Here is a 132,750-nt window from a genome sequence, read left to right as displayed (position 1 = left end):
CTATAAGGTAGTGACCACAACAACAACTACGCCTTCATCCCAAAACAATTGGGGTCGGCGATATGAACCAACAAAGAAAATCATTATGGGTCTTCCACATGAATCCTTCTCCTTCATTCATTTCTATCCAATGCCATGTCCTCGGTGAGATTCAAAGCATTCATATCCTTTCTTATCACCTCCATCCATGTCTTCCTAGGCCTACCCCGACCTCTTTTAACTAATATATTTTCCCATTTCTCCATCCTTCTAACTGGAGCATCATTAGGCCTTCGTCAAATATGTTCAAATCACAAGGTAGTGACCAATTTGCAAAAAAAAAACCCACACTTTTTGTATTAAGTTGAAGTTGAAAGTGAAAGTTCTTAAAAGATTGTTTAGCAAACAGGAGGATGGATTCCAGCCTCTTCTTGGAAGCTTTGGAGAGAGAGAGAGAGAGAGAGAGAGAGAGAGAGAGAGAGAGAGAGAGAATGGACCTTGATAAGAGAGAGAGGAAGAGGAAGATGGGTAAGGTCGATCAAATCCCTCTTTCATAATTTTTTTTTAATAAATCTTGTTTAAGCTCAGCTCGCTCGGCTCGAGCCCAGAACAGAGCCAAGTTCAGACAATGCCTTACAAGCTCGAGCCGAGCTTGAACAAAGTGATTTCGAATCGAGCCGAGTTCGAACAGCCCAAGCTCGACTCGAACTCAGCTCGTGTGCATCCCTACGTATAGCGGTATCATTGGGTCAAGTTTGACTAGCACTCAACCTGTACCAAACTCTATAGCGTCAGGATTTGGTATTAAATAAGAAGGTTCGACCAATGTGGGTTGGACCTTAAGGGTCCTTTAGGTCTGATTAATATATGGAGCCAAATGTGGTTTGTGAAATTTCATACCAAACCTCAGCCTGACCTGAGTTCCAACTAAGATCTCACAAATTTTCAAGGTAAAAAAGATTAAAAAGTATTATTTTAACTAGTATGGTCTGGGTTCATGTAATCCTTATAAGATCCGGGTATGGTTTCTCTTATGGTGGGTCCGATTAGACCCAAGTCCGGACTCTCAAACTAGGTTTGGGTCTGATTCCACTTGAGTCGAACCAAACCCTACACCTTGACACCCTTAGATACGTGTAGAGAGGGGGGGTGACTTGAACTGTGGTGCTTGATTCTCTATCAGTACCGCATCACAGACTGACGGTAATTTTAACAAGAAATTTTGATGCTTAGATTACTTTATAAAAATGGGGTTCTTGATCATTGATAATAAATGATAAATTTTAGCGGTCTATCTTTTCAAATACTTAAGATAAATGCCACATTTTTTTTAAGAAATTGCTCAATTTACAACTTTTACCATCTAAAAAATTTATTTTCCCATAACTGTAGCTACAAAAAGTCACGTTCAATATACATTTTTCACGATTTTTTTTTATGAGGACATTCAATAATTTAAATAAATGAAAAGGTTAAATATTCCATTTTAAAGAGTTAAGTGGAGTTGGGTGATACAAAAAGTAACTAAAACGGTCATTTGAGAAATTTCTTGAAATATCTTAAAAAACTTGAAAACTGAGGTGGTTAAATGTAAATTTGGCATACATTAGGTTCCTATATGTAAATTAACCAACTTTCAATAAAGTGACGAAACTTTGGTGCCTTCCAAGTATTTTCTTTTAAGAGCTGAACAAGCCTTAGACATTTTGCTTGGTGCCCTAAGCTAATGTTTGGTCATTAGATGTGGTTTGACATAGTTCATAAACTCCATGGTTTTGAGGTGTAGAAAGCACTATCGTTCATGAACCTGGTCAAACTTAATTTGCATTTGACACTCATGCATCATAATTTCTTATTTATGAGTTTCATTCATAATAAGTTTGGTCCTTAAGGTGCCTTATAATATAAAATCTCAAAAAACCTTTGAAGAGGGTAACCTGCATATAGTGCCTAATGTATGGCCATTTTACATTTAGCCACCTCAGATCTCAGAAATTTGAGATACATGCCTAACTTTTAAAAAAAACTGCTCAAATGACCCCCGAGTTGCCTTTTCATTCACTCAATTATAGCTATCATTTGAAATTGACATTTTTAACCTCTTCTTTAAATTAATGAATGTCACTTTTTTAGCTAGGGATGGCTGTGTGTGTAGGGGGGGGGGGGGGGGGAAGGGCTCAAACCTGCCTCTCCCCATTTGGACTGGGGGTGGAGGACACGAAATGGGGATGGAGGTTAAAATCAAAACCTGTGTAGGGATGGAGGCAAGGATGGTCTTATGCTTTCCCCCGCCCCGCCTCATTCCATCTTGCCCTGCCTTGTCCCTGATCCTTCTTTAGAGATGATAATGGACCGAGGAGAAATGGGGCCCCGCCTTGCCCCGTTCGGATCGGGGATGGAGGACATGCAATGGGAATGGAATTTAAAATTAAAACCCGTGTGGGGATGGAGGACATGCAATGGGGATGGAAGCAAGGATGAAATTTAAAATTAAAACCCGTGTGGGGATGGAGGTAGGGAAGGAGGATAGGATTTTGAGATGGGGGCAGGGGTGGAACCTTGTCCCCTGCCTCCGCCCTGGTCCACTGCCATCCCTAATTTTATCACTCTACTTTTGTAGCGTACTTAGGGATAAATAAGTAATTTAGAATTCCAATAGTGTAATATCACGTATTTTAGTACTTAATCATTTTAGAATTTTGACTAAAATTTGGTTAAGTTTGGAAGAAAAATCATTTGAGGCTCGATTTTTAGACTGGTGTTTTTGAGTTCGGGCTTGGCCCAGGTCCCATCGACAAGGTCGTGACAAGCCAATTGAAACACGATAAAGAGTTTTATTTTTTACTTTTAAATTCAAGCAAAATTTGGATTATTTTTGGGCAAAATTTAGAATTTGGTATTTGTGTAATATATCGTTGGATGCGTCTCGAAATTCTGAGCGCAATGATATTTTGTTTTCTTGATTTTGAGTTTTGGTTTGCCTGAAAATCATATTTTTCTGAAAATTGAGCAGTTTGTCGATATGGATCCGGAGTTGGATCGAATTGGATCCAAGGCCTATGATCCAAACTAATATGGATTTGAGTCTTACTTAAATCTGGATTTGATCCAGGTCTTACTTCAATTTTTTATTTTGGGTATGGGTTTGGATCTTGGATTCTGATCCAAATCCAAGCCCCATATTTTCAACTTTAAATTGAATATAAAGTTTGTTTTGAGTTTAAATATGGTTAGGGAGCCTTCCAGGTCAATTTGGTTATTTTTGGGTACCTTTAGATAATTTTTAATTAATAATTAATTAATTAATATTAATTCTGAATTGTGAGACTCCTTAAAAGAGCCTTTATATTTACTTAAAGAGAGTTTTAAAAGTTTTTTAAAGTCAGAAAAACTACCAAATGTGACAAAATCAACATTTGGTAGAGTTTAAAAAAAATATAAAACAAAAGAGGGAGAGAGTTCCACTTTTGGGGAACTCGTAGAGAGAGAGAGATGGAGAAAAAGGGGGAGGGGGCGTCACGCTCTCTTCCACCCATTACTTAAAGAGAGAGAGAGAGAGAGAGAGAGAGAGAGAGAGAGAGAGGGAAAAGAGGAGAGAGAGAGAAAGGAAAGAGAAGAAGAAGAAGAAGAGGAAGAGGGTTCCTCTTCTCCAACAACCTTTGTTTCACAATCATTTTTTTTTTTTTTCAATTTTTATTAAAGGTACGGATCTTTTCTTTTGATTTCAAGTGAGAAATTGAGTGTCGGTTCGATTATGTGCGATATCTTGGATGAAATCTAAGGAAAAAATGCTTATATGGCTGATTTCTGGTTGTTCTTCCACCTTTTTCATGAAAAAAACTCTGTGTATGCTATAACAGAAATTTTTATTGAGGTGGAAGTGTTTCTTTTAGAACCCTAGTTGATGAATATCAATTTCTACGGTTGGATCGTAACATAGACTAAGTTGTGAGTGAAAATATATGTTGAAATCGCATAGTATGCATGTATTTTTGGCACAAACATATGTGCAATGGGGTGCCTATTGAATCCATTGGTTATCTATATGCGTCATTTAATAAGTTTTTGAAATAAAGTCTATTGTCAGTGTGATATTTTCTGAATAGGTATAAGCTTTAATTCGATCTACAAACATGTGGCAATGTGGTTATGTATATGGTATATCTTTTTTTCCTTACTGTATATATTCAAGTGACTATGCATAGTTTACGCATAGCTTAAAGAAAAAAAAAAGAGATAAGTTGGGAATCTGTTTTTGTTAGCAGGGTTCCATTAATTGGTCTGGTCGGCAAACCGATCGAACTCTACTCGACCGAACTACTGACGAGGACAATCTCATGCTGACTGGCTTGGCTTGCCAGGCCGGTCAGTGTTGCCGAACCCAGCCGAGCCTGCTCGGTTGGGCAAGTTCATTTAAAAAAAATATAATACATCATATTTTCCATTGGGCTGACTGCACAGGCCCGGCTGGGCTTGTGGGGCGGGCTATCAGGCCTAGCCGACCGAGCTCGACTGAGCTGAAGTCGAGCCCCAGCCGACCAAGTCGGCTGGTACCTTTCAAAAAAAAAAAGAGAATTTTTTTGTCTGGCCACATGTGGCCAGACCTGGATAGTGTCTAAGTTAAGTCAACTGGTTCGATTGCCAGACCTGTTCATGCTATATGAGCCCAACCGAGTTGACTCGGCCCAGTGTGTGTTTACAAAAACAAAAACACAGAATTTAGTACATGCATGTTAAACATCTGGAATGTGTATGAATGAATCTGAATTCATGTTAAAGTCAAAAATTTTCATGTGCTTTGACTGATTATGACCATGCTTCCGTAAAGTGTTACTTCAAGCTTGGTTTTGACATACTTGTATACATGAAACTTATGTGTGTGTGTGTGTGGGCAAGAATGCATTGACATGGGCATAAGCATTAAGTGGATGTGTGCACTTGTCATAAATATATGAATGGCAAACATATGAATTGCATAAAAGCAACCACACTGATGTTATTGCATATGTACTTGAATAATGAACGCATTCATTTGAGCGTTATATTTCATGCACATTGAATTGATATATGTGAACGTGCACTGAGAATGCATGTGACTTAGTGCATGTATGACACATTGTTATGGTTTTTGCCTATGGTGCATCAATGATCCAAGTGAGTCATCGTAGGCTTGGAAAGCCTCGAGCACCAGGTGCTCCTTGTTTATTTACTTTCAAATGCATGACAAAAATCATATTTATTTGGATTGCCTTGTATTGCATTGTTCGATGTGTTTCCACGGACGGGAGTCCCGTGATGACTCTCATAGGGGTAGATGCGAGTTTTGCTTTTGCTTTTGCTTTTGCATGTTGAATTGCAAAAGTTAATAAATGACCTTTAAATAAAAAGATAATAAAATAAGAGCAGTGTAGTGTATAATTTGAGATTTCTCATAAAAAAAATAGGCATATTAGAGATTCGATTTTAGAGGACCACGAGGATACAAAAACTTTGTGTGCTTTACTGATTACTCTTGAACCCAATATTGAGGTTCTTTCTCCTGGCTACGGTTTTAGAGAGAGACTGTCACTTTACTTTGGGGTGGTGTCTTCGACACAACTGTTGTTTTGATATATCAAGAAAGTGAAACTATTGGATGTGAAGGTCCTTAGTGTTCTGACGTTAGATATAGAGGTATAATGTTCTGAAGGTGATTTGGTCGATGGTTAAGTTTGGAACCCAATAATAAAATATAACTTGTGTGTTAAGTTATCCTGAAAACCCTACTTAACCTCGAGAAATCTTACCTGTTTGATGTATCCACGTGCAACAATAATTAAAAAGAAGAACTTAAATTGTGTGCATTTAATAGGAACATGCATATGAAAGGAAACTATAATGAAAGATAATAATTTACTCATGCATTGCATTGAAGTCATGCATAATCCTGTTATGTACTAGAACATGCATGATTATTTGTTCTCTTAATTGTTACATGTTGGTGGATGCATATTGTTTGATTCTTAATGCATGTTAAATGTTTTGGTTATTTAAATTATGATCTCTGTTATGGATTAATGTTCCTTCATGCTTAATAGATGCTTCATGTTGCATGAATGCTTAACTCAATTATGTAATTATCATAATTGCATTCCTCTAAATTATTACATGAAATCTTATCTGTAATCTTTATGCTCAATTATTTCATTAGAGAGAATCGTACACAGAATTCTTCGAATGTCTGACACCCTTTTTTTGTGATTTTTCGCAGTCGCAGAAGATCAGTAAAGCGACTAGCTTCTAGAAGAGCTATGGGTGCCACACATTTGCTAGACAATTTACAGATGGACAGTGTGGCTCAGTTTTTCTTTATTTTTTCTTTTATATTTAATTGTCTGTGCACTCTGAATTTTATTTATGCAATTGTCTTGAGACTTATCACTTATTATTCAATAAAAGTTTGGTTTGGTATAGATGATAAATGTAAGAGCTTTTGTGGTGTGTTTGGTTATCAAATTGGGAGTGAAACTGTAAAGACCCTGGGTATTTGGGATGATTTCTGCAACAATTAAAAAAAAAGAAATTCTGCATTTTCAAAAGGTATGAGTTGGGGTCGTTATAAATAGTCATATGAGAAATTTCTTGAAAAGTTAGGCATCCATCATAAAATTTTAAAATCTAAGGTCGCCAAAGGTAAATTTGCCTTTCACCTATATGTAAATTAACCCATAATAAAAAAATTATCAAACTACCAACTAGGGATGGAGCTGCAAAAATTGGTTTGGATCTTGAATGGAATCAAGAGTAAAACTCGTGCCACTGCATTATGGATCTCAGCGAGATGATCTGATCCAGAACCTGATTCAGCCATTATCCAAATAATGTCCGGATTCGATAGAAACCAATAGGCCAGGTCCAACAAGAGTATGAGCTTTGCTTTTGGGTCCACATCTAAAACCAGGTTCAGCTGGCTCGGATATTTACCTGGATCCAAGCCATTTTCATCTCCAATGCCAACTTGCTAAACTCCATAAATGATTTCGATCACCATCCATGAGGAATGCACAATCAAATTGCCAAAAGAAAACAAAAGGATACGATATGGGACCCAATGACCCGGTTACATCCAATGGACAATTTGGACCATTTCCTGCCTTTTCTTGATGACACTTACCTCTTGCTGGATCCAGCATGATGTCCTAGTTGCCGTACCCAATAGGTCCTATTCTCCTGCAACCTTATGTCATTAGGGCCCCTTTTGAGATTCATTTGGTATTGGTACATGTCCAAGTTCATGATCTCCAACCTCTCATGTCATTTGGAGCGCTGCCAAGTTCATGAAAAATGTTGGGAATTCGTGAACTCTATCATGTTTCGTGTGGCACAATGTTGTCAATATCGTATCAAGCCTTGAATCATTTTGAAAACAATTCAGGTTAACTGGCAGACCTGGATTCACAGATGAATGGAACCAAATCAGCCAACTTTCAACCAGAAAAAGACACACGTTACAAAAATATTAAAATAACATTTTAAAATATTTTTTTATTATGTTTTGAAATTTTTAGAAAATAAGTCGAATCGCCCTTGTACTGTATTGATTTCTGGCCAGGCACGATACGAATCGGCCTGAGCGGATTCGCGCACAACATTGGTGTGACATCCAAAAATCCTTATGGACAATGTATGATACCTTGTCCCAGAGTGGGCTCGATCCATTTTAAGATGGTTGTACCATATCAATGCCCATGTTGAGTAAGGTCATACTAAAGATGGATGGTGTAGGTGATATTATGAAATTATTGTGATTTTATTGTTGCATTTCAAAAGCCAATAAAATACGGGTAAAATTTCTGATATATTTAGAGTACCATGATTTTATCACAATATTAACTTTTGAAAATTTTAACATTTACATTTTAAAATATATATATATATATATGCCCATATTTTTCTTGATATTTCTCTCAAAAACAAATTTCTAATAAACCTCACTGAGAAAATATCAATAAAGAGATTAGTCAGCCTGGAACAAAGATCACCCGAGGCATAAATCTTGGCAATATCTAGAAGGACGTTCTGTGGCCTTCCATCTTAAAAGATGGACGGCACACAAGATGAGTAGCTGTAAACACTCAAAGCTACTTATGGTCTTGTGGTTGAACCGTTGACCGTAGGGGCAGCACAACAATACTATACAGGATCCACTATAGTTGTTTAATCTGCGCCCCCATCTCTATCAAACAACTTGTGGTGATATCCAAGCATTGCTGCAAATGGATTCCCACAATAAACCAGAGCAGTCATCATTCTTGGTTGATTAAAGAAGGTGACATGACAAATCTATTGGCTTGCAGGTAGGGCTGGTAAACAAGCCAAACTAGCCGAGCTTGGGTTGTTTGGGCTTAGCTTGCTAAGGGTATACCTCTGCTCGGGCTAGGCTCGTTACTAGCTCAGCTGGAGCTCATTACCGATCACAAGCTGGCTCATTTTTTTAAGTGTTTTTTTAAGCATGATAATATATATATGAGAACTGAAAATATTAGGCCATCTTTTCTCGTTTTGTTTTGTTAGGCCCCATGTTTTGAAGTGTTTTATGATAGATCTGAACCGTTTGATGTGTTTAGCATGCTTGATTTAGTGAGAATCGACTCGGATAATGTTTTTTCGATGAAAAATATATTTTTATGAGCCTACAAAAATTGATGCCTTCATAGCCATTGATTTTGGATCACAGAGAAAACTTGTATACAGGTCAGATTCCGGTGATCCAAAAGCCAGTTTCCACTAAACAAAACATATAGATCACATCTATGGTGTTAGATGTGAGAAAAAAAGATAAAAACCTATGATTTTTGAAGGGGCCTAAGGGAGCAGAACCAGTGCATTACTTTATATATATATATATATATATATATATATATATATATATATATATATATATATATAAAATATGTAAAATACATATACAAAACATATATAATATGCATATTATGTATATAATATATAATATATGTATAAATTATATAATATATACATAAATAATATGTAAAATGAGCCTACACGAGCTGAGCTGAGCTTGACACATTCTTGCTCGGCTTGCAAAGCTCAATTTTTGAGCTGAGCCAAGCTTCTCACAAGCCGAGCCGAGCCAAATGACGAGCTGCTCGTCTCATTTTCCAGCCCTACTTGCAGCATGTCCAATGAAGACAGTCATACCACAAAAGTTGACATTCCAAAAGTTTGTGAATTCTTTATAACCCTGTCGAAATATGATGGATCCAACACTAGATCTAATAATTTCAATGAGTTGGATCAAGTAGGGCCGCTAGTTCATCCTAAAATATCCTAGTAAGAACCACATAATGCCAGGAACAAGTCAAGATGGGTTTTACTTCTTGCCGGGTCCAGATCTACTACATTGGATTCAGAAGGGTCACTGATGGCTGGACCCGTATATTGGCTTACCCAGATCGGATCACGGAACCCAATAGTATGCCCTAATTGACAAGGCCAAAATGGTTTATATATAATGTATAGTAATTCACAAGTAGAGGAATTTTAGAAAGTTGATGTATTCTCAACTTGTGTATATGGAAAAGCAGTTGGGTATTAACATCCTTTGGATTCCATGCAACAAAAGAACATGCCAGTTTTTTTACCCTTTTTCTCTACATTATAGAAGACATTGAATATGACTGGATTCACAGTGAGAGAGAGAGAGAGAGAGAGAGAGAGAGAGAGAGAGAGAGAGAGAGAGATTGGTGATAACTAAGCCTACTATCTTGGTAAACAAACTAGCCTAAGGAATTCATAAGGCATCTACTGTTTGGAGGGTGTAGTAGTATAGACAAAAGTATGTATGGCCATATGATATTGTGGTTTAGATGGGGGCACATTTGCTTCCACCCCTGCGAAAATCTCTCAAGCTTTTGAAATGATTCTCAGAAGGGTGCATTTTTCCGCAGCATTATGCCTTGAGAAGGTTCTGTCATTTGAGAAAGCAGTCTCATATCCCTGAGTAAGGCCGCCACAAGTTTGAACTTGGGCCTCACTTTCTCAGGGAGAATGATTCTCTCAGCTTGAAGGTGCTTGCAAACGTGCATGTTTGGTAACATCTCATGAGATTCAGTCTCTCATGCAAATGACAAAATTACGTTGGCATTGGCTAACCAAACATCAGAAAATGAGTGGTGGGAAAACAATTCTAGTTTTCTAATTTATGTGAGTATCACATGGCGACTTGTGATTCTGATTCATAAGACTCCAAATCAAATTCACATGTGACCCAGCAAACCAAACTTACCCCAAGATTTAATTTTCAATATAGTTTATCTAACATTAAAATAATTATATTTAACATTAGCTGCCTTTAATTGATTGCAATGATTAAAACACCCTTGAAAGCAATGATTATTTTGAAATGCATAGTTATCTTTAGGGCAATTTGAGGTGTATTTTACAAATTTGAGTATAAAAAATAAAGGTTATTTTTTTATATACATATTTACATTTTTGTTTATATTTCAAAAAAATTACTCACTTTGACTCGAGAAACAACAATGTATTTTAAAAAAATATCATTACTTTTAAAAGTGTTTTGGTCATTTCAACCAGATGAATGCAGCTAGTATAACCCATTTGTTTTCTCTTTACAATTCTTTTTTTCCTTTTTTGCCTTTGTTTTCCCTAGTTTAATTGCATAGAGGATGCTGCTGCAACATTCTTCAGACCCATTTTTGTAATTACCATCTTTCCAACATTTTCTTCTACACAAGTTTTCCAAGCAAACATGTTTTTTGACCTACTTACACTTCTGCAAACAAATATTGGCCCTACAAGAATCATTGTTGCTTAGAATTCTCACCTAGGGTATCCAAATGCAACTGAAATGTAAAATTATATTAACTCTATGAACAAAGCAAAATAAATTAAATGGGCTTGAATATTAACCTGCTAGCTTCCAATTCCATTTAATCCAACATGTAAAATTTCAATATTAACTCTATGAACAAAAACTAAAATAAACTAAATGGCTGAATATCAAGTTGCTGAATTCCAACTTCCATTTATCCAACTTTGCACATAAATGAAGTAATCTAATGTCTATATCTTGCATTAAAATTTACATACACTAAGATTAATTCACCAAATTGAAGATTGTATAAAAATGATAAATCATTGCAAGTTATAATATATAAAGGAAACATGAGGGAAGCGAAGGAGAGAGGGAAAAAAACACCACCACCACCACCAAGTGGAAAATGTGGAAAACATGATCTCCATTTATTACAGGTACAGGCCTCGTGTATGGTTAAAAGGATGCCAAGGAACCATGTTTTGCAAGTCTTTTAACACAGAACTGACAAAATAAATGCAGTATTGATACCCACAACTTTTAGGCTCAGAAGCTGTTTCTGTAACAAACATAATGGCCAATATGCAGGTCCAACCCTAAATTCCAAGATCAAAACTTGGACACTCACTCACATAAGTGTTCTCAGGAAAGCTTTTACATTCCTCGCAGCTCTCTGTTTTAGCCGAGAGAATTGTGAAACCAGCCAAATCATACGCACTGACTGAACTGGCAACACCTTCTTTGCCATGTTGAATATCTGTATTTGTGTTGTTAAGCTGCAAGAAGACTTTGCATCATACTCTCACTGAAGAAACCACGAAATGCAGGTAACTCAAGTCATGTTCTTTGCTCAGTCAAGAAAAGCAAAGATCTGGCGTACTAAAGAAGAACAATGATTTTTGTGAAGCAGTGGTTTAATACAACCAGGGAAGAAGAGTAATGTCAGACTAACCTCAGGAAGAATAATGCCAAACATTAAAGGAAAATATTTGACAACGATTTTTACATATTTTACCTGGTTAGAGTTGACTTCTGTTTCAGTGGTAACAAAGTGCACACAATCAGAAGACCCTATATAAAATAATTTATGTGAATAACTAAAAGCATGATGACAGTGAAGAAACTTTAGAAACAAAAAACTGATAGCATGTCTTGCTTGGACAAGAAAAAGAACAGATGCACATAATTTGAAATTTCACTTATGCATTCAAGTGTACATTGCCTGATTCAGAACCACATAAGTATGCATAATTAATGCAACACTTGCCTTCCAGATCTATGCTCCCAGCATTTGCCTCAAATCTCACCATACTGTTGTCACTATTATGTTGTTTCCTATATTCATTGCCAAATTTTGTAACATCATTAGAGAACAAGCATGAAGAATTTACTTGATAAAAAACTGCAAAACATATGAAATGTGGGAAGCTAACAGTCAAAACACTCGTCACAATTTCATAAATGCTTAATAATTAAAGCAGGTGAACCTGACCCAGATCCACAAAAGTCCAACAAAATAACAACCCAAACCACACACTGTCACAAGCTTTTGAGAAGCTGTATCACACATCATGTAAGGCCGGGTGATTAAGAGATTCCAATTCTAACAGATGAAAAGAGTTGCCTAGGCTGTTCAAACTGCTTATCTATTTATCTATCTATACTACTTATAAAGGAGAAATGAGGGGCATTAAGGAGCTAAAAGTTAGTTGTATTGCAACACTTAAAAAATGACAAAGGAGAGTGGTTTTGGGTTGAATGTAAGTTACTAATTTGTTTTTTTATAGGAGTACCTACATCATGCAACATTATATTAAATGACATCGTGAGTGTTGTGATTTTTTATTATCATTTACTAAATTGATTGTGGTATAAATGTATTCCAATAGATAGAGAAATTAGGAAAGCTACTTACATGGGATTCTATGGGAACAATAAAGAGAGAGAGAGAGAGATGTTAAATTGTACATGTATATATATATATATATATATATATATAAAATTTCGGATCATATTGTACACACACATATATATATATATATTATTTATAATGATGTAATAAGCAAATACCCATTAGGGACTTCAAGATTTGAAATGTCAGACTTAGGATTTTTGACATATTTTTCGGGAATTGAGGTTGCCGATTCTCACAGAGGCTATTTTTTGTCTCAAACTAAACTTGCTTTTGAGATTCTTGACAGATCAGGAATCACAGATGACAAGGTCTGCGAAACTCCTGAAATAGTAGGTTCAAAGATGAAGATTGATGATGGGATTTTCCTAAAATATCCCACACCTTACCGGGGACTGGTTGGGATCCCTAACGTATCTCAGCATTACCAGGCCTGATATTTTTCATGTAGTACATGTTGCTAGTCAATTTCAACATACACCTACTACAGTCCATATGAGTGTCATCCTTCGCATCATCAAATACATAAAGGGTACAAAAAACAAGAGAGTATTTCTATCTTCTACGTCTGAATTAAGTTTAACTGCTTATACTGACTCTGATTGGGGAGGTGACCCAAATAACTGTCACTTCACCACTGGTTTATGTATTTTTTTAGGTGAAATCATTAATCTCTTGGAGATGCAAGAAGCAGCAAAAAGTATCGCTTTCATCCACCGAAGCTTAGTATAGAGCCATGCCATCTACTACCATGGAGATTGTTTGGATTCGCAGCTTGTTGGAAGATATGAATATTCAAGTTCAAGGGCCCACAAAATTATGTTGTGATAATAAAAGTACAATCTACATTGCCAAAAATCACATTTCATGAGCGCACGAAGCATATCGAGTTGGACTGCCACTATGTTCGTGAAGAATATTTAAGAAGAACCATTGACCTTCCTTATGTTACATCAGAATATCAACTGACAGACTTCTTCACCAAGGCACTGTGTTCTCCAAGATTTAGCTTCCTTCTTGGCAAACTTTCGGTTGTGTTACCCTAAGTTTGAGGGAGGGGGGGTGTTAAAATATTATGTCTCTTTTATATATAATGAGATGTCACATGGGGTATTTCTCATGTGCATATACTCCACTGTAAACTGAAATACCCGTCAGGGGTATTTCAGTCCTTTTACTCAATAGGCGTCAACCACCCTAATGGGCTAACATTTTTACTTTTTCTTTTTTATTTACTTTTGCCTTTTACACCTTTTTCCTTTTTACTGTTGTGAAAAGGACAACTCCATATAGCTACCGTTGGGGCAACTCCAACAGTCATATAGAGTTGCACCCTATGGCTTCTCTTTGTATTATAAATAGGCCTTAGTGGCCCTTGTAAACATAATACTTTTTTGTGAGTGTATATGCAATAACAATTCTTTTTGTAAAGCCCCTTTTGGGACTCAAGTTATTAAAGTTGATATTTTTTATGCCCTTGTGCATGTGTATCCGTGCCTTTGTGCACTTGTGAGAGTTCTCCTTTGTGCCTTGGTGCACACTTCGTGGTTCCGGCATTGTGTTTATACATAAAATCTCTTTTTATAGAGATTTTCACAATGTAACCACTATCTCATGCTTCAATTGATCATTTATGCATTCTAAGAACAAGAATTATGTAACCGGGAATATCACATTTCAGAAAGCAATAAAGTTGCATGATCTAATGCAAAACAGTAAAAATGCATGGATTCAATGCACATGCATGAATAACTTATTAAGTTATTATCAAAGTTTTCTTTGTTAAGATTAGTCGACCATTTGTTATTTCAAGTCTTCTATTCTTAAAGTTTATTTATTTATTCTTAAAAGATGGTTCTTTAGCATTTTACAAATAATGAGGGACCTGTTTGTAATTTTTCTCTCAGGCTAACCTCTATTTAAACTAGAGGTGATTAGCCCTAAATGATGATTACGATTTCTCCCTCTCAGCTGCTCTCTCTCTCTCTCTCTCTCTCTCTCTCTCTCTTAGTTCCAAGGTGCAGTATTGGATCTGTCCACATGGTATCAGAGCAGTAGGTCTTGGGAACGTGAGCTCGAGTTCGATCTGCGCCAAAGCTGGAAAAAAAAAAGAAGGAAAAAGGTGTGTGCACTCTTTTATTTTGGGTTGCATAGATATGATAACAGATCTGATGTCTGGCAACCGTCATGACACAAATCTGTAATCAGATCCATGGTAAGTTTTTTTTGTCAATTGGATCGTGTATAGTCAACTGTGGGCTATGTCACATGGGTGCGGGTGCGGCGCAATTTTAAAAATTTTGGACACGGGAACTCGGCCATATATATATATATTTAAAAAAAAAATTATATATATATATATATATATATCCAGTGTGTGCATATGTCTATATAAATTTTGGACTCGGCTCGTGACTCTTCCAAGTTGTCTAAGATCCTGAACTAACTGAGTTAAAACTTAAAATAGTAGTATAACTGGGTTAGAACCAAACTAGGCTGAGTTTATCATTGACTCAGCCGAGTCTTAGCTACCATGGGAATAAAACATCATCAAGGTATTAATTAAAAGCATTAACTAAGAGCATGTTCTGGTAAATCATTAAATATCTTTTGCTAAAATTCATAACATTAATTAAAAGCATTAAAAGCTTTTAATTTTTCAAAGCTAGATTTGAAAAAGAGAGAGAGAGATCTCGGTGGATGAGAAAGTGTTGCTACTCGTGGATGAGAATTTATTAGCTTTTATAAGAGAGAGAACTTGGTGGATGAAAAGTGTTGGTACTCGTGGATGAGAATTTATTAGCTTTTAAGATTGAGAGAGAGAATTAAATGATAATATTTAAGAATATTTTTTTTTTCTGGGCCTAATGTTTAAGACTCATGCTATATATATATTTTTAAAAAATATATAAAAAGTTCTTTTTTTTTTGTTTTTTGTACTAAAAATGGACATTTTTGGACTCGGTCAACGTTGACCGAGTCCAAAATTAAGACGGACTCGGCCTGGACTCGTTGACCGAGTCCGACTCGGCGTTGACCGAGTCCAGGCCGTGTCCGAGGCCGCACCCGTGTCCGCACCCGTGTCGGGGCGTGTCGACTCGGGTGCGGCACCTCCCTAGCCGAGTCCGTGTGACATAGACTGTGGGTGATGTGCAAAAAAAAAAAAAAACCGAGAAAAGGTGATGTGCAAAAAAAAAAAAAAAAACCGAGAAAAGGTGATGTGCAAAAAAAAAAAAACGAGAAAAGATTTTTTTATCTGGGAAGCAAGGTTTACCAACTGATCCTGTTTTCGGTCGTGAATCTGAAGAAAACCTATGCTATTCAATCGTGGATCTGGATATTCATGGATATGGATGCTAGAAAATTATTTTCATTGGCTCTTTTCGATTGATCTGGGATTGCCGTGAATGTTGTATTGCATTTTTTTAATTTTTTTTGTCGTGAATCCTGTACCGTGAGGAGTGTTTCATCAGAGTTGTGCTTATAACAGAGCATTGTCTAAATGCACATGTTTTTGGTCGTGATCAAAAATGGCGTGGAGGTTTTTTTTGAGTTGTTTGGGCTGGTTCAGATCTGATCTCAGATCTGATGTCGTGACTCTTCAACATATCTTGTGGTGTCGTGGCTTATACAGTGTGTCGAACTGACTGTGTGGTCGTGAAATATTCATATTCAATCTGATCGATATTTTTTTTTTAAGATAATTTTTGGTCGTATATTGCAGCAATGTTATCAGATATATCTAGCATTCTTCATTATGGCTGAAGCTCAGAAATTTGATTCCAAGAATGAAACTAGTGGGGAATATAAGGCATTTGCAAATCCCTTCTCTTACGGGTCTTCGGTGAAATTAAATGAAACCAACTATGCCAGGTGGACTAGAACTTTTATGATGTCGGTATCTGGACATCGTAGAAAACATATTTTGTTGGAAACTGAACCGACTGATAAAGTGGGAAAATATGTTACTTGGGATGAAGATAATGACATTGTTATGTCATGGATCATGAATAGTGTTGAACCTCATATTGCAGATAGTCTAATTTATTATAATACGGCTAAACAGATGTGGGATAATCTTCGAGATACTTACTCTCAGGAAACAAATGTGAGTTGTATTCTGCTAGTCGAACAAGAGATATATAATTTGCACTAGGGAGATCAGACCTTGGCCCAGTACTATGCATCTGTTAAAGCTGCCTTTGAAAGGCTTAATGCTCACAGGCCTATGTGTTGTTCAAAGCAAAAGGATCATCAAGAACAGACTATGGTTGCTCGGTTCCTCATAGGGTTATCTTCAGAATTCTTTGTTGCTAAAGTCCAAATGTTGACTGGATCTGATGTACCTACTCTAGCTGATGCATACAATCGCTTGAGAAGACTTGTGATTTCTCTCCCACAATCTCATCCTATATCCCAGACATCTGCCTTAGTTGTTCCTTCTGGTTATGGACGTGGAAATACTCTTAATCTTAGAGGACGAGGTCGTGGAAGAGGTGTGGGAGGTAGAGTTAAACTTCAATGCACCTTTTGCGAAAAATCAAGACACTTGAAAGATCGTTGCTGGGATAAACATGGACGACCTGCCTTTCCTCCATCGAGGCCTAATGTTCCAAAAGCTAATGTTACAAAACTAGAGGTAGCTAATGCAAATGAAACCTCTTCTCCTAGTGACTTCATCACCCTTAGTCGTGCAGAATATGATGAACTGGTAGCTCATCGTCCTTCAAGCTCCTATTCTCCTGTAGCTGGTGTGGCCTACGCAACAGGGGACCATCTTCATCTCAATGATAGTAAGTGGATTATTGACTCAGGTGCATCCAAACATCTGTGTGGAAATTCTTATTATTTTTCACATCTAAAGGATATTACTGCTCATCGGGGAGTCTCATTAGCAGATGGGAGCTCCTCTCCGGTTGTTGGTCAGGGAAATGTTTCTATATCTTCTTCCTTGCAGTTGAAAAATGTCCTTCATGCTCCTTCATTTCCTCAAAATTTACTTTCAGTGAGTTGCCTTACAAAAGAGCTAAACTGTAGAGTGATATTTGATCCTGTGGGTTGTCATTTTCAGGATTTGCTGACGGGGAAGAAGATTGGTGGAAGCTATGAAGAAAATGGAGTTTACTACCTACATCATCCAGTGGGAAACATTTTTGCTGCAGTCGACTATTCCTCGAGTCCTGTTCAGTGGCATCGTCATCTTGGTCATCCTTCATTGTCAAAGCTTCGTCATGTCATTCCTTAAATTCCGTCTACTACGTTATTTCAGTGTGAAGCATGTCAGTTGGGCAAGCATCATTGGAGTTCGTTTCCTTCTAGTCAGAGTCAGTCCAGTCATAAGGTCTTTGAACTTCTTCATGCAGATGTATGGGGTCCTAGTAAGATTCCTATCAGGACTCAGTGCCGATATTATCTTGTTATTGTTGATGATTTTTCTAAGTTGGCTTGGGTGTTCCTAATAAAAGAAAGATCTGAAGTTTCTAGTATTATTAAATCATTGATTCTTGAAATAAAAATTCAGTTTGAATCTGTTGTCAAGATTATCCGCACTGATAATGCGCTTGAGTTCAAAACCAAAGCCTTGTTGCAATTTTATCAAGACCATGGCATTCAACCTCAAACCTCTTGTGCCTATACTTCCCAACAAAATGGGGTAGCTGAGCGAAAACACAGGCACCTTCTTAATGTAGCACGTACCCTTATGATTCAATCCAATGTTCCTGCTTCCTATTAGGGTGATGTTGTTATCACAACCTGTTATTTGATCAACTGCATGCCTTCATCATCCGTGGAAAATAAAATTCCTTTGCACATCCTGAATCCCAATGCTCCACTTTTTTCTCTCTCGCCCAAAGTATTTGGGTGTGTTTGCTTTGTGCACAGACTTGTAACTGACCGTGATAAATTAGCTACTCAAGCAACTAAGTGTATTTTTATAGGTTATCCAAAAAATCAAAAGGAGTACCGATGTTATGATCCGATTTCTCGTCGAGAGTATATCAGTGCAGATATATCTTTCCTGGAGTCCATTCCATATTATTCTCATAGTGAATCTCCGATGCAAGTTGCTCTAAATGACTCATTTCCCCTTACTGTCCCTCCTTTTCCTTTGGAATCTGTACCTCAATTACCGGGTCCAACCCTACCTTCCTCACGGTTTCATAATCCTCCATTGGTATATGTGCGTAGAGCTCCACCTCCTCCTGAGCCTTCTCCTTCTTCTTCTCCTGAGGTAAGTGTTCATAATCACAGTGATCTTCATGTTGATGATAACAGGCCAATAGCTCTACGTAAGGGGACGCGACAATGTACCTTATATCCTATATCTCAGTTTGTGTCCGATGTCAGAATTGGGAGTCAGATGAAAGCCTTTATTTTCACCTTATCTGCTGAAACTATTCCTCTGAGCTATCAACAGGCAGAGCTTGATAGTAGATGGAAGCAGGCTATGCAATATGAAATGGATGCCTTATTGTCTCAACAAACGTGGGACCTGGTTAATCCCTCATTGGATGAGAGACATTGTTGGATGTAAATGGATATATACCATTAAGTACAACTCAGATGGTTCTATTGAAAGATACAAGGCCAGATTTGTAGCAAAAGGTTATACTCAGACATATGGTGTTGATTTCTTTGAAACTTTCTCTCCCGTCGCACGGATGGGTACCATTCGTCTTGTTCTCTCTGTAGTTGTTCACCATGGATGGCGTTTGTGTAAACTAGATGTGAAAAATGCATTTCTATATAGGGATTTGTCAGAAATAGTATACATGAAGCAACCTCCTGGGTTCGAGGTTGAGGGGGAGTGTCAGAAGGTGTGCAGGTTAAGAAAGGCGATATATGGTCTTAAACAAAGTCCTCGTGTATGATTTCAAAAGTTGTTTGAAGTGATGTCAAAGTTTGGCTTTAAGCGGTCAACGTCAGACCACACATTTTTTATTAAGAAAACTAACTCAGGTCTAGTTGTTATGGTGGTATATGTGGATGACATCATTCTTACAGGAGATGATATGAAAGATATTGCAGCTACAAAGGCTCATCTTCAAAAACACTTTGTTACAAAAGACCTTGGTCCTCTTAGATATTTTCTGGGTATAGAAGTTGTCAGAAGCAGTGAAGGCTTGGTTCTGTCTCAACGTAAGTATGTTCTTGATTTATTAAAAGAGACAGGAATGTTGGGAGCCAAACCAGCAAATATTCCCATGGATCACAAAGTTCAATTGTTGGAAGAAGGGTCAAAACCTGTGGATAGCAAAAGTTATCGCTCTCTAGTAGGGAAGCTACTATATGTGACAGTGACTAGACCTGATATTGCTTTAGCAGTAAGCAAGGTTAGCCAATTCATGGACAAACCGAATGAAGTTCACTGGAATGCTGCAATGATGATACTCAGGTACTTAAAATCTTCCCCTGGAAAAGGGTTATTATTCAAGAAAGGGGGAACCCTGAAGATAGTTGCTTACTCTGATGTTGATTATGCTGGATCTGTTGAGGATAGGAAATCTACTACAGGATTTTGTGTGTTTGTGGGAGGTAACTTAATTTCATGGAAAAGTAAGAAGCAAACCGTGGTTGCTAGGTCGAGTGTCGAATCAGAATATAGGGCTATGGCCCAAACAACAGCTGAATTGATGTGGGTTCGAAATGTATTAAATGATCTTCAAGTGAAGGTTTCATCTCCTATGGTGATGATGTGTGATAACAAGGCAGCTACGTATATAGCAAATAATCCTGTGTTTCATGAGAGGACAAAACATATTGAAGTTGACTGCCACTATGTAAGAGATACGGTTCAAGCTGGCCATATCTCTACCAAGCATCTAAACTCGGAGGATCAAGTTGCAAATATGTTTACAAAGTTTCTTGCTAGGCCCAGTTTCTCAAAATATTGCGGCAAGCTGAGCATGATTGATATCTATGCTCCAACTTGAGGGGGAGTGTTAAGATTAGTCGACCATTTGTTATTTCAAGTCTTCTATTCTTAAAGTTTATTTATTTATTCTTAAAAGATGGTTCTTTAGCATTTTACACATAATGAGGGACCTGTTTGTAATTTTTCTCTCAGGCTAACCTCTATTTAAACTAGAGGTGATTAGCCCTAAATGAAGATTATGATTTCTCCCTCTCAGCTGTTGCTGCTCTCTCTCTCTCTCTCTTCTCTCTCTCTCTCTACCTCGGTTCCAAGGTGCAGTATTGGATCTGTCCACACTTTATATATGCATGTCCCTATTTAATGCACACATTTTTGTTCCTCTTTTTATTACCATAACCCGCGGATACTCAAAACGGGTAAACAATTCCCGAGTTAAAGTTGGATCCCCAGTTATAGCTTAACACACAAATTGGTATTTTAATGTTGGATTTCCTACTTGTCCCTCGACCGACTTCAAGAACACTATTCATCGAAACATTATAATTCAGCATCTAATGTCGGGACATTAGAAAAATCAGCATCTACTAATGCTACTTTCTTAGTATACCAATAACAACAGCTATGTCTACACGCCACCCCCAGGCAAAGTGACGGAATCTCCCTAAAACTGTGGTCGAAAGGTGAAACACCTAGTTGGGTTCAGGGGCACAATCGCATACGGAGGTTTAGTATCCTCACGGTTCCCCAAAACCGTAGTTCATAATTCCCACACTAAAGAAGGGATATCCAGGAAAACATTAATTACATTGTTTTCTCGTTTATCCTTTCATTTAAAATAATGCTTTATTTCAATTCTTTGTTTTGCAATTCAGCATGCAAAAGTCAAGCCTTCGTCTTGCAATTCAACATGCAAAACTCATCACGGGACCACAGCCTGTTGTCATATGAAACAGTGCAATTTGTTTAAAAACACTAATGTTGATTTTTGCGATGCATAAACTAAACATGGAGCAACACCTGCTCAAGGCCCACACGGCCTACAATGATCCATCATTTGACCATCAGTGCATCTAACGCAAAAACCATCATGAGCATGCTATTTATGCATTCATTCTGCATGCTTTCAAATGTGCATTCACATATGATTAACTAGGATGTGTATGAGTAACAACTTTCATATGAATGTGTTCACATGATCATACAATATACAAATTTCTTTTCGTGAATCATCTCATACTTAACATACGAACACTCATGCCAATATATACATATGCGAAGCAACATCAATTTCATAATTTGCACATGCCCACCAGATGCATATGTAAGAACATAGCATTAAGATATCATGACATGTCTCAACAATAATTCTTCTCACCATTTCAGCGAGCTCGGGGTACCACGCCCGTACCCACCGTGTCCAACCTATGTTGCCCGTACGCGAGACAACATTGTTAGGCATTGGGACATATTTAAATAATCCCTCAAAAACATATAAAATAGTTTGGAAATGATCATGCAAAAATTTGCATAAGTGCATTCACAAAACTCTACGTCAAAAGCATCTATAAAGTCATATTTCTACGTGCAAGGAACCCAAACTTTTTAACATGTATAAATCTGGCATTAACACGTATGTTTGGCATGCTAAGTCCTTACCTACCATGAGCATTCAGCATATAGAAATTTAAACCAACCCATGAGCAAGAATAAACCTGAATGTGTCCTTGCATAGAAATTTGGATATACATAGCATTCTCTTTGTATCTCACCACTTACCATTTCTTTTTCAGAATTATCTATATACATATAGAATGTATATCTATATATAACATGTTCAAGCATACCCAGCCGAACAGAGTTTAGCTGGGACTCATAGGCTGCACGTGTAGGCCCCGCCGAACTCAGTCGGCTAGCTTGGCCTGGCAGGCCCTGTTCAGCCCAGCCGAACCCAGGTTGGCAGGGCCTAGCAAGCCTATGCACCTGCCCAGCCAAACCCAGTTTGGTTGGGTCTGACAGGGCAACTATTTGCCCAAGTATAACACTATATATATATATTTATTTATTTATTTTATTTTATTGAAAATGGCTCGGCCCAGCCTACTCAGGTCGGCTGGCCTGGCCTGGCAGGCCCTGTTCAGCCCACCTGCCAGCCAAATCCAGTTTGGCTGGGCTTGATAAGCTGCCAAACAGCTCCCAGCCGACATTGGTTCGGCTGGGACTAACCATCACTGTAATATAGCGTATTTTGGTACTGAATCATTTTGAGATTTTTCGAAAATTTGGCTAAGTATAGAAGAAAAATCGGTAGAATCTCGATTTTAGGCCGATGCTTCTGAGTCTGGGCTTGGCCCAGGTCTCATTGTCAAGGCCTAAACGAGCCACTTAAAACGTGAGAAAAAGTTTTATTTTTTACCTTTAAATTCAAGCGAAATTCGGGTTATTTTAGGACGAATTCCATAAGCGAAATTTGAGTTATATATCGTTGGATGCATCTCAAAATTCTGAGTGTAACAATGTTTTATTTTCCTTGATTCGGGTTACGGTTGGCCCGAAAATTGTGTTTTAAAAAAAAAACAATGTATCGAGTCGGATCCAAATTAATATGAATCTGGACTCTATCCAAGACCCATATTAATCTGGTATTGATCCAGCTCGTGACCTATTTGGATTTTTGGAGATGGATTTGGATCTGAATCCAAATCCATGACCAAGAATTTTCCAACTTTAAATTCATTAAATAGCTTTAAATTCAAGTTAATTAATGTTAAAAAGTCTCCCAAGTTAATTTGGCAATTTTTGGAAGCTTCTGGATAATTATTAATTATTTAATACTTAAATAATTAATTAATTTTAATTAATTTTAATTAATTCCAAATTTTATTTTGATATTTGTTTAGGACTCTTAGTAGAACCCTTAAACACACCTAGAAGCATCTAAGAAGGTTTCTGAGACTTAGAGTCCAAATGAATTAAAATTTTGAAAAGTCAACTTAAGAGTCCAAAATTTTCGGAAAAACCCAAGAGAGAAAAGAGTCTTAATTTGAAGAGAGTTCCTCTCTCCAGCCCATTTAGAAGGGGCTGGAGAAGGGGGGGCGTCCCCCCCTAGAGCTCTATAAATAGATTAAAACAAAAAGAAAGAGAAGGAAAAAGAGAGAAAGAGAAGAAAAGGAAGAAGAATGAAGCTTCTTCTCCAATCATCCATCGTTTCCACCATTACTTTCTTATTCTTTTTTTATCTACGATCAAAGTACGGGTCTTTCTCTTGTTTCGAATGAGAAAAAGGGCATGGATATGATTTCCATGCAAGATTTTAGTAAAAATCTATGGAAAAAAGTAAATCTGAATATTTACTCTAATAGGGGTTTTATATTTCTCTTTTGTGGGGTTTATTTTGTGGAAAAGATACATGTGTTGATGTTTGTATCTGTAGATCCCTAAATCAGGACAGATTTTTCACCTTTATAACATGTACAAATCTGGTCCAGGTTTAGTGTATATATAATTTTTTGTAACGGGGTGCAATAATAAGTAGTTAGATGTATTCTTGTGATCTATGTCACATGGGTGCGGGTGCAGGTGCGACACGGGTGCGGCACAATTTCAAAAATTTTGGACACGGGGACTCGGCTATATATATATATTAAAATATATATATATATATATATATATATATATATATATATATATATATATATATATAAGACTCGGTCAAAGTTGTGCTCATTAGGGGACAAGTGATAAGTTGTGAAGGCATTCTGTACACTTTCTTCATACAGGAATAATTCACTTTTGGGCACTTTCTTCATACACTGTAATAATTCACTTTCTTCATACAGGAAAAAACCACAAAAACTTGAGTTGTGCCCATTCTGTACTTAAAACTTGAAAGTGTACAGGTTTTTTAGTTGTGATGGGTTTTTTTCCTTACAGCTGTAGCCCAGAAAATTTTAAAAAAAAAATTCAAAAAAAAAAATTCCAAAAAATGGACCAAAATGACCCTGGGTGCGTTGACCACACCCAGGGTCAGGTTGACCGAGTCCGAGCCGCACCCGTGTCGGTGCGTGTCGACGCGGGTGCGGCGACCTTGGAGCCGAGTCCGTGTGACATAGCTTGTGATTTGTTGATAGATGCATGCCTAATCTGAAAATCTGTAAAATCGTGTTTGCTTGTGAATCATGCATAACTGAATAGATATGTGCATACTTGATATATGAATCTGTACAAGCATGCAAAACCGAGTGGAATCATGTATTCATATGCATACTTGAGCGATGAAATTCCATATAAATGCAGCCTAAGTTTGAACATGCATATGCATGCATCATTGAATCTAAATATGTGTGTTTTTGCATGTTATATATATATATATAGTTTATTTTCCGTTTCAAAAAAATAAATAAATAAAGAATAGAGGTGTGTGTGTGGTCTGGTCGGCAGACCAGCTGAGCCAGACCGGCTGGTCAGGCCTGGCCAGACTTGGCACTGTTCAGCTAGGCCTAGATAGGCCTGACCGGCCTGCTGTAGCCAGCCGAGTGGGCTCGGCTGGGCAAGCCCAAAACAGTTTTTTTTTAAATAAGAAAAAGAAAAGTGTTAGGCTGACTGGCAGCCCAGCCGAACCTAGGTGGCTGGTACACAGGCCCGGACTGGGCTTGTGTAGGGGGCTCCAGACCAGCCGGCTGAGTTCAGCCGGGCTAGAGCCAAGCCTTCGGCTGGGAGCAGTTGTTTACTTTCAAAAATATATATATATATATTTCTTATACAAGTTTTTACCTATTAAAATGTCTAGATTTTTTGTATGATATTCACACCTTGAATGTTATTATATGTCCAAATTTTTGTTTGAGAAATATTCAGATTTATACTTGATCAACATTATGGTTTGATATGCAAATCCCAGATCCCTGATGCCTAATGTATTAGTTTGGCTTCATGCTTGCACAAGAATGAAATGTTGCACATGCCTACACGTGAGAGACTAAGCTTAATCAAAGTATGATCGTAAAGAGCTTCATGTACATGTGCATACTTGAATTGATATGCGTTTGCATGTAATAATTGCATGAGTATTCACTTGTTTGAATAAAATGGAAGCATGCATTTGACATGAATACGAGAACTGAATAAAAGTGTACACTTGGCATAGTCGTGTGAACTCATGCGCATGAGTGTGAATATTATTGTTTCATGCACATATCTAAATTGGCATGTATTGATTATGCATTGAAAGACGTGTGAAATGAATGCATAATGGCAAGTAATTCATGATTTTTGCATATGAATGCATCGATAATAAAAAAGGATCATCATGGGTTGTGTGAGCCTTGAGCATGTGTTGCTCTTTATTTGAGATATTGCTATGCATTGCAAAAATCAAATGGGATATTATGCTTGATTTGCGAGCTTGTGTTATTAATTCTACATGTCGAATTGCAAATTAAAAGAGATAAATTAATAACAAGATAAAAAATTAAAGAACAGTATAATCTACGTTTTCTTGATGTCCTTTATATAATATGAGAAAGAATCTTGGACATTGCGGTTTTGGGAAACCGTGAGGATACTAAAACTCTGTGTGAGTTGTTGTTGCCCCTGAACCCGATATTGAGGTTTTTCTCCTAACCACGGTTTTAGGGAGAGTCTCTCACTTTGTCTGGGGGTGGTGTGTAGACACAACTGTTGTTTTGGTATACCAAGAAAGTGACATTATGGTTGTTGATGTTCATAGTGTCCCGACATTGGTTGATAATTTTCAATATTCTAATTAATGGTATTGATTTCTGATGTCAATCGAGTGTTAAGTTTGGAACCCAATAATAAAATACAACTTGTGTGCTAAGTTACCTTGAGAGCATAACATGACCTCGAAAACTTTTACTCGTTTGGAGTATCTGCAAACAACGACAATTAAAAAGAGAAACTTAAATTATGTATATTTAATAGAGACATGCATATGAAAAGAAAACTCTGATAAAAGATAATAATTTATTCATGCATATGCATTTAATAGAGACATGTTCAAATAAAAGGAGCCTCATGAATGTGTCGTGACAACAAAAGCTCCTCCTCCTCCTCCTCTTCTTCTTCTTCTTCTTCTTCACGCGCCTTTTGTGCCTCAAGGCACGCTTTTAACAACATTGGGAGATAGTATTGTTAAAATACATGTAATTCATATATATATATATATATATGTAATACCCGATAGGGGTATTTTAGTCATTTCACAAGTACCCGATAGGGGTACTTGTTTTTCTTCTTTTATTTTCCTATTTATTTTTTGTAAATTATATTTTTATTTTAATGTTTTTTGCTCACACAAAAGGGGCCCCACCATGTAGTCGATGGGGCCCCCAACGGTCACATTTGTGACCGTTGGGGGCTCCCAACGACTACATGGGGAGCCCCTAGGTGGCTCTCCTTTTAAGGCCTCTTGGCCATACCCCCTCTCCTCCTCTTGTGTATAAATAGGGGTGAACCCCTCTTGTATTTTTCACTTAAGAGAGCTCTCTCTCTTTTCAATAAGAGACTTTTATATTTTTATGTTGTGTTGTCTCTTGTGGGTTTTGGTGTTAGCCCTTTTTGTTTGTTCCTTAGTGGATGTTGTAAGTGCTTAATGCACTCTTTGCTTTTCCGCATATTTCATTACATGGTATCAGAGCCTTGTTTATGCTCTTCTTCTTAATATAGCTAGTCATATAGCTATATTTTTTCGTGTTGTTTCTCTCTCCATTTGCCCTCTTGTGAGTGTTTGAAATGGAAGGAGAACAAAAGATTGATCTCTCCTTCAAGCTCAATGTCTCCAACTACATGATGTGGGCCGCCGCTATGGAGAACAACCTCAAAGGTAAGAAACTTTGGGGATACGTTATGGGCACCATTCCGGAACCACAACTCCAACTAACTAAGATGGATGGTGATCAAGAAAAAGCTCTTGAAGGCATTGCCTGCATGAAGGCCATTGAAGATCACCAATCTAAAGTGGAAGATTGGGAAAGCAAGCATGCCAAGATTCTTGCTTGGTTCATGAACAATGTGGAGCTCAAAATTTGCGCCAACATTGTCAAGTTTCGGATGGCGAATGAAGCATGGTTCTTTATGAAATGTATGTTTACTCAAAAAGACCTTGCTCGTCAATTCTTTCTTCAAGAAAAAATCCGAACTATCAAGCAAGGAGAAATGAGTGTAAGGGATTACTTTAGCACTCTTGGTCCCCTATGGGATGAACTATCTTTACTAGAACCAAAATGGGTTTCTAGTGTGGATGTGGAATTAAGGAGAGAACAAATGGAAAAAGAGCACTTTTCCAATTTTTACATGGGCTTAGGCCCGAATATGAACAAGTTAGATCTTCCCTCCTAGATAGATCTAAGCCTCTTCCCTTGGAAGATGCCATTGCCGAAATATGACAAGAAGAAACTCGTCTTAGCATGATTAAAGAAGGAGATGATGTCTTGGCCGTATCAAAACCCGGCAACCATATGAAAGCTTACAAACCTCCACATTTTGGGAAGCACAATAGTTATAATGGCAACTATAGAAAAGCGATTTGCCATAATTGTCAAGAGCCGGGTCATATAAGACCTAATTGCCCTAAGTTGAATGAAGGGCCTAAAAATAAGGTTGCTTCCGTTGAAGAAGCTACTCAAAAGAAAGAGGAAGCCATCAAAGGAAATGAATCTTTTTCTCTTGCTCAACTATTGGAAGCACTACAAACTCTACTCAAGATACCATCAACCTCGGGTGTCGCCATAGCTTCTTCCTCTCCTCCAGGTATGTCATCTTGGATCCTTGACTTTGGAGCTTCCTTTCATATGACCCCACTTGAAAATGAGCTTTCCGATTTATGTAATAATTATAAAAACTCTTATGTTTCAAATGCCGATGGTACATCCTTACAAGTAAAAAGTTTTGGAACTTTAAACTTTTCAAAAGATATCTTTGTGGCAAACGTGAGAGTTGTACCTCAACTTAATTTAAATCTCCTCTCTGTTGCTCAAATATGTGATCATGGATGTGAAATTTCCTTCTCAACTAAGGATTGCTCTATACAGGATCTCCGGTCCGGGAAGCAGATTGGGCAAGGCCATAGGAGGGGAGATCTCTATTACATGAGCAACTTGAAACTCCCCACTAACTCTTTTTGTAACAATGTCCAAGATAAAAATATTGATATTTGGCATCAAAGACTTGGACATCCAAGTTTCTCAAAAATGTACTCCTTTCCATTTGGAAAGAAATTTTGTAATGAGAAACATTTTGTTTGCAAGAATTGTATTTTTGGCAAAATGAAATCTACTCTTTTTCCAAACCGAACTTTTGTGTCCAAAAGACCTTTTGAGTTAGTCCATTCGGATGTTTGGGGTCCTTCCCCCGTCATGTCTAAAGGAGGGTACTCCTATTACGTCACTTTTATCGATGACTACACTAGGTATGTATGGATCTACTTTCTCAATTTAAAATCCGAAGTCTTTGACTTCTTCAAAAAGTTTCATATGATAGTTAAAAATCAATTTTCAAGTAATATCTCTACTCTTAGATCCGATTCGGGTGGAGAATATTTATCAAATGAATTTCAAAACTATTTAGAAGTATATGGAATTTCTCATCAAAGATCGTGTCCTATGACTACCCAACAAAACGGCTTGGCCGAAAGAAAGCATAGACACATCATGGAAACAACTAGGACACTCCTTATTTCCAAAGAAATTCCAAAGAGTTTTTGGGCCGAAGCGGCCTTAACCTCAACTTACTTAATAAATAGAATGATATCTTCATCCTTACAAAATACATCTCCATATGAAAAACTATTTGAAAGAACACCCGATTTCAATAGATTAAGAATTTTTGGATGTAAATGTTTTGTCCTTACTCATAAACAAGACAAATTATCTCCTAAAGCTATTGAATTGTTTTCTTGGGATATAGAGAAAATCAAAAGGGTTTTAGATGTTTTGACTTGAAAAATAACAAACTCTATGTATCCAAAGATGTAACATTTTTGGAAAATGAAAATGATTTTGTGAAAACTAAAGATATTGACGAAAGTGAATATGCTTTTTTATTTGATCTTCTATCTCAAGAAGATGAGACTCCTCAAGAAGAGGAAATCTCTAATGAGTCTTTGAATGACCTAGAGGAAATTCCTCTTGATAATGTTATAGATAGACCAATCCAAACCTATGTTAGGCGTGGTCAACAAACTCAGATGAGCGCCTTGGAAAAATACTCTCAAGGATCCAACCTAGAAGAAACCTCTTTAAGGAGATCCGGTCGGATCTCCAATCCTCCTAATAGGTTTGTTTCCTATGAGTCCCTAACTCTAAGATATAGAGCGTGTCTAATTGCGTTGCATTCATTTCATGAACCCTCATACTATAATGAGGCCAAAGATATTCCCCAATGGGTTGAAGCCATGAACTTAGAACTTAGTGCCCTTGAAAAGGCAAAAACTTGGGAAATAACTTCGTTACCCTCTGGAAAGAAATCAATTGGATATAGATGGATCTTCAAAATTAAAACTAAGAGTGATGGTTCATTAGAACGTTATAAAGCTTAAAGGATATGCTCAGGAATATGGTATAGATTATGAAGAAACCTTCGCACCTGTTGCTAGAATGACTAGTGTTAGGACTCTTATTGCTATTGCGTCAGTGAAAAAATGGCCTATCTATCAACTCGATGTTAAGAATGCATTTCTAAATGGTGAATTAAATGAAGAAGTTTACATGGATCCCCCACCAGGAGTATGTATTGGTAAAAATAAAATTCTCAAACTTAAAAAGGCATTATATGGTTTAAAACAAGCCCCAAAGGCTAGGCATGACAGATTTAGTAATGTAATGACAAGTTTGAATTTTCGTTCATGTTATACTGACACTGCGTTGTTTGTGAAAAGTGCAGGGTCTTCAGTAGTTATTTTACTACTTTATGTTGATGATATGATCATCATAGGAAGTGATGAGCAAAGCATTAATGATATTAAGAAGGTTTTGAAAGATAATTTTGATATGTCTGACCTTGGTTTCTTAAGATATTTTTAGGAATTGAAGTGGCGTACTCTCCTCGAGGGTACATTCTCTCTCAGATGAAACTTGCTGCTGACATCTGTTCCAAATCTGGTATCTCCGATGATAAGAAGACAGAAACCCCAGAAGTCATCAATGCAAAATTAAGGTTGGAAGATGGAACACCTCTCGAGGATCCTACTCCCTACCGGCAACTTGTTGGGTCTCTAACCTACTTATCCATCACTCGGTCAGACATTGCTCATGTCGTCCACTCTGTCAGTCAGTTTCAACATGCACCTACAACCGTGCACATGAGTGCAGTCTTAAGAATCGTCAGATATATCAAAAATATCATAACTAAGGGAGTTTTTCTTTCCTCTGCCTCGTCACTTGATTTAATTGCTTATACTGATGCAGATTGGGGAGGAAATCCTAATAACCGAGTCTCAACTACCGAATTTTGTGTTTTCTTAGGTGACTATGATTTCTTGGAGATGCAAGAAGCAACACAAAGTTTCCTTGTCCTCGACGGAAGCGGAATATCGTGCTATGGCCACTACAACCATGGAACTTGTGTGGCTAAGAAGCCTCCTCAGTGATATGGGCATTGTCATCTCTATTCCTTCGAAGATGTGTTGCGACAACAAAAGCGCAATCTATATTGCAAGCAATCACACCTTCCATGAGCGCACTAAGCATATTGAGATGGACTGCCATTACGTACGTGATGAATACCTAAGAGGAACCATAGCACTACCTTACGTCACATTTCTTCACTAAGGCTCTTGCTGCTCCTCGCTTTTTGTTTCTCCTTAACAAGCTTTCGGTTATATCCCCGTAAAGCTTGAGGGAGGGTGTTAAAATACATGTAATTCATATATATATATATATATATATATATATATTTATATATATATATATGTGTGTAATACCCGATAGGGGTATTTTAGTCATTTCACAAGAACCCGATAGGGGTACTTGTTTTTCTTCTTTTATTTTCCTATTTATTTTTTGTAAATTATATTTTTATTTTTATGTTTTTTGCTCACACAAAAGGGGCTCCACCATGTAGTCGATGGGGCCCCCAACGATCACATTTGTGACCGTTGGGGGCTCCCAACGACTACATGGGGAGCCCCTAGGTGGCTCTCCTTTTAAGGCCTCTTGGTCATACCCCCTCTCCTCCTCTTGTGTATAAATAGGGGTGAACCCCTCTTGTATTTTTCACTTAAGAGAGCTCTCTCTCTTTTCAATAAGAGACTTTTATATTTTTATGTTGTGTTGTCTCTTGTGGGTTTTGGTGTTAGCCCTTTTTGTTTGTTCCTTAGTGGATGTTGTAAGTGCTTAATGCACTCTTTGCTTTTCCGCATATTTCATTACAAGTATGTTATTGTTTACCTTTCTGGTAATTCCTAATTATTTTGTGAGACAGATTTCATACTGAATATTTTTCTCTATGCAGATTCATTTTAACCTTGCTAGATAAGCAAGTAATAAATGTATTATGTCATATTCATTTGTCTACCAAATGGGATGCAATTTTTCTAATGAAAACTTAATGCATGATAGTTCATATAATTTCTAGCATAATATTTTTGAAGAAATTGGCAAACATACAGAATTAGTTCAGCAGACTTCTTGAATCTTTAAGCATTTCAAAAGTATAAATGCTATAAAAAGACTTAACTAAGATATGTGCATACCTTGACAAGACACTGGATGTAGCATTTGAATTATCTGACAACAATCTCTCTCTGATTCTCAGGTCGCGCTCAACTAAATCAGAGAAACCAATCACTGTGCTATATTGAGCATCTTGGGTCAATGATGGCTGATCGCTTGATGTAGCAGCCTCAATAGCACTTCCACATTTATAATCTTGATTTGCAGTTTCACCCAAGTTCACCTTACTTTGCACTCTTCCAACTTTTGCTTGTATGGAAGTATCAGATTGAACCAACTTTGGTGTTTCTGATTGCAGGGTTTGCTCCACGGGTGGGCCATTGTCAACAAGAATTTTTGCAGCAGTTGGCTTTTTAAGATCAAATAAGATCTGGCATGCTATAAATGCTATAAATCTTAGAAAAGAAATAATATAATAACAAAACCAGAAAGAGCTTTTCTATCTGTAAATAGATACAATATCAAATTCCAATTATGTATTTTCATATATATATATATATATATATATATATATATATATATATATATATATATCAGTCACCTATATCATTCAAGGTAATTTTTTGGCAAGGGTTTTTCAAAATGTGATTTTTCTCAGGAAAATCTCGGAAGCTTTAAAAACTGAAAAAACATATATAGGTAATAAGAAAGATAAGAAAATAATAGGTTTTCTATTATTTTTCTTGCAAAAAATATAAACAATTAGAAAAGTTTTTAAAATATAAAAGAAACAAGAAAAGATACTTAAAATATGTAAAAAATATATGTTTTTTGAAATTCTTGGGAAAATATCAACTGACCTTGAAATATTGATAATATCACGATATTTTCAAAATATCGGTGATATCGGTGACTATGATATATATATATATATATATATATATATATATATATATATCCAGAATCTTAGTGTTGAGTATAAATTCCAAAGCTTGTTCTTTAGGTGTATTGTAAAAAGAATAGCTGAGTAATGTATCATCATGGTCGTATCAAATGAGATGCAACTTTTCATTTCCAATGAATATCTCCACTTGGAAAATTTCTGATATAGATGGTGCTAAAATATTATGTCTCTTTTAACTGTAAACTGAAATACCCATCAGGGGTATTTCAGTCCTTTTACTCAATAGGTGTCAGCCACCCTAATGGGCTAACATTTTTACTTTTTCTTTTTTTATTTACTTTTGCCTTTTACACCTTTTTCTTTTTACACTTTTTTTCTTTTTGACTGTTGTGAAAGGGACAGCTCCATATAGCTGTTGGAGCTGCCCCCAACAATTACAAATGTGACCGTTGGGTGCAGCTCCAACAGTCATATTGAGCTGCACCCTGTGGCTTCTTTTTTGCATTATAAATAGGCCTTAGTGGCCCTTGTAAACACATCCTTTTTTGTGAGTGCATATGCAATAACAATGCTTTTGTAAAACCCCTCTTGGGAACTTATGAATTGAAGTTCATTTTGTTTCATGCTTTTGTGCATGTGTATCCGTGCCTTCGTGCACTTGTGAGTGTTCTCCTTTGTGCCTTTGTGCACTCTTTGTATTTCTTGTATTGTGGTGTTACACACAATCTCTTTTTATAGAGATTTTCACATGGTATCAGAGCAAGGTTGTTTGGAGAAAGAAATTTGTGTGATTCTTCTCAATATCAAGTGCCTCAGAAAACGTGCCTTCAACTTTTTGGTGATTGGAGTGAAGACTCTTCTTCATTCAATATTTTAGAAGATTACTACAACAAGAAAAATTTAAAATCTTATTGTGGTACGTATTCTTTTCTTTCTTCTTTCCTCTCTAATGGGTGAGAAAAACTCCAATTTTTCTCTTGGTTTCAAGCTAAATAGCTCAAATTATCACGTGTGGGCCAGAAATATGGAAGCTCACATCAAAGGGAAAGGGCTTTGGGGTTACATTCAAGGCTCGATTCCGGAACCAGAGCTTAAAATTACTTTGGTTAAAGAAGGGAAAATCAAAATCCTTGAGGGAGATGAAAGAACTAATGCTCTTGAGGAATATAGTAGGAAACATGAGGAATGAAAAATGAAGAATTTCAAGATCTTGTCTTGGATTTTCTCTTCCGTTGAGACAAGGATTAATGCCAACATTATAAAGTTTAAAAAGGTTTTTCAAGCGTGGGAGTATCTTGAGAAGATGTATACTTCTAGGGACCTGTCCTATAAGTATTATCTTCAAAAGAGAGCATTAACACTTGTTCAAGGTGATATGTCTATAAGAGAGTATTTTGCGGAACTCTCTTCCATTTGGGATGAGCTTGCCATGCTTGAACCCAAGTGGAGTGGAGAAGCCATAGAGCTTCGTCATAAGCAATTAGAAGAAGACCGATTCTTCAATTTTTTGAATGGGCTAAGGCCCGAGTTTGAGCAAATAAGATCTTCTCTCCTATCCTCTTTTACCTCTCCCTCTCTTGAAGATGTCTTAACTAAATTAAGTGGAGAGAAAACTCGTATGGGCATTAGCAAGCAAAATCCTAGTGTGCTTGCAATGTCCACAAATCAAGAAGAATGTGATGGTGTTAATGCCGTTTCTAGACCCGGTAACAATTTAAGAACATATAGACCTCCTCATTTTAAGAATCAAAATCAAGGTAATCAAGGAGGAAGAAGAGATTATAGCAAAATCTCGTGTCACTTTTGCAAAGAACCGGGTCATATCAAACCGGTTTGCCCAAAATGGAAGAAACTTCTAGCAATGGCAACTACATCTCAACCATCCAAAGAGGAATCTTCAAAAGAAACTCTATCTCTCAATCAAATTGTGGAGGCTCTTCAACCTCTTCTAAAGGGAGCTATTTCCGGTGCCGCCGTATCCACCTCTTCTCCTCCAGGTAAAACTTCTTGGCTCTTAGATTCGGGTGCATCCTTTCATATGACCCCAAACATTTCATCTCTTTCCGAGTATTCTAAAAATGTGTCACCTTCTTTTGTTTCGACCTCGGATGGTACTTCTCTCGAAATTAAGAGAATTGGAAATTTTAAAACCCAAAACTTCTTTATTCAAAAAATTAGACTTATACCAAAATTAAATTTAAACTTGCTTTCCGTTTCTCAACTCACGGACCTTGGGTGTAAGATTCAATTCTCATCTAATAAATGTTTAATACAGGATCACCGGTCCAGGAGATTGATTGGGGAAGGCTCTAGGAAAGGAGACTTGTACTATGTGGACTTTCTTCAAATTCCTAAAAACACCTTTTGTAATGTGGCCCAACATAAAGACATAAATGTTTGGCACAAGAGACTTGGTCATCCCAACATTACCAAGTTATCCTATCTACATTTTGTTAAAGATCTTTGTAAAAATATTTTCTCTTGTAATGATTGTATTCTTGGAAAAATGAGAAGTATACTTTTTGAATCAAGAACTATGTTTAGTACTAAACCTTTTGAAATTATTCACTCGGATGTTTGGTGACCAGCACCTGTCATATCCAAAGGTGGTTTTGCTTACTATGTGATTTTTGTGGATGATTTCTCACGATATTGTTGGATATATTTTCTCAAACATAAGCATGAAGTTTTTTCATGTTTTAAAACATATCATATGATGATCAAAAATCAATTTAATAGTAATTTAAAGATATTTAAGACCGATTCCGGAGGTGAATATCACTCTAATGAGTTTAAGAAATATCTTGAGGATTGTGGCATTGTCCATCAAAGATCGTGTCCTAAGACCCCACAACAAAATGGTTTGGCCGAATGAAAGCATAGGCATATCATTGAAACCACTAGAACCCTTCTTATTTCCCAAAATATTCCTAAAAATTTTTGGGCCGAAGCGGCTCTTGCTTCCGTCTATCTTATCAACCGACTTCCATCAAAAAATTTAGATAAAATTTCTCCCTTTGAGATTCTATATGAAAAAGAGCCTGATTATAATAGGTTAAGAGTTTTTGGTTGTAAGTGCTTTGTTCTTACCGATAGAAATGATAAACTCTCACCAACCATTCCTTGTGCTTTCCTAGGCTATTCGGAAACTCAAAAAGGATTTCGATGTTATGACTCTAAGAATGATAAATTATATGTTTCAAGGAATGTAACTTTTTTGGAAAATGATAGTGGTTTTGAAAAAAATGAATCTCATTTAGAAAATGCTGATTACTCCTTTCTTTTTGACCTTTTATCTAAGGATGATGATATCTCTAGTGATGATGAATCAACATATAATCGTGAAAATGAAATGGTTGTGATCAACAATAACTCTAACCCTTCTACCCCTCAAGAAGAAAATGTATCTAGAGAACCCATCACTTATTCTCATAGAGATAGAAGCACCTTTAGGAGTGCTATTGAACTATATAATGAACCTAGTGAGACTATTTCCATTCATGATTCTCATCCTAGGAGAACTGAAAGAACTAGAAGGACTCCCTCTAGATTCGTATCTTTTGATTCTTTCTCTCCTAAACATCGAGCTTGTTTGAGTGCCATTCACTCTTATTTTGAACCAAAAAATTTTGGAGAAGCCAAACAATGTACTGAATGGAGAGAAGCCATGGAGAGTGAACTCAAAGCTCTTAAGAAAGCTAACACTTGGGAATTTCAATCTCTTCCGAATGGCAAGAAAATTATAGGATGTCGATGGGTGTTCAAGGTCAAGACTAAGAGTGATGGTTCTCTTGAAAGGTATAAGGCTCGTCTTGTAGCTAAAGGGTATAGTCAAGAATATGGGATTGACTATGAAGAGACATTTGCTCCAGTAGCTCGTATGGTTATTGTCAGATGTCTTATCACCATTGCTTCAATTCGAAAATGGAATATTTACCAAATGGTTGTCAAAAATGCATTTTTAAATGAAGATCTTAATGAAGAAGTTTACATGGATGCTCCACCTGGTATGGAAATCCCTAAAAATAAAGTTCTTCGTCTTTGTAAAGCTCTTTATGGACTGAAACAAGCACCCAAGGCTTGGCACGATAGGTTTAACAATGTAATGACTGAAAATGGTTTCACTTCATGCTATACTGACACTGCATTGTTTGTTAAGAAATCTGATGCAGGGATTGTTATATTATTGTTATATGTTGATGATATGTTAATAACAGGTGATGATATCAAAGGAATCAAGAGCATTAAATCTATTTTGACTTCAAGATTTGAAATGTCAGACTTAGGATTTCTGACATATTTTTTGGGAATTGAGGTTGCCTATTCTCAGAGAAGCTATTTTCTGTCTCAAACTAAACTTGCTTGTGAGATTCTTGATAGATCAGGAATCACAGATGACAAGGTCTGCGAAACTCCTGAAATAGTAGGTTCAAAGATGAAGATTGATGATGGGATTCTTCTAAAATATCCCACACCTTACCGGGGACTGGTTGGGATCCCTAACGTATCTCAGCATTACCAGGCCTGATATTTTTCATGTAGTACATGTTGCTAGTCAATTTCAACATACACCTACTACAGTCCATATGAGCGTCATCCTTCGCATCATCAAATACATAAAGGGTACAAAAAACAAGAGAGTATTTCTATCTTCTACGTCTGAATTAAGTTTAACTGCTTATACTGACTCTGATTGGGGAGGTGACCCAAATAACTGTCACTTCACCACTGGTTTATGTATTTTTTTAGGTGAATCATTAATCTCTTGGAGATGCAAGAAGCAGCAAAAAGTATCGCTTTCATCCACCGAAGCTGAGTATAGAGCCATGGCATCTACTACCATGGAGATTGTTTGGATTCGCAACTTGTTGGAAGATATGAATATTCAAGTTGAAGGGCCCACAAAATTATGTTGTGATAATAAAAGTGCAATCTACATTGCCAAAAATCACACATTTCATGAGCGCACGAAGCATATCAAGATAGACTGCCACTATGTTCGTGAAGAATATTTAAGAAAAACCATTGACCTTCCTTATGTTACATCAGAATATCAACAGACAGACTTCTTCACCAAGGCGTTGTGTTCTCCAAGATTTAACTTCCTTCTTGGCAAACTTTCGGTCGTGACACCCTAAGTTTGACGGGGAGTGTTAAAATATTATGTCTCTTTTACTGTAAACTGAAATACCCATTAGGGGTATTTCAATCCTTTTACTCAATAGGTGTCAGCCACCCTAATGGGCTAACATTTTTACTTTTACTTTTTTTATTTACTTTTGCCTTTTACACCTTTTTCTTTTTTACACTTTTTTTCTTTTTGACTGTTGTGAAAGGGACAGCTCCATATAGCTGTTGGAGCTGCCCCCAACAGTCACAAATGTGACCGTTGGGTGCAGCTCCAACAGTCATATTGAGCTGCACCCTGTGGCTTCTTTTTTGCATTATAAATAGGCCTTAGTGGCCCTTGTAAACACATCCTTTTTTGTGAGTGCATATGCAATAACAATGCTTTTGTAAAACCCCTCTTGGGAACTTATGAATTGAAGTTCATTTTGTTTCATGCTTTTGTGCATGTGTATCCGTGCCTTCGTGCACTTGTGAGTGTTCTCCTTTGTGCACTCTTTGTATTTCTTGTATTGTGGCGTTACACACAATCTCTTTTTATAGAGATTTTCACAGATGGATCATAGAACATGCCTAATCATGATGATGATGTTCATGTACCACTTAGGGCTGCAGAATAAGCCGAGCTAGCTCGAGCTCAGCTCAGGCTCGACTCATTTAAACTCGGTTTGAACTCTCTCGTCTGAGTAAGTAAACGAGCCGAGCTTGATCAGGCATTCAAGTTCGATTAAGTTCGATTAAGCTCAATTAAGCTCGGCTAATAGAGTCATATAGTGGCCAGTTCTAGGATATGTAGAGATTTTGTCCAATAATAAGCACAAAAAGACGTTTCACTCAAGTGGGTAGGGTTTTGGGCATTTGAGTGTAAGGTCTGAAGTTCAAATCCAGCAGGATCTGCATGCTGTGCACTCATTCCTGTTATTTTTTTTTAAATAAATCAATTCAGCTAGAGCCAAGCCAGGCTCGAATGAGCCAAGCCTTTTGAGATGAAGCTCAGCTCGAACCCGGCTCATGTGCACCCCTAGTACCACTTACTAGGTTCTGATGTTAAACCAAGGTTGCCAGACTAGGAAGCGGAAGCGGGAAACGATACGGGAAGCGAGAAGCGATGCATTTTAAAATATATAGGAAGCGGGAAGCGAGAAAATATATATATATATATATATATATATAAATGAGAATCAAAATAAAAGTGACTAATGTTAAATTTCATGTTTTTTAGTGTAAAAATTAAATTTTTAACAAAATCTAAAAATGATGACTACCAAGTGCCAATTTAGCGAAAGCACATGAAAGTGAGTAAGAAGAGTCAGAGAAAACACATAAAAAGCATGAAAAGTTGAGTAACAGAACGTATAATAAGAATAAATGAAGCGTGTGGAAAGCATAGGAGAAGCGTGGGGGAATCGAGGTTCTCATTAAGTTTCGGAAGCGAGGAGTATCGCGCTTCCGAAGCGAGTTTCCGAGAAGCGAGCTTCCCACCTATCTAAGAAGCTTCCGGTAACTCTGTGTTAAACCAAGCAAGTTGAGGGCACACAGCATGCAGGATATACTGTAGCATGAGCATGTAGATCTAAGGTGTATGAAAAACTAAATCCACATTTTATTTTATCAATTTCGGCATCTATTAGCATAATAATAGCTACATCAAACCCATCAATACTTGAAGATTATGACATTATAATTTTCATAAAACCTATTGCATGCAATATGTTTACTGAAATGACCTTGGCCATAGAAAATATTTCTGCATAGTTCCAGTAGGTGCTGCTACATCTAAACAACCCTTTTCTTGATAGCATGAAGCAAGCTGCTAAAATGGTCCTAAAGCTAATCATGACAGGATCCATCATGTCAACTTGAAAAATTATGAACAAATTCATTACAAGTCACCACATATTAGAAAACTTTACCAAGAAAGAGAAACTATGGCAGCGGCAAGTTCCATGTACGAACCATTACGCAATGTTTTGGTGGTTATGGCAGCATTGCTGTTAATGGGAACCTTTTCTCTAGTCATGCTACTAAAAGAATGAAATGGAGTTTTCTTTGAAGAAACATCAATTTCCTGCTCTGCACATTCCAACAATAATTTGTAGTGAGTTAATAGAACAGTATCTTTTTTTTATGAGAGTATGTTTGTGTGTGTGTGTGTTGTTCTTGATCACTGTGATCATATACAAAGAGTCATGTATAAAACTTCTTAATTTTGATGGAAAGAAGAAGCATTGGAACATAAACATTAATTCAGAATTCAGATGCATTTATCAGTGTCTAGAGAAAGACACTATAGCCAGAGAATTATCTTTTAGAAAGCTGAGAAGATAACAAGAACCTGAAACTTTAGAGACATCGCTCAGTAAAGCAGTATGTCCATCAGAATTTCGCAACTTCCCAATCTCAACCAGATAATTTGCCAATTCATAAGTACTCCCTGTGCTCAAGTCATCAGAAAATTTGAGATACATACTGTCCAGGATCATCCCATCTTCATTTAACAGAACAACCTGAGAACCTCATAGCAATCAAGAACTAGTTTTAATTCCATAGGTCAATATAATTTCAAAAAAATTAAAACATTATAATAAAGGATAACATTCAGACTTGTATGAGAAAAGGAATAACAAACAATCTTATTAAGATAACAAAGTATGTTCTAGTGAGGAACTAGCCTTCCACTTTGTTGGTCATGGCAAGACATTTATTCAGAATCTACAGATTGTGTAAGAGAAAACAAAGTGTGACTTGTTTGTGTATTATATTTGATACTTTTGGGTGCTCGCCATTTCAGCCAAAGTAGAATTAGAGCCACTCCTTGTTCTACTTTTATTCAATCACCAACCTTTTCAACTCTTATTTATTCAAGTAGACTTCCATGTAGCAGAAGGAATGAGAACCTATCATCAATCATGACATTGTCAATGAGAATTCACAGTAGAGACTTGATAATTACGTTCTCACTTCAACCTCCTTTTTCCCTGATAGGAGATGAGGTTTAAGGACATCTAGAATATTCACAAAATGCAAGTTTTCAAGAATATTACTGTACATGCCGATGGTTAAACTTTATACATTTCCCCATCACCCTTGGGAAGGTGCACTGCCACTCTCCCAGCCCCTTGTTTTCACACAGTAGGTATGGTGGTTGGTAGATCAATCAACCATGAGAATGTGAATTCCTCCCTACTCCCTAGTATTAGGTGCGAGAACAAGAGTAGTGTGTGGAAAGTGCAGGAAATATCTTCAAAAGTTCTCATCCTTTAATACAGATGCCCCCAGCTATCTCCCATCTCTCTAGATTTTTCTTACCAGATCAGGTCTTGGATCCAATAGGGCAACAATCTTAAATCAAGTGACCCCTTACCTTAATGGCATTCACTTTTTCAATTACCTGTTCTCCAATAGTGTAGAAAAAGAGAGGACAAATAGAACATGAGGCAAAATGAGTATGCTGCAACTGAGCAATTTGAAGACATCTCATAATTGCAAAGCAAACACAATGAACTGCTAATTTCACTATTTTATGGATCAGGGCAGACTCTTGAAAGATCTCTGGCCTGAATTTGTAGTTAGCAAAATTCTTCAAGGGTGCATGCTGAATAAGAAGACAAAGCAATAGTACTGGGTCTATCCATTAACTTTCTGCACCCAACAAGCCTTAGATGAGAAGAAGACCTTACACCCATTATCAGAAATTTGACAAACTGAAAAAAGGCTTAAATCTAACTTTGGAATAACCCTTACGTTTGTAACAAAAAAGTTTTTTGAAGTGTCTTTAAAAATTCTTATACTTTTAACTTTTAAAGAAGTGCCATCGGCGGTTGATACACATGAAAAATATAAATTGGTGCAATCGGATAGTAGGGATTCATTATATGTCATGTGAAAAGATGCTCCCGAATCGAAAATCCAAGTGGACTTACCTAGAGAAGAAGAGGAAGAGATGGTGGCACCGGATGTAGAAGGAGTCGCTTTAAGGATGTGTGAAATGCCCTCCGCTATTTGAGCAATTGTCAAATCATTGAAGTTGCCTTCTTTCTTGATATCTTGAGTTTCTTCACTTAAAGCGGCTACCTTCTTACATTTGGGACAATTCGGTCTTATGTGTCCCGGTTCCTTACAACGATGGCAAATGACTTTGCCCTTGTATCCACCCTTGTGTCCTCCATGTCCTTCTCCATTGTTTTTTTTTCTCAAAATGAGGGGGTTTATATGTTTTTACAAAGTTTCCAGGTCTTGCCATGGCAAGAACCTCATCATTTGTCTTATACATGCCAAGTCTTGTTTCTTCTTGACAAATTTGCGCAAAAGCATCACTTATAAAAGGAATTGAGGTCTTATGAAGTAAAGAGGACTTAACTTGTTCAAATTTTGGCCGGAGGCCATACAAGAAAGAGAATAGGTTTTCTCTTTCTATTTGAGTTTTTCTTATTTTAATAGCCGAACCTTCCCATTTAGGTTCTAACATGGCTAATTCATCCCAAATAAGGGATAAACCCCCATAAAAATCTCTCACACTTTTGTCTCCTTGTTTTGCATTACGTACCTTGTCTTGGAGGTAATATAGTCTAGCCATATCCTTTTGAATAAAAGAATTCTTTAAGAAGACCTATGCATCACATGCCTTCTTGAATTTGATGATGTTGGTGGCAATCTTAAATTCCATGGTATTCATAAACCATGAGAGAATTTGAGCGTTGCTTGCTTTCCAATCCTCCAACTTGTCTTGGTATTCTTGTAAAACCTTCTCATTTTCTTCTTCGAACAATACTTTGACTTGATCTCCTTCTCTTCTAGTCAATTTGAGTTGGGGTTCGTTAGTAGAGCCACTAACAAATCCTCATAGCATTTTGCCTTTGATGTGATTCTCCAATGCCGTCGCCCACATCAAATAGTTGTTCTCATTTAGCTTGTATGTGATGACGGAGGCGGAATCTCTTTCTCCAATAGTGAATTGGGAAGATTTGAATAGAGGGATGACTAACACGAGCTTGAAGGGCACTACCACAAGAGGATCACTAAGGAAGCCTTTTCAAAAAGACCTTAGCTCTGATACCATGAAATGAATCAAGGATGCACAAATAGAAAGTCAAACAAACTTATACCAACACACGAATCATGGTCTCTAATGGACCGATTACAATCTCATAAGAGATGAAACACAAAACAGCAACAAGGCATAAAAGCCTATTGAAAAATAAAGAGGGCTTTATAATATCACTGAAAAATGCTATACAAAAGCATGCTTACAAGGGAGAGGTGAGGTGCTATTTATAGAGCCTCACCTAATGAATGGGAGGCAGTCCAACGTCTAGTTGGACTATCTCCCAACAGTAAAAAAGTATGACAGTATTACAGAAAAAAACAGAAAATAAGAAATTAAAAAGAAATATAAAAGTTACATTTCAGTCCCTAGTGGACTGTCCTAAATATAAAAAGACAGAAATACCATTGTCGGGTATTTGTATATATTTGATTTTAACATATTTTTTGTCCCAAACTAAGCTTGCTTGTGAGGTCATTAACAGGTCAGGTATTTCAAATGACAAAACTTGTGAACTCCTGAAGTAGTAGGGACAAAGATGAAGATTGATGATGGGATTCCTATAGAAAATCCTACTCCTTACAGCCAACTCGTTGATACATTGATGTATCTTAGCATCACCATACTAGATATCTCTCATACATTGCATGTTGCAGGCCAATTTCAACATGCCCCTACATCAGTTCATATGAGTAATGTTCTTTGGATTATCAGATATGTGAAAGGGCCCATAAATAAGGGAGTATTTCTATATTCGTCTTCAGAGCTAAATTTGATTGCTTATACTGACTCTAATCAAATAACCTAAAGCACTATCACTATCCACCATCCACTATCCACTCTAATCAAATAACCTAAACTTTATTCAGTTAGCCTAATCTCGGCAAAGAAAAAAAAACAGCAACTAACTAATGCTAAAAATAATTTATGTATTGACTAATTATCTAAAGCACACTGCTGCTCATAAAACAATAAAACAAATTAACTAATTCAGTGCCAAGCACACTGGCTGCGTGTTTGTCTCTGAATACCTGGGTGTAAATCCTATAAAACAAAACAAGACTAAACAGATGCAAAATAAAGAAAAAGAACCACAAAAAAAATTTAATGAAACCGTGACTAAAGTACCTTGCTGGTTAATAAAAAAAGCTATGCACTTAAAACAAGACTCATAGTTACTTAATTAGTCACTCCTTGCTGCCATAAAAAAATTTGTGAAGATGATAACGTTACTCACGCTGGGCGTGATTAGCGTTATCATGTGTGCATCAATCACGTATATGCATGATCACGGGTTGTTGCTGACTCGGCGAATCTCCAGCAATCAAAGATATATTCTGAAATACAGCATGAGTGCTGGTCTTCGAAAGTCACAAAAACTGCAGCCTGTCCGTGGTCACTTGGGCTTGCAGATCGGTAGAACGCTCAACCTGCGTATAGTGGAATCGGCACTGATTTGCGTGATTTCACTGTTGCGCAAAGTGGATCGATTTAGATGACCTGTTGCATTTAATGTTTGTTTTAGAGAGAGGGAGAGACCAACCCCTTTTATAATGTTTGTTTTCATTTTTTTATTTTTTTTATTTTCTAATTTAATTTTATCTAGAAGGGGATGACGTCCCCTCTAGATGACTTAAGTTAAGTAGAGTTCTACTTCATGTAAAATTTTATAGTATCTTCTAGACTATCCTTTTAATTTATTTATTTTATTAATTATTTTATTTAGTAATTTATAGAATATTTCGGAGGGTGTCGCCCCTCTCTAGAAGACCTTAATGGGGGTAGAGTCCTACCCTCATCCTGTTTTAATTAAAGATGATTTTAAAGTTTTAAATTGGCCATGCATGGATTTTGAATCCAGAATTGAATCCAAGATCCAAATCCAAATCCAAATCTATATGGATCCTACCTGGACCAAATCCTAGTTAATATGGATCCTGGACTGGGTCCAGGTCCATATTAACTTTGATCAAATAGAGCGGATCCAGTCCGATCCAATCCAGAAAAAGTCAAAAATAGAGGCGGGTCATTTTTAAAAATGTGATTTTCGGGCCGACCGTAATCCGATTTTAGAAAAACAGGCCGCCAACGCAGTCAATATTCTGAGGTGCATCTAACGGTGTATATATCTGATTTTTGCCTCCGAATTTCGCCTGAATGTAACCTGAATTCCGCTCGATTTTCGTTCGAATTTAAAAATTAAGAACAAAAATTTTCTCAAATTATAATTGGCTCAATTAAGTCTTGTCAGCGGACACTGGGCCACGCCCAACCCCAACTGACGTCACCTATAAAATGCTATATTTTTCTACGATTTTATCACTTTAATTAAATATAAAAAGATTTATTTTTATCAATTTTAAAAATCAAGAAAAAATACACGATATTACACCAGGTCCCTGAGATATCTTTTCGCAATGTTTTAAAAATCATTTATTCATTTAAAAAAAATACCGCAAAATTTTCAAGGGTCAGTTTGGGGTCGTTACACCTCCAACCACGATATGTCTCAATTATGCAGACAATAATCAACAACATTCAATAACATAAAGGAGTTGTAAGCATTATTATACAATGCTTAATTACAAAAATGCATAGCATTACTTGAAAAAGGCATGCAAGAGAATTGAATAAATAAGGCATTACATATTTCTATGAAGTGATCTTCCCCTTGGAAGACTTACACTTATAGACCATAATCATTTCTGATTTGGTGAAAGAAAAATTTACACACATATGTAACAAAAAAAAAACAACCTGTCTCCCCTGACGACCACAAGCTATAAGCCGTAGGAAGCCATCATGAAACTTTTTGACCTTTTGAAATTGCTGTTTGGTGTATAAGGCATGCCATTCTGTAAAATGGAATAATTAACCACAAGCTATAAGATGGAGGAATCCATCATGACCTTTTGAAATTTCTATTTGGTGTACACTTACTGCAAAATAGAATAACCATAAGCGGATAAGATGATAAATCAAAATCACATATAGGATTCTAGTAAAATCCCACATCTAATGCATATTTCTAGAAAAGCCTTCTACATAATTAGCTCTCTGGAATAGCCTGTCATCAACTGAATGAAGAAAATAATTAAATAATCTGGCATAAAATAATGTAACTATATTAACGAAGAACAAAAAAAAATCACTTAAAATCTTTTTAAGACTAACCAGGAATGTGCTTGATGATGATGATAATGATGGAACAACTCAAATGAGGAAGTTTCCAGGAACATGTTAATCTGACCATTCTCCACAAGAAAGAACAAAAAAATTAAGGCAGTAAAGCCTTTAAAGCATGAAGCAAAACAACAACTTTACGGAATTAGATGCACATTACAACACATCATGAATGCATTAGAAAAGTGACTCCATAATGTCTCAGCATTTTCCAATTTAATGTTTGCACCTTTGGTATATGTAAATCCAGCAATATCTGGGCTGTAATATTCAGATCCTCTCAGCCGTGACCCCTAAAATTCTTTTGAGTTTCAGTGGAGAGGGGCAGATGCACTTTTATGAAAATTAACCCTAAAAGAATTTCTTACATATGGTTACATATGTTTAAAATACTTGCATGCCATACAAGGAATAATGATGAAATAACCACATAGACAACAGTATGCTGCCCTCAACTTGAGGCTCGTACGTAAAATGAAAATATTACCTCTAGATCCTTAATGTGGCTTCTCTTTTTAACATGCCCCTCAAGTTGAACACCAGTTTTTAAGGTGTACAGCTTGCCTTTTAGGGACCAATGCCTTCCTTTTGATAAACCCTTTGTGAAAATATCAGCAATCTAATATTTGAAACTAACAAAGTATGATTTAATTTCTTGCGACTCCATTCTTTCCCTCACAAAATTGTAATCCATATAAAAAGAAATGCTTAGACTTATCATAAAAAAATGGATTCTTCACCAATGCCAATGTGCTTCTGTTGCCATAATATGTGACAGGTCTGCTACATTTATGAGACTATGTATGCATATTAGTTCTGAAATAACCGGTGGCAAGGACCTATGTTCAACACTTCAACTTCTGTACTTGACCATACAACACCCTTTTGTTTTCTGCTTTCCTAAAAAGTCAATTTCTGCCCAAGTATATACAATATCTAGAACCTTAGTTGCCAAAAGCGCTAGTGGGAGCCTAGGCAAAAGACCCCTAAAAAGACTAATTGGAGACTAGGCGAGACTAGTCGGCCTAGGTGGGACCAAAAACATAAAATATCAAGAAAAGCAAAAATAGTTAAATTTAGTAACAAACATATGATTATACTATGAATGAAGTGTGTAATTCAATATAACATGTCACAAAATTCATGAAATTGCATAATATTCAACATACACCAAAACTTGGGCCATACCATCCAATTACTATACATATATATATAGAGAGAGAATGAGGATTATCCTGATCCTGTTTCGCTAGGTCACTATTAGGGCCCTCCAAAAATCATAGTTTTTAGATGTTTTATGCCTGATCTGAACCGTTAGATGGGTTTATGATTGTTGCCGAACAAAGAAAATGTAATTGATTAAGCATCATTATGCTCAAATGTGTAAAAATATCATTGGTTTATATTGTACTAAAATTTCATAATAAAATGTTCACATTTTTACATCAAATCAATTTGAAACAAAGCTTGTTTCTCAATAAATAAGTATTGATAAACATATCTAATGGTCCAAATTGAGCATAAAACGCCTAAAACTTTGATATTTAGAGGGTCTTAACAGTGACATAAAGAAAAATGAGGCAGGATAAACCTCTCTCTCTCTCTCTCTCTCTCTCTCTCACACACACACACACACACACACATATATATATATAGAGAGAGAGATAATAGAAAAAACAGAATTTATATGTGTGTGTCGAAAACACATGCATACATGTAAACAACAAAAAAAGAAGGAAAAAAGAAAAAAGGGAAAAAAAGGAGGGAGAAAAAGAAGAGAGTGGAGGTGTAACGCCCCGAGATTTTCAACCCTTGAAAAAATACATGAAAATTAAAAACTTTCTTTCTTTATTAAAATCGTCAGCGAAAACATTTTCAAACAGGGTTTGAAACCTCAGGCGGGTTACGTTACACTAAAAAACGATTACATTAAATTCAAAAGGGGATAACATGACACAAATAAAATACTTTAATTCAAAAGAATGGTGTATCATTTAAAATATTACAAAACCAATACAATATCATGTGTTTGAATTCAGTACCCGAGAAAAAAAATGAATGGCTCATCGACAGTGCCGCAGCATCCCGCATCCGCTCTGCAGCTATATCGTATTTCTTCACCTGCAATCATCTGCCGATAAAAAGGGTCAGACTTGTAACAGTCTAATAGGTATATACCAATTCCAAGTAACTCAGGATATTAAAAACATATTCAAGTGTCATAATTCATATCTATATGTGTAACTCACATGTCACAATACCTTAACAGTTTCGCATAGATTTATTCCACAAGTACATGTTTTACAATAATCACGTCTAATAAGTCCATATATTCGTTTGTAGGCGTGAAGTGTCATTTACCTAATCAACAACAACAACAACTACGCCTTTATCCCAAAACAATTGGGGTCAACGATATGAACCAAAAAAAGAAATTCATTTTGGGTCTTCCACAAGAATCCTTTTCCTCCAATCATTTCTATCCAATGCCATGTCCTCGGTGAGGTTCAAAGCATTCATATCCTTTCCTATCATCTCCATCCAAGTCTTCCTAGGCCTACCCCGACCTCTTTTAACTAATATATTTTCCCATTTCTCCAACCTTCTAAATGGAGCATCATTAGGCCTTCGCCGAATATGTCCAAACCACCGTAAACGATTCTCTCACATCTTATTTTCAATGGGTGCAACACCTACCTTCTTACGTATCTCCTCGTTCTGAATCTTATCTTTTATTGTATTTCCACACATCCATCTAAGCATCCGCATCTCAGCTACACTCATTTTTTGAATATGATGTCTCTTGGCAGCCCAACATTCCGTACCATATAGTAAAGTGGGTCTAATAGTCATCCTATAAAACTTTCCCTTCAACCGCAATGGCATTCTACGATCGCACAACACTCCAGTTGCACTTTTCCATTTCATTCACCCAACCTTTATCCTATGATTTACATCTCCATCAATTTCTCCATACTTTTGAACGATGGATCCCAAATATTTGAAATAATCATTCACCGGTATTTCTTGCTCACCAAGCTTCACTACACTCCCATCACTACTTCGTTGCTTACTAAACCGACATTCCATATATTCAGTCTTACTCTTACTCAACTTAAAACCTCTAGCTTCCAATGTCTGTCTCCATAATTCTAACTTAGCATTAACCCCAGCTCTAGACTCATCAATCAAAACAATATCATCAGCAAACAACATACACCACGGTACATTTTCTTGAATTGATCTCGTAAGCTCATCCATCACTATCACAAATAGGAAAGGGCTTAAAGCAGATCCTTGATGTAACCCAACCGTTATCGGAAAATTGGTTGTCACCCCTCCACAAGTGCGGACATTGGTTACTACTCCTTCATACATATCTTTAATTATACTAATGTACTTTAGGGAAACACCTTTTTTCATCATTGTCCACCAGAGAACGTCCCTAGGTACTCTATCGTATGCCTTCTCTAAATCAATAAAAACCATATGCAAATCTTTGTTCATCTCTCTATATCTTTCAATAAGTTGTCTAAGAAGATGTATAGCTTCCATAGTTGATCTTCCAGGCATAAAACCAAATTGATTCTCCGATATCATGACAACCTTCATCAACCTAGACTCAATCACCCTCTCCCAAAGTTTCATAGTATGACTCATGAGTTTTATACCACGATAGTTTGTGCAATCTTGTATATCACCCTTATTCTTATATAAAGGCACCAAAGTACTCTTCCTCCACTCATTAGGCATCTTATTTGTTCGCCAAATCAAGTTAAAAAGATTTGTCAACCATTCTAAACCTTTCTCTCCCAAGCATTTCCAAGCCTAGGTATACCATCTGGGCCAACTGCCCTTCTTGATTTCATTTTCTTCAAAGCCTCTGCAATTTCTTTCTTTTGAATCTTGCGCATGAAGTCACGGTTTATCTCATGAAAAGGAATGGAGAAGTCTCCAAGATCTTGAGCATGACTATCATTAAATAGCTTATCAAAATAATCTTTCCATCTCTCCTTAATCTCCTCATCTTTGACTAAAACCCTTTGTGTTTCATCTTTGATACATCTAACCATTCTCAAATCCCTCGATTTCCTATCTCTCATCTTTGCAAGCCTATAAATATCCTTCTCGCCTTCTTTGGTATCCAACTTGTCATAAACCTCCTTATATACCTTAGCTCTCGCGTTTCGAACTACTTTTTAGCTTCCTTCTTTGCTATCATATACTTCTCGAAATTCTCATTATCACGACTCTTACTTAGATTTCTATAACACTCTCTTTTAACCTTAATAGCTAATTTGACATCCTCGTTCCACCATGATGTATCCTTACCTAGTGGTGCACCGCCTTTAGACTCACCCAATACCTCCTTAGCGACTTTTCTCATGCCACCCGCTATCTTATTCCACATTGATTCTGAATCCTCCTCGAGACACCAATCAACTTCCTTAACTACCTGCTCTACAAACATTCCTTGTTTAGCTCCTTTCAGTGCCCACCACTTAATTCTAGGATCTATCCTATGTCTATCCCTTTTGCAACATTGTCTAATTCTAAGATCTAAAATTAAGACTCTATGTTGTGTAGCTACACTTTCTCCCGGTATAACGTTACAATCGATGCAACAACCCCTATCTCTCTTTCTAAGTAGGAAAAAATCTATCTGACTCGTATTAACCCCACTTTTAAATGTTACTAGGTGAGACTCCCTCTTCCTAAACCAAGTGTTTGCTAAGATCATATCATAGGACAAACAAAAATCTAAAATCCTTTCTCCACTTTCATTTCTTTCTCCTATACCATAGCCTCCATGGATACTCTCAAATCCATCTCTACTAATGCCTACATGTCCATTAAGGTCACCGCCGATGAAAAACTTTTCTCCATAAGATATCCCTTGTACTACTCCATCTAAATCTTCCCAAAATTGATGCTTAATGGAATCATCTAAACCTACTTGAGGTGCATAAACACTAATAATATTAATAATATCCGTACCTAATACTAATTTAATAAGTAAAATTCTATCACCCTTCCTACGGACCTCAACTACATGATCTATAAACTGACGACTCATAACAATCCCTACTTCATTCCTATTCCTATTTATTCCTGGATACCAAATCTTATATCCCCAAGGTTCTATCACTTTTGCTTTCTCACCTACCCATTTGGTCTCTTGTAGACATAAAACACCAATCTTTCTCCTACACATAACATCTACTAACTCTACCAACTTACCAGTTAAAGACCCTATGTTCCAAGTGGCTAACCTAATTTTATGGTCTTGGACTAACTTCTTTACCCCCACCCATCCAACAAAGTGAGGGAACCCTTGCCTATTTGACACCACACCCGGGCGCCGGTGTGACGCGTCGCTTCTGGGCGACGACCTAGCAACCCTTGCCCATTTATCACTGCCTCCGGGCCTAGAGAGTACAACGCGTCGCTGAGTAGGGAACGCCCCAACGAAATTCTCATATTGGTTCATTTTCATAGGGTATGACTAAGTTTTTATGTTGGCTGTCACAGGCCCACCGCAACCCTCCTCCTTTATCCGGGCTTGGGACCGGCAGTGTCATTTACCTAATGCATTAGCATATTTATTCCAATCATACTGTGATCTATATTTGATCTAAATTCATCATATAGTCATGCTACCACAATAAAAGGAAAGCCAAATCCATAGTTTCGCCAAATGAGTTATCACAACAAGCTCATGTAATTCACACAATCCATAAGAACCATTTTATTGAACTTGTTCATCCTTTTAGGGTTTTACCGCATCTCGAAACAACTCCCCCGTCGGATTACCTGGTTTTAAATATGTACACCCTCACAGAGGTCGGACTGGCTGCATCCCCTGGTCTTGGACGTGTACATCTTCACAGAAATCGAATTGACTGCATCACCTGGTCTTGAACTTATCCTCACATAGATCATCCTCTAGGGAACTGTTCCTCGATGGGTTACCTGATCTTGAAAAATTCATCGAGTGAATTCTGGTGTCGTACATGCATAAACACAGTGGACTGCTCACAGGGTCAAAGGCCACTATTCGGGCACAAGCATGTACAAATTCAATTAACACGAAATGATCGGCCACCTCTTTGGGCACTAACACATATCAATTCAGACGACCAATCACAAGGTCATAAGTTACCTATCTGGGCTCGAATATTCAATGGATCGCATTCAAAATAATTGTTGCATATTTCATTTCTATCATGGTGTAATTTAATCATTTCATGTATGCACCAATCCACATACATCACATTAGTTATCATCGCATTTCACATGTTTGAAAATTGAACCTCGAAACATGTATATATAAAATCAGTAATTCCATGTACAATACATCAATTATATCACATAATTCAAAACATAAGTATTCCATAATACGAATCATCTAAACCTCAAGCATACATAATTCCTATGCATTTTAAGTTATACATACGTAATTTATACATGTGTTATCTAAAGGCTCGTAAACATGCGTAAAAGCTCGTACACAGGTAAAAGCTTGTAGTACATGTCAAAAGCTCGTAATATATGTTGAAAGCTTGTAATATCGGTTGAAAGCTCATAGTACAGGTTGAAATCTCATAGTACAGGTTAAAAGCTCATAATACTGATTGAATGCTCATAATACAGGTTGAAAGCTCATAATACAGGTTAAAAGCTCATAATATAGGTTGAAAGCTCACAATACAGGTTGAAAGCCTATAATACAGATTTAAAACTCATAATACAAGTTGAAAGCCCATAATACAGGTTGAAAGCCCATAATACAAGTTGAAAACTCATAATACAAGTTAAAAACCCATAATACAGGTTAAAAGCTCATAATACAGATTGAATGCTCGTAATACAGATTAAATGCTCATAATATAGGTTGAAAGCTCGTAATATAGATTAAAAGACTGTAATATAGGTTGGAAACTTGTAATACATGCTGAAAGCTCGTAATACAAGTTGAAAGCTTATAATATAGATTAAAAGCTCATAATACAGGTCAGAAATTTATAATATGGGTTGAAAGCTCATAATACAAGTTGAAAGTCTATAATACATGTTGAAAGCCCGTAATACAAGTTTAAAAGCTCGTAATATAAGTTGAAAACCCATAATACAGGTTGAAAACGGCTAATATGGGTTTAAAAACTCATAATATATGTTAAAAGTCCATAATACAATTTGAAAGCTCGTAATACTATCATTTTATGCATTGCGAAGTACATGCGATAATACACATAAACCAAGGTATGCAAATAACTTATTTATTTTATGCATAGTGAAAGAACACAAGCACACGCCCAATATATTTATCCAGAAACAAATGATAGCATATTTTCTTGGGAAATACGAACATACGAGTTATTTTTTAATGAAATCCATATATATATTCTCATAAATATCTATTTTTTTATTTTTCATGTATTTTACATACGAAAATATATATTGTTTTATATTGCATATCGAACACGTGAGGTTATCAAAACATAAACAAATCATACGCGAGTACAAGTGCAACAAGAATATGAATTTATGTCGAACTACGAGCATTTAGTATAAGAACCTACCTTGTAGAGCATATCGACAATAGACGAAAAATTCCCAAAATATCCTAAGAGAATTTTCCTCCAAATGCGAATTTTTTGGTGATCCTTACGTATGTGTTACGTCGATGGAGGTGGAGTCGATTTACGTGAACCGAGGTGAAGCCAAACGGGTCAACTAGGGCCTGAACCGGGCTAAGGTAGAGGGGACCAAACCGGATTAGGCTAGAGGGGACCAAACCGGATTAGGCTAGAGGGGGTGGCAACCACCAAAATGGTGGTGCAACTAGGAGAGAGAGAGAAGAAGGCTGGAATGAGGCTAAGGGAGGTGAAGACCCTTTATTTATAGGGAGGAGAGGAGCTTTGGTGTTCCCAAGTGGCAACACTAAGCCAAACAAGTGTTAAATTGTTTAACACTTGTTAATTCTTTGCAAAACTATGGGTAGAAATCATGGGCCGCAAGGGGAGGAGATTTGGGCCCTGGGTTTAGGTTGAGAGTCGAGACCCAGGTTTGATCCAATATAAGGATCCAACCATACCTAGTTTTGGATTGGTTGGATTCCAACTCCTAGTTGGGAACTTAAGATCTAGTTTTTATAAACTAGGTCCCTATATTTTAGTTAATTTCTAATTAAATTTAAAACAATAATTTTATTTATAAAAACGATATTTTGTACAAGTCATAAATGTTTATATGTATTTAATTGGGCTTGGTCAACCAGGGTATGAACGACCATGACCCTCAGGTCACTGCGAACCCTGAAAACTACTAAAATTACCAATATACCCTTGAACTTGTCGAGCATGTTTTGAGCTCGTACAAACTCCAATTTCGATGAAATCACTTCCGTTTTCTTTGAAATTTTGATGTGAACGCAACCGTGCATTCAAAAAATCATAAAATAAGTCATCAAAAATGTCCAAAACATAGATATTATAATTGATCAAAAATACTGAAAATTTGTCGGTTATCACAGAAGGGGTGAGAAAGAAGAATAAGAAAAAAGAAAAAAAAATAAGAAGAAAAAAAACGAAAAGGAAAAAGAAGAAGAAGAGCAAGAGGAAGAAAAAGAGAAGGCAGGGGGTGGAAGGAGGAAGGAGGAAGAAGAAAAAAGATAAAAAAGAAAAGCAAAAGAAGAAGAAAATGAGAGAACAAAAAAGAAAGCTTCCGGTGCGGGAGGAAAGAGAAAAAAAAAGGAAGGAGACAAAAAAATGGCAACCATGTCCTTCTAGCCTAGGAGTGGACAGCCTAGGTGCCACCTAGGAAGTATAGACAGAAAAACACGGCCCTACCACCCAGGCTCATAAGCCTAGGCGGTGGCCTTGCGCCTAGGCGCAGCTTTTGACAACTAAGTTTAGAACTACTCAAAGTAGTTGTAACGACCCCAACTCATACCTTTGAAAAATGCGGAAAATTTTTTTTTTTCTAAGAGTTGCGGAAAACTTCCCAGAAGACCTGGAGTCCCTACAGTTCCAATTTCAGTTGGATAACCACACACCACAAACCAACTTACATTTATCATTCATAACCAACCAACTGAACTCTTTTATTAATGAATCAATAAAAGTCATATGTTCAATGTCAACAGTGAAATAACAACTTGCAGTAATTAAGAAGACTAAAAGTAAATAACAGTAGAGCCACTATGTCTGCAAGTGAAGCCGTCTGAAATAAATGTAACCCTCGTATCCCCTCAGAAGCGAGTCGACTTCACTGATCACCTGTGTATGGGAAAAACCAATAAAATGAGAGAGTCAGAAATTCGAGGAATTCTGCGTACAGGTTTTTCTAATAAATCAAATAAGAAAAAGAGCATAAATAAGATCCATGTAATATTTTAGGAGGATACAATTATAACCAAATTATAAGGCACTCAACCAGTTATGCAACAATAAAATAAACATTAAGCATGAGGGAACACTAAGTGAGTAACAGTGATTATAATTTAATCAATAAAGGCATTTGAATGCAAGGGAGATCAACATCATGCAATGATCAATGTATAACAACCAAGTGAACAGGTAAACATGCATGAACTAATGCAGAGCAAGAATATGCATGATTTATGTATAATGCATGAACCCATATTATCTTTCATTTAAGCTCCCCTCTTTCCATATGCATGTCCTATTAAATGCACACAATCTTTAAGTTCCTCTTTTTAATTTATCATTGTCCGCGGATACACCAAACGGGTACAATCCCGGAGGTCAAGTAGGGTTCCCGGGATAACTTCACACACAATTTGTATTTTATTACTGGGTTCCAAACTTAACCCTCGACCGATATCAGGAAACAGCACCATCCATCGGAACCTTGGAAAACAGCATCCAAAGTCGGAGACACCAGGGAAAACAGCATCCACTGGCGCCACTTTCTTGGTATACCAAAACAAACTCACAGTTGTGACTAACACGACACTCCCGGGTAAAGTGGCGGATTCTCCCTAAAACCATGGCCAGGAGAAGAACCTCAATATCGGGTTCAGAGGCAACAAAACGCACACGGAGTTTTGTATCCTCACAGTTTCCCCTAAACCGCAATATCCAAGATTCCCACGCTAAAGCAGGGACATCAAGGAGAAAGTGAATTACATTGTTCTTTATTTTCATTTATCTGGTTATTAATTCATTTCTTTTACATTTGCAAATTTACATGCAGAATTAATAACATAAGCTTGCACATCAGCATGCTAAGCTTTTCACGGGATCACCGATCGTGACAACATAGAACAGTGCGGTAAAACAATAATATTACATTTGATTTGTTGCAATGCATCAAAATAACTAAAACAGAGAACAACTGGTTCTCGAGGCTCACCCAGCCCCTAATGATCCAATTTGATCATTACTACCTTCATGAGCAAAAATCATAAAGAGTATGTCACTTATGCATTCTTTTCACACACTTTAAAATGCGCATTCATCTGCGACCAAAATCAATAATATTTTAATACATGAGCACGAGTTTCCACACCAACAATGCAATGCATACTTTCATTCATTGCACAATTCCTACCAAATGCATGATTTCATTAATGAATTATTCCAGTTAAAACGTACGAACACTCATGCCATTTTGATCTTGCAAAAGCACCTAAATTTCGTATATGTACATGCACAAGTAAGCCTGCTTGCAACAACAATTTTGAATAAGTATCACACAACAAGTTCAATCACATAAGGAACAGCACCCCTTTTGTATGCATATGATTAAGCCCAATACACTTAGCATAATTTGAAATATTTGCATGCATAGCCTAACCAATTTATTTTTCATAAACAGAAAATTTGGGCCTGTCCAATACCAAACTGCATATATATTTTATATATATATATATATATATATATATATATATATATATATGTTTTAAAAGGGAGACTGCTCCAGCACCCAGCTGACTCAGTCGGCTGAGCTTGGCAGTCACAATACACGCCCAGCTGGGCCAGTGAGCACCCTGCTAAGGCCTGGCAGGATGCCGCCCAGCTTGCACCAGTCCAACCAGGCTGGACTAGGCCTGGCAGGGCCTGGCATGCCCCAACCGACCACTCGGCTGGGCTGCCAGGTGTCCAGCTGGTACGGAGATGGGTCTGGTTCAGCCTGACCAGACCCCAACTGAGCCATGTACACCTCATAGCCCCACAGGCTTGCACAAGCCTTTGCATTCAGACTTTTTCTACAAGTACTCCAAAGGGGATAAACATACCACTTAACACAAATGTTCTCAACTAAACCAACTGCCCAGTGCATGCACATTTAGATATCCCAGCAAAAGTAAGTTAAGACCAAAAACAGAAAGCACATAAACATCCTGTATTTCAAATCCTAAAAAAGAAATATTGCCCATATGTCAAGATAGAAAATTCTCATGCAGTTAAATTTTTACACTAAAACTTGGTACTTGAGTTCTAGCTTGTTTCTGTCCCATCCAAATACCTTCCAAGACCTCTTCTTTCAATAATGATCTTTATAAACATGGCCTAAAAAGCATAATTGGTCCCATCTAATTTCACTGGGATCGGTTGGAATGAATCACCTTTGTTCATAATGCACTCCTATGCTATCGACTTGACTACTACAGTTGACCTACAGGCTGCTACTAGAAAATAGTTGCCACTCCGTAAAATAATAACTTTCAAAGCATGCACAAAATAGTAAGGAGACATCCTTCTGCATTCCTCTACAAAAATAAACATTAAAATAACCAATCTCAAGCAATAATAAGCCCAAATCTGTTCAGGAATAACTAAGTTCCAAATCATTTGAAAAGTTCCCTTGTAAAACAGAAAATCTTAGAAAATTTTGTATGATTCCAAATCATGTGAGAGTTGCTTCTGAAATCCTCTTTGTGAGTGCCTTTGTGAATGAAAAACAATCCAATTTGATATCTCGGAGTATTCTTCCAGGCATCCTAAATGAGAAAGAATCCAACTTGATATCTCTACGTATTCTTCCAGGCATCCTAAAAGCTGCTAATGAAACTCTATTACAAATATAAACAGCAGACTTGACGACCACGAATAAAAGGATAAAGAAAACCCCCAAATCTGCCTTTCTCTAATGACTTCCCAAAAAGATTACATGGAATCCAAATTTGCACCCTCTTTCCCACTCGAAATCAAGAGGAAAACCCGTACCTCTTGAAGAAATTTTCCGGCGAACTCTCCGGCGATCGAAAGCTGCAGTCGCGTCCCTTGCGGCTGCTGTGACAGGGGTACCCACCGTGGCTGCCGTGGCTGCGGTGGCTGTTGGTAGCTGCTGTTTTCCGGCGACCTCCACCTCCCCAAAGCACGCCCACACGAGAGAGAGAGGGAGAGACGAGGGGAGAGAGAAACGAGGGAGACGAGGGAAGAGACCCCCCTCTCCACTCCCTTTTATCGGCTGATCCCCCCCCCTTCCACGCCGAGATGGGTGGGGATCGGTTACGCCAGCCGACCCCCCCCCCCTCTTCCTTCCTTTCTGGTAGCAGCAGGAATCGTGCCCTAGGCACGATTCTTGCTGTTCCCCTTTTTTTTAAAACCCTGCAGCCCGATATAGGGTTTTAAAAACCCTATCGGGTTATGGATCCGGGTCGGGTCCGACCCGGGTCCAAAAGCTTTCCTTACTTTTAAATTAACTTTTATTATTTTATTTTATTTTTTTTCGTTACCTACCTGCCACAGGGGACATGACTCGGGTCCGAACCCAGGACCCGGTGCATGTTCACCTGATTAATAGGGTCCACAAGTTTGGACCCGCAACCCATTGCGAAGTTGATCCATAGGCTGGGTCCAAATGGATCCAACTATGGATCCCTTGCATATTCTTATAAATCTTTTTTATTAATTTAAATAAATTACATATATATATATATCAAATATGATATACTTTACATATGGATCCTGGATCCGAAAGGTGGATCCCAGGCCCATAACACAAAAGTTTTTTTTTTTTAAATCGTGGTTATTACAGTAGTTGCCTTGGGTACCAGTCAGATATGCATTTGAAGAATAGCTTACTTTCACTGGCAACACCTTCATCCCCCATGGGACCCTCGTCTTCTGCAACAGGATCTATTCCAGACAACATCCTGGAAAGCCTTTCTAATAGCAGAGTAACCCTCTTCCGCAGGCAGATAGGTAAGAGGAAACCCTAGAATAACAAATTTCCTAGTATCAGGATCACCGGCCCAATATGCTAATTGAATTGTATGTCATTGGACTCTTTTTAAAATAAAATAAACCTACCAAGGTTCACTTTCACTTGCCCTTGTTCATTTCAATGTCTATATATCTACTGCTGTCAGAGCATGCCAAATACTTGGTTCCCTTGTGATAACAAAAAGATACAATTCAATGTGCCAAGGGTATTTGGGTTATTCTGAGATTTTCAAAATGCATGTGTTGATGTCACACACACTCACATCATGGTGGGTTATTTGTCATCAGAAAAGGACCCATTTCCCATTATTTTCATAATGGATTAACTCTGAAAAAAATCATACTATTGAAAAATGTTTACAGCAATAAATTGTTGTATACAGAGCACAATGGTCTTGAAAACACTTGTTAGCAAATGCTCCCAGAAGAACTATGTAAAATTTCTCCAAGATGCAAAATAAACATGCATGGATAGTGAGTGTAACGACCCCAATCCATACCCTTTGAAAATGCGGAATATTATATATATATATATATATTTTTTTTTTTTTCAATGCGGAAGCCTTCCCAGAGATCCGGGGTCCTCACAGTTCCAATTTCTATTGGATAGCTCAACCACCACAAACGAACTTGCAACCATCATCCATAAGAACCAACTAAAACTCTTTTATTAATGAACCAATAAGAGTTTCATACACAACTCAAAAGTGAAGTAACAACTGCAGAAATTAAAAGAACTAAAAGAAGCAAAAATAAAGCCACTATGTCCCATGTTGAAGCTGACAAGCTCAAGTATGACTCTCATCCATTTCCAGTAGTCAGTCCAGCCTCACTGTTCACCATGTCCTGTGAAAAACCAACAAAGTAGGGTATCAGAACCGAAATTCTAAGCACAGCTACTTCTAAAGAAACCAGGTGAGACAAAGAACATGGATAAGATTTCATGCAATGATTTTAGTGAGTGCAGATATAAAACTTGCAGCATTCAAATATCAATACCTACCAACAATTACATATACTCACCAGTCAAGAACAGTAAAGTAGTACCATATATCAAGAACTAAATAACCAAACCTTGCAACATGATTTCAAGAAGTAAATCATATGTTACTACCAAATCATGTCATGATATGGAGAATGATTCAAACATGCATGATCTAATGCATAACAGGAAAATGCATGATTATGTGTAATGCATGATTTCTTTTTGTTATCTTTCATTTAAGTTTCATCTTTCCATATGCATGCCCTATTAAATGCACACAACCTTAAGTTCCTCTTTTTAATTACCGTTACCCGCGGATACACCAAACGGGTACAATCCCCGAGGTCAAGTAGGTTCCTAGGGTAACTTAACACAATTTGTATTTTATTACTGGGTTCCAACTTAGCCTTCGACCGAATCACCTTCGGAACATTAGACCTCCACATCTAATGTCGGGGACACCCCACGCCCACAAGTGCCACTTCCTTGGTACCATAACAACAGTTGTGTCAAACACACCACTCCCAGGTAAAGTGGCGGACTCTCCCTAAAACCATGGCCAGGAGAAAGAACCTCAATATCGGGTTCAGGGGACCAAATTACAGCACACAGAGTTTTTGTATCCACACAGTCTCCCCAAGACCGAATATCTAAGATTCTCATACTCCAGATGAGATATCCCAGAATGTGTATTACACTGTTTTTATTATATTTTTATTAAAGTTAATTCTTTAAGTTTGCAACACCATATGCAAAAGTAAAGTGAAAACCCGCATCCTCCCTTGCGGGGACCCTTTCGAGACTCCAGCCCGTATAAACCACTAGAACATTGTAGTAATTTGTCAAACCATCTTATGTGGTTCAAGTGATGCAGTTAAAAACATATGTGAAAGCAAACCAAACCCACGGCTCTCCAGGCCGATGATGGTCCATTTAGGCCATCTATGCATCACACAATAAAACCCAAGTAGTATTTATTCATACACTAAGCCAAAATGCCCAAAAGCATGTGCACTCATGCAATCATACACCCAAACATATGCATGTCATAACTCATTCATATGCATTTTCACTATGTGTGTGTTACCTGCATCACATACGGGTATTAACCAATCCATAGTTTCTTTAAGTGTGTGAGTGTACATGTACCATTTCACATATTAATCAAGCGTACATGTTCAAGAAGAATTACTAATAACTGAATCGTGCTCACGCTCATGAGTACCATAATCATAACAATAACAGTTATATAACCTTCTTGGAAATAACATTTCAACCTGTTCTTGACACCTATATATAGGTGTGTATATGTTCCAAGATTTCCCTTTATTCATATCAAAACTTACACAGTATTTATTAAGGTCTAGAACATATTTTCATTAAACCTAATTCATAACAGTCAAGTGAAAGCATAAACCTCCATGGCAAGTGTTTCCACACAATCCAATACGCAAGCTTTTAAATAACACATGAACTCTAGACAAAAGTATAATGATCAGCTAGAGACGACAAGGCAAGATACATTACATACAAAATTTCAGTTTTATGTGACCATCCTCCCTAAACAGTATAAAATGAACACTATTATATACAGCTGAAAATCTCAGGTTTCAATGATCTCATGCTGCATCTTACAAATATGTGTTTAAGCCACACTCAAGAACCAGCTTGAGATACTTTAAAGCTAATTCATGATTCAAATAATAATTTGTTTAACCAAACCAGCTATATTCATGTGCTGCAAGAACAGAACAAAAAGGAAATCTCCAGCATAAGCAATAATTCCAGCTATTACCCATGAATGGATTTAGTGTTATGGATAACACTAACCATGACCACCATATTTAGCTTAATGCGCAGCACGCATTCAAGTTGTTTACCTTCACAAATTCCACGTCAAAATAGCCCACATACACAGGAGTTTTATTTTCTGGTTAGCACTGGAATAGCCCACAGAAGGTGGGTACCTAACAAGTATTTGTTTTCTTTCAGTCAGCAATTAGATTAACCACTATAGAGATTCCTCCAAACCAAACTATTCAGGAAATACCCAAATCAAGAGTCTACTAAACACCCTAAAGCTTCAATTTACCACAACATGTAGATTTTAAACTATATGTCTTCAATCTTTATATAAAAATGAAAGTGAACATTTCTACTGAGCTTCAGCAGCATCACATAAGTAAGAAAATAAACCTTTCCATAAGGGAAACAGCCTAACGTATCAATGTACTGGGCTAGTACAAATATTTCCAGAAACCTGTAAATTCATCTATTATTCATCTCACAGAAAATAGATTACAAAAGTTATATTTCACAGAACAAGACTTTAACTTAAATACACCGATCTCACTAATATCATGCATAAAATGACAGGAATCAACAATGCAGATCGATTATCATAAGGACTGTCAAACAAAACAAAAAAGAGAAACCTTCATTCCCAATCCAATCGCTTAGGGGTGACCAAAACAGGGAAAACCCCTGTTTCACGATTTCAGGGTATTTGTCCCCATAAGAAATCCGTAAGCCCTCTTAGTAAAAATCCAAAAACAAATACATTAACCGAGGTCTTAAGCCCTTTAACATACATCAAACCCCCCCTTCTATCAGAAAAACTGAAAATCCCCAAATCGAAAACCCTTAACCGAAAAAAAAATTAAACCCCCAACAAATCAACTAGGGTTCTGAAATCCCCAAACTCTAAGGGTTAGGGATTTCCGACAGCATGAACCCCTCCTCTCAAATCACTACCCGAAATCGAACTCAGATTCGATCCCTCACCCAAAATCCAAGAAGCACCGTACCTTTTTTAAGAATTTTCCGGCGATCGGAGGCTGCCGTGGCGGAAGTATCGAGCTGGCTGGAGTCGCCCTTCCCTGCTGTCGTGACAGGGAGTGTGGCTGTTGTTTGCCGCGGCCTTCGGTGGTTGCTGGTGGCCAAAGCTCGCTGACGACAAGACCCTCCTTCCGGCGTGCGTACACTGACAGAGAGAGAGAGACGGGGGAAGAGGGAGAGATCAAGAGAAGAGGGCAAAACCCTCCCTCCACTCCTCCTTTTATCGGCCCCAAACCCCCTCCTCTACCGAGAGGTGCGGGGTCGGTTACGCCCTGCGTAACCCCCCTCTTGCCCCCCTTTCTTGTTCTGTTACGACTTTATCGGGCAACCCTTATCGGGTTGCCCTTTTTCTCTTTAAAAGGCCGTTACATAGGGTGGGGCTCGGGTCCGGACCCAAGACCCGTAACCCGACTCCAAACCATATGGATCCAACTGTGGATCCTCGGATTAACTTTTTTTTAAAAATTAAAATTTTATTTATTTATGATTATACATATATATATAGATATATTAAAATATATATATGTATATGGATCCGGTATGTGGATCCCATACCCATCTACGCACCCCTATTAAATAATTATTCTCCGAATTATTTAATTAATTAAAAATTATTGTACTTATACATACATATCAAATTTGCGAGGTAAATTTATTTGCAAAAATCTCTTTATGGGTCCTGGATCTGAAATTTGGATCCCAAGCCCAAATTTAGAAAAATACCCGTTATTTTCCAATAAACTTAAAAAATTTGTTGTCAAAAATTGAGGTTATTACAGTGATGGAACTCAATCTGCATATTCATCATAATGAATCATATGTTAGAAAATCTGTGTATTTCCTCAAAATAGTGATCTTTAGCACATGCATGAATAGTCAATACTTTCCACCAGCATATCTAAGACAGAAATTCTAGAAACTTCACATACCAAGAAGTCAAAGCACAACAGTTTATAGAATGGGAAACAAATAGTGTTGCCCACCATGCTGCAGTGAATATTACTTTCAAGTATACTTCAAAGTTTCATGTAGGCTCTACCACACGACAAGAATGGCCTCCAAAACAGAATTTCACATAATATGACCAAGCATTAGTAACAGACCTGTTACAATATTCTGAGTCCCTACTGGAATGCTTTTCAGATCAACAAATTTGTGCAGTTCCATGCTTTTGCTACCTGATAAGAGATCAAGATAATGTAAACATATCGTAGACAATATAATAATATAGTAAGGTTCAAGCATATACCATGATTACTAGCTATAAGTCTTATAGCAATTCAAGCAAACAATTGCAAAATAGGCTCATAAAGACAAAACTTCATCTCATTAATACATCATGAAATAAAAACAACAATTTTTTACCAAGATTACTGGCATTTTGCCCTTTTCTTGCAATTCGAGTAAATTTTTCTTCTCCTCTTTGACCATCTAGATTTACACTTATACAACTACTCTCAGGATCACCAACATCAACAAGATGTGTTTCAAACTCCAATGTGCCTCCAGATTGGACTGCCTCATCTTTCTTCATAAACCTGCTATCCAGGAGTTTTCCACAATCATCATAGAGCAGAATCTGAATATAAAGAACATTATTAGAAAAATGGCACCACACAGTATGTGAAAATTTAGAAAAACAAAAAGCAAATTAAGCATGGTGTGTCTCTGATAGTTTATTTCTTGTACCATGAGTGTGTTCTTTATCCAGTTTGTGCTCCTCCCTGTTGGATCTAAATTTTCTTTAACTCTTTGTTATCCTCCATATATAATATGTTTAAGTGTCCCATCTCTAAATTACTTAATTTGAGCAAGCACAAGAAAATCCTAACAGGTACTTAAACGTAAGCATGAATCGATAAAGTAGTTATAGATGTGCTTGTGCATGTGACATCCACCTAGGGGTGTAACTGGGTCAGGTATACCCGACCCCAACTGACATCCTGAACCAATTAGACCTGACCCGACGTCCTGAATCGATTAGACACAATGTGACCTGATTTTAGTAGACCCATGTAGGGCTGTAAACAGGTCAGGTATCTGACTGCCCAAATAACAATTGTCAAATTCGGGTTGGGGTTTTGTCGGGTCACGAAAGTAAAATCCTGAACTCGGATCCATATAGTTTCAAAAGTTTATTTTTACTAAAAATACATATAAAAAACTCAGGTCAGGTTGAATATCCAGCAAAAAAGCCAGGTGGGTTCAGATATCTGACAAAAATCATAACTCAAACTCGGCCTGCACATTACTCAGGTCAGGTTCAGGTTGGTACGTTTTATGCCCATACCCGGAAATTTGGGTTTCGGGTTGGATCGGGTACTCAATACAAACCCAACCCATTGACAGAAACAGAATGGGTTCGAGTTAGGTCCATAATATAGACCCGTTAAAAAAATGGGTTGGTTCTTAGATATGGTGAATATGGACCCAAACCCGTTTGGACCTGACCTGTTTTTATACCCGTCCCAAATGGTTCAGGTAATCTACACCTAAATGCTACTAAAACCCGAATCCAGTATGCACCCAAACTTGATAGCCAGTCCAGGTGCAGGGCAAGATCTAACTGTAGCAGTCTAAGGCCAAGATGAATCCATTGAAGAAGGTACCTAAAATTACCAAAACCCGTTATGTAACCGAATCGACCCAAACCCATTGAGACCCGACCCACAATTAGAACTGGTTCAAAGCCAGAACCTATTTCACACTCATTTCAATGGGTTTCGTATTTTCAATGAGAACTTTCTTACCTATTAACAAACAAACAAAAAAGAAAGAGAAAAACAAGAAGTTTCCTTCTATAATGTTTCTTTTCTATTTTCTTAAAGTTTATAGTCGTATGGGTGCAATAGCAAACCATGAATGATGTACTCGAGAGAAAATTTAAGAGGCTGAATAGTGAAGGGAAACATCTTGGGTCTACCCAGACCTGTTAATACACTAACCGATCATACCCAAACCCGTTAACCTATATGGGTCTACATTTTTCAAAAAATACCCAGACCTAAATAAAAATGAGTTGGATTTGGGCCTAATTCTTAGACCTGATTGAAAAATGGGTCTATTCCAAACTGGTTCAATTAGACCCGACCTGCTACATACCCAAACCCATTAACTCATACTGGTCCATAATTTCCAGCCGTACCCAGACCCAAACCTGGACCCTAACCAGGTTGGGTCGGGATTGGTCCAACTTTTAGACCTAATTTGGAATCGGGTCTAACAAGACCCAACCCTGACCTAGCCCAGTTACACCCCTACATCCACCTAATCTTCGTAAATACATGTGAAGGCATTGACCAAGTTACCTTTTGATTTGAGTTGGAAAGCTCCAAAACTCCATCCTGGTAGACTTTTCTTTTCTGCCTTAGATGCTTTGTGTATGTCACAGTCCATCTTTTGACACCTTCCATTGCCTCCAAGCTTATATGCACTTTATAACATCTAAATTTCAGAAGGTATACAAATTATTTTTCCTTGAAAGGCTATTTAACTATTTGCTATGGAAGAAAAATAAAGGACCTGCATGACACAATTATATACTGATGCCACACGAGGAAAAGCACTTGATCTGCCACAAATCCCTGTTGCCAAGAAATGGACACCAACATGCACATGCAGCTACTAAGATACAAATTATTAGACAAGAATATCAGAAAGGAAAGGAAATTGTAATCACAAATATGTTATATGTATGATGCTAATATTTTCCTTCAAAGAAAAATTATTCTAATACAATTAAGATTCAAAAAGGACAGATAAATGTGGTTGCCGCTTCCCTCCATGTCAAAGGCTTTATTTCTCTGTCCATGTTCCTTTGTGCAAATACAGCTATTTAGTAAGCTGAACTGTTTCAGGAAATGGTTTATTATATTTGTAAATTAATTAGTACATTTACATTTTCCCCTTAAATTTTGTTTGCATTGGCTTAGCATATATTTTATCTTAAATTGTCTGTCCTGACTTAGCATTTATTTTGTCTTTTTATGCGAAAAAAGTGACAAAGAAAGTGTTCTGCAGCAGTGTGATGCTCCTCATGCAAGTGAATATGATTAGCATGTAGAAATCCAAAATCAGAATATAGCAAGTATTTTCTTTTTTATAAAAAATTTAATTCACCAAATAAACTGTTCCATTGTACCACATTAAACATCAAAAGTGCATGGATACAGGCACATCCAGGCAGCAGCACAAAGGGATGTGTGGTGCAAAAGTGATATTTTGGATATGAGGATACAAATTTTCCATGGTCCAAAAATACAAACAGCTAACACCCAAACAAACTTAGATAAGTTCAGCCTTAGATTGTTTTTAGTCTATATGTTGCAAAATAGTGGACTAAAGGTAAATCAATTATTGCATAGGAATACCTGCATAGGCACAACCGGATGTACCAGTGGGAGGCTGGGAGCAGACAAGATGAAGGAAGTAAATAAGGAGAAAAGATGTTGAACTTGCTGAGCCAGTTTGTCGAGTCCAGAGGTAGAAGAGGACTGAGCATTAGAAGAGGCAGTGGAGGTGGAAGTTGCAGCTGAGACATGATTTTATTCCTTCGCAACATTCTTTTCTCCCCTTGTAATCCCTGACACGGTTGCACCCCCTCCCATCTTCATCCCCTTCCTTAATATGGGACAAGATTTTTTCATGTGTCTTATCTCCTTACATCAATGACAACGTACACTACTCATATCATACTTGGGAGCTCCCATGTTTGCCCCACCATAGTTGTTGAACTACCTGACTACAACCATTACTGAGTCACTATAGGAGTACGACTAAAGTGATTTCATCTTAGTCTCCTCAGTAATAATCTTAAAAAGAGCCTGAGCAACCTGAGAAAGAAATGTAATGTGAATGATATCACTCCTAACATTATCAAACTCAGTACGATACGGTACGATATGTATCGTAACAATGGCTTAACTCGATACAATACACACTCGTATCGCAATATGAGTGTGTATCGTATCTGTATCGGTTGTATCGCCATGTATTGTACCGTACTGTAACATACGATATAGGGTGTATCCTACGATACGTGTCTTGCGCACTTTAAAAGGGCCAAAACTCAACTTTTTTAATTTTGGGTTTTAAAGACCTCCCTAGAGTCTATTCTCTCATTTGTGTAGAGGCCTTTAGAGGAGAACCCACGTACCCTAAGAGGCGTGAGAGAGATTTGAGAGACGATTCATGCACAAGGGAGAGGGCTTTTACGGGTTTCTCACGTAAAAGTGCATTTTCATCTTTTTTCACTCAAGAAAGTAGGCTAAGGTAACAAATCAGTATTCTTTGTTTCCCATTGAATTTTTTGGGATAGATGGCATCAAATGATTCAGCATGACAATGGGACACCCAAATAGTGAGTGAAAACTGATTGAAAATCGAGTGCAATTATTGCCATCATGTTGTTTCGAGTGGTATCTCTAGGTTGAAGCATCACTTAGCCAGGACACATCGCAATGTTGCCCTCTACATGTCAAGGAATTTTTAGAATGTCGTGAAATGGCAATGTCAGCAATTACTCATTGATCTAAGAGAAAAAAGATAAGAAAAAAAGATGATTGAAGCAGAAATGAGGTATGCGCAGCACTAGAGGATGTATATGACGAAGATGAGCTCCCTACTTATGATCCTACAACCCCTAGCATGACATTAGGAAAATAAGAATAAGATAATGATGATGATGATTGAGGTTATATTTTCAAAAAACTTGGTTATTTTGTTTTTGCTTATGTAATATGAAAGTACGAGTTTTGCGGCATGTTCTTAATTGCAAGATATTTAATATTTTGCATTGTTCTTGTGAGATATGCATGCAATATTATCTATAGTTGATGTTTGATTATAGCGTCATAGAGACATAAATGCTTCATATATGATTTTATGGTTGTATTTTGTGTAATTAATCATTGTTTCATGTGTTATGATTTTTTTAGAATTTTTGCTGATTTTTTTAGAATTTTTGAAAAAAATATTAAAAAATATGAATTTTTACGATACGTGTCTAACTTTGGGCCCGACTGATATGGGTAATGATACGCTACTTACAACCTTGCCCACCATGGGAGCTCCTTTGTAAGCATGATAGGTGCATTTTAAAAGAAGATTGAAGACTCGAAGAAGGTTGAATGTTGAAGTCCAAGAAATATTGAAGAAAAGCCATTGAAATGTGTTTAGAAAAACGGTTTTCTTGAGATAAGTTATTTCATTGTTCTCCCATTTATATAAGTATTTATTTGCTGAACATTATGTTTATTGCCTGGAAATATCAAAGTCTCTTCCTCTTTAGCTTTTGAATAACTTTCAAATTTGTCATCCTTCAAGAAAAGTTTGGTTTGAAGTGCATGCTCCATCGAACTACTTGGCTTCTTATTAATTCTATGTTCATGTACTTACAATGAGCTCATTAGTTGATCTATTGTCATGGAGTCCATATATATATTCTTCAATTGCAACTACCACATGCTCAAATTTGGAGGTAAGTGCACATGGATCTTCTCTGTCACATGAACATCTTCTAGCTTTTTTCAATTCCCTTCAATTAATTTACAATCACTTAAACCCTTGAAAAATAGTGAAAATTTTATCTGAAGTCATTCATGTGCAAAGTTTCAAATTTGGCTTTTAACATTTGAAACCAAACCTTCTCAACACACTTGTAGGTATTTCTCAAGATCTCCCAAGCTTCTTTCAATGATGGCACAGTGACAATCTTCTCAAAATTAGGCTCATCCATGGGTCGATATATCAAAACAAGCTCTTTTTGTCTTTCTTTCTTAAATCCATAAGGGCAACCTTCTCATTTTGGTTCAATGTGGCATCTTTCTCAAAACCGTGCCTTACATAGCCTTTTTTGCAATATCTCACAACTCTTGTAAAGCCAATAACACCTTCATTTGAACACTCTAATTCTCATAGTTCTCTTTATACAATCAAGGCATTTGAAATTGAAACATATTGTTCCTTTCTTCCATCTTCAAACAAAAACATTTTTCTGAAGCAAATCAACAAAAAATTTATATGCACAAGCTCTGATACTAACTCTTGGGCCCAAAAGTGATACAATAGAAGAAAGGGAAATGCACAAAAGAGTTAAAACTCAAACATAAACCAAAATAACGTCCACTATTTGATGTTCTCAAGCAATAAACATAATCTTCAATGCATAAATAGCTATAAATCTCATATACATAAACAAGAGAACAAAGAAACAACTTATCTCAATAGAAACCCCTTTCTCAAACACCATTTCAATGGCTTCTCTTCAATCTTTCTTAAGCTTCAATATTTAATCCTCTTCTAGTCTTTAATCAACTTCCAAAGTGCTCCTCTCATGCATGCAAAAAAACTGCCATGGTGGGTATGGCTCCTCCCATCGTTTTCCCCTTTCATCCTTCCTCTTTTCTCTCTTATATGTCTTCTTTTTATTCCTATAAGTGTCAAATGAGTTACACTTCTAAAATGCCTCTCATAAAATCAAAACCCATCACTTTTATGGCATTGATCTACAAACCCCTCTTTAAATCAAATGACTAAAATGCACTTCAATCTAGGTTAAAATTCAACAATAGATCGAATGACTGGATTTGGCATCGCAACACGACCAGTCCATAGTTCTTGGAAATTCGGAATCTTAAACCCTTGGATCTAAGTTCCAAGAATATCCCAAATTCACAATTCTTTGCCCGGAAATGAGAGAATCAGGCAAGACATGCATGAACGTTAGATTCATTTCGAAATGCTGGATTTCAGATCCAATTTTAAATCATAAGGTCTGAGATCATCTCACGTCTCATAACCAAGCAATCACATGGCGCCTAAGAGACTGTGATTACTTATTCTCATTTCTCAGATTGCAAAATGTTCTTGGAAATTTTCTAATAATCCAAGAAAGCCTGATATAGCCAGTCTGGGAATTTAACACACTAGTTTCTAAATAACCAGTCTGAATCCCAACCTTTCTGCTTAATTCTCCCAACCATCAACCCATTTGTTAATCCGAAACAGATACTGCACGTGAAATCCAATGCATCAAAATGACTTTTTCCCAAGTGATATATGCATTCACTCCATATATACCAATTTCATCCAAAAGAATAAGAAGGTAAGCAGGAGAGCACATCCAACGGAAAAAAATCAAAAAAAGAAAACTACACGCCACCCACAAAAAGTAAAACAAATTATTTTATTGGAATGACGATATCTAAGATGATTTCTGCAGAAATTAAAATCCGACTAATTGTGTATGCAGACGAAACAAGGTCTTTACGGATTCAAGAGGAGAAAAAACATCAATTTTGATTCGGAAAGTCGACTCCGGCCGCTCATCGATGAGATATTTAGATGGAGCCCAAAAAATCAAACATCACCAAATTCCTATGCGAATGAATCAGTAAACATGAGCAAGTAATTTTCACCATACGGAGACAACAAAGAACTATACGTACGCAAAAGAAAAAAGAAACAAAAAGCAATCGAATTATCACATGAAACTATAGAATTAGTACAGAAAATTGCACAGCTATAGAAAACTAAATCAGGGTTTTCTTAAGAAACCATTATCATCACCACCCATGAAAAAAAATAGAGAAAAGAAGAAACCTTCATGAAATCAGGATTACACGGAATAGGAAGCAAATAAGAAGAATGAAATCGATCACCAACAAATTTTTTTTACGAAAAGAGAGTTAGAAAATCGGTACCTTGAAAGGGAGGGAGCCCTCTCTCATTTCAGGATGCGACGAAGAAAAAGAAAAGGCGGGAATGCCAGTGACGGCTTGAGACTCTGAGAGGGCACCTTTATGGACTACGGTACGGTGGACCTGAAAACGGATCGGACACGGTTCCGATTAGAGCTGTTAATCGGTCGGGTTTGTACCGGGTACCCGACCCGAACCTGGATTACCGGGTATGGGCATGAAAAGTGCTAACCTGAATAACATTCCGGCGACCCAAACCAGATCCGAGCAATATGCAGGTTGGGTTTGGGTTATGATTTTTGCCAGGTAGCCAACCCGACCCGAGTATTTTATATGTATTTTCAGTAAAAGTGAATTTATGAAATTATGTGGGTCTGGGTTTCGAATTTCATTTTTGTGACCCAGAAAAACTTGAAGCCAACCATTTGTTATATTGGCGGCTTTGGGTATACCCTGATGGGTAGGGTACCCAACCCATTGACACCCCTAGTTCCGATCATGTTAAATCAATCTGAACCCAAATCCAGACGCATACAATAGATCCACATCGGTAGGGATGCTAACGGGTTTTAGATACGAGCTGAATATTGTCGATCTGAATCCAAAATTGAAATGCATAATATAGATTTGAATCTGAATCAGATCCGATATGGTAGAATTGAATCCAGATCCAAAACTATGCGATAATACTGGATCCCTTATGGAGGTCTTTGTATGTGAAAAATGAAATTGGATCAGATTTTGATGCAGATCCAAATTAGATCCGAACTGAAATGTTAATCTAAATCCAATCCAAATAAGAAATAAATCGGACTTAGCACATTCAAAACCGATACTGATCCATATTCAGATCTACTGTAATGCTTTGAATCCGGAAATACTGCATCAGATTTGATCAAATGTGACCCATTTGAGCTCTGCAAATCTGAGTTCTGAACTGAATGATATTCAATGAGGTATGGCTGAATCCAGATCCAAAATAGATATGATAATGCTGAATTTGATAAACGGAACTAAAAACAAACATTGACATAAAAATGTAAATGCATCGGATTGATCCAAAATTGAACAGAGATCCCATGCAAAATATTGGCATCTGAATCCGCTCCAAGTCTAAAATTAGTCTGATTAGGTATATAAGCAAACTGCCAAGCTAACCAGGCTTTTGAAAGGTCTTTCCCATGTTTCACTTAAACCTGACCGTGTAGATGTGTTCAGCATGATCCATTTACTAGGAAACGATACTTGGGACATGCTTTTTTTTGGATAAAAACATGATTTTTTAGGCTTGAATATTTAAGAAAATCTTCCACCATCAATTTTTTAAACCTTATAAAGACATACTTGCGTATCAGAATCAGATGATATATATATATATAGGAATGAAAACCTTTTTTGTTAAACAGAGAAAGTTGGGGTTAGGCAGACCAGTTATACAACTATACCATTGGGAATCTGGGATTACACAAGGTGACACGTGCACTAACTTCTCTTACCAGACAAGCTGAGCCCCAGTTGGTAGAGGAATGAAAACCTACACACTAAAAAATATGCCAAACCTATGTTTTATTGGATTTTTTATATATTTTTTTAAAATCTTGACCGAACAGATGTGAATTATATGCTTGTTATTCTAGGAATCAATTCCTGAAGCATTTAATTCTCATGCATGGATAGGTTTTTATAAGTTTCAAAAATCAACGGGGTATAATTTTTATAAATTTTTGAGGCTCCAAATACCATTTTTTTTATCCAAAATTCATGATCCAAGTGCGGATTTCTACTAAATCAATCATGCTTAACACATGTATGGTTGGAATTTTGAAAAAAACACCAAAATTTTTCCATTGGTTAGGTTTGGATTTTCTTTTTGTGGGTAGGTTTTCATTCCTATATATAGTGAGTGGTAGTTGTGCAACCCTTAGGTGCGCAGTTACTGCACAATTGCGCTGGCAGCGTTATTTGCACATTTTCACCCTTTTAGCGGTGATTTTTTACCACGGCTAAACATCACAGGGCAGTCAAAAAATTATTGCTGAAGGTCCCAAAGAAAACTGAGACCTTTAGCCGCGGTAAAAAATCATCACTAAAAATGCTTTTAACATTTTTTCAGCATTTTTGTGCTAACCCTCCATCAAGCCCTGCAATGGACAGCCAACAATTGAGCAGGTAGCTGCACACCTAAGGGGAGCATCTACCATTTTTTCTATGTATATACATAAGAAGGTTGTAACGGATAACTTTCGTACTAACCAGGCTTTCAAAGGCTTTTCCCCACGTATTACTTAAATCTGACCGTAGATTTACTAGGAAAAGTCACTTGGATTATGTTTTTTCATGAAAAACATGATTTTTCAAGCCTTGAATTTTTAAGAAAATCTTAGCGATTTGTTAAACCTTATAAAAATCTACCTATGTATCAAAATCAGATGATCCAAGAAGACTATTACTATAAAATCAAACATGTAGAACAAAGGTGTATGATCAAATTTAAAGAAAATATGGAAAAAACTGAGTTAGCCTGGTTAGCACAACGATTAGCTAAAAAGTGGTTAGCAACTACCACCTTCTCTCAATGCTTAGCATTGCCCTGGGGCAGGGGTCCTAGCCTTGGAGTTTTATGCTGCCAGCACGACAACTGTAGGTATGGCAGGCTGAGCCAGCGGGATCAGGTCTTCATGCCGGGTGCGGTTTCTTCAGGTTATAAATTCAAAATAAACTACCACTTTCTCTCTATTGAATAGTTCCTTAACAGCTTGTCCTAAATCATCCTAAAATTTGAGAAACATTGTTGCATGTGTTTTTTTGCTTAGTCCAAACCTGCAGATGTGTTCATATTGCTTATTCACTAAAAAAGCATGCCTTGATAGAATCAATTTAATGAGAAACATGGTATCAAATTTTTAGTGCAATATGAGATGTTTTTTTTTCACTTTAAAAGCACAGCTAAAAAAATTATGTTTTTACCAAACAAGCTTTGGAAAATACATCCATAAGTTCAGAAAAGCAAATCACTAAAACTTTTGTCCGTTGAAGTCCTATAGGACAGTTAAGGAGATAAGCCTGTTCAAGACTAGTTACTATATAACAGAGAGATGGTGGAGGGTTTAGAGAGAGAGAGAGAGAGTTCAACTTCCATCAAGAGCATTTAGCTCATTTTTTAAGGAAAAATATTGCACAACAAACAAATAGTGACCAAGGTTTATACATAGCACGTAAAGAATGCACAGTCCAATATATAAAAGCACTTAACTGATGGTGGGGATAGCACCGTTTCAAAGACAATACAGGCATCTTCTCTGCACGCTAAGAGCTTCCATATGGTAAACACCACCAACTCTTCTAGAATATGTGGCAAGTCCTGGAATTCAAGCAAGGCCCATGACAAAACTATCAATATCAGAGTCACCAAACCCAGGCAGGTTGCTATTCTCTAATTTTCTGAATACCAATCCAACGAGCATAATCCACCCACCTGTTAAATCACAAAGATTTAGTGTAAAGTTGACACATTTAAACTTTTTGATAAAAAATTTTAAAGGATGATGCTAATATCTCACATCAACGATCCCAAGAATGTATTTCCTGTTCGAACGGCAAAGCATAATGCACTCAAGATGATCTTGTGTTCATGAAGTAAAGGTTCTAAAATCCGCTGTTCGATAACACCAGCCAGTACCTGGTACCTGTTAAATATGATGAGGACGGACTTTTAAGTGGATAATGTCAAGGTTAACAAATGTAAGAACAGCACAATAGCTTTAACAGTTGTGCAAAGAAACCATTTCCTTTGAACCAAAAAAAAAATTTTGCAAAATTGGAAAAATATTACAAGTGCATCATTTGTTGAATCATTCCCTCAATGTTGGATTCTAGTTACCTCAAATTGCTAGAAACTGCCATGTAAACACCATAGGCTACACTCGTTGATAATATAGGGACATCCTCCGCTTCACCAGCAAAAGATTTGTCAATCGCCTTTCTCGCATTAATTAAAGCATTTGTGACACCTGTACCAACCTGGAAAAGAAATTACTAGCAGTTAGACTTGAAACTGAATTGATTTAAAGTTTCAAACAACTTCCCAATAAGTGTCAATTAGAATATCAACAAAATCATGGAAGAACAAGAGAAAAAAGGACTTCAACCATTGCCTAATCAAGAAAAAGGTTAAGGTGGGAGATACGGATGTAATGAATATCATGGACGTTCATAGTGACTAAAATTATTAAATGTTCCCCAATAGGCACAGGGATGATGACAATATCTGTTAACAGAAGTGCTCCACACCTAAAATAAATTAAACGGACTGGTGCTTTCTTTTACTCAATACAAGAATGCTTAGAGAACAAAATGTTTTAGGAATATAAAGATTTTTAACTTTCCCAGCTTGTTAAATCAAAGGTTGCTATTTCTCTTATTATCACTCAATACTAATCCATTCGGTTGCCAATAACTACAAGGCAGCACAAAATCAGCACTCGAAAGATATTTTTACTCCCACTTTATGATGAACAGATCCATCTACAAGTTACAAATTTATTGTTTCTGCGTTTTCACTTGCCATTTTCCATGAAGTTCTTTCATTATTATCCAGAAAATGCACAAAATCAAAACAAATGAAGGACTAGGTTTTCCATGAGAAATACAGGAACATTCTAAAGCTATGTTCAAGAACATTAATATCAAAGCAATCAATTTAAAAGCAAATGCATTTGAATACCAATACCCCAAATTTTCCAAAAAATAGGGGGTAGGTGTTTATTTTCTTTTATTTATATTAAAATATTCGCTGTTTCAACTGCACTATCAACATACATTTAGCTCAGTTTGGTTCAAATAAAGGGTCCAAAAGAGAAAAAATAGCATGGATTAACACAAACTCATTTAAGTTCATCTTTAAAAATGGACCCAAGTCCAATATGGAACATACATGGATCCACGTAGCTTTTTATACAACCCTGACATAGCTCCCACATGAATTTAAAATTTTTAAACAGGGCAGATGAGGACCTGCATAGGTTTGAATTAAGTTATTTTGAATCCAAATCAAAGAAAGTATTAATCTACATATTCCCAACTCCATTGCTCACGATTTGGACTCATAGTAGACCCGTGATCCCAATTTTGGATCAAGTAATCTCAAATTTTGAGCCAATCAGATACAACTTAGTTGCAAATTTGCAATCCACACATGCCCTAGAATTCATAGAAACATTAACATTTAAAATTTTGCTAAACTTGTCAACCAAGGAAAGGATCTAATTATATTTATTTATATGTAGTTGCAGACATTGTTTCTATTTTTATTAAATAATAGTAACATAAATACTTCCAAATATGGACTTAGTTATAATTCCTTATTATGTTATTTTTAAGAAGTGATAGTAGACTACAAAAATTGAGAAGCAAAATGAGGAATTTAGACACTTTTAAACGATCTTGAGTTGTACACATTTTGCATCAAAGGGTCTAGATGATGGCATTAGAAGTGGTGCCAATAGTAATGGTAAACCAATCTGAGACTCAACAGTCCGGCATCACAAACAAGAACATTACACAAGGAATAAGTAAGTTCATAAATCATACCATGTCTAAATGAAGAGGAATGTTAACAAAAAATATCATACCATATGTAATGTTTTCCATTGCAACATTAGGCCTTTAATTGATGCAGTAGCCCATATTTGGGCACAACCATTGAAAGTTGAAACCATGGGCAAAAACTCCAAAGACTCAAAAACTAACAGCAAACATATATCGTTTTTGTCACTTTTTTTAATTTTTTTTACTTATGCAAGCACATAGATGTTGAAAGATAAAATGGGGTAAGCTCAAGTTGGTAAAGATTTTGAGAAGTCATGGCCAGAGATTGGAATAGTCATGATTTTATCAAAACAAAGAATTTGATAATTTCTCTTATGAACAAAACTTCAAAAGACCAGATTAATAGTGTGTTAATATGTTAAAAGGGTGTTAGGAGCAACAAAAGTTGGCAGACTCTCCTGAATGACTGACAATTGTTATGAAAGAGTTAGGGGGAAATATTTTAATATTACACTGATAGGTATGGCAGTAGTGGCCATATTATTGGGTGTGGCGAAACATTCACATTGTCAGTGAAAAGAAGTAACGTTTTATCTTTTGGGTCTGACTGAACCGGGTATCCAATATGTGTTTACTGTTCACGCTATTTCATTAATGGCTAGTCTATAATTTAGTCATGTTGTAAAAGGGTATTTTAGTATCCTAATTATTGTATTCAGCAAATATAATGAAACAGCCTGTTGCGCCTATTCCTGTGTGAGGAATTAGGCTTTCTATAGCAGCCGACTCTCTTCTTCTCCCATTCTTTCTCTCTCTTGGTGTGATTGAATATTGGACTCTATGATTTCTAACATGGTATCAGAGTCGAAGATCCAGTCTTGGAGATCATGACTTTTTCATGGACATTCAACTCAAAAATTTTGTCTCTTCTTAAGGTATTTCTATTTTCTTTCTTTTCCTCTCTATTTCTTCCTTTTATTCCTATACTGTTTGCCAAGATCAAATCTCCCTTTTTCATTCTTCTTTTGATTCTAAATCAGACCTTGATAAGGCTATCTCCAAATCTCGGGTCTGTTCAGGTTTTCCCTCTTTTCGTTATTTCCTCTGGGTTTTGGACACGTTATTTGCTTAAAAGCATGATTTCATCTAACCCTAATTTTCTTTCTTGACAAAATCTTTCTTCAACACATTCCCCCTTTTTCTTCTTCTATTCCCCTGATCCAGGCGTGATTCCAAAACAAAACAAAAAAAAGGGAAACACATTAGATCTCTGTTTATCTCATTGTAATTCATAAATCACAACGTTTCTTTTAAAGTGACGTGTTCAATATTTGTTGAATATCGTTCAGATTAAATTTTACAGCAAGTCAGGTTTATTGCCTCTGATTTACAGATCGTACAAAAAAAAAAGATGCAGCATATTTTATTCCTGTTCTGATCTGAATTTGTTCTGAATCCATTAGATTTGTCTACAACTAAGATTTTCATTTCTTTCTTTGTTTTCATCTATTTTTTATTTTTTGATTCCTTATTCTCCTTGGAATATGGATTCGTTCCCTTCTAAATCAGGCCTTTCCTCAAGTTTTCTTAGTCCACTTGTGTCCGAAAAGCTGAACTCTAACTTAAGAAACAAATCATTTCGTTCATAAGAAGTCAGGATCTTTCTGGACATCATGATAGCTCTATTCATGTTCCTCCAGAATTCATTGATTCCTACATTACTTCTACATTATCACAAGAGGTGCTAGTGGCTATTCCAGATAACTATTTGGCTATGCAGTTATGGGACAGAATAGTTCAGACATATTCGCAGGTTTATCAGGCCAGGATAATGTTTTTAAAGAAGGAATTTCAAATGTTGAAAAAGGATTCCATGACCATCATGGAATACCTGAATAAAATGAAGACTATTACAGATCAACTAGCCATCATGGGTTGTGCAGTCAGTGACAAAGATATGGTGCAGCAAACCCTGAGTGGGTTGAGACCTGATTATCACATGATTGTTACTTTCTTATTGTGTCTACCAGAGTTACCTACATTTGAATATCTGTGTACCAAGCTTTTTCAATATGAGATGACATTGAAAGGGTTTTCTAAAGAGACTCATGTTCATATTGGAGCACAAGATGTGTAAAACCCAGTGTTAAAAAAAAATCGGACTCGGGTCGGGTCAGACCCGACCCGACCCGGATCCATACCCGAGCCAACCCCAGCCCGTCGAACGGGCTTTCAGGGGCTGGCAAGAGGCGGCATACAGGGGGCCGCCCACCCCCCTGCGCCCTCTACAAAAGGAGCGAGAGAGGGGGAGGAGAGGCGTTCGAGCCTCTCCCCCGACTCTCTCTCTCGTCTCTCTCCCCTTTGTATCTGCTCTCCCTCCCCGACTCCATCTCTCTCCCTCTCTCATCGCTGAACCGACGCCGGCGAGCCCCTTTCCGTCGAGGCAGCCCGGCGACCTCCCACCTCCCCAGGCGATCTCTCTCCCTCCGGCAGCCCAGGTAACCCCCCTTCTCCTCTCATTCCCCCCCCCCCTTTCTTCCTCTTCCCTTTTTCGACAGGCCCCCTTGCCTTCATCTCTTTTAGCAGACAGGGGGCTCTGCCCCCTGCCCTTTTTAGTATTCCGACAGGGGCCATGGCCCCTGCCCTTCTCTTTCGAGTAGGGGCCGATGGCCCCTACCCCTCTCTAGACCGACAGGGGCCTCTGGCCCCTGTCCCGTGTTCTGTCGAGCAAAGCTCGGCAGGGGCCATTTGGCCCTTGCCTCCTCTTTTTGAAAGCCGCAGGTGGTTTTTGGCCCCTGCACTCCCTCTCTCTGCTCATTTTTCCGGCATGGGCCATCGGCCTTGGCCTTCCTTTAAAACTAAGCAGGAGCCTTCGGCTCCCGCCTCCCTTTTTGAAGACCCAGCAGGGGCTGATGGCCCATGTCCCCTCTCTTATTTGTTTGGCAGGGTCCGAAGGCCCCTGCCCCTCTTTTTTATAAACCCGGCAGCGGCCGATGGCCCCTGCCCTTCTTTAAATATCTGGCAAGGGTCGATGGCCCCTGCACCTGCTTTCTTTTGCAGCATGGGTCATTGGACCCTACCCCGTTTTGTTTCAAGTCTGCAGGGACCGTTGATCCCTGCCCTTGTTTTGCAGAGAAGTCGAGACCCCAGTCCTTTGTTGTCGCTTTTCTTATTCACTTAAATGCATGCTAATAACGTACCTTTGCAGCTTACGCAACGGAGCCCGTTCGCGCCCCGCGAACCGAACCGACGATTACCTACGCTCGTAGACGACCTCTTTCTCGCAATACCCCGAGGTAGGGGAAATTGCACAAGGACTTAAATAACTGAAGCTAGCTTAAATAATTAAAGACCGAAAGAACAAAAATATATATTTATATACGTATAAGTATATAAGTATGCTTTTAGCTCAAGGACGCGGTTTCGCGATCCTTGTCCTTTATTTATGCATTTTCCTGCTTTCTGTCTTTAATTTGCCGCCGCGCTTTGCGCCCAGGCTTTTGTTTTCGCATTTCCTACTTTCTGTCTTTAAATTGTTGTCGCGCTTTGCACCTAGGCTTTTACTTTCGTATTTCCTGCTTTCTGTCTTTAATTTGCCACCGCGCTTTGCGCCCAGGCTTTTGCTTTCGCATTTCCTGCTTTTTGTCTTTAGCTTAAGGACGCGGTTTCGCGATCCTTGTCCTTTGCTTTCGCATTACTTGTTCTATGTTTGCCGTCGCGCTTTGCGCCCAGGCTTTTGCTTTCGCATTTACTGCTTTGTCTTTAAAATTTGCAACCTCAATGGATGAAAGGAGTCCCTTTTTATCAAACATACGGTTCTGCAAATAATGTTGGTTTTGAAGCATCGTAGTGGGTCATCCTAAATCAAGCATTCGGAAGGAATAGCTTTTCTACTCTGTTTAGTATTTTTAGCGCAGCTCGAGTTTTTCCAAAATCTAGGACTCAAGCAAGCTTGTGAGCGTAATTTTCTCATGCGAAATTCGCATTTACCGTTTATCGTTATCAGTGTCAAAATTGGTGTTGCATGTTGACACTACGATAACGAATGTGAGATTCGAGAAAATCACATGCCATAAGTTGGCACATGATATTGGTCATTTCAGAAGTTTAGAATGATGACATTATATCTTTGCAAATTATGTTGTTGAGGCTTCTATTGAGGACCTAGAACCATTCCTCGTAACGTGCTCATAGACATGCATGGCATGCGAGTAATACGACAGATGTTGAGACGGTCATTCGACCTCGACCAGTGCTATGAGTACATTGGTAAACCACATTACACATTGATTGATTATCGCCTTCACAGGTAAGATGCTTGATTGGGTCAAAAGGACAGAGCATGTAGAATGGGTCGTTGGTTAAGTAACCCCTGACACACCCATTCGTTTTATTGTTGTCTGTCAAGGGAGAGGACGGATTGGTACACACTTCGATGGACAGGTTGTTAACAACCATTCTACGAGCAAAGACTCGGTGTCCCCAGTCATCGGAGTTAGGGGATGAGACTACCAGATATTATCCTTGGTGGTAGATCTTTTAAACTTCTGCAGAAGTAGGATGCATCCGTAGCCACGAACGCCTTTGGGGAATCCTCTCTCGGCTAACGACTGTCCCCTTAGGAACAGACTCAACTAGCTATTCGGGTTATTCAAAATACATAAAATAATAGACGTTCGAACTAGTCTCAGTTGTTTCAACGAGTCGTGTCTGCGCGTACCCGCAGGCCAGTTAATGATGGAACATAAAGTAACATGTGCACTTCACTTGATGAATCGTAGAATTGTGTTTTATGCTCAGTGATCTCAATTCATTATTAAATGTTTTGTTACATCATGCAGCATGTGCTAGTTAGACTTTTACTTATGCTAAGAAACTGCTCATGTTAGTTCAGTAACTGCTTAGTTACTCATCACACATAGTTAATTATTTATGCTTCTTTCAGACATTTCTGTCTACTTGTGCACCTATTAATTTTTCACGAAACTAACCCATTTTATGGGTATAGGTGATGATTAGGTGCTTAGCATGCGATGGCGCGAATGCGAGATGTCTTCAGGATCCACTATTACCACTCGCAGCTCTTGCCCTGATCGTTTTGGGTTTTTGTTACGGATTTCTTAAAGAAATCCAAATTTTGTATACCTTAAAAACTATTTATAATACGAATGTTTTCATCTAGATATTTGCAAGTTATGCCTTTGTCTTTTTGCTCTTTTAGCTAACGTGCCCAAGATTGTCGATTTGCCCTCTTTTCTTTTAAAGAAATGCTTCCGCTGATTTTATAAATAAACTCTGAAAATAAAAAGGATTTTCTAGCCTTTAAACCATTTTCAAAAGGTTTACAAGTTCGAAATTTTGGGGTGTTACAAGATGTGCTAGCCACAGGAGTTGCTTATGGGCGAGGACGTGAAAGTTATGATTTTCGAGAAAAAGGAGGTCGAGGAAAGAATGGACAAGAAAGTCGTGGTATATTACCTACTCCTAACATACCTCCTAATTTACAGAGGCAAATAACCATTTTCACATGTTTTCTATGCAACAAAAGGAGACATATCAAGACTAATTGTTGGTTTAATCCTCAAAATAGAGGAAAACCACTATTGACAGAGGCAAGAAAAAGGACAGATAATCCAAAGACCAGTGGAGAAGTAAAAGAGTTGTTGTTATCTGCCTTAGCTGAATTGAACCTAAAACAGAATGATCAGGGTATTTGGTATGTTGATTATGGGACAGCAACTCATGTTACTGGTGATGTTGGTACGCTCCTAACTCTTGTTCCTTATGTTGGTAGAAATAGTATTGTCATTGGGGATGGATTTCATCACTCTATTGCTTAGATTGGAAATTATGTTATTCTTATGTCAAAATCTTCTCTCAACCTCTTGAATGTCATTCATGCTCTAAATATCAAGAAAAACATTGTTTTTGTTTCTAAGCTTGTTGATAATATTAATGTTTCAGTTGAGTCTACTCTTTTTTCATTTCGTGTCAAGAACCTTCACACGAAGGAAACGTTCGTTGAAGCAAAACGACAGGGCAATATATGTCTTCTAAGAAGATCCTTCTACTCGTGTTCACCCTGTTGATCCCACCTTAAAGCTCAACTCATCGTCCTCCTCAGTGCCCTCTAAGAGTGTCTTTAGTGTTTCTGAATGTATTAAGCCAAATTTTTGGCAAGGTCGTCTAGGTCATTGCAGCAATCGTTTTATTGAAAAGCCTGTCTCAAATAATCATATTCCCAAGTCAAGTTTAAGATTAAGTGTCAATGATAAAAAATGTTCTAGTTGTCTTTTGTTTAAGAGTCATGTTCTACCTTTTTATTCTATTAATAAAAGAGCTTCAAGACCTTTTGAAATTATTTGTTTCGATATCTAGGGTCCAGCTCTAGTTTCCTCTATGTTTGGGATTAGATATTATCTTATATTTGTTGATAGTTATTCTCATCACACATGAATCTTCTTTATGAAATGCAAATCTGAGACTTTCAAGTTGTTTCAGAACTTGCATTCTCTTGTTAAAAATCATTTTACTGAAAATATCCTCTATTTCCAATGTGACGAAGGGGGTGAGTTTTCTTCAAACGACTTTATTAATTTTCTCTGAACTAATAGAATAAGTAGGTGGGTGTCTTGCCCTCATACACCTCAACAGAATGGGATTGCTGAACGGAAGCATCGCCATATTCTCAATAGTACAATGAGCATGATACATGATAGTAATCTGTTGGTTACTTTCTAGGCAGAAGCCTTCCATTCGGCAGTTCATGTGATAAACCGATTACCCATGACTATTTTGAAAGACAAATCACCCTTTTTTTTTGTATGAGTCCATGCAAACTATCATAATTTGCATGTATTTGGTTGTGTATGTTATGTTCATGTTGACAATTCAATGTGGCATAAGTTTTCGAACAAAGCTTTGAAGTGCAGATTTGTGGGATATGCAGATGATTATAAAGGATATAGGTGATACAATCCTGTGAGTAAGCGCATCAAAATATTCAGAAATGTTGTTTTTGATGAACTAAACTTTAATCATCATGCTAACACTTCTTCTGGAGTTGAGGTTTATCAGCCCTGCTTAAATTCTGAACTCTTTTCAAGTACTGATAATGTTTGCTCTTCAGAATGTATTCAAAGGAATGAGGAAACTATGTCTTGATGCTGAACAAACTAATCAGGGGAGTATGATATCTGAACCACCCTTGGTACCTGAAAGGTACAAAGGCATCGTTTATTCTCGGTGAGAAAAGGTACTTCCTACTACTAACCAAGAAACGAATTCTCCTTCTACTCCTACTCCAACACTTGATGTCAGAAGATCTACTTGCTCTCGACATCCCATTGAAAGGTGAGTCAGTTATGAGAATTTCTCGATGGACTTCCAACTCTTTTTAACTTCTTTGGGTAAGGAAGATGAACCCAAAACCTTCTATCAAGCCGCAAACTCCAAAAGATGAATCGAAGTCATGAATAAGGAAATGGAGGCACTTCATGAATGTGGTACTTGGGATATTGTTTTCAGACCACATGATAGAAATGCAGTTGGATCCAAGTAGATGTATAAAATAAAGTACAAACCGGATGGCACTATTGAACGATACATGGCGAGACTTGTTGCCAAGGGGTTCACACTGGAGCAAGGACAAAACTATGATGAAACCTTCAGTTCGGTCGTGAGGATGGGCACCATCAGAATTATATCATCATTAGCTATTGAGCATCAGTGGACGCTTAATCAACTTGATGTCAAAAATACATTCCTACATGAAAATCTGAAGGAGGAAGTGTAGATAGAGCAATGCACTGGGTATGTACAGGTTAAAAAGGGATATATATGGTTTGCAACAGGCGTCACGCTCTTGGTTTGACAGTTTCTCCCGTGAAGTACAAAAATATGGTTTTAGTAAGTCTTTTCTTGACCACTCTCTGTTTATTTTTCAATGCCAAGATGTAGTTACTCTGTTATTGATATATGTAAATGACATTATCATTACACGTAACTCTAATGATCACATTAAGCAGGTCAAAGGATACCTGAATCATAAATTTAAGATGAAGGATCTTAGTAAAATGCGATATTTTCTTGAAGTTGAAGTTGACAGAACTACTGAAGGGATGAGTCTCACCCAACATAAGTATATTATCGATGTTCTCAGCAAGGCAGGAATGAAAGATTGCATACCTCTAGGCACACCAAGTGTTCTTCATCAGAAACTCAGTTCTCAAGATAGAGAGTTGTACGAGGATCCTACTAGATATCGTAGCACAGTTGGAATGCTGCAATATCTCATTTTTACTCGGACTGATATTGTTTACTCAGTTAATCAGGTGTCTCAGCTTATGCATGAGCCGCGTGTTGGGCATATGGAAGTTGTTAAACGTATTCTTCGGTATTCGAAGGGAACTATCGGAGATGGTCTTTTGTATAGAAAGAGGATGAGTAGATAGCATGCACATGAACTTGTTATTTATACGGATGCAAACTGGGGAGGAGACCCAGATGAACGGAGGTCACTCTCAAGCTATTGTATTTTTATTGGCATAAACTTAGTTTCCTGAAGCAGTAGGAAACAAAAGGCCATTGTCAGGTCAAGCACAGAAGCCGAATATAGATCAATGGCAGCTGCCACAACTGAGACAACATGGATTAGACACTTGTTGACAGAAGTAGGAGAATCGGTCTCCTGATCTCTCCGCCTATGTGACAATCAAAGCACCATCAACATGTCCTTTAATCCTATTCATTATTGTCGTGCCAAGCATATTTAAATAGATCAATATTTTGTGAGACAGAAGGTCGAAGAAAAGGAGATTGAACCTGAGTTCGTTCGACTACTGATCAAGTTGTTGACTTATTTACAAAGGGACTGACCAAGGACAGATTTTGGATGCAAAAAGGTTAATTGTTCATGGTTCAAAATCATGTACAACTTAAGGGAGGGTGAAAAGAAGTAACTTTTTATCTTTTGGGTCTGAACCCAAGATCCAGATCCAATCTGTGTTTATTGTTCATGCTATTTCATTAATGGCTAGTCTGTAATTTAGTCATGTTGTAAAAGGGTATTTTAGAATCCTAATTATTGTATTCAACAAATATAATGAAACAGCCTGGTGCGCCTATTCCTGTGGGAGGAATTAGGCTTTCTACCGCAACCGACTCTCTTCCTCTCCCATTCTTTCTCTCTATTCGTGTGATTGAATATTGGACTCTATGATATATAAGAGTAAGATTATAATTTTCACAAGATATGGGCCAGTTACTACTTGTTAGGGAAGAAAAACATTTCTTTTCTCATATTTGGTATCAGCCATCAACTTGGGCATGGTCCAGTACTATAATTACTACTAGTCCTTGACTAAGCACAATTTGGCCTGATAGGCCTCATGGCCATTTGACATGTTGAACACATGGCAGCTTTATCCCCGCAAACACAAAGTACAGATCAACTAATTTTGCCCCTAATCATGGCAACAATATGATTTAAACTTAAGCCCGAATCAGACATGAATTCAAGATTGAATACCAGGCCTCAACACTGGTCGAAACTGGGCTATATTATTTTACATATTTTATTGTGTTTATGAAATTGAGAAACTTTTGACTTGCAATGCCAACTCATGATGGTTGGAAAGGCCCAAGATGGTGTGAGTTTTTTAAATAAATGAGAAAATCCAAAAACTAATAAAGAAGCAACACCATCACTTGCAGATTTATTGCATCTGACTGCACTAATCTTGTCACGAAAGAGGCATCTTATGGGGTTTCAATCTAATTTTGTGCCAGCTGCAACCTAGTCAAGCAGTAGTAACTTGTCACCTTATCAACGCAGTTATGTTATACTGGTTATTACATCCCTGCTCGGTGCACATGTATAAGCACTAGGTGGGTATTTCCAGCTTTCAAACATCCACTAATAAGGCATTAAGATGATTTAGATGGCTTGAGTAATTAACTAATGCTTATTCATAGTATAATAAAAAAGTTTACATACCAAAGATGCAGAAGTCCCAACAGCAAAAAGCTTTGAACCATTACGCTGTAAAATAGAACAATACATGTTAGAAACAGGATCTCGTGACAAAAAAAGCTAAAAAAAAAACAAAACAGATGTCAATATAAAAATATGGAACCCCATTAATGAATCTCAAGGACTTTTACAGTTTTACCAATATTGCCCCGACTCGCTGCAAAAATGAGTACGATGTTCCAGCCAAAGCAACCTGGCATTTTCACAAGCCACAGTTATATACTTGGTCACAGGTATGTCAAGCAAAAAATACAAAGCAAGGCAAAGAAAATTCTTGGAAGAGATCTCAGCTATTCACTCTCACCTGAAAAGCATTATCAGGACAGCTATGGAAGAACTTTGCAATAGATCCAGCACTAATTGCCAGAGGTGGCTTCAGAGAAACAGTTGGTGCTGGAAGCCATACAAGCATGAAATCTGCAATAATTGCCATCACCTGGGCAAAAAATAAAGAAAGAAAGAGTAAACTAGGAGGAAAGTACAAAAAGAAGAAGAAAAAAAAGGATCATTTCCTATGTGAGGAGCCTTTCCAGTCCCAACAGAACTGTGATTCAAATGTCACCAACAAAATGGGAATAAAAAGTGTTCATTCGAGTGATGCAGGAAAAAGTATAAACAATTGAGCTTCACATGTACAGAATCTTTTTTTTTCCTGAAAGAAAGCTAACTTTCAATCAGAGTGAATGAAGATAACAAAAAATCATCAATACAATGACAGACAAAGGAATAAAACTTACATCTGAACAGGACAGAAAAGTCGGTCTATATAGTAACTAAATCATCCCTCACTAGCACAAGTGCACAACCTATCCTAGGTTTCCAAACCCAACCAATATCTGAATGGCTCTAGAACTTGCATACAGGAAAATGGTACTTTGAATTCTCAAATGAATCACTAAAACACTGTATGCCAGATCTTCAAAAATCTCTTACTAAGGTCTAACCATGTTTACCACCAACCAATGTTCACTATCATGTTAGATTAGATGCCACTTCCTCGCCTTATGTCTTGCCCAAACAGCCATCAGCAATTGCCTCAACAAACTAATATCCAAAATTGTAAATAACCTAATCTGACCATGCCAGCTGGAAACTTCCAGGAAAATAAGCACTCCCCAAGAAAGATGAAGGGCATGTTTGGTTCAGCCTCATGAGAATCACTCTATCATTTGTATGAGAGAGTGATGCTCATAATACCCCATTTCTCATAGCCAACCAAACACGAGAAAATGGGGCTGAGTGATTCTAAATCAAATATGATTTGAAACCACACCAGGCTGTGAGATTTTGAATCTCACGGGTCTGGTTGTGATATGATTCAAAATCACACCAGCACTTCACACCCGTGATGTACAGGCCCCTACTTTTGGCAAAATTGTGAACGTTGGGGTAGAACCCCAACGGTATTCTTCTTCTTCGCCTCGTGTAGGTGGTGGTGGGTTGGGGGGCAATGCAGCAGTCCACCACCACCTAAAAAATATCAGAAAATATCGTGGTTAACTAAAAAGGCCCAAGAGTTTACTACCATCAAGTTTGTTGTTAAATGTGATGTAGAATTATCATTTTACCCTCAACATCATATTTTCAAAAATGCACCTAACAATAGGGAAGGAGCCTTTAAAGGGTTAACTAGTAAATTAACACTTTCAATGTAATATCAAAAAATATAATTTTTAAATTATATATTTAATTAAATTGATAAAATCGTGAAAAAATATATTATTCTAAAGGTGACATCAGCTGGGTTTGGGCATGGCCCAAAGCCCACTGACAAGACCTAGTTAAGCCAATTATAATTTGAGAAATTTCTCATTTTTAACCTTTAAATTAAAGCAAAAATCGAGTAAAATTTAGGTTAAATTCAGTCAAAATTTGAAGGCAAAAATAAGGTATGTGCACCGTTAGATGCGCCTCATAATAATGATTGTGTTGGCGGCCTATTTTTTCGAAATCGGATTATTGTTGGCTCGAAAATTGCATTTTTCAAAAATAAGTCGTCTCTATTTTTTACTTTTTCTGGATTTGATCGGACTCAATCCGCTTTGTTTGATCTAAGTTAATATGGATCTGGACCCAGTCCAGGATCCATATTAACTAGGATCTGGTCTAGGTAGGATTCATATGGATTTAAATCTTGGATCCAGATTTAGATCCGAAATCCATCCATGACCAATTTAAAACTTTAAAATCAACTTTAAATAAGAGTCAGGATGAGGTAGAGTTCTACCTGGGGTAGAACTTGTTAAAATGTATCATTCAACCTTTGTAATCTTATATATATTTTATATATATAAAAGATAATACATATTCATATATAGTATATATGCATATGTATTATCCTAATTATATATATATAATATATTTCTCTATTTATAGGCATAGGGGTAGTTTAGTCATTTCACAGTTTTACGCATATTCCCTTTGGAATATGTTTGTACTTTTACTTTTATTTTTATTTTTTCTCTTTTTTGTAGTTTGCGCCACCTAGGGAGGCTCCCCAAAGAGTCGTTGGGGGCTCCCAACGACTCCTTTGGGAGTCCCCTATGTGGCTCCTCTCTTGTATTATAAATAGGGGTTTTCCCCTTGTAATTCCTTCAAGATTTGGAGGAGCTCTTGCTCCATTGTAAGGGGTTTTTACCCTCTTCTTCCTCTTCTTCAATAATATTCAACTTATGACTTTATGTCATATTTTTGCCCCTTGTGTGGGTTTATGTGTTAGCACATTATGTGCTTGGGTTGTTCCCTTTAATGGGTTTATTCGCACTTCATGTGCATGTGTATGAGTTCATTATTGAACCTAATGTATTCAAAGCCACTTTTTAACATGGTATCAAAGCCCGGTTACGATGGGGTTGTCTCTTGGCGCAACGGAAAGCGTGGTGCTCAAGAAATGGTGAAGTATTCGTTGTTCCTTTCTTTTTTTAGAAGTTTTCGGTATGTATCTCTTTTCTTAACATATTATGCATTATGAAACTATTTTTCTTGCACATTTAGTGTTTTTTGATAGTTGAATCATTTCCTTTCACATTTCACGTGTTCGTATATTTTAAAATATCTACTTTTAAATTTGGTAAATTTGTTTATTGTTCAAATATATAATTATTGGTTATATAGTTATCGATTTCTCATCACATATAATAGTAATTTATGATTTGCAAAATTGTTTTTCAATTATGTGAGATTTATGATTTTTCATAAGAGTTTTGTGATTAACCTATAAGTTAACTTTTTAAATACGATTTCTTGCTAGATTAATGATCTTTGTTTAAAAACTCTTTAATCTCATATAAAGTCTAATTTGTTTTGAGTTCCTCTCTTGTTTATGGATTTTAGTGCATTTTTTGGAAAATCTTGATATAATTCTTGTATAAGAATCTCTCACATCTAAATCCTTGTTATGAATCCTAAGTAGTTCTCGTTAATGATAACTATTTATGAGAACTCCTAAAGATGTCTCAATGATTTTGGTTTATTTAAAGGTTTTTTGAAAAATTGTTTGTGATAAATAGGTTGTTTGAACCGTTGTAAAAGATCTTTTAAAAGAATTTCTCACACTATATAGAATGCATAGTGTATCTATTACATCTTTTTGGTATAAAAGATTTCATTAAATTTATTGATGCAACTTTACAAACTTGTTGATTTGTATTTTTCACATAAGATTTCAAAACCTCTTGATTGTATCTCTAAGGATGCCTACATTGGCCATAATATGGTCTTCTTTTAAATTGCATTTATCAAGCATAAAATTGCATAATTGAAGCTTGAGAGACTCAAGCATTTGCATCTTTTATGAAATACATGCATTATTGCATGTTTTATATTATTACGTTTTTTGCGTATTCTTTGTTCAAGTGTTGTGAGAGTGCCTTCGTGCACATCTTTTCAAAAGTATTTGTACTCATATACGTATTGTCTCTTCGTAGACATTTTTACATTGTGGAGCTTTTGTGCACATTTCTTTTGGTAAAAGTGTAATGAATTTAGATATTGATTCTTTTGTTGAATCATTATAAAACATTGTAAGTGCTTATAGCACTTTGTACGTTTCCGCATATCTCAATCAAAGAATATTAAAACTTGTTGTATGGGATTTAATCCCAATTCTATAAATTTTCAAGTATTTTTTAATATCTTTTCTTGGGTATTGTGTTAAAGCTCTCCTTGCGAACCATTACGGTTCTCGTGATTTCTTTGTTAAAAGCTTGATTTTCTTCTCTTGATTATCCCAAGATGATTTCTTTATGTCATTATGTTTTTTGAAAAAGTTTTTTTATGGTACTTATCTTATCCATCACAAGTTATATGATGCATCAATTCTTTTATGGCCCTATTGTTATATTAGAGATTTTTGAGGTGAGTTATTGGCACCTTGTGTTATGTCATTTTAGATTGTCCACTTGCCATATTATAGATGGTGGTTGAGGTGAGTTATGGGCACCGTGGGACTCTAGAATGATTTGGTATATGATCTCTAATTATGAGTGTGTCACTCATTGTTATGTTATTTTAGATTGTCCACTTACCATATTATAGATGGTGGTTGAGGTGAGTTATGGGCACCTTGGGACTCTAGAATGATTTGGTATATGAGTGTGTCACTAGTTTGATGTTGGCCATTGATCTTATGGATACTCTTATTTATATATAAATGTGATGGATATATGATGTTTGAAACCTTAAAATGTTTTAAGGTATATTAAAATCAAGGTTTTAGGGATTATTGCCCAACCTTTTATTGTTTATGAAAATTATGAGTGCATTTGCACATTTGCGATTTCGTGCTTTTGTGCACAAGTGTTCCATATGTTCTTGGTGTGCGTATGTTCACACATTTATTTTCAAGAATATTGTTTTATCGGTTGTTGTATCTTGTTGAAGATACTTTTACATAATTTATTCCAAAATGTTATTTTTATGGGTATTCTTTTTTAAGAATATTGTTCTATTGATTCAAGGTTTGATTTATATATATGTTTGTCATTACAAGTTTTATTACCTCAAAAGTCTTCTCCTTTTATAACTCTTATCTAAGTGTCATCATATGTAGACAAGAATTTTATTATACCTTTGTGTGTTGATAGCCCTTTGTTATCTTTGTTTCTCTTGTTCTAGTAGCTAAACACACTTGTCTTGAGTGTTATCATATGTAGACAAGGCACGTTGATTTACACCATGGTGTGTGATCTTTAGTCCATGTTGGCATTTGTGTCCTTGTTCTAGTCGCTGAGTTATATGCCATGGTTGACTTCTTTCACTCAATTTAAGTGTCATTTTATTTAGACAAGAGATGTATTGTGTTTTTAGCCCATGGTTGCTTAATACTCTTGTTCTAGTAGCTGAACATACTTGATCTTGAGTGTATTTTTACGTAGACAAGAGATGCTTTTTGTCCATGTTGGTGTGTATTCTCTTGTTCTTGTCGTTGATGCACTCATTTCAAGTATTATTATATGTAGACAAGAGGTATTTTTACACACCTTAGTGTGTGTCATTTGGCCTTTAATGGCATTATATTTATATTCTTGATCTAGTAGCTTATACACTTGATTTAAGGGTTTTGGAGGACTAATGAGGTAGTTGCTTGTAGTGGATAAACTATTTTTGAAAATTACAAAATTTATTGTGTTTTTTGATACAAGTGAATCATATCTATGATATGTTTTTAAATCAAATTGATTTTTTAGAACTTAATCTATATATTAAGTGCTTACAGTTCTTCGACGACTTTTGTATTTGATATGCAAAATAAGTCTTTTGTCCCAAATGATATTCTTTTTTGAATCTTGGGTGGATGCTTTAACATATTTAGTCAAATCATGCTTCATATTTATGACATTTGTTTGACATAGATCTTCTTCCTAAAGATGTGAAAAACTCTATTGTTGATCTATGCATGTTAAATATACCCTTATAAAGCCTCTCTTATTGAAGAAAATATTCGACATGCCTTTGGATATTAGTATCCATGTTCATTTTGACTAAAGTATGTTTGGAGCATGTTCATTAATAATTTTTTTTAAGTGTTAATTAATTTCATGATAGTATATGCATATGCTCATTATGGCCTTTTAGGCCCTCATTCAATAAAGCATATGTAGCTTATGCCTCTTCATAGGCTTATTGTGGTGTCCCTTAGTGGACCATTTTGTTATTCCCCATTATGGGGTTGTGTTTGTCCAATATTGGACCTTATGAATGCATTATGCATTCTTGTAATTTGTTTTAGCTCCCTCTTTAACATGATATATGATTTTGAAACTTTGGTTCTCTAAAATTTCTTTTCATGCTAAAGTGATTATTCTATAATGTGCTTCAAAGTTATAATTTTGCACCATTGTTTTGCGGATGAGACATCCGATATGGTTTTGATTAATCTTGTTAGGAATGTTCCATTAAAGTAAAGTGCAAAGATAGTTTTTACTTGTTCTTTGTTGTTGTTCCACAAGATTTCGAAGATAAGAGGAAAATAAGTACCTTGGATAGATCATGGAAGGTGCTCATCGTTAATGACGTTGGAGGAAGACATTTGCAATGGCATTCGTACTGAAGGCTCTTGAAGCCTTGAGATTCTTCCTCTTGCTTTCTTCAATCTTTTCGTTCCCCCACGCAAAGTTTGAGGGGGGGTGTTAAAATGTATCATTCAACCTTTGTAATCTTATATATATTTTATATATATAAAAGATAATACATATTCATATATGGTATATATGCATATGTATTATCCTAATTATATATATATATAATATATATTTCTCTATTTATAGGCATAGGGGTAGTTTAGTCATTTCATAGTTTTACGCATATTCCATTTGGAATATGTTTGTACTTTTACTTTTATTTTTCTTTTTTATTTTTTCTCTTTTTTGTGGTTTGTGCCACCTAGGGAGGCTCCCCAAAGAGTCGTTGGGGAGCCCCCAACGGTCACAAATGTGACCGTTGGGGGCTCCCAACGACTCCTTTGGGAGCCCCCTATGTGGCTCCTCTCTTGTATTATAAATAGGGGTTTTCCCCTTGTAATTCCTTCAAGATTTGGAGGAGCTCTTGCTCCATTGTAAGGGGTTTTTACCCTCTTCTTCCTCTTCTTCAATAATATTCAACTTATGACTTTATGTCATATTTTTGCCCCTTGTGTGGGTTTATGTGTTAGCACATTATGTGCTTGGGTTGTTCCCTTTAATGGGTTTATTCGCACTTCATGTGCATGTGTATGAGTTCATTATTGAACCTAATGTTATTCAAAGCCACTTTTTAACAGAACTCTACCCCATGAGAAGCCTCTAGAAAGGGTGTCTCCTTAGAATATTCCTTAGAAATATTAAATAAAATAATTAAAATAAAATTTAAATTTAAAATCTAAAAGATAAGGGAGTAGAGTTCTACATTTGGTAGAACTCTACCCACTTAAGATAGAGGCCATCTAGAGGGGACGTCACCCCCTTCTAGATTGAGTCAAATAAAAAAAATTAAGAAAATAAAATAAGAAAGACAAACTATAAAAGAGGGTTGGTCTCTCCTTCTCTCTAGAACTCGTGTTCTAGAGAGAGAGAGTTACAGAAAGAGTGAGGAAAAAAAAGAGGAAAGCCCCAAAATCGTGTGGGGAGAGAGAGAGAAAGAAAAAGAGAGAGAAAAAGAAAGAAAGAGAGGAGGAAGAAAGAAAAGGAGAAGGAGAAGAAGAAAATTTGTTTTCTTCATACATCCATCGATTTTTTGGTCTATTTCTAAATTCCGATCAAGCTACGGGTTTCTCTCTAAGTTCTTACGGGAAGAAATACATATAAACTAATTTATGTATAAGTATTAGATGGGAAAGAGGAGAAATCTAGTTCAAAAAGGGATATATATATTCATAAAGTGGCAATTTTATATTATTCCTTGAATTTGTCAATTTTATATAGACAATGGCATGTATATTTTTCACATAGATGTCGATTTCCTTATTTCTTGTGTTTAAAAATATATGTCAATTTTCTTTTAATGGTTTTTCATGCATAATATATATATAGTCCCATCTACCTTTTTAGCAAACTGTTGGACATGTTTGTTGTGTTAAATTCGTTTGTTTTTTCACGCTGTTGAAAATATGCTTTTATTTCAGAATCTGCTGAATTTGTTTATGTGCAATTTGATCAAACTTGCCAATTTCTGTTTGTGTGCAATCTGATCAGACTTTGTGACCCTTAATTGGGTGTGAATCTTATCAAACTTGAAGTGTTACAAATGTGTGCAAATCTGCTCAAACTTGCTAACCCTTTATTGGGTGCAAATCTGATCAGACTTGCAGTGTTTTGTATGTGAGAAAATCTGAACAAACTTGCCGACCCTTTATTGGGATCAAATCTGATCAGACTTACAGTGTTTGACATATGTGCAAATCTGATCAGACTTGTCGACCCTTTATTGGGTGTAAATCTAATCAAACTTGCAGTGTTTACAAATCTGATTAGATTTGCAGTCTTTTGCTTGTGTGCAATCTGATCAGACTTGCTGACCCTTAATTGGGTGCAAATCTGATCAAACTTGCAGTGTTTTGCTATGTGTGCAATCTAATAAGACTTGCAGACCCTAATTGGGTGCAAATCTAATCAGACTTGCAGTGTTTTGTTTGTAAGTAAATCCTATCAGACTTGTCGATTTCTGTGCATGTGCAATCTGATCAGACTTGTTGATTCCTACTTGTAAGCAAATCTGATCAGACTTGCCGATTTTTAGTGATATACAAATCTGATTAGATCTGCCCAGTGTTATGATATGCAAATTTGATTTGGTTTGCCGACTTTTATCTATGTGCAAATCTGATCAGACTTGTTGGCTTTCATAGTATGCAAATCTGATTAGGACTTGTTGAGTTTCATAGTATGTAAATCTGATCAGAATTGCTAAGTTTCATGAGTATGTGAATCTAAACAGATTTGTCGTGTACATGTTCACATTCATTTTGGTTGCAGGATTATGTATTTGATTACATGTTTGATTGGTTATGCCTGCTCATGCATTTGAATGTCATGTTGTAATTGTGTATATTATACGCATGAATCTAAAATTTATTTGATGCTTGCATAAACATGATCATATGCATGTTTGGATGTTTTGCATGAAAATTAATCATGTTAATGTGTTTTGCGAGCATCGATTGACATGCATATGCATTTGGTTTCACGTGCATTCATTTCTATGTTTGAATGTGCATTATGAACATGTTTTGAAACAATGATTGGGTTGCATGTTCACTGAAATTTTGCAAAGATGCATAAATCACTTTTGAAAAGTGTTGGTGGTCAGATGTGAAACATTGCGGGCCCAAGAGCATGTATTGCTCCAATTGTTATTGATTTTATTTATACATTGCAAATTTTATTTATGGAAATTTATTGGTTTTTCAAAAATTAATTGCCCTGTTAAATTGTGCGGGCTAGGGCCTAAAATTGGTTTTGCATGTTGATTTGCAAAACGGTTCTTGTGTAAAACACTTGGAATTATTTGAAAAGGTAAAAGAGACCAAACAATGTAATTAATCTCTTCTTTGATGTCTCTTACACAATGTGAAAATCATGAATGGCGATCTTGAAGAACCGTGAGGATCTATGTCACATGGGTACGGGTACGGGTGTGACACGGGTGCAGAGCAATTTCAAAAATTTTGGACATAAGGACATAGCTATATATATATATATATATATATATATATATATATATATATATATATATATATATATATATATATATAACAATAAAAAAACTCGGTCAAAGTTATGCCCATTAGGAGACACAGCTATATATATATAACAATAATAAGACTTGGCTATATATATATATATATATATATATAAAAAGATCAAATTTTTTTAGTTTTTAGACGTCTTTTGCAGTAAAAAATAGACAAAAATGGAATCGGTCAAAGTTGACCGAGTCCAAAATGTGGACGAACTCGGCCCCGATGCGTTGACCGAGTCTGACACTTGGTTGACCGTGTCCGTCCCGTGTCGGGGCGTGTCGACGCGGGTGCGTCGACCTTATAGCAGAGTCCGTGTGACTTAGTTGAGGATACTAAAACTCTGTGTGTGATTGTGCCCCTAAACCCGATATGGTGGTTCACCGTCCAACCACGGTTTTAGAAAAATTCAACCACTTTGCCTGAGGGTGGTATTGTTGTCTCAGTTGTAGTTATTGGTATACCAAAAAAGTAGCGTCAGTGGATGTTGATTTCTCTGATGTCCCGGCATTATATGTTGATTTTTAATGTTCTGATGGATGGTTTTGATTCCTGATATCGATCGAAGAACAAGTGTGGAACCAGTAATAAAATACAAATTGTGTTAAGCTACAACTGGGAACCTAACTTGAATTTTGTGAATTTGTGTTCGTTTTGAGTATCTGCGAGTTTAAGAAAAAATGAAAATTAAACTTGTGTGCATTTAATAGGGACATGCATGCAAAATCAACTTTGATAATAACTTAAGAAGTTATTCATATACGTGTATTGAATCATGCATATTTACTGTTCAGCATTAATTCATGCAGTCATGCTTATTTTGTTTTGCATGATATTTGTTATTGCATGATATTTGGATAAAGGCTTGAATGGTAAGTTGTTTAATTGTGATATTCCTCTAAAATTTATGTATGAATTTGGTTTATGTTATTTCCTTTACTGTTTGGATTTTTAAAGAAATTCGTACAAAGGACTTTAGTTCTTACTCTTTTTATTAAAATTGTTTTATAGGATCGGATGCTCAATGTTGTCCTGACTAGCTGGCTGGAGACTGCGAGTCTTCTGACTGGTTTCTGGTTTCCTGACAAAGTGGCTCACTTATGACATAAACGATTTTTAGTCTTAGTTCATTTTGACAGTTTATATAAATTAATAAAGTTTGAATTATTTTTCTTTTGATTCAATGCACAATTTAGTTTGCGGTTTGGAATATTAAATCTGTGAGACCCCGGATCCTTGGGTTAGTTTTCGCAATTGTTTAAAAAATCACTATTTTTATGAGGGTCAGTTGGGGTCGTTACACTTAACTCATCTTAGGTCAGTGATACCGTACGTTAAATGGATGGAAGTTTGTTTTTTATTAATGGTGCGAAAATTTGAGTGCCTTTTGAAAATTCTCCAAAACTTAGGAGTGTTTTTTATTAATGCTCAAACTTAGGTGCATTTTTTAAAATTTCCCTTTTCTGTGTTGGATTGCTGCAACCATCTTTCGAGGTTGAGCAGAGGTGGAGCTTGCCAGAAATGATCCTCCAGAAAGCTCCATTAACCCAGCTTGCTGGAAATGATCCTCCAACAAGCTCCATTAACCCTCATTCAATTCAAATAAGGGTTCTGGCCATGGCACAAACCCCTCTTTCAACCTCTCTTTTCTACTTTTTGGGCTGGGGTTGCTGCTGTTAGTTGGATCCGACCCGCACCATATTCCAAGATCCATCTTGGGATGCGTGGGCAGTGGCATGTTTGTAATTTGTTTTTACTTCTTGTGTAAAGTCATACTATGTACAACACTTATAAATATTAAGTGAAAGAGGGAAAACCCTATTGCCGCCGACCCCTCTCTTCTCTCTCTTCTCTCTTTACCTCATCTCTAACCCCTGCAGGTGAATATTTCTGACATGGTATCAAAGCACAGGCGCGGAAATCAATCATCTAGAAGGCCTCTAAAGACCAACACGTGCTGCTAAAGAACGTGGGTTCATTTCTGTCCCTTCTCCCTTAATCCTCTTTTACGTCTCTTTCACGTCATTCCAGTTTTTCTTTTTCGTTCTTCTCATTTTAAATTTTTCTGTACGCACGTCTTAACATTCTGTTTTTTTTAGTCTGCCGAGTTTTGTTTTCTCCACAAAATATTTCTGATTCTCTCTTTTTTTTTGTTCGCACATTACTATTCTTTGTGTAACGTGTGTGCTGATATTCTTTTCAGCACACAGCGTAACGTGTGTGTTGATATCCTTTTCAGCACACAACAGCATCGTTGTTTTATTTTCTCTGTGTAGCGTGTGTGCTGATATCAGTTTCAGCACACAGCAGCATTTGCTGTTTCCTTTTTCTGTGTGCAACGTGTGTGCTGGTATCATTTTCAGCACACAGCAGCATTGTTGGTTTCCTCTTTCTCTAAATAACGTGTGTGCTGATATTATTTTCAGCACATAGCATTGTTGTCTCCTCTTCAATACACTGTTAGAACAATTTTGGCTTCTTATTCTTCATATAATCCATGGATTCCAAGTTGAACCCTAGTTTTCTTACTCACCTCATGACCCACAAGTTATCTCATGATAACTACTTACTTTGGAAACATCAGATTGTGCCTTTTATTCGCAGTCATGGTCTTTATGGTCATCTAGATGGGCGATCACCCACCCCACCCACACATATCATGCAAGAAATAACAGGTGAAGATGGGAAGGTGAGTCAACTTCGAACCACCAATCCTGCTTATGACATATGGGTACAACGGGATCAGACATTAGTTGCTTACATAACTTCCACGCTTTCTGATCGTGTTTTACAAACCATTTCTGATGATCAATCTGCTGCTAAGTTGTGGAATGGACTAGCTCATTCTTTTTCTCAGGTCTCTGAATCTCGGGCTTTGCAACTCAAGTGGCAATTCCAATCCATGCGAAAAGGAAACAAATCCATTACAGAGTTCATGGGGGAGGTTAGGGTTATTACAGATCAGTTAGCTTCCATTGGAAGTCCTGTATCAGATAAGGATATGGTACAACAGGTATTAGGTAGCCTTGGACCTGAATATCGCATGTTTTGCACAGCACTCCAGGTTGTCTCAGTTCTTCCATGTTTTGATGATCTTCAATCTAAGCTTCTGCAATATGAGGTCAGTTTAAATCAGGAACACGCGTAAGATGATACTCACCCTGTGATGATGGCACATACGCCTATTCAAACAGGAGCTTTATTTACTCCTCCTCATCCAAATGGAACAACTATAAACAAAGGAGGATTACTACCTACACCAGCTGGAGGAGGCCTTGGCTCAGGCAGTGTACCACGAGGGGGACGTGTTCCTACTTGTTTTCTATGCAACAAGCGGGGACATGTTAAAGCAAATTGTTGGTACAATCCTCAAAACCGAAACAAAACAGGGAGGCCAGGGCAGAGGGCAACTCAGACGTTTGCACGTAATCCTCAGGGACAGGTTCTTCCACAGGACGTACAAAATATCCTTATGACTACTTTCAATCACATGAACTTGCGTCAAAATGATGATGGTATATAGTATATTGATTCAGGGGCAGCAGCACATGTTACTTCTGATGCAGGTAAATTTTCTCACTTGACTCCTTACATTGGAAATGGCACTATAGTCATAGGAGATGGATCTCACCACCCCATCTCTCACACTGAAAATGTCTCCCTTTCTTTGCCTGAATCTCAATTACCCTTGTCAAATGTCTTACTCACACCTGTTATTCAAAAGAATATTCTATCTGTGTCTAAATTAGTTGATGAAACAAATTCTTCCGTTGAATTTACTCCTTCTTCTGTTTATTTTAAGGATCTTCACACCAAGAAGACGCTCGCTAAAGGTGAACGGCGCGGGAACATGTACGTCTTTGAAGAATCTCATGTGCCTTTGAAGACGTCGTCTTCCGTAGCCGTGGCTTCTTCAGCTCCTTCCTTTCCAACATTTTTGAGTCGATCCACAGATCATAGTTCTTCATCTAGAGTCTTGAAACTTAATAAGCCAAACTTATGGCATCTTCGTTTGGGTCATTGTAGTCAAGTTTTTCTTGACAAGTTGTCTGCTAAAGGTCTAATACCCACAGTCAGTTTAGAGTCAAAATGTCCAAGTTGTCATTTATGCAAAAGTCATGTACTTCCTTTTCATAGTATCAATAAAAGAGCAACAAAGCCTTTTGAGATTATATGCTCAGATGTTTGGGGTCCTGCGCCCACTGCCTCTCTTTCTAGATCTCGATACTATGTACTCTTTCTTGATTCTTACACTCGTTTTAGTTGGATTTACTTCATGAAAAACAAACATGAAGTTTTCAAGTTGTTCAAACAGTTTCATGCACTAGTCCAAAACCAATTCAATACTAATGTTGTATATTTCCAGTGTGATGGGGGGAGGGGGGGAGAATACATATCCCATGATTTTAGTGAATATTTGAAGGAGCATGGCATTACACGTAACATTTCTTGCCCTCACACCCCTCAACAAAATGGAGTAGCTGAGAGAAAACACAGGCATATTGTTGAGACAGCCTTGAGCATGATGCACACTGTGGGTATTCCCTTCTCTCTTTGGACCGAGGCTTTCCATACAGCTGTTTATGTTATCAACAGGTTGCCCATGACCATCCTTGAAGATAATTCTCCATATTTTGTTCTTTATAATTGTCATCCATCATATGAAGAACTACATCCTTTTTATTGTGTATGTTATGTTCACATTGATCATTCATTGAGAAATAAGTTTCAAGACAGAGCTGTACAGTGTAAGTTTCTTGGCTATGCAGATGACTATAAGGGATACAGGTGTTATGATCCTCATACAGGCAAAATTCGGGTATCTAGAAATGTTGTTTTTGATGATGGAAATTTTGACACTCTGGATTCATCTTCCACAGATACACAGGACAGTTATGATCCTTGGCTCAGTGACTCACTTTTATATGACTCGTTGCCCTATGAGGATTCATCTTCATTGACAGATAATGAACCCTATACTTTCGATGTGGAACCGCATATGGAAGACATTCCTCCTACAACAACATCTTCACGTTTTTCTGGCCTTGTTTATTCTCGTAGAGCTCATCCAGTCAATGATGAGACTCATCTACGACGTTCCACTCGGATTAGACATCCTATAGATCGTTGGGTAAGTTATGACAATTTCTCTTTGGATTTTCAAACATTTCTAACCAGAGTGTCCAAAGAAACAGAACCTTCCTCCTTTCATGATGTTGTACATTCCCGTGCCTGGGTAGAGGCGATGAATGAGGAAATGGAAGCCTTGCATGAATGCAATACATGGAAAATTGTACCAAGGCCAGATAACAAGAATGTTGTAGGATCCAAATGGGTGTACAAGATCAAGCACAAACCGGATGGCAGTGTTGAGCGCTATAAAGCTCGTATGGTCGCACGAGGCTTCACACAGCAGTATGGGCAGGACTACGATGAAACATTCAGCCTAGTAGTAAAATTGGGCATCGTCAGGATTATCATTGCATTGGCATTACAACATGGATGGTCACTCAGTCAACTTGATGTCAAAAATGCCTTTTTGCATGGTGAACTAAAGGAAGAAGTTTACATGGAGCAGCCACCTGGTTATAGTATGCATGATTCATCCAATTGGGTATGTAAACTTCGACGCTCTCTTTATGGCTTGAAACAAGATTCTCGATCTTGGTTTGAGAGTTTTTCCACGGAGATCCAGCATCATGGGTTCACTAAAAGTGTTCTAAATCATTCATTGTTCATATTCAAAAGTGATTCAGCTATTGTTTGGGTGCTTATATATGTTGATGACATCATTATTACCGGGAGTGATGAGGTTCACATATCTTGGGTTAAGTCTATGCTGATGGCTAAATTCAAGATGAAAGACTTGAGTCCCTTGCGATACTTTTTGGGTGTGGAAGTTGATAGTCGACATGAGACTATTACATTGAGCCAACATAAGTACACCATTGATATTTTACTTGCTACAGGGATGGAGAATTGTAAACCAATTAGCACACCTTGCCTTCTAAATCATAAGCTAAGTGCTAAAGAAAGCACTACTTATCATGATCCTACTTTGTATCGTCGAGTTGTAGGGATGTTACAATACTTAACATTCACTAGGCCTGACATAGCATACTCTGTCAATCAGACTTCACAGTTTATGCATGCTCCTACAGATGTACATATGGAAGGAGTAAAAAGGATCCTTCGGTATTTAAAGGGTACGATTGGAGATGGCTTGATGTACACCAAGGACACAGCTTATATGTAAGGGCATCGACTATTCACCTACACAGACGCGGACTGGGAGGGTGATCCTGACGAGCGAAGATCAGTTTCGGGGTATTGCATTCTTATCGGCAATAATATTGTAACATGGAGTAGCAAGAAGCAAAAGGCAGTGGCGCGATCAAGTACTGAAGCAGAATATCGTACAATGGCAGCAGGAACAGTCGATGTTACATGGGTGAGACATCTAATGCAGGAATTACAAGAACCAATCTCGTCCTCTATGCTTCTTTGCGATAATCAGAGTGCTATTAATAATGCTTTTAATCCCATCCTTCATTGTCGTACGAAGCATATCGAGATCGATCAACATTTTGTTAGGCAAAAGGTGGAATAAAAAGAAATTGAACCTGCATATGTTCGGTCAGATATGCAAGTTGCTGACATCTTTACCAAGGGATTATCCACTCATCAGTTTTGGGCACTCAAAGGCAAGTTGAGCATGATCAAAGACCATACTCAACTTGAGGGAGGCTGTTAGTTGGATCCGACCCGCACCACATCCCAAGATCCATCTTGGGATGCGTGGGCGGTGGCATGTTTGTAATTTGTTTTTACTTCTTGTGTAAAGTCATACTATGTACAACACTTATAAATATTAAGTGAAAGAGGGAAAACCCTATTGCCGCCGACCCCTCTCTTCTCTCTTTACCTCATCTCTAACCCCTGCAGGTGAATATTTCTGACAGCTGCAACCCTTGAGAAGGGGTTGAGTTGAGGTGAGCTCCACCGGCAACCCCTTGTTATATATATATTCTTTCCTCATGCTAAACAAACATGGGAATTGGAATCACATGAGATTCCAAATCCTGTGATTTTGAATCTCATGTGATTTCTTTTCATTTCTATAAAATACAACCAAACATACCCGAAAAGAGGATCCCTTGTTAAAGCAGCAGAGAGAGCATCTGCTTGCCATCTGGAAAACAGAGATGGATGGCAGGCTGAATGTAGGACGGGCTTCCAGGCATCTAACCCTGCACAGAGCAGGATTGAGCTACATATGCAGCATGATACCTGATAAGACCTGAGGTTGGCCCAACCCAAACAATAAAACGGGTTGGCTTTGGACTGGGCAAAGCATTTTTCCAATGTGCATGACCCAACCTTGTTAACTATATATGGACCTCAGTCCAATAAGACCCAAGTCAGGATGTTAGCAGGTCAGGCCTTCTCCCAGGCCTTGTTGGGCTCTGATGATAGTGAACCAATCTCCACCAGGAGATATTTCATCATAAAATACATGTTTTTGAAAATGGTATCATGAATGTGTAGCATAGTCACCAATATCAAGAATATTTCAAAATTGTTGCATTTTATTTTTTTAGGAAACCAAAAAAGCTGAAAAATATCATGATATTAAAAAACACAACTGTAAATAACACAATAGTATCACAATAAATATCAAGACAATTTCAAAGAAAATTTATTTTAAAGTGTTTAATTTTTGAATTGCATATTTTCTAAGAAAAAACACTTACTTTTAGATTCTTCTAATAAAAAAACTTGAAAGTGTATAGCATAGTCACCAATATCAAGAATATTTCAAATTTGTTGTATTTTATTTTTTTAGGAAACCAAAAAATCTGAAAAATATCATGATATTAAAAAACACAACTGTAAATACCACAATAGTATCGCAATAAATATCAAGACAATTTCAAAGAAATTTGTTTAAAAGTGTTTAATTTTTTAATTGCAATTTTTCTAAGAAAAAACACTTATTTTAAAATTCTTCTAATAAAAAAACTTGCAAGTGCATAGATATTGTCAACATTGACACTGATGACTATGAAGCATACTTATGTTTAGGGATGGCAGTGGACCGGGGGAAAGCGGGGCCCGCCCCACCTCGCCTCGTTCGGACCGGGGATGAAGGGTATGAAACGGGGATGGAGGCGGGGACGAAGGTTAAAATCCATCCCCGTCCGGGGGTGGAGGCGGGGATGGACGTGCACTTTTCCCCGCCCCGCCCCGTCCCCCCGCCTCATCCCTGCCCCAACCCCACCCCAACCACTTTTCCCCGCAATATCCCCTCCTCACCTCATCCCCGTTTGAACCGGGGATGGAGGACATGAAACGGGGATGAAGGCAGGGATGGAGGGTAAAATCCATTCCCCGCCGGGGATGGAGGCGGGGGTGGAGGATAAAATCTTGAGGCGGGGCGGGGGTGGAGACCTTGTCCCCCGCCCCGCCCCGCCCCACTGCCATCCCTACTTATGTTGGAAAAAATAAGTCATATGGTAAAGGTGTGTCAAGCTTTTCCAGAAAAAACTCCATTTTTCTGAATACCTTAGCTTTTCATATAGGTCCTCACCAGAAGGTAATATTATTACTCATTTATCTAGCACAACCACTGTTACCGTAAAAGAACAGCTTATATGACTTGATACCACGTATAAGCCTCAAAGTAACCTTCTATAAAATTCATCAATCTAAAACATGATAGACAAAATCCTGCCAAGCCATAAAGTCAACTTGTTTTAGGGACAAGTTGAGTTGACTAAGGCAGTTATAGCAATCTTTCCTAGAACTGAGACAGAACAGGCATCACCATCCTCATCTGTCTTGGCAATATCTTAATGTCAGTGAGTAGTTTTCCTGGAAGAATTTAAAAATAATGGAGAACACACAGAAAATCTGGAGGATTTAAAATGCATAATTAATTTGTAAACCAGAGCATTTAAAAAATTCAAAAATTCCAGAAAAAAAAATATCTTGGAAAATATCATGATATGTTGAATTTGAAAGTTTCTTAACATCACATTTTTTTTTCTTTAAAAAAAGTTTATAACAAAATGCTTTTGAGATTATCACTGAGATTGGTGACTGGTTTCAACTGCATTAATACTTCAATGCATCCTACTTGCTACTCCCAACCACTTCATTTGTGAGGCTTCCCGTGATTTCTTTTTTTTTAAGTCACTAACACCTATCATGGTAGTCTATTAGATCAATTTTCTCTCCAGTGTATTTCTCAGTCTATTGTAAATGTGGCCAAGATATTCAAGTCATTAACACCTAAGTTCCTAACAACGAAATAATGGAAAACCTGCCATATAGAGGCATGGCTGCATGGAACTATGACACTAGCAGAGCAAGAATGCTTATCAATTCAGTGGGATGCTTACAGAAACGTTGAACTATGTTCATTTCATGACTGGATTAAACATAAGATTAATCATGTTGAAGGTTAAAGGTTGTCTTGTCTCTTCATGTTAATCTCCAGGAAGAGAATGACTCACACTTCCAGGGCCAGATTTCCAAAGAAAGAAAGGGAAACGTTGTCTATAAAGCAGCAAGCAATTTGGCAAGAAAAACACATGAATTAATCCCACTAAACCATGAATATGCAAGATTATCATCACATGCATGGTTGAAACTATGATAACACTGTACACAAAGAAAAGAATCGTACCACATCTGCTAACACAAAATCAAGCTCCTTGACAAATTTTTCCCTCCGGCGTTCATACTCTGCAGCGGTCTGCAAAATATTCATCAAGACAATAAACAAAGTCAAACCTTAGCAACTAAGAGAAAAATATCAAATTACCCATTCTGATTTTTTTTTATGATAGAAACCATAATGAAGTAAAGTAGTAGTCATTCAGATGCACTACAAACCATAGTCACAGATATTGGTGATATTTTCAAAATATTGCGATATTAACGCTGTAAATTCAGAAAACGATAATATAGGTAAAGTATTGCGATATTTTGAAAATATGGCCAATTTGATAATATTGTAATATTATCAATTAGTTTTGCTCTTTTTATTTATTTTTTACACTTTAAATATGTTTTTCTTCTTTAATTTATGTTGTTTACTTATTTCTTTTATTATTTATTGTCTAGAAATGATATTTTCTTACTTATTTTTGTTATTTTTTATATTTTTAAGCCCTAAGATATTCCCGAGATTTATCACCAAAGCTATAATACTGCGAGAAATAGCCCCGAGAGATATAGTTGGTACCGATATTTGTGACTATGCTACAAACTGACTTATAATCATGAACTTTGAAACAACACCAGAAAAAAAACTTAAGATGCCAAAAGTCCAACTTGAAAAAACAAAAAATCATGCCATTTTACCTCAATATGGTAGAAGATCCAGTTCATTTTAGCAAGGAAAACATTTCAAGAAAGGCCTAGAGGATGGCAACTGTTTCAAATCACCAGAGTTCAACAGTTCAAGCCTTGCAGGCTTTCAGCTTAAACAGTACAACAACAACTACGCCTTCATCCCAAAACAATTGGGGTCGGCGATATGAACCAAAAAAGAAAATCATTTTGGGTCTTCCACATGAATCCTTCTCCTCCAATCATTTCTATCCAATGCCATGTCCTCGGTGAGGTTCAAAGCATTCATATCCTTTCCTATCACCTCCATCTATGTCTTCCTAGGCCTACCCCGACCTCTTTTAACTAATATATTTTCCCATTTCTCCATCCTTCTAACTGGAGCATCATTAGGCCTTCGCCGAATATGTCCAAACCACCGTAAACGATTCTCTCTCATCTTATTTTCAATGGGTGCAACGCCTACCTTCTTACGTATCTTCTCGTTCTGAATCTTATCTTTTATTGTATTTCCACACATCCATCTCAGCATACGCATCTCAACTACACTCATTTTTTGAATATGATGTCTCTTGGCAGCCCAACATTCCGTACCATATAGTAAAGTGGGCCTAATAGTCGTCCTATAAAACTTTCCCTTCAACCGCAATGGCATTCTACGATCGCATAACACTCCAGTTGCACTTTTCCATTTCATCCACCCAACCTTTATCCTATGATTTACATCTCCATCAATTTCTCCATACTTTTGAATGATAGATCCCAAATATTTGAAACAATCATCCACCGGTATTTCTTGCTCACCAAGCTTCACTACACTCCCATCACTACTTCGTTGCTTACTAAACCGACATTCCATGTATTCTGTCTTACTCTTACTCAACTTAAAACCTCTTGCTTCCAATGTCTGTCTCCATAAGTCTAACTTAGCATTAACCCCAGCTCTAGACTCATCAATCAAAACAATATCATCAGCAAACAACATACACCACGGCACATTTTCTTGAATTGATCTCGTAAGCTCATCCATCACTATAGCAAATAGGAAAGGGCTTAAAGCAGATCCTTGATGTAACCCAACCGTTATAGGAAAATTGGTTGTTACCCCTCCACAAGTGCGGACATTGGTTACTACTCCTTCATACATATCTTTAATTATACTGATGTACTTAAGAGAAACACCTTTCTTCATCATTGTCCACCAGAGAACGTCCCTAGGTACTCTATCGTATGCCTTCTCCAAATCAATAAAAACCATATGCAAATCTTTGTTCCTCTCTCTATTTCTCTCAATAAGTTGTCTAAGAAGATGTATAGCTTCCATAGTTGATCTTCCAGGCATAAAACCAAATTGATTTTCCGATATCATGACAACCTTCCTCAACCTAGACTCAATCACCCTCTCCCAAAGTTTCATAGTATGACTTATGAGTTTTATACCACGATAGTTTGTGCAATCTTGTATATCACCTTTATTCTTATATAGAGGCACCAAAGTACTCTTCCTCCACTCATTAGGCATCTTTTTTAATCTGAGCCCATCGTAAAACCAAATTTCTCCATAGCAATATATATGGCTGGTAAGATGATCCTTGGCTTTGGTGAGGACAGATGACAACACCTGGCTTTTACAGGATATGTCTACAGTATATATCGGAGCAATTTTCTTTGGGTTTTCCATTAAGTTAGCCTATGATAAAATGGAGTGATAGAGTGACATTGCAAGGAAAAAAATAAAGTTTTCCAGTGAGTGCACAAGTTCACAAACAATACTTCTCATTTATTAAATCTATGGAAATTAGAGCATTTGATAAATTACCCAGAATGATTTACCAGATATTTCACTTATTCTTTACCACCAGCTATACAAACAACAAACGCCAACCACAAAACAGCCTTCCGGAAATTATGGGTTTCACAAAATCGGGATAATTCAACAGATCGATGAGATAAATCTACACCCAAAAATTCAAAAACATCGAATTCTAGAAATCATCATAATCAAATGGGCATTGCCAAAATCAATCAGATCGATCATAAAGGAAAAGGAATCATTCTCTTAAAAAGAAAAGGCACGTAGTATAATAGCAAGCATCTAGAAAGCAAGGTTCCACTTTCATGTACACATCAAAAGAAGCGCGAAAAGCAAAAGACGGAATCAAAATGAATCATCCACCAACAAATAAAGAAAACCACCAAGAAGATTCGGAATCTCCTTCGTCACCTTAGTGAAGATCCCGACGCCGCATTCCATGGCAACCTTGGCGAGGAAGAGGTCGTCGGCGAGGAGGCGCTCCTTGAACCCGCCGAACTGGAGAAGCCACCGGAAGATCGGCGAGCGCTCCAATTCGGCGAAACGGTAGACAATCTCGCCGGGGATCCTCCCACCCTCGATCGCTGCCGCCAAATCGGAGGGAAGGCTGTCGAGGGACCTCCCCAGCGTGCCTAGTGCCAGCAACGCCTCTTCCCTATTCTTCTTGTTCGCATCGTCGCCACCACCACCGTGCCCTCCTCCACCACCACCACCACCACCACCACCATGTCCACCACCACTGGCGTTGTGGCTGCCGCCGTTTCCGGCGAAGGCAACCGTGAATCTAGCGCATCGATTAGCCCTAAAGACGAGTTGGGGTCTGTGAAAAGCGGTCCGGAGAGGGGTAAAGAAGGCGGAGGGAGGGGAATGGGAGGGCTCTGAGGGTGGTATCTTGGTGTAAACGAGATGGGTAGAGGGCAGATTCGTCGCCATGGGAGGAAATGGGGAGGTGGGGTGAGGGTTCTTCTGCGTGCTTTATGGGGCGTATTTTATGATTGTGTGTATATAAAAATAAACTTCTGAGAGTGGGTTGGTCCATCAGATTTCGGAGAGGGGAGGAGAGAGGTGCGTGAGTGGTGGTGGTTGGTGGGGGCTTTTCGTATTCGTACACACGAAATTGTGAACGCCTTCTGGTCCAGGCAGCTTGGAACTACCCTCCTTGTCCTTTTGTTTGAGAGAAAGAGAGAGAGTTTCTTTTTGACAGGCGAGAGGGAAATGCAAGGGAGAGAAATGGATGGGAATTTTTCTGATATTGGAAAGAGACTGGCCAATTTTGAGAGAGATTTACAGGGATACTTTCTTATTTTACAGAGAGAGAGAGAGGGCGGGAGAGTTTTTAGAGATAGATGGTCATTTTGATGTCACTGAGAGTAACCATTGGTTACTTTGATTGAGAGAGACGAAAAGCGATCAACATTTACTTTAAAGTGAAACTAAACAAAGCGTGAGTCCCACAGGCACAAACAGAACAGCACAACACGGCACAAAACAAAAAACTCATCAAGGCCCACAGACATCTAGATGAGGATCGGTTGGAGGCAGATATACCGGTAAGATATACACATCAGCCAAGACCCTCGGGTTAAGGTTGAACGGGAGTAGCATCATCTCAAAGAGTAGCATCATTTTTGGCCATCCATATGAACCACCACACTCCAAATAATCCTCCACTTCTTTTCGCATCTAATTATAACAGGGCCGAGGATAAGATCTAACGCAAAGCAGCCGAGAGCCCTTCAAATTTTAGAAAACAATTCCCGAAACACTTCACACGACATAAAAAAGATGTTGTGTGGTTTTTTCAGCCTATCGATAAAGCACACACCAACTAAGAAACTGAAACCTCATCATCTTAGTATTGTTATGGGTTTGTAATCGGTCATGAAGAATCAACCAAGCCAATACCTTGGTCCTCGGAGGTGGTCCCTTCGCCCATAAAGCATGTTTGGGGATCCAGCCCGGACCTGGAAGTAAAAGAGAACGGTATACCTTGTGGACTTAGAAAAGTTTCGCAATTGAGATTACCCATTGAAGCCAAGATCTATCTACCCCCACGTCCAAATCCCTGTCAAGAAACAAATGCAATGCCCTAAACCACATTTTCCTCAAATGTGACGTGTATGCTCTACGAGCCCCTCGACGAACAACAAGCGAATTGATTAGACCATATTTCAGTCGGAGGAAGTTTGCACATGCGTCTTGTGAAGTATAAGCTAACAAACACTGTTTCACAGCCAATGCCACACTTCTTTTACGCAAAGCAAAAATTCCTAAGCCAGCTATAGTCTTTGGCATAACGATAGAGTCTTATCCCACCAAGTGCCCCATATAAGGTCCATTTACACCACCCCACAAAAAACTTGACAGGACACACTTAAGTTGTTGTTCAACGTTGACTGGCATGACACAAACCGACATGAAGAATTCTGGAATCGCTGACAAAACATGCCTTGTCAAAGTAATTCTACCTCCAAGAGACAAATATCTGGCACGCCAAGACTGAAGCTTAAGACACACCTTGTCAACAATCGGTGCCCATGATGTTTTAGAGGTTGGCTTAACTTGTAGGGGTAGCCCCAAGTACTTATTCGGCAACGGCCCTAAAGCGCAATTGAATTTTTTTTCTGCCGCATTTTGACTGGTCAGATCGTCATTCAGAAGCGTGACCGAACACTTATTTTCATTGAGCCTCAACCCGGACAAGGCTGCAAAAAGCATAAGAATAAAGCCTTACGCGGAGCATCTGCTGCAGTGAAGCCCTTTTAAAGACTAGCATATGGTCTGCATATTATATCATATGCCCAGAAAAACCTTGGATATCCAAGGATTGTACGAAGCCCCTTGTATGCGTGCATCTAAGAACCACCGCAAGTCTTTCTACCACTGTATTAAACAAAAGTGGAGATAACGGACATCCCTGTCGTAGGCCACGCCGTAATGAAAACTGCTCACATTTTATCCCGTTAATGGACACCATGGCTTGTGCATTGGTAAAGAGCTCTGACACCCATCTGGAAAAATGGTTGTCGAATCCCATGTAATTCACCACTTTCAAAAGAAAAGGCCAGTACACAGAATCATATGCTTTATTAAAATCAAGCTTCAACACGAAGTAAAGAGTACGACTCTCGTGCATGAAATGAATGACCTCTGAAGCTGATATATATGCTTGTTGAACTCTCCTATTTGGAATAAAAGCGAACTGAAAATCAAAAAATAGATTAGATGCCACCAATTTTAGTCTTGATGCTAAGACCTTTGCGATTATATGATACAAGGCTCCCATTATGAAAATAGGACGGAAGCGCATAATATATGTGGCGATGCTTTCTTTTGAAATAAGGAAGATTAATCTGACATGACACTACCTAGGCAGTCTAAAGTCACGATGAAACTCATCAAACACTGTATACAAATCACTCTTCACTGCTCTCCAAAAAACTTTGAAAAAATCTACAGGGAAACCATCTACTTCTGGTGCCTTCCAACCCGACAAACCTTTAATTGCGTTCATGATTTCTGCTTCCGAAAACCTACGTTGCAAGGTTAAGACCTGATCCGGTTGAATAGAATAAAATAACTCATGCCCAATATTACCTTTCGTATTTGGCAGAATATAATAAAGCTTATCAGAATAGTTAGAGACCGCCGATGCAAGATTTTTCCATTCCCACAACACCCCGTCAATTGTGATAGATTGAAGGATACTTCATCTAAACCGATCAAAAGCAAATGAATGGAAAAAATGAGTATTTTTATCCCCTACCGCCAACCATTTCACCCGAGCATGCTGCTTCCATTTCAACTCCTCTTTTATCCTCCAATGTTTCAATAACGTCATCTAATCAACAAGTCTGCTTTGCAACCCCTTCAACTGCTCGTCCGATAATCCTTCGGTGGAAGATAATAGGGTGAACAATGATGAGATCTCTGCCTCCCTTTCAGCCATCTCATGAAACTTACTCACAGACCGCCTTTGCAACCAAAGTTTAATATCCTTAGCTAGACGCAAAAGCTTCTTTTGATATCAGATAGCAGCTCTGTCTTCATGAACCCTCAAAGTCCATGACCCCTCAACCACTGAATGAAACTTTGGTTCAGTTAATCACCACTGCTTGAAAGAAAATCGACGAACTGATCTAAAGCCTCTTCCTCATTGCATGATCATCTGACCATGGTCAGACACGGTTGGGGAAATAATTCACCCCTTTATATATGGGATGATTTCGAGGAATCCAGTTAAAATTAAGACTCTATCTAGCACCCTATAACATGGTCGTACCCATTAGTTAGACCAAGTAAACCTTTCTTCAAACAATGGCATGTGGTATAATTGATTAGCAGCAACGAAATCTTGAAATCCTCTGATCGACGGATTGGGCATCACTAAATTGTTTGAATCTTGAATGGACAATAAACAATTAAAATCTCCCAATAGAATATGGCAATCACCAGCCAGAGTGAGCACTTGATCTAGATCCTCCCATAACAATAATCTCCTAAAAGCGCAATTTGGGCCATACACCGCAGTAAGCACGACCATACGGTTCAAAGTTTGTACAGTGAAAGCGATGGGAATCGAAAACTAACCGAGGTCCACTTGATCCGCTCCCAATGAAGACTTCCACAAAAATAAAATACCCCCAACATGATTAACAACCGCTTTAAAACAGAAGTTTGCACTTCTCCATAACTCTGAAACCGAAGCAATATAAACCTCTTGCATCTTTGTTTCACAAATAGCAATCACATCAAAAAAATTTTGTCTAATCCAATTAGACGAGAATAAGCATTTTGGCGGGCAGTTTAGGCCCCGAATATTCTAGCAAGCCATCTTCATTGGACACAATATGAAAAAAATTCGAGGTCTGCATGTCCAGAGGCGAGAGAGAGAGAGAGAGCATTTTGATGTTAGTGAGAGAGTAACCATTTTTAGCCAGCCAATTTTGAATCTGATGTATTCAACTTAGACTCTTAGAAGTCTAGTCTCAACTTTGATGTTGGTTTTCCAAGGCACCGTAAAGCATGCGTAAATAAGAATTTGGACCAAATCATGGTAATGTGGAACCCTTCATCTTCTTGATGAATAGTATCCAACAACACATGGTGGAATGTGGGAACACCTAACCGTATAAGAAATGGATGTTCTAACTGTGAGGCTTTGGAACCATTCATTAGGAGGATGAAGGGCATCCAACTTACCTTCGAGGCTTTGACCATAACCTGCCTAAGGCACCTTGATCCAATCAAAGCTTCAGCAAAACCAGAAAAATGGATTGACGGTTGAGATTAGAAAAGTGAAATCTGATCTTTCACAAATAGGTTGGATATGGTTATGGTTATGCTCAAGCCAGATCTATTCCCACTTATTATGATGTTGGTCCAGGTCTTTGAAATGGGTTTTATATTGAAGGCCCAAATCATTATCCCAAAACAATTTTGCTATATTCGACCATGTAAAACAGACTAAACTCTAGGCATAGTCTATCATTTTTCTTGTGGGAGAATATGATGTGGGTTTTTATTCGGCTTGGTCATCATCCAGGCGAAAGTGAATGATATTTACTCATTTTTGGATATACATCTGCTAACCATACACCTCCAGGTCTAACCTCGATTAGGATGAAACCTACCGGTTTCCCACAACATCGGTTGGATCCAGTTCAGATCTCCAAATCTCTTTGCATCTCCATTCAACAGGCTTTGCTTCCTTGATCCATAAGTAAGCCAACAACCTGTATTGGCCTATGATATGTCCAATGGTTAGATAGATCCATTTTTTTTCTCTTTTTCTCTTGGGTCGTTGGTTGCCCAATGTGTAGGCCAAGTAAGTTCATGATGGTTTTAAGATTGGTTCAAAATTGCCAGACAATTGGTCAGTAAAGTTGCACTTTGTATGAGTCACACTGTGATTCAACATTTTGGCTCAGAATATTAATTTGTCATTGTTCAGTATTCAGCTCACTGATCCTTGGTCTTTTTTGAATCATTTATGAGGTATGAGCATCCATATACTGTGGTGATCCCCACTGAATTTCTGTTTTTTTGTATGGATCAAAAAAACAATTAAGCCCCAAGGGGGGTTGGCATAGTGGGGTCAGGCCTTGCCTGCTAAACGGGCAGTCGAGGTTAGATTCTAATGAACATCGCCCCTCTGCACAAGCCAATGCCTAACATAGGCCCCGAGGTCAAGGGTCCTAACCTCGGAGTTTTATACTGTCAGCACGACAATTGTTGGTACGACAGGTTCAGTCAGTGCGACTAGGTCTTGTGTCAGGTGCGATTTTTTCTGGTTATAAATTTAAAAAAAAAGTTAAACAATTAATAAACCCCTAGTTGGTAATACCTTGTGTGTGAAACATATGATTTAGACCCATCAAGATTCAAATAGCAAAAATGTATAGATTTCATAGCATAGGCCCTGAGGTCAGAGCTCCTAACCTCAGAGTTTTATATTGTCAGCACGACAACCATAGGTATGGCAGGCTGAGTCAGTGCGACTAGGTCTTGTGTCAAGTGCGGTTTATTCCAGTTATAAATTCAAAAGAAGTTAAACAATTAATAAATTCCTAGTTGGTAATACCTTGGGTGTGAAACATATGATTTAGACCGATCAAGATTCAAAAAGCAAAAATGTGTAGACTCCATAGCTTTTGGCTAGGACCACATTCTTGCATGAAAAGTGGGACTTTCTACAAACCAAGATCTTTTGTGATTTGAATATTGGTGGGCCACCTTAGAAAAAAAAATGGATGGTCTAAATTCGAGGCTCCCTTTGAGAACTAGGGTCCCACGTTTTGGCATTTTTAAATGTACAGGGGAGGTCGCCTGGGAGGACTGGATCAGTACCAACCTAATTGTTCCTTTGGGATAGCAGCTAATTTTCAAACTGAGGAGCAAATGGATCAGGGCTCTAACCAGATTCTCTGTATGATCCGTATAATAATAAATAAGATCTCGCCTTTATCTCTCTTGGTTGTTGTTTCAGATCAGTTTTTAATGAGATGGGTTTGCTGGATTGAGCTGGGTTTTGTTTCTAATCCATCCAAACCAACTGGTTCTAGACAACCCTAGGCAAAGTTCAATTGGACCCTGAACTAGATCTAGTACATGTACAGGTTCTAGAGTTCCACCCATTGGCAACTCTATCTGCCATCTTGAGATACAAACTGAGCAATCAAGCTCAATTGAAAAACCATCTTGAGTCTGGACCTTCAGATGAAATCTGGCATGGATATTGGTGAGTATATGGAACTAGGTGCCACATTAGTCGAACCCAGTCTGCCTAGCTTGGTTCAATTCAATGGTATCAGAGTAGGAGCCCAATAGCATATTGGGTGTGAATTTGCAAAAACATGGTAAATCCTGTTTTACATCAAACGTAGTTTAGGGGTAAAACCAAAGACCTCCTAAACCAAGCATCATAGCATTGTGGTCAAAGCCAAAGCATACTTCAAGCAGGGTGGACATCAGGCTGGTCAAGTCTTGAGCAGGGACCATATCTGCGAGACTCTAACCAATAAGTGGCAAGCTGGACTCAATCCCAAGTTTTTCTTGGGTTTTGGCATGAACAAGAGCACCTATGATCCGCTTGTTGGACTCACTAGGTAGTGTAATTGAACTTTGGTCAGAAATCTAGCTCAAACCCAATTACATTAAATGATAATTTAGGCCCCTTTTCTACTAAGCCCGGGCAAACCAACTAAGCTCGGAGACAGATTCACTAGTTTCAGAATAATGCACTAGAGAAATGTGAATATTGGCCCTTATCATTGTTGACCACAGCTTTTGCTAACTGCTACCACCATCTTTTCAACCCAAATTAGTCCTTAAGTCAAAGCCAAAGATGGTGAGGATGGTCAAACAAAAAAGTGTTTTTTAAGATTTTTTTGTGTAAAATAATCCCTGCCTTATGTAATTTTGCAAATTGGATCCTGCCCTTTGCACCATTAGTGCAAAAAAGTCCTTTCCTCAAGTTGGCATCAAGTTAACCATGGTTATATATTAACCAAAACAACCGTGATACTCTTTGAAATTTGTGCTCCCTTTTTGTAAATAAGTCCATGCTTTACGTGTCTTTTGCAAAAAATAATCCTCATTATAAGCAGTCATTTTCGCTAGCTTTTGTAAATGAGTAATTGTCTTTGTTATGGCCTCAATTTTAGAAGATGGTGCGGATTCGAATTCTAGGATTTACATGTCTTTCCCTAAAAGGTCATTCAAGCTTGTGTGGCATCCAAGAGAGTGATGTAATAATGATGTGTCTTCTTCACATATAAAAATGTTAATGAACACATGTTCATACAAGAAGAAAGGAAAAGCAAGACACATGTCAAGCAAAAGAGACAATCTAATTAAGTAGCGGGCTCCACCTAGGTGGTATGCCATGAGGGAGAGTCTTAAGGGACATTTTTCAATTCAGAAGCTGATTAAAATTAATTAATTATGAAAGAGTTCTTAGTTAATTTGTTCTTTTGAAGAGTCCCTCTTATAGAATAAGTCTTGTTAGAGGAAGGACTCTAAAGTCTTTACTCATTCTTTGTTTTTTCAGTAGGAGTCTTTATACTTTACGATATATTGATTGGATAGTGATTCTATCTCAAGTCTCCCATCTATAAATAGAAGTCTGGTGATTCTCCTTTGTGCATTATAGAATAAGAAATTGATGTCTCTCAATCTCTGTCTTTCTTTAGATGTCTCTCTCTCCTTCTCTATCTCTTTCCTCCCTCATGTTTCTCCCTTTTCTTCCTATGATTTACATGATGTCAGTCTTCCCTAGGCTGGTCATTCAATCCTTACAAGGGTTCAAGCCCTTCTTGTACTCATATTTTTGTTGTGGAGTAATCCTTACCTTGAAATTCATCGTAGGAGCCCTGCTAGTCGTGGTTTTGTTGATTAGCATTCCTTTGAAAGGTGTCTTAGGTGTTTATACCACTCCTTGAACATCTATCATATTTTAGAACCAATTCTTAACCTTCTCTAAAGTTGTCCAAGTCATTTGAAACCCAAAACACCAAAACTACACCCTACTGATTTGGAAAAACACATTATTCAGCATGTTCCACCTCATTGGCCTCTTCACTACCCAATCTATTATCCTTGAGCCCTAGAACCTATATCAGACCCTAACACACACCTTAAGTAACCCAAGAACCCCTGTACCAAGTTCTTTTAGATCTAGACAATAATCTTTACCAGAACCTACGTGACCTAATCCTACCTAAATTTGAAAACTAATAAATCCTAAAATTAGACTAACCTTAAAAAATCACTGAGTCCAAACCGTTATTTGTTTGGATCTAAAATTTGGACTCAAGATTCCTTAGGATATCTAGTTTGAACCCTCTATAAATCACAATTTTATCATATCTCACTTCAGAGATATCGATTTCACAAAGAGGGTGTGTCTATCACCAAACCCAATATGACCCTGTCCTATTCTGTATGTTCCATCTCAAAAACTATACCAGCTTGTTCTTGTGTCTCCTAACCCTAAAAAATTGTTTGTACTTTCCTTAAAGTATCTAAAATATTCTCTCCAAATTTGAGATTTTTTCTTTATACTGTTTGGGTGTACCAATTTTTCTATTGAAATTTGTGAGAACCAGCCTACCCTTCTTACTCGATTTTAACTTTGACTAAACTTAAACATACTCGAGCTCACCTAAACATCAAACCTACATAGGCCCACCTGAACACTTCAGTTTTTGCAAAATAGTCCTCTTGTGGAGGAAGAACCATAAATTTATCTACTCTTAAAATGGATGTTAACCTCATGAACTAATTTGCAAGGATTGATGAGACACCCCAAAGGGGTTTGGCATAGTGGGATGGGACCTAGGTTGGTCTAGGTTCAAATCTCATGGGCATCACCCCATGCACCAGCTGAAGCATGACAACTCACTTGGGGCAAGGGGTAAGCATGTATAGTTTTACAACCATAAGTACGGTAGGCAGAGCCAACACGGCTAGGTCTCTGATCATGGGGGTGGTTTCTCTTTGTAAATATAAAAAAAGGTTGATGAGAAGACAATGACCAATTTGCAAAATCTCATAAGGCATGGACTATTTTGCAAATCGCCAATAAGGCAGGGACCTTTTTTTGTATTGATGAAGAGGGCTACTGGATAGTGGGACTGGACAATCCAGGTAGCATGGCTGAGGGGCTTGGGACTTAGTTTTCAGAAGAAGACCCCACCCAAACCGGGCTTAAACCTGACCCAACAAATTGCCGGGTCGGGTTGGGCCAGCCTATGGGCTAACGAGCTACCCACGGACTTTACACACACACACACACACACACACACACATATATATATATATATATATATATATATATATATATATATATATATATATATATATATATATATATATATATATATATAAAAGTGGTAGGTGCTTAATTCACAGGTGCTACATAAAACACACCTTTGTTGAGTTGAGCATCCATCACGTGCGTGATCGACGCTCAGGGTGCAGAAACACAAAAAAAAATTATAAATGCAAAACTATGCAAAAACGCCCGGTGCATTTTCACCACCGCTAATTCAAAAATAAAATGCCTTGTGTGCCCCCCTGCTAGGGTTTTAGCGGCGGTGAAAAAAGCAAGGGTGCTTTTGTGCAGTTTTGCTTGTTTTTTACATTTTGCATGTTGAGCCATCAAGAGCGTGATGGACGCTTTGCCAAGGTGTTTTCATCAAGCACCTACCTCTCTCTCTCTCTCTCTCCCTCTCTCTCTCTGTGTATATATATTTCAGCTAAGTATGTGATTCAAAAAATAGACACATCTGGGATTTCATCTATTCTTTTGTATTTTTTTAATTTTCATTAAAAGAACCTATGAATTCAAGTGAATGAATGAGAAATGTTGTGAATATGGACTGCCCCGAAACTTGCCCCTACCTGGTCTGAATTAGGCACATGGGCCAAATGACCGGGCTGTGGTTTTTGTGTTAGACCTGAGCCCAACCCAGTTGGTCAATGGGTTGGGCTTGACCAGGCCTGGTCAAGCCCATCTAATAAACGGGAGGCCCACCCATTCTCCCTCCTTACTATATGGCATAGCCTCTCTTTCTCTTGTGTGTGTGTGTGTGAGAGAGAGAGAGAGTATTGGCTACTTTGGGCAGGTTGTTGTGTTGAGCAAATTTGATCTCAATGTATGTGTTGTTTAGCATGATCAGTTTAGCAAGAATCAGCCCTGAGGTTGTGTTTTTTCTAACTTAAAAAGAAGATTCTTAGGAGGTGAAATTTTGGTACATTCATATATATATATATATATATATATATATATATATATATATATATATATATATATATATATATATATATATATATATATATATATATATATATATATATATATATATATATATATATATATATATATATATATATATATGATCAAGTAGCTAGGGATTCTGCATCTTACTGATCATCCATCATAGTGAAATCTTTTTTCAAGTATCCTATCTCCAATCTTTTTTTGTTCAATTATTGGATCAACTTGTAGAACAATATTTATGTTGTCTACTCAACACCAATAAGCATTAGTAACAAAATAACATGCAACAACATACATCAATAAATCATCAACAACATATTCATTGGATTAGTATACAGATTACAATTTCTTTTTCCTTGTAGTCAGGAATTTTTTCGAATGACACAAATGAGTAGGGGCATTTGTGTGGAACAAATCCAGGTCATCAATTCTTTGCACAATAGTGCGTTCTCCAATTATCACTTTTGATTTGTTGTAAATATAGACATACTCAAGTGTTGTTGAATTGATATCAAAGTTCTTTAGTCTATAGACTAATCCAACCATGAAAAATGATCGTAATAACAAACTGGTGTATAAAAAACTATACAGCCAATATAATTTCCCTACAAAAGAAAGAAAAATATAGTAAGCAACATGAATGAAGATTGCATAGTACAAACCATAAGTAGCAGTCAATAGATATCACAGAATATGTAGACCAAATATACTCATTGTAGATGTTTCGATCACCATATTAAACATCGAGCTCATAATTCCATTATGCATTCCAAGTGGTTTCAAGCATCATATTATAAGCATTCGTACCATAAACATAGCTGATGTTGCGTGCTTACCATAGCACTTATTACGAATCAAAGCTGCGAATCTTCTCGTGCACTTGAAGGATAGAACATACAATAAATATAACATAATTTTATTAGCTAATATCATGTGATAAATACTAACTCATTGAAAAAAATATATCAAAAAAATAGACAAAAAGAAGTCCACACAAAATACAATGACTCACTTAGTTGTGTATTCATTTCAGTTGAATTAGAGCTACAACCAACAATATGTATTTCAGCCATAGACCCTAGAAATATATATATATATATATATATATATATATATATATATATATATATATATATATATATATATATGATGACCTACCTGTTTGTGGACTTGCTTCAGCTGAATCAGAACTAGAACCACAACAAACAATCTGGTGTCTAATCGTGGGTCCTGTGAACAAACACAAAAAGATTACAATATATATCTATTATCTCTCTCTATCTACATATCTAACAAGAGACTATATACATATATCCATTGAGCAAATTATAGCTACAGTGACAATGTATCTATTTGAGTTGCACCAGAGCTGTTGGTGCGTGTGGTCATGTGTTGCACGTTGTGCTTATCCACGAGTAGGTTTGCTCATAGATAAGCTAAGTTTGTTTTACAAATAATCATTTTCATTTAAAATTCAAACTCTAAGTTTATCAAAAACATCGGACTCACCGATATTCTCTCAACCGTCTGCTGAGCCGAGAGAGGGATTCTGAAGGCTATATAAACACGTGTCTCGGCCCCTATGAATATATGTGATAAAGCACACCGTGAAGCCTTCGAAACAAACCTCTAAGCAGAAAACAATATTCTACACCTTCTCTTCTTTCTTTACTCTCTCTCTTTGTTGCCGCTCCTCAACGTCTATGTTGTCGCCACAACTGAGGATCGTCCACTGCGCAACCTCAACAGTAGTATCAGAGCAGAGGTTCGGGATACTCTCCAATACCTGCGACCTTCAACCTGCAAGGAAGAAGTAATCACACAAAAAAAGGGGCAAAAAGGTAAGAGCTATTGCTCCCTCTTTGTTTTTAGCCTTCCTGTTTGGTCTCTGGATCAGAGACCTTGCTTTTGTGCCTGCCTCTGAAAATCCCAATCGGGAAAACAGAGATCAACCTATTTTATTTATCTTTGAAATTCAAAACTAGAAAAACTGAGTCGTACCTGCTCAACTCTGTACATCAAAACAAAAGAGGAAAAATAGAGAAACAATGAAAAGAAAACATATATAACAAATATATATTTGTTGTCACCGGAAAGTTATCGGTCGCCTGCCATTTTTCCGGCAGCTCCGATCAATTAAAAATAAAAGGCCTCTGGCCTGTTTTTTATTGTTGCTCCCTGACTGAATAGAAAATCAAAAACAGAGAAAGGGAAAAACCCCAAACCACCGGGAAAAACCGGTTTGGCCTCATGTCTGAGCGTAGGGAGAGCCTGCATCGGAAAAAACAAACCCAAATAGGAAGACGCCCCATCGTCGCCGGTGAACGACCAAAAAAACCCTTTTCTTTTGATTTTTGAGTGCTCTGGCAGTAGAAAGACTGAGAGTCCTCTGTCAAAGGGAGCCTACACCAAGAGGGTCAAACCCAACCGCAGAAACAGGTCGTTGCTGCTGGAAATCGGCCAGAAACCGCTGACATCACCATTGCAGTCTTCGATCGATCTGGAGCTCCGACAAAGAAGCGAGAGAAAAACCTAACACATCTGAGTCGGTTGTGCCTTGTTCAGGCCTTAAATAGGCTGAGGGGTAAAAAGACCACTTTGACCCTAGATATTTTACATATTTTGAAAAAAAGGTTAAAATAAAGTATTTTATAACCCGCATACTTTTTAAAAAACTTATTTGCTAAAAAGGGTTTGCGAGTTTGAAATTTTTGGAAAATAACTGGAAAAGTTATATTTCTCATTTAATACTCGAAATAAATTTCTAATTTTAAAAAAAAAACTTGCATCTATTAAATTTAAAATACTCGTTTAAATTTAGTTTAAACAAAAAAATAATAATAACAATAAAATTGTTTAGTCTGACAAGATTTTTCTTTTGATTGTTTTCTTTGTGCTAACTTTCCATAATTTAATTTAATTAAAATTAATTAGTACAAAATGGTTAGTCGTGTCTGTGCCTCCAAATTAGCGAAAACAGACAAGCTAAATGGGGCCAACTTTTTTATTTGGAAAAGGCGGATCCCCTTAGCTTTAACTCTAAAAGGACTGAAATATGTCCTTAGTATGTCTATAGAAAAACTGAATGACAAGTCATCTCAAGAAGAAGTAATCAAATTCAGAAAATTTCAAAAAGATGATCTGATGGCAAGAACCATCATGCTCACCTACATGGACGATGATCTAATCAGAGTCTTTGAAGATTATTAAATTGCTAAAGAAATGATGGAGGGCATCGCCACCAAGTATGATACCACATCCGAGGTCCACATTCAATTGTTACTCGAACAATACAACTCACATAGGATGAAAGAAAGTGATAGTGTGGTAAATCACGTAAATAAGATGTTGGTCATGGATGAAGAACTAGCCATTGTTGAAAATGTAATTTCAGATAGAATGCAGGTGTCCACCATACTGAATAGCCCCCCACATTCATGAAAAATGGTGACCACTGCGTTAAGATTAAATTCAAAGAATTTAAACTTGACTGAGTTGCCCTTGCAATTATCCATAGAACAAGAACACATGGCTAAGGAGAAGTCGAGTTGATGGTGATTCAAGGCACACCATCTCATAGCTAAGTACCCGTTAAGCAAAATAACTTTAAAAAGAAGGGTAATGGCAAGTTTCATAAAGGACAAAGTGCAATTTTCAAACCTCAAGGCCACCAAGGCTCACAAGTCATGTGTTTCAAGTGAGGCAAGATGAGACACATCCAGAAGAACTGTATGACAAAAATTCTCAATAACATGAGCAACTGGAATGGTGGGAGATAAACAACAATTTAAGCAAAAAGCATGACGAAAAAGAAGTCATCTGTGTTGTATCTGAATGTCACTTTATAAATGAAGAACTCTCAGGGTGGTAGGTGGACTCTGGAGCTACTCAACATATAACCAAATCCACCAATGGAACTATGGATCTCAAAGAGCTAGAACCAGGCGAGCACAAGGTCTATATGGGCAACAACTCCTACAGTGATGCTTTAGGAGTTGGGTCCTACAGACTCAATGTGGGAGGAACTAGTGTGTTATTGAAAGATGTACTTTATGTCCCTTCAATGTGGAGGAACCTAGTGTCTGTACCAGCTTTGACTGAGAAAGGTTTTGAGGTCTGGTTTGTCCTTGGAAAGGTCACTATGGAGAAACATGGTAGAATCCTATTTGAGGGTAAATTTGAGAAAGAACATGGGATGTTTAAATTATCTGAAAATAAAGAAAATTTTTCCTCGTATATTGATTGTGACTTAGTTATTGATGTGAATGCATGGCATAAAAGACTTGGGCATATAAGCCTAAAGAAAATGAAAAATCTTGCACAACAAGGACTAATTCCTAACTTCAATGAATCTCACTTTGAAAAATGTGAATCTTGTATTTTTGGAAAGATGGCAAGAAAACCCTTTCCACATAATGTTATTCGAGCCACTGAGCTATTAGAAATAATCCATACAGATATTTGTCAACCTTATAGAGTCTAAACTCATAGTGGCATGTTATATTTTATAACATTTATTGATGATTTCTCGAGATATGGATACTTGTGTCTCATCAAAAATAAATCAGAAGCACTTGAGAAATTCAAAGAATACAAAAAATGAATTTGAAAGACAACTTGGTAGAAATATTAAAATTATGAGATCTGATAGAGGTGGTGAATACACCTCAAATGAGTTCAACAATTATTACAAAGATCTTGGTATTAATAGGCAAAGAATTGTACCAAGGACACCACAACAAAATGGTGTTGCTAAAAGTTGTAAGAGAACTCTCCTGAACATGGTAAGATCCATGTTAGCAGGTGCTCATCTACCCAAAGTTTTTTTGGGTGAAGCTGTAAATACAACTATGTATACATTAAATAGAGTACCTTGTAAGGTTGTCCCGAAGACTCCATATGAAAGATGGACTGGTATGAAACTAGACTTAAATCATCTAAAGAGATGGGGATCTGTAGATCATGTAAAAATCTTAGATCCAACTATGGATAAATTTGATAACAGATCAACTAGATGTATTTTTATTGGTTACTCAAAAGGATCAAAAGGCTATAGATTGTATCATCAGAGACTGTGACTGATAGAGGGTAAAGATGTTAAGTTTCTGAAAAATCTCAACAATGAATTTGGTGATCCAACTGAGGATCCCTTTGATTTGCTAGATGATCATGATGATCAAAATGAACAGTTAGGTAATGAACCAACTGTAGAACAATTAGGTAATGAACCAGCTGTGGAACAGTCAGGCAATGAACCAACCGATTCTGAACCCTTTATCTCTCAAGGACAAAGTGGTCATAAAAGATCTAGAGCTCTTCCATCCTACTTGGATGACTACTATGTGTATTTGTGTGAGAAACTCTGCTATTCAGTAGATCTTGATGAATTGGTCGATAATCTCTCATATACTGATGCAGTTAATTTAAAAGATGCATCAGAATGAAAAAAAGCTATGGATGAAGAAATTGAATTCATTGAAAAAAACCAAGTCTGGGACTTAACTGATCTTCTTGAGGGAAGAAAACCAGTTGGTTATAAATGGGTTCTTAAGAAAAAATATAAAGCTGATGGATCTATCAATAAATTTAAAGCAAGACTAGTAGCGAAAGGTTTTTCCCAAAAGGAGGGAATCGATTATACGGAAACCTATTCGCCAGTTGCTAAACTTACATCCGTCAAGATAATATTATCTATAGCTGATCATTATAACCTAGATATATGGTAGATGGATGTAAAGACTGCCTTCCTAAATGGTGACTTAAAATAAGATATATATATGTCTCAGCCAGAAGGCTATGTGATAAATGATGATAAAGTGTACAAGTTGAAAAAATCCTTGTACGGATTGAAGCAATCACCAAGACAGTGGTATTTGGTTTTTCACAAAGCCATAACAAAGATTGGATATGAACCAAATCAGTTAGACCACTGTATATATGTTTGAAAAAGTGGAAGTCTTTTTTGTATCCTATCACTATATATTGATGACATTTTACTGATTGGGAATGATAATGAAAAGATAGTCAATACAAAGAAATGGTTATATACCAACTTTGAAATAAAAGATATGGGTGAAGCTTCCTATATTTTGGGAATTAAAATCACCCGAAACAGAGATTCAAGGACTCTCTCTTTAAGCCAAAAAAGGTACATTGACTATATTCTTAAAAGATATAGAATGCATGACTCCAAACCTATTGAAACTCATGTTTCAAAAGGAGTAAACTTAAGCAAAAACGATTGTCCTGGTGAGGGCCAACCAAATCTTGAAATTCCTTATGCTCAAGCCATTGGAAGCCTAATGTATGTGATGTTATGTACAAGACCTGACATAAGCTTCCATGTAGGTCTTGTTAGCATATATCAAAGTAATCCAGAATGGCCTCACTGGCAAGCCGTAAAGAGAAATTTTTGATACCTAAAAGGTTCTAAAGGCTTGCAACTAAGCTTTCAAGCTAATAATCTTGATTTGATTGGATACTTCGATGCTGACTTTGCAGGGTGCAGAGATGACAACAAATCTACTTTTGGCTACATCTTCCTCTTTAGAGGAGGAGCTATTGCGTGGTCTTGAAAGAAACAGGGTTGTGTGGCTCAGTATACTCAAGAGGCTGAGTATATCGTGTGTAATGCAACCACAACATTTGCAGTATTGATCAACAGGTTCATTAAAGATTTAAAGATAGAAATATTATGTGAGCTTGTACAGATATACTATGATAATCAATATGTTATTGCTCAAATGAAAAGTGTTGTTGATAACTCTAAGAGCAAGCATATAATGGTGAAATACCACTACATACATGATTTGATTGAAAACAATGAAATAACTGTAGTCTACCTCCCTACATTGAATATGGTAGCGGATCCCTTAACTAAGGGTATTGCAGAAAACTTGTTTATCAAGCATGTTGCCCGAATGGGATTAAAATATATATGATTACGAAGGAAATCATTAACAAAAAATCCGTAATCAATTCAAGGAAGCCTACAATAGTGGGAGCAAACTGAGCAGTCTCATGTCCAAGTGGGAGATGTTGGTGCGTGTGGTCATGCGTTGCACGTTGTGCTTATCCATGAGTAGGCATGCCCATGGATAAGCTAAGTCCATTTTACAAATAACCCATTTCATTTAAAATTCAAAATCTAAGTTTATCAAAAACATCAGACTCATCGATATTCTCTCAACCGTCTGCTGAGCCGAGAGAGGGAATACAAAGGCTATATAAACACGGGACTCGGCCCCTATGAATAGATGTGATACAACACACCGTGAAGCCTTTGAAGCAAACCCCCAAGCAAAAAACAATAATATGCACCTTCTCTTATTTCTTTCTTCACTCTCTCTTTGCTGCCGCTCCTCAACGTCTTTGCTACCGCCACAACCGAGGACCTTCCGCTGCGCAACCTCAACAAGAGCTACAACCACCAGTGTTCTTAATAGCCATAGATCCTAAAAACAATTACATAAAGCTGAGTCTACATATATATATATATATATATATATATATATATATATATATATATGCATTAATTTAGTATGATATCCCACCTCTGTTGCATCCTCCCCTCATCCTTCCTGCACTCTCCCCTCCTTCCCCTCGCCCTCTTCCTACTCTGACCGGATGGACAACGCCTTCCTGGAGGCATCGCCCATCATCCTGGGGCTCTTTAACAAGGTGACAGAGCTATGCTTGCTCTGCCTACCCTTCCCCCACCACACCTCCCACTCTGTTTCCTCCTTGCAGAACAAGGTCATCTCTCACCCTTCCTTCGACCCTTCCACCACCACCCTCCATTGCCACGCCTTCAACCCCTACTCCTCCGTATGGATATAAATCTCCCCTCTGCCTTGCTCCCACCTCTCCACTCTGCTTGCGATGAGGCTCTTGGTGGGGAGGCCACCGACGATGAGGCTCTCAGTGATGGTTGCTCCGCCCGTGATCACCGTCGCGGGTGGTGGTGAGATGGTGTTGGAAGAGGAGAAACATTAGTTGTACCGGTGGGGTTTGGGCGGGGAGCGTCTGTGTGTTAAATACCATTTTCTCTTGGTAGAAAACATTCTTCCACCCCTTGAAGAATATATTCTATCAAAATATATACATTTAAAAAAACACTCTTAGTGACAGATTCCATGGCCAAAAAATAAGTACAATTTTTATTTTTACTTTTATTTTTTCCTACATCTTTTTCACTTCCAAACTTTCCCATGTACAATGTATTGCATTCCATGGTCACAAGAGATTTTTGTAGAACCAGTGAACCATGCGAGAGCTTGTTAAATGCGTAGGGGAGAGGGCTCATCATATGCATTGGTACAACTATGCAGTGGAAGGGAAGGAGCCTAGCTCAACCACCTTCCTTCATTTCATTCAAAGAAAAAATGACTGTATATAGTGTTTTGTCTATCAGATTTTTCAAGTAGGCCTACCAAGTAAAAAGTAAAGCTTCTTAAAAAAAACAAAAACAAGTAAAGAAGCTCCACGGGGATTGGCTTCTTAGTCATCTGATGTTTGACATGTAACAGGTGGGTATCGAACCTGCCCATTGGAAAACCTCGAGCCCACAACCCACCCATGGAACTATTAGGCCAGGTCCTATTATATAATATATAATACATGATGTATATTATAATATAATATATATTATATATAACATATACTATAATGTATATATATATATATATATATAATATAGGGTCGGGTCGGCCCAATGCCCACCTCTATATATATACACGGGTCAAGCTAGGCCAAAAGCTTGGTTTGGGCCAGGCTTAGGCCTAATTTATAGGCCCAAGCTTTGCCCGTGGTGGGCAGGGCCATCCGACTGGCTGCTCGGCATGATGCCCACCCCTAATCACCTATGACCAAATTCAAGTCCACATTTAAACTATAATTTAAAAGAACAGATGATTACATGTTCCTAAAGGCCACTGGGTGTGTGTGTGTTTCTTACATGAATCTCTACAACAGTCGCAAATTACAATTCTGAAGTATAAAATATATTTTTGAGTTAGGTAAACAATCACAAAGGCTACTTATGTCTTTACCAGTCACCCAACAAAACAGTTGTGCAAGAAACATGGTTTTTTGATGAGACTGGTTTTCCTTTTGAAGCTCATTATACCCACATGTATCTTATGGGTCTTCTTCAATGGTCATGCCCAACCCACTTCTCATTTTCCCAAACCACACCAACCCATCTATTGAGTCTACCTCACTCTTTGAGCATCCTATACCTATTGAGCCTAGCTCGTCTCCTACTATGTTAAATGAACCACCAAGTCCACCTTTTTCTCCAACCAATATTATACCCAATATAAGTTCACCTACACCAAGTGATCCACCTTTCCTGCCTATTTTTTAATCAACTCGAACTCACCACATGATAACCAGGTCTCAAACTAACTCTCTCAAACTAAAGACCTACTTTTCTTCGTGATATCCAATTTCCACGGCTCACCTCATTGAACTAGTTCATGAACTTGAACCCTAAAGCTTCTCTGAAGCCCATAAAGATCAAAAATAGAGAAAAGTGACAAACGACAAGTTTAATGCTCTTATGTGCAATGACTTCTCCCGCCTCCCTCCAATCACAACATCATTTGATGTAGATGGATATTCAATGTCAAATGTATAACCGAAGTCTAGAAAGAAATAAGGCTCATTTAGTTGTTAAATACTACAAACAAGAGGAAGTAATTAATTATTTTGAAACCTCCAGTCCGGTGGTCAAACCTACCACTAGTCGAGTGGTTCTAATATTAACAATGTCATTTGGGTGGTCCATAAGGCAATTGGATGTCCACAATGCCTTCCTTCATGGTTACCTTTATGTGAAGATCTATATGAGCCAACCTTTGGGTTTTGTTGATCCTCGTTATCCAAGGCATGTTTGTAAATTGCAAAAAGCATTATAAAGGTTAAAATATGCTCCCAGAGCAGCAATCCTGCATATTGTTGGTTTACGTGGTTCAATAACAAATACATCATTGTTTGCTAAGTGCTCAGGTTCTATTATCATGTATGTTATGATCTATGTGAATGATATTTTAGTTGTTGAAAATTTAAATTCACTTGTCTCTAAACTTATAACTACACTTGAATGGGAGTTTACCATAATGGACCTTGGTTCTCTTTATTATTTTTCGAGAATTGAAGTAATCTCTACATGAGAAGGTTTAATTCTCTCCCCAAAAAAATACATCTTGGACATTCTAGATAAAACAACCATGACTGGAACCAAGCTTGTCACTACTCTTATAGCAGGCTCCCGCAAGTTAACTATGGATGATGTTCACTTCAAAATCTCACTTAGTACAAACAATTCTTAGGAGCTCTTTAGTAGTTACACTTACTTGTTCGGATCTTTTTTATTATTATTAATAAGGTTTTTTCAATATATGCACTAGCCCACCACCACTCACTGGACAACGACAAAGTGGATCTTATTCTATTTAAAAGGCACTAGTACTCATGAACTTCTTCTGTGATCAAACTTATATACTTAAGCTCAATGCTTATTTTGATGTCGATTGGGTTGGCAATCATGATAACCACAAGTCCACAAGCAACTATGCATTTTTTATGGGCTTTATCCTTGTCTCTTGGTGTGCTAAGAAAAAGCTATAGTGGCCCACTCCAACACAAAGTAGAATATAGGTCAATTGCATCTAGTGTTGCAGAAACCCTTTGGTTAACATATAGTCTTCATGAATTGTGCTTTCCTATGAAGTCACCACCATGATTATGGTATGACAATGTTGGTGTCACGTGTATGTTTCTAAAATATAATGAGGTTTTCAAGATGTAAAGAATTCTATTAATAAAGTGAAACCTCTCTTATCAAGAAAATGTTGAGACAAGGTGAGAGATCTTGATGCAAGAGCGAAGCAGAAGAGCCAAGCCCATTTGAATTCATTTATATTTTGGATCTTTATTTGTTACTTTGATTTCATTTGTATTCGAAACTTGTATATGATCCAAAATTCCAGGATAAGTTTTATCTTTTTAGGAAGTTACTAAAATATGTAGTTTACTTAATTTAGAATTAGTAAAGTTTTATCTATTTATAGAGGAGTTATCTTTATAATAGAATAATTCATAAAAATATTGAAATTAGTTAAGTTCCATTTTATTTAGTTTATTTCCTACTTTACATTAATTTTTTACAATTTCTTATTATTTTTTATTAAATTTCTTGTTATTTCATGATTTATTTCTTGTTTTCTTATATAAGAAATAGTTGGGTAGAAATTCTTCATAAATTAGCCACTGAATTTATATCAATCGGTATCAGAGTCAAAATTCTTGATCGTGTTTATGATGTTTGAAAGCACGATCTGTCATTGGATCTATCTGAAGAGACAATGGCGTTGAGGGTGCTTATTTTCTAATAGAGCGGCGATGTTGCATTGATAGCTAAGACAATGAACAAGATGATTAAATAGCAGTGAATCAAAGATTGAAAGTGTTGGAACAACAAGTCAGTCTAACATTTAGAAAAATGATCAATGGATGAAAATAGTACGATACTCATAAAAAAACTCCCTTAAAGAGGTCGGTGTTGCAACATCGATGATCGTAGAGAAGCCTGGACCCTTTCTCTCTCTCTCTCACCAGAAAAATCATTTGTTGCTTTTTCGATAAAAAATCAATCTGGTTTGCAGGTGTGATGGTCGGATCCATTGATGGGGTGCCAAAAAAGGTTAGTCTCTTCCTTCTCCTTGCCTCCTTCGAGTTCTTCTGTCTATATTATTTATTTCTTGTTTTTTTTCTTTTATCTATTTCTT

The 132,750-nt window shown here is 37.3% G+C and overlaps 3 protein-coding genes across 4 annotated transcripts; all 3 read right to left on the bottom strand.

The window, feature by feature from the left end:
* Positions 1–11,228: 11,228 nt before the first annotated feature.
* On the bottom strand, positions 11,229–46,131 carry LOC149843406 (uncharacterized). The gene is made up of 7 exons (XM_089999768.1): positions 46,064–46,131; positions 40,598–40,769; positions 40,219–40,335; positions 32,312–32,669; positions 12,084–12,151; positions 11,832–11,887; positions 11,229–11,592 (listed from the first exon to the last, which is right to left on the bottom strand). The coding sequence occupies exons 2-7, from the start codon at positions 40,743–40,745 to the stop codon at positions 11,413–11,415; spliced, it is 927 nt and encodes a 308-aa protein (XP_089855894.1). The 5' UTR covers positions 40,746–40,769; positions 46,064–46,131; the 3' UTR covers positions 11,229–11,412.
* Positions 46,132–46,171: 40 nt separating this feature from the next.
* On the bottom strand, positions 46,172–72,358 carry LOC149843405 (DDE family endonuclease). 2 transcript variants are annotated; one of them, XM_089999769.1, is made up of 5 exons: positions 72,214–72,358; positions 66,820–66,955; positions 64,877–65,090; positions 64,615–64,689; positions 60,456–60,534 (listed from the first exon to the last, which is right to left on the bottom strand). In XM_089999769.1, the coding sequence occupies exons 2-5, from the start codon at positions 66,922–66,924 to the stop codon at positions 60,518–60,520; spliced, it is 411 nt and encodes a 136-aa protein (XP_089855895.1). In that variant the 5' UTR covers positions 66,925–66,955; positions 72,214–72,358; the 3' UTR covers positions 60,456–60,517. The 2 variants fall into 2 exon arrangements, 1 of the variants encoding a protein (XP_089855895.1); XR_016430871.1 differs by lacking the exons at positions 60,456–60,534; positions 64,615–64,689 and adding an exon at positions 46,172–46,245.
* Positions 72,359–75,343: 2,985 nt separating this feature from the next.
* Positions 75,344–110,686, bottom strand: LOC149843404 (protein RETICULATA-RELATED 4, chloroplastic-like). The gene is made up of 8 exons (XM_089999767.1): positions 110,086–110,686; positions 107,194–107,262; positions 88,095–88,226; positions 87,930–87,983; positions 87,755–87,799; positions 76,091–76,230; positions 75,771–75,896; positions 75,344–75,685 (listed from the first exon to the last, which is right to left on the bottom strand). Exons 1-8 carry the CDS (start codon positions 110,605–110,607, stop codon positions 75,637–75,639), a joined length of 1,137 nt encoding a protein of 378 aa, XP_089855893.1. The 5' UTR covers positions 110,608–110,686; the 3' UTR covers positions 75,344–75,636.
* Between the last annotated feature and the right edge of the window lie 22,064 nt (positions 110,687–132,750).

This window comes from Nuphar pumila, chromosome 3 (genome assembly GCF_984573655.1).
Source record: "Nuphar pumila chromosome 3, dmNupPumi1.hap1.1, whole genome shotgun sequence".
Taxonomy (NCBI): domain Eukaryota; kingdom Viridiplantae; phylum Streptophyta; class Magnoliopsida; order Nymphaeales; family Nymphaeaceae; genus Nuphar; species Nuphar pumila.
The sequence above is the reverse complement of the archived record's forward strand: the minus strand, read 5'-3'. Positions and strand labels throughout refer to the sequence as shown.

Bases quoted from the DNA above. Each gene is read 5' to 3' on its own strand.
- LOC149843406 (XM_089999768.1), bottom strand. From the start codon at position 40,745: ATGATCCTGGACAGTATGTATCTCAAATTTTCTGATGACTTGAGCACA. The intron at 11,888-12,083 runs GCAAGTGTTGCA...TATTTTATATAG, and splicing joins TGGGAGCATAGATCTGGAAG to GGTCTTCTGATTGTGTGCAC. The intron at 11,593-11,831 runs GTAAAATATGTA...GTCTTCTTGCAG, and splicing joins CAGAAGTCAACTCTAACCAG to CTTAACAACACAAATACAGA.
- LOC149843405 (XM_089999769.1), bottom strand. From the start codon at position 66,924: ATGGAAGGTGTCAAAAGATGGACTGTGACATACACAAAGCATCTAAGG. The intron at 65,091-66,819 runs GTAACTTGGTCA...CTTTATATTCAG, and splicing joins TTTCCAACTCAAATCAAAAG to ATTCTGCTCTATGATGATTG. The intron at 64,690-64,876 runs GTAAAAAATTGT...ATCTCTTATCAG, and splicing joins GCAAAATGCCAGTAATCTTG to GTAGCAAAAGCATGGAACTG.
- LOC149843404 (XM_089999767.1), bottom strand. From the start codon at position 110,607: ATGGCGACGAATCTGCCCTCTACCCATCTCGTTTACACCAAGATACCA. The intron at 88,227-107,193 runs GTACGATTCTTT...TTTTTTGCCCAG, and splicing joins ATTTTGTGTTAGCAGATGTG to GTGATGGCAATTATTGCAGA. The intron at 76,231-87,754 runs GTATGTAAACTT...TTTCTTTTCCAG, and splicing joins TTGGGACTTCTGCATCTTTG to GTTGGTACAGGTGTCACAAA.